The 121,896-nt window shown below is 37.3% G+C and overlaps 1 protein-coding gene and 1 long non-coding RNA gene across 8 annotated transcripts; one reads left to right on the top strand and one right to left on the bottom strand.

Moving 5' to 3' along the window:
* Positions 1-797: 797 nt before the first annotated feature.
* CC1H2orf88 (chromosome C1 C2orf88 homolog) lies at positions 798-57,844 on the bottom strand. 7 transcript variants are annotated; one of them, XM_042949461.1, is made up of 4 exons: positions 57,737-57,816; positions 44,608-44,723; positions 38,782-39,005; positions 798-1,349 (listed from the first exon to the last, which is right to left on the bottom strand). In XM_042949461.1, the coding sequence occupies exon 4, from the start codon at positions 1,187-1,189 to the stop codon at positions 902-904; it is 288 nt and encodes a 95-aa protein (XP_042805395.1). In that variant the 5' UTR covers positions 1,190-1,349; positions 38,782-39,005; positions 44,608-44,723; positions 57,737-57,816; the 3' UTR covers positions 798-901. The 7 variants fall into 7 exon arrangements, with proteins under 7 accessions (XP_042805395.1, XP_042805394.1, XP_042805396.1 ...); XM_042949460.1 differs by lacking the exon at positions 44,608-44,723 and having other exon boundaries at positions 57,737-57,844; XM_042949462.1 differs by lacking the exons at positions 38,782-39,005; positions 44,608-44,723; positions 57,737-57,816 and adding exons at positions 30,519-30,722; positions 30,810-31,026.
* LOC122226394 lies at positions 56,918-98,557 on the top strand. The gene is made up of 3 exons (XR_006205608.1): positions 56,918-57,061; positions 89,753-89,869; positions 97,953-98,557. It is a non-coding gene; the product is annotated as an uncharacterized LOC122226394 (long non-coding RNA).
* The last annotated feature ends 23,339 nt before the right edge of the window (positions 98,558-121,896 follow it).

Genomic DNA, 121,896 nt, shown 5'->3' with positions numbered 1-121,896 from the left:
CATATACCAACCTTCTGCATCTTTGAGACGGTAAAACTTTACATGCAGCACTGAGAACAAGTTCTGCTTTCTACCTTGACTAGGGCTTCTGTTATTTATTTTAAAATTTACTGTATTTCTATTTGTAAAAATTCTTGTTTTCTTGTTATATCACTGGGCTGCTTAATTCAATACCATAAACATTAATGTCATGACTTCTGTAAATTGTATCTTGTTCGGGTGCTGTATGTGCGATGTCTTGAGTCATCCAATAATAGCTGAGGTTAGTTAGGGCCCTGAGGTTCAAGGTGGTAGTTAGGCTTTTCATCTACAAAAATATCTTAAGGACAGGTTTCAAAGTGGACTATTTCTGCATGGGTTGCTTTCTACTGCTTGATCATTTGTGTTAAGAAGTAGGAATCCTTGACACAAATGGTTTTGACAAACAAGACCCACTGTTAATTACTGTGGCTTAAGTGCCATTTCCTTGCCAAGGCGTTTTGGGGGGAAAAAAACCTTCTCATGTCTTATTTGTATGTGTGTGTGTAAATTAACAAATAGTAATTTTAAAAGGAGTGTCTTTAAAATAACCATTGGATTTCTTTGGTGATTCTATTACTGCCTCAGGAAGAAAGTGCTATGACATACCAGCTGATTACTGTGGTACAGGACCTATGTTTAGCCCTTTAAATGACTAAAATCCAAGACCAAGCAGGTAGAAATCACTGTTAACATAAAAAGTGCTTAACATATTTCACGTAAGTATTGTATACTCTTGATATTACCATAGACTTTTTTTTTTTTTTTTACATCCAGGCGTAGTTATTTGTATTTATTCACATCAGTTTTTGCTATTGTTTCATGTATTTAAGCTAGCACCAACTTTATCTACAATTCAAGAAGTTATCATCATCCTACAGCGTCAAGGCCCCTCACTCTCAATATATGGGATGTCATAGTACTTGATATTATTGCCTGCCCACTGCTGCAAGGCATCACTCAGGATTTCCTGGGACAGGCGATGTGCAAATTCGAAGACCACAGTTTCGGGCCCTGATGGTTTCTTCACTTCCTGTTCGACATTAACTGGAGAAGGCATCCTAGGTAGAAATCTGTCTCCAGACATAAAGCTTTCTTCACTTGCATGCTGCTTCTCACTCTCAAATGTGGTAGGAAATGGGAAAGTTTGCTTTGATTTCATGCAGCCCATGTTATGAAGAGCTTTGAAGGAAAGCAGTAGCAAAGACTACTTCAACAGCATCTTTGGAAAACACTGAGCTTGTCCATGTGATACCGACCAGCGCTTTTCCTCTCCAGGCCACCACAGTAATCAGTGCTTCTTTTTACCAATCTTCACCTGTAGTGTTTATCTGTCAAAAGAAAAGTTTCATTTTGAAGTTACCACATGCAAAATACTGTGTGATTAGATAGCATGTAGAAATGGTTCTCTACCACTCTTGGTCACTTGCAGGAGTTGGGAGGTAACAACAGCTTTATCTCCTCAATAGAAAAGATAACCATTCAGTAAAACTGGCAATTTACAAAATAGGAAAACCTTTTTTCAAGATCTTGAACATTTTATAAAACTAAAAACACAGTTAAACTTTTGCTAATTTATGTGCACCAGGGTTCAGCAAACTCTAGATCAAATCCTAGCTGCCTGTTTTTATAAATTAAGTTTATTAGAACACAGCTGTGTTATCTGCTTATGTGTTCTCTACGGCTACTTTCATGCTACAGTGGCAGAGTTGAGTGGTTTTGACAGAAACCGCGTAGCCCGAGATGCCTAAAATATTTACTATCTGGCCCTTTACAGAAAATGTTTGCCAACCCCTGATCTGTACTGTTGAGAAAAACAAGCATATCAGACATTTGCTCCTGCCTTAAGCCTCATGAGCCTACACATCTTGGACTGTTTTCAGAGTCAGGCTTTGTCCTCTGGTTAGAGGTTTACAATTCAAAGAGAATGACAACCCTTAGCCAACACAAGTTAGATGAGGCAAAGCCACCTGTTTTTTTTTTCTTCTGAATTAGATACTCCCTATGAAACTATATGAAAAGCTCAGATTAATTTAAAATAAGGTTAAAAGTTTCTCCCCCCCTAAATGTCTCACTCTCGTTTGATGTCCGGTCAGTAAGTAGACTGCAGTGCTCACAATGTGCCTTCTAAGCTTGCACGTCCTATCTTAAGATAGGACTTAACAGTAGCAAAATACAAAGCAACTTCACTGGAGGGAGTGTAGCCATAAGAAAGCACAGGTAAAGTCTCTATAGGATTATGATCCTTGATTATATCTTAGTTTTTGGACCAAAAAGACATAGCTCTAGACAAATTCACAAAATCAAACTCAGTTGACTTATTTTAGAAACTACTGATCTTAAGATTAAAAAAAACTACAATTACCATGCATTTAAATCCATTTTTAAACAGTTTATAATCAAAGTCCAGAAGAGGTGACCTTTGCCCTATATTTTTTTAGATTTCTATAAAGCCTATCCAATTTCTCTCATAATACTACCTCCAATAAGGATATATGGTGGGAAAGGGGAGGAAATCTAGCCCTCTGCTTTTAATTACCTCTAGCTCTGTATGCCTTGCTAGAGATGTATTTCAAAAAGGGAAAAGGGGATGTGTATAATGTTTGTTTGATTTACTAAACTGAACTCCCTGCAGACGGGAACTCTCCTAGTTGCACATGGGCAACATGTAATGACTTACATAGTGTCTAATTTGTACTATACGGGATGGTTAAGGGAATTGTACATAGTTAACCTGAAAATGATTATTCAGTAGATGTCAAAAGGCCATGAGTAGAATTATCACAATATTCTGTTTTCTAGGATCTCTGGTTCTGTAAAAAGCAGCTGTATCTACCATAACAAAATAACTAGTGCCGGATGTACCCTCACAAAAAACAACTTTAAACCTGGACAAAATATGTGGGCAGATATTTTCAGGCATTGAACAGCAGCACAGGACTGTGATCTTTGGGAGAATAGAAACACAGACTGTTAAACCCCTTAATTAAGCATCCTGAGATTCTGCCTGGGAGCATCTTACAGCATTATCTTGGGGAAATTGGCCCTAACCAGAGTGTTGATGCTACTGAGCTGAAGAGATTGGATTACTGAAACAGAAATTTCAAGAGATAAGGGAGCTGTTGGGAGGGAGGCAGAAGTGGGGTCTCCCATCTGATGGGGTCTCATCAAGAGTACTTGTCTGAGGACTTAGGATGCGCATGTACAGGAAAAGAATTTGCAAGACTTAGTGCCGCAGAATCCTTGGAGTAACCAGACCAACCCAAATGGAGACACCTCAATGCAACCAGACACCTTAGGAGTCAGGTGTGAATCCTAGAGCAGGAGTTGGCAAACTTTCTTAAAGGGCAAGATAGCATAGGATTTAGGTTTGTGAGCTGTATAGTTCTGTGTCACAACTATGTAGTCCTACTGTTTTAGTGTAGAAGTAGCTGTAGTCCGTATGTAAAAAAGTGGGCAATGGCTATGTTCCAATAAAAGTTGACAAAAACAGTCCAATATGGCCTATGGACTGGCTAGCCTAAGGTCAAACAAACAGTCCCAAAGAATAAAATACCACTTAAAAGAAGATGACATAATCCAGACTCCTTCAAGGGTATCATCCACAACATTCATCCTAGAATAAAAATTACTTGCCATGCAAAACAAGAAAATGTGTCCTATCAAAAAACAGTTATTAGAAATAGACCCCCAAATGACCCACTATTTGGTAATTAACACAATAGAACTGTAAAGATGCTATTTAAATACGTTCAAGGATTTACAGGAGAAATGATCATAAAGAGTGAACAAGTAGAGAATCTCATCAGAGAAATGGAAATTGTAAACTCAAGAACTAAAATGAACAACTCATCGTATGAGCTATTGGATACTTAAGGAAGGATTAATGAACTTGAACATAAGTCTATAGATATATCCAATCTGGGGAAAAAGTTTTAAAATGTGAACAGAGAAACCACAAAAAAGTATGGCTTAAAAACAATGAGAAATTAGCAATGAGGAATTAGACACATTTAACCCAGAGAGCAGGAAATAAAGAATATAGGAAGGAAAAAGAATATGGGGCAATTAGAAAACAGCAAAGTGACTGACTTAAACCCTTACATATCAAAAATTATGTGGAAGGAAAAAGACTAAAAATTTCAATTAAAACAACACAAACATAGCCAACAGATCTCTGACAGTGGAGCAAAGGTGGTCTTTTCAACATGTGCTGGAATTGTATAGCCACAAAAACAAACCAAAAAACAAACAAAAACACCTTGCACCCGTCACAAAAATTAACTCAAAATTGATCACAGACCTAAGTGTAAAACATGAAACTATAAGACTCCTAGAAGATCACATCCAGATGTTAAACCTAGATAAATCTAGATGACCTTGGGCTTGGTGATCACCTTTTATTTTTTTACATTTTATTTATTTTTGATAGAGACAAAGCACAAGTGGGGGAGGGGCAGAGAGAGAAGGGGAGACAGAATCGGAAGCAGGCTCCAGGCTCTGAGCCGTCAGCACAGAGCCTGACACGGGGCTTGAACTCACACACCACGAGATCATGACCCGGGCCGAAGTCAGCCGCTTAACCAACTGAGCCACCCAGGCGCCCCGGTGATCACCTTTTAGATGTAACACCAAAGGCATGATCCATGAAATAAATGATAATTTGTATTTCATCAAGTTAAAAACTTCTGCTCTGTGTAAGACACTGTCAAGAAAACGAGAAGCAACAGCATATCTGATAAAGGATTATCTATAATGTACAAAGAACTCTTAAAACTCAACAAGAAAACAACCTGATTTAAAAATGGGCAACAGATGTAGGGGTGCCTGGGTGGCTCAGTTGGTTAAGGCCTGACTCTTGATTTTGGCTTCTGGTCATGATCTCATGGTTCATGGGTTCGAGTCCAGCTCTGTGTTGACAGTGCAGAGTCTGCTTGGGATTCTCTCTGCCCCTCCCCTGTGCATGCATGCTCTCTCTCAAACTTATTTTAAAAAATGGGCAAGAGATCTGAACAGACACCTCATCAAAGAAGACGGATGGCAAGTAAGCATATGAAAGGTGTTCAACATCCTATCTTAGGTAATTGCAAATTAAAACAACACTGAGATATCATTATAACATTAAAATGGTGAAAATTCAAACATTGATGACCTCAAATGCTGGCAAGAATGGGGAACAACAGAAACTCATTCATTGTTGGTGAGAATGCAAAATAGTACAGCTACTTTGGAAGACAGTTTGGTGTTTTCTTACAAAACTAAACATAATCTTACCATATGAGCCAGCAGTCATACTCCTTGGTATTTACCCAAATGAGTTGAAAAATTATGTCCACATGAAAGCCTACATATGGATGTTTATAGTAAGTTTTATTCATAATTGCCAAAGTTGGAAGCAACAAAAATGTCCTTCAGTAGGTGGACAAACAGTTGTATATCCAGACAATGGAATGTGATTCATTGCTAAAAAGAAATCAGTTATCAAGCCATGAAAAGAAAAGGAGGAAACTTAAATGCATATGACAATGTTAAGCCAATCCTTCCAACTATGGTATTCTGGAAAAGGTAACTCTATGGAAATAGTAAAAAGTATGATGATTGTTGCCAAGGATTAGAAAGGAGGGAGGGCTGAACAGATAGAACATAGAGCATTTTTAGGACTGTGAGCTACTCTGTATGATACCACAGTGGTGCATACATAACATTATACATTTGTCAAAATTTATTGAACACACAACAAAGAGTGAACCCTAGTGTAAACTATGGACTTTGAGTAATGATGGTGTGTTCATGTAACAAATATACCACTCTGGAATGGGGATGTTGATAGTGGGTGAGGCTGTGTGTATGTGTTGGGGTGGGGGAGTGCAGGGAATATCTGTACTGCCTGCTCCATTTTGCTGTGACCCTAAAACTGCTCTAAAAAATAAAGTCCTTTATAAAAAATCCAACTATATACTACCAATAAGAGATGTACTTTAATTAAATATGGATATAAAAGTTGCAAGCAAGAGAGTTAGAAAGGCATACCATGAAAATAGGAAGCATAAAAAAGTTTCTGTAGCTATATGAATATCAAAGTCGACTTCAAGACCCAAGGGATTACCAGAAATAAAGAGGGACATTTTGTGTGTCAGTGAGGAAGGTACGACAATCATAAGTGTATATGTAGCTAGCAACAGAGCTTCAAAATACATGAAGGAAAAACTGAAGAAGTAAAGGGAGAAGTGAACATTGCTCTCTTGGTAAATGATATAATATCCAAGGGAAAAAATACGGAATTCGAATTTTGAACACTAGTATTCAACTAGTATTTGAACTAGTAACTTGAGTTAGTTAACATTTATAAAATACTATACCCAACACCTGCAGGATATATATTCTTAACTGCATATGGAATATTCACTAAGACAACATAACATGGTGGTCTCAAAAGGTTTCAAAAGCTTGAAATCTTAGAGTATATTTTCCAACCACCACAGAATTAAATTAGAAATAAGTGGTAATAAAATATACAGAAAGGCCCTAAATATTTGGAAACTATCGCATTTCTGAATAATCCGTGGGGCAAGGAAGAAATCACAGGGAAATTAAAATGTTTTCAACTAAATAGAAACCATATCAAATTAAAAAAAAATTTTTTTCAATGTTTGAGAGACAGACAGAGTGCGAGTGGGGGAGGGTCAGGGAGAGAGGGAGACACAGAATTGGAAGCAGGCTCCAGGCTCTGAGCTGTCAGCACAGAGCTCGACGCGGGGCTTGAACCCACAAACCATGAGGTCATGACCTGAGCCAAAGTTGGACGCTCAACCGACTGAGCCACCCAGGCACCCCCAATTTTTTTAAATGTATCACTAGTGCTTAGAGGGAAAGAGATGGATTTAGATGCTTCTAATAAAAATGAAGGTTTAGTTTAAATCAGTGATCTAAACTAGGACCATAAGAAACTAGAAAAAGAAAAGTAAACCAAAAATAAGTAGAAGGAAGGAAATAATATGGATAAGAGCAAAAATCAATGAAGCAAAAAGGGCAAACAATAGAGAAAAATCAGTGGAACCAATGCTGGTTTTTAAGGAAGATTAAATAAAATAGAGAAGTCTCTACTCTGATCAAGAAAAGTGACAGGACACATTACCAAGATGTGAGAAAAACAGTAGTACAGATGCTATATGTGTTAAACAAACCAACCAGAGAATATTATGTACAACTTTACAACAATACCAAATTACCAAAACCAACACAAGAGAAAATAGAAAGGTTGATAGCTCTTTATCAATTAAAGAAATTAGATCTATAACTTAAATATTTCCAAAAAGAAACCCCCAGGCTTAAAAGACTAGCTAGTGCTCTAAATTCTTTCATACACTCCAGGAAGAAATAATACCAATCCAACTTAAACTCTTCAGAAAACAGAGAAGGAGGAAACACTTCTAAATTTATTCTACATCAGGTCAGGATTACACTGTTACCAGAAGTAAAGAGATTTGAAGAAAACTCTACAAGTCAATATCCCTCATGAACACAGACACAGATCCCATTTTTTTTTAAATGGCAAATTCAATTTATATAATACATCATGACCAAGTGGGATTTATACCAGGAATGCAAGAAATGCAACAGAACATTCAAAAGTCAAGAAATATAATTCACATATTTTTTAATTTTTAGCTTATTTATTTTTTGAGAAGGAAATCCCAAGCAAGTTCCACACTGTCAGTGCAGAGCCCAGTGCGGCACTTGAACTCGTGAACTGTGAGACCATGCCCTGAGCTGAAATCAACAGTTGGACGCTTAACTGACTGAGCCACCCAGGTGGTCCTATAATTCATCATTAACATAAAGATTACTGGGCACTTGGGTGGCTCAGTCAGTTAAGCATCTGATTCTTGATTTCTGCTCAGGTCATGATCCCAGGGTCGTGGGATCAAGCCCTGCATCAGGCTCCGTGCTGAGCATGAAGCCTGTTTAGGATTCTCTTTCTCCCTTTGCTCCTCTCCCTAGCTCATGTACTTACTCTCTCAAAAACAAACAAAACATAAAGATTACCATAACTGGATAATCCTCTCAATAAATGTAGAAAAAGCATTTGATAAAACCACCATTCATGATAAAAATTCTCAGCAAACTAGCAATAGGAATTTCCTTAAAACTAATGTTAATGGTGAAAGTGAATACTTTTGCCATGATAGGAACAAGTCAACAATGTTCATTCTCATGATTGCTATTAATATTGTACTGGGGGAGGGGACAAATACAAAGACTGTCCAAAAGGAAAAGGAAATTGCTTTTATTTGCAGATGATATGATTGTATATGTAGAAAATCTTTAAGATTATACAAAAAACTAGAATTTTAGCAAGGTCTCAAGATCTAAAATTGCTACACAAAAATCAATTACTTTATGATTAGACAGTAAAGAACTGGAAGATGAAATTAATGCCACTTGGAATAGGGTGGAAAGTACGAACCCTTAGGGATAAATATAACAAAACATTAAAGAACTACACTGCATAATATTGTGTATTTGTATATTTGTATGAATAATACAAACTGTTACTGAGAAAACTGAAATAAAGTGTTATGATCTCAAAGACAATATTAAGGTGTCACTACTTCCCAAATTGATGTATATATATATTTCTAGGCATTCATCTAAGACAGATGGAAACATGTCTGCCAAAAAACTTGTATGCTAATGTCCATAGAAGCTTTATTCACAGCAAAGCTGGAAACAACCTAAATGTCCATCAGTAGGCTTATTGGAGAAGCAAATTGGGGATCTCCATGAAATGGAGATACTAGTTGACAATAAAAAAGAATGAACTGTAGATAAATGCAACAACATGGGTGAATCTCAGAAATGTGTCAAGCCAGATACAAAAGGCTGATCGTATTTCTATGAATTTTAAGAATGGACAACATTAATCCCATAAATGGAAATCATACATGGTTCTCTTTGAGTAAGGGCTGTGTGGAAGGGGTCGTGAAAGAATGTTCTAAGTGATATAAATGTATATCTTGATTAGAGTGTTGATTACATGAGTATATACATTTGTCAAAACTTTTCAAATTATACCCTTAATATCTATGTAATTCACTGTAATTTTTACTTCAATAAAATGTATGTAACCGTTTTGAGAACATTCTGGGAGATACAAGTCCAGGGAATTGATATATTTATACCTGAAAAAGGCTGCCTGCTTGAATCAGTCACACCAAGTTTTAAAATCAGTCTAAAATTCTAACTCTTAAAGTGATGAGGCAGCATCCAGTGCACAAACCAGCTCACAGTGCTGTGTGCCTGCTGTGATAGGCATGTGATTTCCATTGTTCTCACACTGGCCTAAATCAGCCCAAACTCAGTGGTCATATTCTTCGGCACCTACAGAAAAGCAAGAACCCTCCATCTACCCACTGCTACCAGTTCAAGGGCTTTCTCACTTCCTTTAGGAACTTGGAGAGATCCCCATGGCCCTGGGATCATGACCTGAGCCAAAATCAAGAGTTGGACGCTCAGCTGATTGAGCCACCCAGGCACCCTCAATAGTGTTAGTTATTAATGCAAGTCAATAATTTAGCAGATTGTACAATTAACCTTCTTAGGACAACATGTGGGATCAGCTGTCCTAAGTTAATTTTCAGCCTACATTATTCATCTGTCTGGCTGGGAAGTTACTATGGCTATCAGCTGAAGGCATAATACAATAAATGCTGGATATTAACCAGGAAAAGTATTTTAGCTCTCTCATTTTAAATGGCTGATTAAAGAAATCAATTTTCAAAAGTGAGCCCAGAAATAAACCCATACTGTATGGCCAGTTAGTCTATGACAAAGGAGGCAAGAATAGACAATAGGGAAAAGACAGTCTCTTCAATAAATGGTGCTGGGCAAACGACAGCTACATGCAAAAGAATAAAAATGGACCACTTTCTCACACCAGAAATAAACTCAAAATAGATTAAAGACCTAACTGTGAGACCTGAAAAAAAATAAAATTCCTAGATGAAAACACAGGCGGTAATCTCTTTGACACCGTCCTTAGCGATATTTTTCTAACTATGTCTTTTAAGGCAAGGGAAACAAAGGCAAACCATTGGGACTACATCAAAATAAAAACCTTTTGCACAGCAAAGGAAACAACAAAATGAAAAGGCAACCTACTGAATGGGAGAAGATATTTGAGAATGATATATCTAATAAGAGATTAACATCCAAAATATATGAGGAACTTATACAGCCCAACACAAAAGAAACTCTGATTTTAAAATGTGCAGAGGACCTGAATAGACATTTTTCCAGAGAAGACATACACATGGTCAACAGACACAAGAAAAGATGCTCAACATCACTAATCATCAGGAAAATGCAAAGCAAAACCACAATGAAATATCACCATACACCTGTCAGAATGGCTAGAATCAAAAAGAAAAACAGGTGTTGGTGAGGATGTGGAGAAAAAGAAAACCCCTGTGCACTGTTGGTGGGAATGCAAACTGGTGCAGCCACTGTGGAAAATAACACAGCAGTTCCTAAAAAAATTAAAAATAGAATTACCATATAATCCAGTAATTCACTACTGGGTATTTACCCAAAGAAAGTGAAAACACTAATTCAAAGAGATATATGCACCCCTATGTTATTGCAGCATTATTTTACAATAGCCAAGATATGGAAGTGACCCAAGTGTCCATATAGATGAATGGATAAAGAAGATATGATTTATGTGTACACACACGCATGCACGCACACAATGGAATATTATTCAGCCATAAAGAAAAGAAAAATGAGATCTTGACACTTGCAACAACACAAATGGACCTAGAGGGTATAATGTTAAATGAAATAAGTCAGAGAAGGACAAGTACCATGTGACGTCACTTAAATGTGAAACCTAAAGACAAATGAACAAAGAAATAAACAAAAAAACCCAGACTCTTAAATACAGAGCACAAATTGGTAGTTGCCACAGGAGAAGTGAGTGGGAGGATGGGTGAAATGATAAAGGGGATTAAAAGGTATAGACTTCCAGTGATAAAAAAGTCACAGAGATGAAAAGTACAGTCTATAAAATATAAAAGTACAGGGAACACAGTCATAATATAATAACCTTGTGACAGTGACTACACTTATCATGGTGAGCACTGAGTAATGTATAGAACTGTTGAATGAATATGTTGTATACCTGAAACTAACATAACATTGTATACTAATTATACTTCAATAAAAATACTGAAAATCCATTTCGTTTATACTTTAGTTTATAATCTTAAGATACATAAAGAGCTGTGAGAACATTCCTTAACCATCCAGCCAGTCTTTAATTAGTCTCTATTATGTGTTCAGGACCAATGTCTTTAAGTGCTTTCAAACTTATTGAACAAATAAAGTTAAAGAGAGGCAGAGTGAGACAAGATGACAGCTTATTCAGGCAATAAATAGTGTAGATGCCCAGAGAAAGTCCTTAATTTGTTTTATCTTTGCCTTAATAGGAGAAGTGGCCATTTTTTGTTTATGCCACTGGCAGCTAAATACAATATAAGGATGCCTTTCCTCCCACCACACCTTCTCCCTCACCACCCCCCCATCCCAACACACACACGCGCGCGCGCACACACACACACACACACACACACACACAGCACAGGCATGCATAAAAGAAAGGTCCTTTGACTTGTTTCCCTCAATGTTACTGAGGAGCCTCAAAGCGCTAAGTATGTGGAGTGTGTCAGGCCACAGCCCTGGCACTTCCCTTGGGAACAGGTCTAGCACCTACTGGGTCTTCTATTGGATCCTTCAAACAGAAGATTTAAATTACTTTAGCCCATTCATTCCGTGTAGTTCATTTCAGAGCTGTGATGCTTCATCCTGGATGCAGTGTCATCAAACTAAGCCTCATGAGTAAGCTCCTTTGGAATATACCAGGGAAGGTGTCAAGCCGTAACTTGAGTATGAGGCCCAAACACAAAGCACTAGCCAAAAAAAAGCAGCTTCTAAATATCTTTCTGGAAATGAACAGACCTCTAAATCCCTGAAAGTCCACCTTAAATACTAGATTAACAGAAATGGTTATTACTGCTGTCCTACTTTATATCATATGCTAAGCCTCTGAACAGGTTTCCAAGATGTTTTTATCTCAAGCTATGGCTTAAAATGGGCCCTAGCCCTGAATTAATGAGAATCTTTATATAATTTAAAAAATGCTATAGTCTTTAAAAGAAGTCTTATGCATATAGGGGTGCCTGGGTGGCTCATTCAGTTAAATGTCCTACTCTTGATTTCAGCTCAGGTCATGATCTCATGATTGAAACCCTGCATTGGGCTGCACGCTGACAGTGAGGAACCTGCTTGGGATTCTCTCCATCTCCCTCTGCTCCTCCCATGTGTGCTCTCTCTTGCTCTCAAAATAATCTTAAAAAAAAGTCTTATGCATATATATTTTTCAAATTTCAATGTAGATGCAATTAATAAATGCTAATTCATTAAAAAATATGAGTTCATTAAAAAAATACCTGAGTTCCTAATAGGATGTTTGTCATTATTCATTCTCTAGTAATGGGCACCAAGAGTATATTTTCTTTCTTGTTGGGGGGGGGGGGGGTCCATAAAATTGGACTTTAAACAGAAGTCTTTGTCCTGATAATATTGAGAATCACTTAGACTTTAAATTCATAACAGGGTCAAATGATGCCAGTTAAACTGGCAAACAAATGAACTCAGATTTAATACTCTCACCAAAAAGTAAAAGCTGGAAAATATGGCAAATATTTTGGCCAGTTTGAAGGTTGCCTAAAGAGCACTACTTTGGAAACCGAACAGTTGGATTGGTCCTTAGGCACGCAGAACGTATGCAGTGTGCATCTGCTCACCTGCAGGGTGGTCTCAGGATGACTCTTCGTGGCGTCACATTTGGGGTTCAATTTTCTCAATGGAGGGGCAGGGGAAATAACACTGTTAATTGAGAGGCTAATGTATGAGATTCTAATAAACCTGAGTAGAGCTATGTGGTAGGACTTCATCTGTAAACTGAGATCCACCTCAGACATTCATCATAAAATTTAAGTGAGCGTCCATATATAAAACATCTAGAATTGTTTTGGAACAAGCAAGGTGTTCAGTAAGTGTCATTTCCTTTCCTTCTTTCTCTTAGATTGTCCCCTAAAACTACTATTACCAAATTATTTTAAGCGCTTTGCTGTACTTTAAGATAATTAAAGAAAGAGAAGAATATAAGAATGCTGACAGTGATTTTGAATCATTACAATCAGGTAATAGAACTAAAACAGGTGTCAATGTTTCACCCATTTTACCAAGTCCTCCAGGTGGAGAAGAGAAACAGGCATTTCTCCTGGCCCTCTGAGCTTTACTCTGGGTACGTGTCTGGTTTCACCTGACCAATCCTATTTATGACTAGGAATATTGAATCTTAGTCTGCAGTAATTCTTCCAGTACTATCCATATAAATCCCTGCAGGAAAATGGAGAGTAGCTACTGATCAATTAGTTGGAAAAAAAAAAAAAAAAAAACTAGCTGAAGAAAAAAATTTGATCTAGATCCCACTAAGAATATAAAACATTTAACATATACTTTTTTTTTTTTTTTTAGAGAAAAGGGATGTGCATAAGCAGGGGAGAGGGACAGAGGGAGAGAGAAGCTTGAGCAGGCTCCACGCTCCACCCCCTGACCAGGGACTCAGTTCCATGACCCTGAGATCCTGACCTGAGCCAAATCAAGAGTCACATGTTCAACTGAATGAGCCACCCAGGCACCCCAAGAATTTAAAACATTTAAACTTTATATTCTATATTCATTTCTTAGTCATGTCAGGCCACAGCTAAATGACACAGCTGTACTTGTGATGCATGAATTAAGCTCCATAAAATTCTGAAGCCAGTTCCTTAACTGTTGTGAAATGGAGGTGGTATGAAAAACTGGTAACAACGTCAGAATATTGTCTTTAGTTTGTTACACCTGGACTGCTCTTTAGACCCTGTACCTGAAACTAGGAATTGGAACTTGAATCAGAACATGAAACCAAAACTAATGCAAAAATGAATGTTCAGTCTTAAAACTCACTGCAAGCTGAAAATCATGATGCAATCATCCTTATATGCTAAGCCAATTATTCCATAGATTCCTTCTTCACATTTGTAAAATGCTTTGTCTCTTAAAAAGGGCTTTCTTATCATTTCTCCTTCTCTCTAGTATTACTACACAAAAATTTCTTCTTTCTAAAAATTTACCTATTCTTAAGTGTGCATCTCAAGTCCACTTCCTGTATAAAGGCCATCTCGCTACCTAATATCACTCTATCACGCTCTTGGGTTTCCGCGCCATATTTATCTTCATCACTGTATTTCCCATTCTGCCTTGTTTACAAGTCTGTACCCATACCAGATGGACTCGTAAAGGCTTGAACATGGTCACAGCACTTAAATGCTTTCTGAAAGAAGACTGGTAATAAGTCATTGTTATTCATCCTTGCATCTCACTTCTATACGCATGCATAATGAAGGGCTTCAGTAAATGTTAATTGACTTAAATAATTTAACTCTAGATGTTGGAAAGAAATTCCTATACAGGCATACCTCAAAAAAACTGTGGGTTCAGTTCCAGACCACTGGCTGTTAAAGCAAATATCACAATAAAGCAAGTGAAAAGAATGTCTTGGTTTCCCAATAAAAATAGTTATGTTTACAGTATTCTGTAGTCTCCTAAGTGTGCCACAGCATTATGTCTAAAAATGCAAATGTACATAAATAAAAATGCTTTACTGCTAAAAACTGCTAACGATCATCTGAGCTTTCAGTGAGTTGTAATCACTCATCACAGATCACCATAACAAATAATAAAAGTTTGAAATATTGTGAGAATTACCAAAATGTGACAGAGAGATGAAGTGAGCAAATGCTGTTGGAAAAACGGTGCAGACAGACTCGCTCAACACAGGGTTGCCACAAATCTTCGATTTGTAAAAAAGGCAGTATCTACAAAGTGCAATAAAACAAGGTATAGCTGTACTCCTACAAAGAGAGCAGCAGAGTATATATAACCATACATTACAAATGATAACCAAGTGTCTGGAGCTTTTCAGAGTAAATTATCCATCTATCTCTGTTTCTATTGAGCATATCTCATTTCCATTTTTCCCTTTACTCTTTCCCTGGTGTCTTATCGATCTTTTATGCAACAGAAAGGAATTATTTTTCCATATTTTACAAAGTACATTGATGTAGACTGTGTACGTAAGCAAGTTAAATATCCTGCCTGAGGAAGCACATAGTCTGGATGACAACGCACGAGAGACCAGTTGCACTGCCTGTTCTGGTACTCAGATCTTTTGAATATGGCTTCAGGGATCTCGCTGCCATATCACAGTGCCTCCCTTTCAGATTTCATGATATGCACTAAATCAGATAAACAGTGTATTTATGGAACAATTTATTTTACAAGCCCATTCTTTAAAAGAATGGTCTTGGGGCGCCTGGCTGGCTCAGTCGGTTAAGCATCTGACTTCGGCTCAGGTCATGATCTCACAGTTTGTGAGTTTGAGCCTGGTGTTGGGCTCTGTGCTGACAGCTCAGAGCATAGATCCTTCTTCGGATTCTGTGTCCCCCTCTCTCTCTGCCCCTCCCCACTCACACTGTGTCTCTCTCTCAAAAATGAATAAACATTTAAAAATTAAAAAAAAAAAAGAATGGTCTTAAAGGCGATAGGGTACAATGAACATTCTCAAACACAGGTAGTAGTTTCAACTGCTTCAATAATAGCATAACAACTCACGTTAGAAGCTTTAAACCAAATATCCCACCTCAGAAATCTATCTTAAAGAAATGATCAGAGTTGCCAACAAAATTTTATATATAAACTTTTTCATGGTAGTCTTTTTATAATTAGAAGAATTGAAAATAAGCTACATGTGCAATGACATGTGATTTATCATAGGCTTATATCCTGAATATTATGTAACTGTTAAATAACTGTAGTAGATAGCCTCTACAATGGCCCCCAAGTAATCTCTGCCTCCAGAAATTCCCATCCCTTGCTTAATTCCCTCTTCTTGTAGGACCAATGATTTACTTCTAACAATAGAGTATAGCAAAAGTGATGGGATGTCATTTCCAAGATTAAATTTTAAAGAGACCATGGCTTCTGTCTTGCACTCTTACTCCGATGGAAGCCAACTTCTGTGTTATGAGAAGCCTTATGGAGAGGCCCATGAGGCAAGGAATTGAGGAAAATCTCTATACAGCAGGGTGCATAGAACTGGTTTGTTCCCCACTTAAGCCTTCAGATGAGATCACAGCCCCAACTGCCAACTGTGAAAGGCTTTGACAGGCAGGCACTCATCTAAGCTGCACCCAGATTCCTGATTCACAGGGACTGCAAAATTAATGTATGTTATTTTAAGCCACCTACTTTTAGGGTAGTTCATGGTAAACAGATGATAACTTTTTAAAAGAATACTTAGTAGCATGAGGCAATACTCATATGTTAAGTTTTTAAATAACTAGTCAAGAGGTTTATTTATCCATGACAAAACAAACGAAAGTATTGTTTTAAAACATGTATTGTGTACTCACATATTTGTTATTTGAACTAGTAATTTCCTACATTTCCATTCACTGAAAATATTTTCAAGACTGTTATAAAGCCTATCTTGTAATATCATATAATTTTAAGTATAATTATTATTAGCTAAAAAAAGACACCAAACATTGAAAATATTACAACCTGCCTCCTAAAACATGGTAGAAAAGTTTACAAAGATTAGATTTATCTGAGTCTTAAGAACTGATAATTTTTAAAAGCAGAAAAATATATATGTATTATTCTGGTTTTTAAAATATAGATGCTTAAGAAAAAATAGAGTTAAATACAAGAAAACATGAACAGAGTTGCTCTTTGGATGGTGGGATCATAGGTAACTTAAATTTCCTCTTTATGCTTTTCTCTGTTTCCCAAAATTTTTTCAAATATATGTGTGTGTATATATATACATATATATTACATATATAATTACATATATATACATATATACATATATGTATACATATACACATATATATACATATATGTATATATACACATATACATATATACATATGTATACATATATACATAATTACATATATATATGTGTGTGTATATATATGTATATATATATGTATATATATATATACGTAATTTGTATCGGAAATGTCTTTTTTAAAAAGCCAACCTGATAATGTAATGTAACACATTTTAGTTCCTTCAAACCCAGATTTAATGCTAATATGAGACTCACCATTTTGTGAAGAAAGAGAACAGCACTGGATCCACTGATCCAAGTGGTAATACTTAATTAGCAAGTAAAAATAGTCAATAGGACTATAATACATCTAAATTTAAAAAAAAAAAGCCATCAAGCTGAGTCAAATGAGAGGGCTAAACTAATGCAAAATTGGTTAGAACCAAGCACAAGTTTGTGAGGAGAAATTGTAGATGCCTTCCATGGCACTGGTTCTAAAAGATTAAGATTTATAATCAGAATAGTAAAAAGTTGAGCAACTCCTATATCTCCCATAAATTCAGTATTTATCATCTGTGATTTACCTAAATATTCCTGAATCTTACATTCTACCCTACTTATATGAACTTTGGGGGCAGTGCTGTTCTATGTATAGTGTAAAGTATGTCTTTTATTAATTCTAACACTATATGTACAGGAGGAAGGGAAAAGTTGTTTGAGATTTTAGGGTTTGGTGAAATTATTGTGAAGCCAGTTCTCATTTCTTTGAGTGTAGACTGGTAGTTCATCTAAGATCCTGACCAAGATTCTTTTTTAAAAAAAATGACACCTTGAGGCTTCCAGAGAAGATGACAGTGTAGGAGGATCCTAAGCTTATCTCATCCCATGGACACACCTAGCTAACACCCACATCAGTAAAAGTAACCTAGAAAATAACCTGAAGACTGGCAGAACAGATTCTCCATAGCTAAACGCAGAGAAGAGGCCACATCAAAAATGGTTGAAAGGATGGAGATGTGGCCAGGAACCAAACTGACCCATGAGATTGTCCACAGGAGGGAGGAACACTACAGGCATGGAGAGGGAAGAGAAGACCCCACTTCAGGCACCTGCGGCATGGAGAACCCACACTGGGAAGATGGATCCCCACAACATTTGGCTTTGAAAAACCAGTGGGGCTTAACTTGGCAAGTTCTTAGAATCAGTGGGGCTTAACACCAGGAACTTTAAAACTCAGCTGGCTTGGCTCTGGGGAACCCAGAGGGCTATAGGAAATTGAGATAGCATAACAAACAGCCCTGACATACAGTACAGAAGAAGCAGTTTGAAAAAGCATGGGGTACACAGGAAGGAGATTTATTTACTAATCTCAGGGTGTGCTGAAGGGGCAGGGATCTTTGGGAGACTTCTCTAGGAACAAAAGAGGTGGTTGGCACCATTTTCCTCCTCTGCTCCCCAGATACACAGACACTTGTAGGAACCAGCGGGAACATGATCTCTACCTAGCTTGCTAATAGCATACTCCAGTCCTGCATTCTTCTGCAGTCTGATCCCCTCCAACTGGTCCTCCACAGGACTTCTACAAAGGTCTCCTGCTACAGCAGACAAGTGCAAACCTTGCTAACATCACCCACCCCACGCCTGCATAACCCGTGGATCTGCCCCACCCAAACTGCACTGGGCAGGAGTCCATCCAATGCAGAGCACTAAGCATGGCATTGTGCAAGAGCCCCAACAGGCCCAAAGTGACTTCTTCCTTGGGAAGAGAAAAAGATAACCACACACACCAGTTCAACTGGGGCACTAGCAGTGGCCTGGGGGCAGACACCTGGCCTGACTGCAGGCCCCACCTACCAACAAAAGCCCTGTAATTCAGTGCTACTGCAGCCCTGGCAGATGCCTGATCTGACCCAAATCAAGCCCAAGGTGGCCCCAGATTGGCTCACTAACAACAGAGGGACCAAACCCTGCCCACAACAGGCAGACAGCCATTGCAGATGACTGGACTGAAGGCAAATGTGGCTCAGACACAACAGTAGGGTACATGCAACATACATAGGAGATACCCCTGAAGCGCCAGAGTCTGGTGAACAGGGGACACTGCTGCAGGGCACTACAGGACCTCTTCTTCATAAGGCCACTACTTTCAAGAGCAAGGGACATAGCTGACTTTCCTAACACAGAGAAACACAGAGAGTTAGAAAAAATATAAGATCAAGGAATATGTCCCAAATGAAAGAACAAGATAAAATCACATCAAGACAGCTAAATGAAACAAAAATAAGTAATATGTCTGATAGAGAATTTAAAGTAATGGTCATAAAGATACTGTACTTGAGAAAAGAGAGGAGGGTTTCAGTGAGATCTTCAAAATAGAAAGAAAACATACAAAAGAATAAATCAGAAATGAACTCATTAACTGAAGTTAAAAGTACACAGGCAGGAATAAATAGTAGTAGAGAAAGCAGAAGAATGGAACAGCGACCTGGAGGACAGAGTAATGGAATGCAATCAAGCTGAACAGGACAGAGAAAGCAGAAGAAAGGTAAGAATAGATTAAGGGAATTTAGCGACATCATCACATGTAACAACATTTTATTCCGAAGGGATTCTGAAGGAGAAGAGAAAGAAAAGGGGACAGAAAATTTGGAGAAATAATAGCTGAAAGCTTTCTGAGTATGGGGAAGGAGACAGAAATCCACATCCAGGAGGCACAGAGAGAGCCCCCAACAAAATCAACTCAAGGAGGTCCACACCAAGACAAACGGTAATTAAAAGAGGCTTCCAGACAAACAAAAGCTAAAGGAATTCATGACCATTAAACCAGCCCTACAAGAAATGCTAATGGGGACTCTGAGTGGAAAGGAAAGACCATAAGTAGGAGTAAGAAAAGTAGGAAGCACTAAAGTAGGAAGCAATAAAATTAATTAGATCTATAAAAATCAGTAAATAGTCTCACAAAATGAAAGTCTGTAAATTATGACAACATATACCTAAAACGTGGTGGGAGGGGGAAAGGATTAAAGAATGTTTTCAAACTTAAGCAACCATCAACTTAGTATAGGCTGTTATGAGCATAAGATGTTATATATAAACCACATGTTAACCACAAATCAAAAACCAGTCGTAAGTATGCAAAAAATAAAGAGAAAGGAATCTAAGTATATCATTAAAGAAAGGCAACTAATCATGACAGAAGAGAGCAAGGGAAGAAAGGAACAGAGAACTACATACACAACCATAAAACAAGTAACAAAAGAGCAATAAGTACATACCTATCAATAATTACTTTGAATGTAAACAGACTAAATATTCCAGTCAAAAGACATAGGGTGATGGAGTGGATAACAAACCAAGACCCATTCACACACTGTCTACAAAAAACTCATTTCAGACCTAAAGATACATGCAGATTGAAAGTGAAGGGATAGAGGGGAACTGGGTGGCTCACTTGGTTAAGCATCGGACTTCAGCTTAGGTCATGATCTCATGGTTCATGAGTCTGAGCCCCATATCAGGCTCTGCTCTGACAGTGTGGAGCCTTCCTGGGATTTTCTCTCTCTCCCTCTCTCTGTCCCTCCCGTGCTCATGCTCACGCTCACGCTTTCTCTCTCTCAAAATAAATAAACTTAAAAAAAAAAAAAAAGAAAGTGAAAGGACACAAAAGCATTTATCATGTAAATGGATGTGAAAAGAAAGCTGGGGTAGCAATACTTACATAGGTCAAAACAGACTTTAAAGACGGTAACGAGACTAAGAAGGATACTGTATATTCATAAAGGGAACAATCCAACATGAAGATATAACAATTGTAAATATTTATGCACCCAACAGGAAAGCACCCAGATACATAAAACAGCTATTATGAAACATAAAGGAAGTAACCAATAGTAACAAGATACAAGTATGCAACTTTAACACCCCACTTACATCAATGGATAGATCATCCAAACAAAATCAACAAGGAACCAGTGGCTTTGAATGACACATTGGACCAGATGGATCTGACAAATATATTCAGAATGTTCCATTCTAAAACAGAATCTACATTCTTTTCAAGTGCACATGGAACATTCTTCACAATAAGTGATATATTAGGTCATAAAATAAGTCTCAACAAATTCAAAAAGATCAGTCATACCATGCATCTTTTCTGACCACAATGATATGAAACTAGGAATCAACCACAAGAAGAAATCTGGAAAGAGCACAAATATATGGAGGTTAAAAAACATGCTACTAAACAATGAATAGGATGACCAAGAAATGAAAGAGGAAACAAAAAAAATACATGGAGACAAATGAGAATGAAAACACAACAGTCCAAAATCCTTGAGATACAGCAAAAACTATTCTAAGAGGTAAGTTTATAGCAATACAGGCCTATCTCAAGAAGCAAGAAAAATCTCAAATGAACAACCTAACTTTACACCTAAAGGACCTAGGGAAAGAAGAACAAACAAACCTCAAACCAGTAGAAGGAGGGAAATCACAAAGATTAGAGCAGAAATAAATGAAACAGAAACTTAAAAAAAAGCCCCAATAGAAAAGATCAATGAAACCAGGAGCTATTTCTTTGAAAAGATCAACAGACTTGATAGACCTTTAGCCAAACTCAGGAGAGAGAGAGAAAGAGACAGAGAGAGAGAGAGAACAGGAGGGAGGAGAAAGAGTGAGGGGAGACAGATCCAAGCACTTCTTATACTTACAAAAATGGGTTAGAAAAAAGTTTAGGGCAGAAAGCTGCCGCCACAGGGCAAAAGCGTCCAAGGTTAGTTAGCGAGATATTATAATGGGATCACAAGTAACTTGTTATATCACCTGAAGGAAATTACTTTTCATCTGGCACCAATATACTATTGTGCTTTGATCACAAACTCCACTTGCTGCCCAGACCCTTTGCTTCTTACACACACCAGTTAATGATTACTGTCTAATTGTTTTCTTCAAATTCATCATGTATGTAAGATCTTAGGAGCTCAACAAATAGAGACAAAACCCCTGTTCAGGGCTCTTGTCTCCTCCCAGACATTAGCCTCTCTCATATTCAATTCTGAGTCTGCTCTCTTGGTGGACAAGAGAGAACTCCAGGCTCAGAGTCTGTGACAAGAGAGTAGAGTGACAATGAGAGACGACTCAAACAAAATCAGAAATGAAAGAGGAGTTTCAAGAGTGGTTCAGTATTCACAAATCAATCAACATGATACATCACATCAGTAAAAGGATAAAAACCATATGATTATTTCAATAGATGTGGAAAAAGCAGTTGACAAAAGATATCATTCATGATAAAAACTCTCAACAAAAGAGTTTTACAGAGAATATACCTCAACATGATAAAGAATTTATATGAAAAATCCACAGCTAATATTATACTTACTTGTGAAAAGCAGAACTTTTCCCCTAAAGTTAGGAACAAGATAAGAATGTCCACTGTCACTACTTTTATTCAATATAGTACCGGAAGTCCTAGCCACAGCAATCAGAGAAGAGAAAGGAATAAAAGGCATCTAAATTGGCAAAAAAGAAGTAAAATTTTCATTATTTGCAGATGACATGATGGTATATACAGAAAACCTAAAGACTCCACTGAAAAACTACTAGAACTGATGAATAAATTCAGTAAGTTGCAGGACAGAAAATCAACATACAGAAATCCACTGCATTTCTATACACTAATAAGGAAGCAGCAGAAAGAGAAATTAAGAAAACAATCCCATTTACAATTGCACCAAAAACAATAAAGTACCTATGGATAAACTTAACCAAAGAAGTGAAAGACCTGTATTCTGAAAACTATAAAACACTGATGAAAGAAACTGAAGATGATACAAACAAATGGAAAGATATTCCATGGTTATGGATTTGAAGAACAAATATTGTTAAAATGTCTATTCTACCCAAAGAAATCTACAGATTTAATGTAATCCCTATCAAAATACCACAGCATTTTTCACAGATCTAGAACAAACAATTCTAAAATTTGTATGGAACCACAAAAGACTCTGAATAGCCACAGAAATATTGACAATGAAAAGCAAAACTGTAGGTATCACAATCCCAGATTTCAAGTTATACCAAAAAGTTCTAGGAATCAATCAGTATGGTACTGGCACAAAAATAGACATAAAGATCAATAGACTAGAATAGAAAACCCAGGAATAAACCTTTGATTATATTGTCAATTAATCTTTGACATAGGAGGCAAGAATTTCCTATGGGAAAAAGACAGTCTCTTCAACGAATGGTACTGGGAAAACTGAAGAGCTACATGCAAAAGAATGAAACTGGACCACTCTTACACCACATACACACAAAAATTCAAAATGGATTGAGGACCTAAATGTGAGACCTGAAACCATAAAAATCCTAGAAAAGAGCACAGGCCGTAATTTGTCTGACACTGTCCATAACAACATCTTTCTAGATATGTCTCCTGGAGCGAGGGGAACAAAAACAAAAATAAACTATTGGGACTATACCAAAATAAAAAGCTTCTTTACAGAAAAGGAAACAATCAAAAAAACTCAAAGAGAACCTACTGAATGGGAAAAGATATTTGCAAATGATACATCTGATAAGGGGTTAGTATCCAAAATATATAAAGTACTTACACAATCCAACACCAAAACAAAAACAAACAAAAAATGTAAAAAATGGGCAGAAGATATGAACAGACATTTCTCCAAGAAAACATACAGATGCCAACAGATACATGAAAAGATGCTCAACATCAGAGAAATACAAATTAAAACCACAATGAAATATCACCTCACACCTCTAGTGTATGAGGCTAGACACACACACACACACACACACGAAACAACAAGTGCTGTGAGGATGTGAAGTAAAAGGAACCCTCATGCACTCTTGGTTGGAATGCAAACTAGTGCAGCCGCTGTGGAAAACAGAATGGAGGTTCCTCAAAAAATAAAAAATAGAACTATCATATGATCCAGTAACTCCACTACTGGCTATTTACCCAAAGAATACGAAAACACTAATTTGTAAAGATATATGCATTCCTATGTTTATTGCAGCATTATTTATAATAGCCAAATAATGGAAGCAGCCCAAGGGTCCATTAGTAGGTGAAGGGATAAAAGAGATGTGGTGTTGTTGGGATGAGCACTGGGTGTTGTATGGAAACCAATTTGACAATAAACTTCATATAAAAAAAAGAGATGTGGTGTGTATGTATATGTGTATACACACACACACACTATATGTATATATATATATATATATATATATATATATATATATATATATATATACATACACACACACAATGGAGTATTACTCAACCATAAAAAGGACTGAAATCTTGCCATTTGCAACAAAATAGATAGATGTAGAGGGTATAATACTGAGATAAAACAGAAAGAAAAGTACTGTATGAGGAATTTAAGAAACAAAACAAAGAAATTTTTAAAAAGACAAAAAACAAGACTCTTAATTATAGAGAATTAATAGCTATCAGAGGTGAGTTGGGGGGGTGGGTGAAATAGGTAAGGGTATGAGGAATACTTGTATCACAATGATCACTGAGTAATTTCTAAAATCATTGAATCACTATATTGGACACCAGAAACTACTATAACATGGTACATTAATTATAATAGAATTTTAAAAGTAAATTAAAAAAATGACTCTGCGATACCATAAAAATACCAAACTTAAAAGGTCTCCACTGAACAAAACTACTTTATACTCAAAATCAGTGTGTTGAGTCTAGTTTTCTTTCAACTTCACTGGGTGTATGGAGAGAAATACACATACAACAAATGTGTGTATTTAGAGCTCAAAAAAGGAAAAAAATCAATAAATTTTTCATAACGACATCTTCAAATGGATTTTAACTGGATAGGGGTAGAGGAATTTAATTAGCAATGTGATTACAGGGACTTTCCTTTGCTTCTCTGTATCCTCATTTCTAAACTTAGGTTAATAATTCCTGCCCCAAATTCCTCCTTGAATTGCAGTAAGGAAAACCAGCGCTATAAAAATGTAGCTGCTATTCTGCTACTATTAAGAGAAGCTGGCATTTGAACAGATTATTTTGGATAACTCACACTCCCTTGTTCTGAACAGTTGTCCCAATCCTGTTCACGAAAGTCCAACCCGCAAGAAACACACAAGATTCCCCAATCTCAAAATCTTCTTCAAAGGTGGAAACCATACACTCCAAAAACAATCCTAAGAATGTCAATTCTTGTGAAATTCTATTACAACGTGAATGATCTCATTCCACGGGATGGATAGTATATTTCTCTCTCTCACACATCTATGAATTCATGGAGGGTAGAGACTTTGCCTTACTCAAGCATGAACTTTAATAAGTAGTTTCTAATCAAAGTTCATCCAAAATATCTAAATCTTAGTCATTTTAATAGATCAAATTATCTTAACTGACATTTTTCTGGATCATTAAATTTTCTTTACCTCAAATGCCATTAATGAATTTGAAGGAGATCAGAGTTTGCCATCCCAACACATGCCACAATGGTATAAGGGTTGTTTTGAGCCATAGGCAATAAGCTCTCTGCACCCCCCTTTTTGTCAAAAAAGCAGGACACAAATTTCCCTTTGTAAAGGTGACTTCATCTCCTATATGAGAAGGAAAACTACTCCAGAGACAATTTTCATCACCTGAGACAACTCTTATCTGTTTAACAGGCCTTATAAAACAAATCCTGATTTATCATATATTTCCTAGTCACCTTCCCATAACTTACCTCCACCCAGGAGCCCCAAACTCCTTTTCCTTTGTCTACCCTCTTTCCCATGATTTTCACCCTTTCTTAAGATGACATATAAGTCTCCAATTCTGTTTCCTTGAAGCACATTCCTTTGTGAACCCCCATGTGTACATAGGTAATTAAATGTTTTTTCCTCCTGTTAATCTATTATCAGTTTGATTTGCAGACCCAGCCAATGAACTTAGAAGTGTTGAGAAAGAGTTTTTCTCTTTCCCTAAAAATTCAAGATTAGTCTTTATGTTATTTAGTGAAATCAAATATTTTAGAACAAGTAGGAGGCATAAATAATAAATTAAGTGTATTAAGTACTATGCACTGAATTAAGTTCCAGACGGTAGTGTATGTACTTCTGAATACTTAAAAGAACTATTATTCTTACGTGGAGATATGGGAAAACGGTGCCCAAATCCACTTGGAATCGAGGTCAAAAGATCTAGAATTCAGAAAGTTTTGCTCTTTTAAGTTTGATCATTCTTTCATTATGCATATGCCACATTCCTAAAGAATGTGGTCATTACAGAGTTCCTATTTTTTGTAGCTGACAGTACAGTATTTTAGGGTGGAAGTGGGATGTTGGGATGAGGTGGGGGCAGAGGTACATCTAATTTAAACATTTTTTAAGCCCTCTTTTTACCTATTAAATTTAACTAATCCAAGGAAGTTTCCTGTCCCGTCAATTATTCCCCTAACCACACACACCCATGCTCATTTTCTCCTTGTAGCTTCCCTTATGTTGAAACACACAACCTCCCCCTTATCTCCACCTAACACTCCTTCCCTCTTCCCTGCTGAAACCAAATCCATACTATCTTCATGGCTAGAGAAGCCCCATCTCTTTGTGCAGACTTCCTGGAATTCCTCCAACCCTTATTCAGAATTTTCTTCTTGAACTGATGTCCAGTTGGTCTAATTTCTAAGTGCTGTCTCCCCAAATGAGATTAAATATTCCTCAAAGGCAACAGTCATTTCTCCTTTCGTTATTATGCATAGAGCAGTTCTTACATCCACGAGTTTAATGAATGCTAATTAAAGTTTGGCTATTTACCAAATATCCGTGTACTTCAAAGTCTGTTAGATGTTGACAGTAAAACTGTGAACTATACAGAGTTCTATTTCTTTCATCACACTTAAAAACAAAGGCCACAAACTCATGGTAGTGTTGGGTTGGTGTTTTGTTTGGCCAGTGCAATGTTTAAACTGTTCTGAATTAGAATAATTCTGAGCTGAACATTCACTCCCCAGTTCACAGGGCTCTCTCACTCCCTTGTGTCCAACACCTATCCAGCTTCACTAATTTATGTTACTTCCAGCCTCTTGTACAACATCTGAAAGGGAGATTACATGAATCCAAATTAGGCCACTTTGGCATATGGATTATTTTGAGCTGAAGGCAATTGAGACCCAGCAAATTCAAGAAAAACTCTGACCTCTCCTTTAACTATTTAAAAGAATTTAGATAGGTCATTCAAGTAAAAGTTATCTCCAGGCTCCCTATCTACATGACAGATCAAACACCTAATTGCCAAATATCTGCTCCTATCATCCTGTGAATTGCCTTTCTTCCCCCTTTAACCCCAGATCCCGTTCCCTAGCTCAGGATGGCATATAAGCCTCAATTGCCCAATTTACTATTGGGTCTCTTATGGGGCTCCTGTATGGATATAGTTAAATTTGTTTTTCCTCCTGTTAATCTATCTTATATCAATTTATCAGCAAAGAACCTAGAAAGTTAGAAGAAAAAATTTCTTCCCCAACACATCCTTGATTTTACAACTTTGAATTTATAAGGAATAAATTAATTCTTAAAGTACGGGCTCTTCCTATATCAGATACTGACTAGAGTTATTTATTACTTCCCAAACTTTCAACATTATAATGTCATGATTGATTATATTTCTCCACCACTGAGTTGCTGCATACTGTTTATAGTACACTCACTATGGAAGACAGGATCCAGTTAAAAAAAAATTCCCAAACCCAAGAGCAGATGGTATATTAAGTAGAGAAAGAAAACAGAACTGCTCAGCAACTATTTTGCTTTCTCAAAAGCAAATGATTTTTATGCAGGAAAGGACAGAAGAGACCTCATTAAGAGAGAACCTAGGTACAAGCAGAAGAAGTCACAACTTCTGATGAATTATATTCCAGGGAAAGCCTGCATATAGAAGCACAGCAATATTACAACCTTTGAAAAAAATTAAGAAAGGGGCACCTGGATGGCTCAGTAGGTTAAACATCTGACTTCGGCTCAGGTCACGATCTTACAGGTTTGTGCGTTCAAGCCCTGCATCGGGCTCTGTGCTGACAGCTCAGAACCTGGAGTCTGCTTCAAATTCTGTGTCTCCCTCTCTCTATGCTCCTTCCCTACTCTCTCTCTCTCTCTCTCTCTCTCTCTCAAAAATAAATAAAAAACATTAAAGACAAAAACAAAATGAAAAAACATGGAGGGACATCTCAAGAAGCCAGAGACTCAATCAGTTTCTTTTCTCCCAGTTTATTTCAAACTCTGAAACAAAAGGAAATTTGAATCCCTAGGTATTGCAGACAAGTTAGTTTGACACTAATTGCTAGCAAAATTCAAAATTTAATCAGTAAACTGAATATTCTGAGGGAAAAGATTGGGGATTTCTAGGAACTAGACATTCAAAATTCACTATGAATCAGTCATTTTTAAACTAGTATCATTTACTTTTGTGATAGATTAGGAATACTCAAGATGTTTATTTTTAGCAAAGCATTTGATTAAACTTTTTCTCATGATGTCTTATAATGAAGACTGACCTACAGGCTAGAATAGTTTGATAAATAAGGAGGACAGTGCTAACTGAATTCAGCTGATCATTGATTTGTCTCAGCAATATCTCCCAAGGCTGACTACATTTCCAAGCAGGTCTATATCTGGTACTTTCAGTACATGACTTTTAATTCTAATAAACATCCTGAAAAGTAGATGTTACTAATATGACGTTATTGATATGGAAAATAAGTTTCCCAAGGTCACAGAGCTAGTAAGTATCACCGTCAAGCTCTAAAACCAGCCTCCAAAAGTCCAGGGCCACTTCTACTGTGCCACACAGGCAGAATTCTAGGTGAGCCACCATGGCAAAAGGAACGGTTTCATATATTATTAATGGCTTGGATGTCTGGTGAACAAACTCACCAAATGTGCAGGTGACATAAAACTAGAAGATAGAATTAGCATGATGAATGCCATGATCAAATCTAAAACATACCTAGCAAACTGGAAATTGGAAGCTTAGTGTCACAAAAGAGAAAAAAAAATTGTTCATGTTCAGGACATTTTTAACTGTATAATTAAAAAATTAATAAAGCCTACTTTGATAGCAATGTGTTGGGGGTAGGGGAGAGGGAGGGAGAGGCTGGTGGTGGTGAGGTTTTCAGTCAACTGTGGTGTATTTATTACAAAAGCCAATTAAGTGCTAGATGATTTTGTTTGAAGATAGGAATTCACTGCATTTTGCACTGTTCAGATTAGATTGAATTATTGAATTCAATTTGGGGCTAAGGATCTTCAGCACAGAGAAAGGTCTTAACTATGGAAGGAAACATAAAAGCAATGACTTTTTCGTGAAGATAACTAACATTTACTGACTTCTAGGTAACTATACAAAGTACTTTATGAACATTATTTCACTTAACCCTCACAATAATTCTATAGGTTAAGAATAATTCTATTCTTAACTCTGTACCACTTTAGAGTTTTCATTTCTTTACTATTTTTTGGTCATAGACTCCTTTCAGATGGATGAATTTTAGATCCTCTCTGTTGAAATATTATCTATATAATTTCACAAGTTGGAGGACTACTGACAAAAGTAAGCCTAATGAGAAACAGGTCCAAGGAAGCAGTGGGTCAGTTCAGTGTAAACAGAGCCTTATTAATGGCAACAGAAAGAAGGGATACCTCAAAAGTGGTGAGTTCCCTGTCACTGAAGTGTTTGATGAAAATGTGGCTTGTGTGTCAGAAATGCTACAAAGGAGATACTAACATGGATTATAGGTTGGTCTATGATTTTAAAGTACCCCTTTTACTATATGATTGTGAGCCTAATAGGTAATTTCGGCAATTTTTGTTTGATGGCAAGATAAAAGAGTTAAAAACTGGAAATAATTGTTTTTCCAGATCATTTTGCTGAACATGTCAAATAGAAGACGTAAATAATATTGTTTCCCATCTATATATTGATATTGGCTATATCAAGTACTTGAAAATGACCTCATCCAAAGAAAAAAAAGGTATATTCAACTGTTGATCTTGACGTGATTTATACTTAGTCATAATAAAAGTAGATTCTTTATTCCTCTGAATCCTTAATTACAATTTTGCTTCAGGTAAATACTGCATACACCAGATCCTAAAAAGATCCTAAAAAGATGTAGTCTTTAATGGGAACATTTACTAGTTTATAATTTTATGTTAATTTCCATAAAGGATGGGGAGAGGGCAGACAGGAAACAGAAGATAGACAACTCCTATTGTTCCGCTTTGCTTCTCGGATCCTTTAACTAATGGCTGAAGGATTTTACAGATCTATTCCGACCCCCCCCCCCCCCCCCCCCGCCCATTTGCAGTATAATTCGCCCCAAGATACAGCCTCCCACAGCTCTAAAAGAGCACAAGAGCTAGTACTTTGCTCATCACATGTCATTCGGCGCACAAGCCTGACAGTTTGGCATACAAATTAAATGCTCATAGGCAAATCTTTTACCTGAAAATCTTCAGTCACTCTTCAGGTAGGAAGGAGAATGAAACTGCAGCTCAGAAATGCAATACCTCGGACTTGGGGCTCAGAACCAGGTGGAAGGGGTGGGGGCTAACTTCTCAATGAGGAGACGGAGACGTGAGGCTCTATCCGAGGCAGCTGGCCGCGGGATGTCTGCTTGAATTAAAGTGGCCTGTAACTCCCAGGTTTCTGCCATTGAAAAACCCAAAGGGCAAAGCTGACGAGCCAAGACCGACGGACACACAGCGGTCGCCCACCTCCCAGGTGTTCACTTACACAGCACATCGCCGGGGCGGCTGCGTGCCCAACGCCCCTCGGGACGGCCGCGGGGCCGGGGAGGCATCCAGCATTGGCCGGCTGCGTGCGCTGCTCGGTCCCCGAAGCCGCCGCCCGGGGGGCGCTGGTTGGCGTCAGGGCGGCGGGGTGCGGAGCGCAGCGCAGTCCGGCTGCAAGGCCAGCGGCGCCGCCTTCTCGCGCGCCTCACTCAAGTGGCAGCATTTGGAGGACGGGGTGTCCTTTGGCACGGCTCTGGGCTCTGGGCCCCTCCTCCAGCCGCCGTCGTCGCCGCCGCCGCGCCCGCCGCGCGCTCCTCGCGGGTTCGCGCCCCGAACCAGGCCAGCCGGGCCCCGCAGGTGGCAACCCAAGGGTGCTCGGCTCCAGCACGCGCCCTCTGCGGGCCGCACTCAAGTACAAGGCTGCGAGGACCGCCACCGACATGTCGGCTGGCGCCGGGTACAAGGCAGGGGCGGGACACCACCGCCCTCACTCCCACTATCCAGAGTGCTGCCGCTTCCCCAGCAGGAATTAGATCCCCAAATTTCCAACAAAACAGAAGTGAGCAACTCACTTTGCTGCCTGCCCCTCCCCCGCCCCTCATCCGAACCACCTGAGCTGCTAACTGTTCTGGGCTCTGCCCAGTTAAGAGGAGGGAATGGTCTCTGAGACCGCCGCACGACGGGCGGAGATTGCTTTGGGGAGAGCAGATGCTCGGCCCGCCACACTAAGCGGGTGAACTCGCAGAAGCCTCACCGCAGGCTTCCCAGCTAAGCGATCTGGAGCTCAGATCCAGGCGTAGCAGTCAAACCCACTTTGACCTCAAACCCCACTTTGCAGGGCTAGGCCAAGGATTCTGCCCTTCCTAACTAGTTTGCACCGTGAACATGCAGAGCAAAAGTGCTTGGAGCATTTAGTCATTTAAAAGTACACATCCATTTTGTACGTCTCCATCCCAAAATACTCAAGAAGAACATTTTCCAAGTTTGTTTCTCAAAACAAAACACCTCTAGCCAAACACCATTTTCTCGCTCTTTAAACTATTGAAGTCACTCTCTCAACACATGGCCATTATTCAGTTGTGTTTCCCTGTGCGTTCCACGTGGTGCCTGCATCTGCCCCGCATGATTCCTAGCAGCAGTAAAAGCCCCAAGAGGACTACAAAAGAACCATTATTTTAGTTGTGTTCTACAGTGGAGTGGTCATGCAAAATCCATGCTTGGAGAGACTTTAGGGACAGCTTCACCTGACTCCTTCACATTACAGATGAGGACCCTGAGACTCACAGCTGCAAAACTAAATGTGTAAAAGAAACACCTGAACCTACAAAGCCCACAATTTGTAGACTAACGTGAAGCTTAGGTCTCTAAAGATATAACATAGGAAAGACTATAGTTAGATTGCTGAGGAGTTGAGAGCATACATTATACAAAATCTAGCTCAGAATCTTTCAGATTTTAAGTGCACCGAGCATTCTTACCACTATGTTTAAATTAACTAAGGTGACTTTATATACAAATACAGTAGCCCAGAAATGTAATTTTTCTGCATGATAATATGATTAGTGGAATTGCAGTGGGTACATTCTGACACAGAATGTGAATACACTTATGTTGATTTGTCTGATATGTATCAATTTTTAATGTATACAAGTTGATTATACTAATACAAGCAAATTTTAGTTCTACATATTTCAGGCATATCATGCTAAATAATTATGATCAAATGCAAGGATCCACCTTTAGGCCTAATTCTTCACTTAACCTATTTCATTGCTTGCCCTCCTTCTTTCCCAGCATTAAGCCTTTACCAAACTAGTGCTGGAATAATCCATGAGACCTCTGGCTTCCACACTGAGAGCTCAGTGTCAGCCCTTGATGTGCTCAAGGCAAGAAAAGAGAAACTTGGAAATTTATGTTTCACTTCCCAGTTACCCCAGCAGAAGTGGGGGAGGAAAGAGTCTCCGGCCTTGCCTAGAAGAGAAATAACTTCCCTAGGCACACATCTTCTTCTTTCACTCAGTTCAAAGATACAGTGGATCTGGGGCACCTGGGTGACTCGGTTGAGCGAAGGACTCTTGACTTTAGCTGGATTCATGATCTTAGATTCGTGAGTTCGAGCCTGGTATCAGGCTCTGCTCTGTTCAGGTTCTGCACTGACAGCACAGAGCCTACTTGGGATTCTGTCTTCCTCTCTTTCTGCCCCTCCCCCACTTGTTCTCTGTCAAAATAAATAAAAATAAACTTTAAAAAAAAAGATACAGTGGATCATCTTTACCAAATGTTAGTTGTTCTCTGACCCTTTGGTCTCAAGAATGGAGTCATGTGGAAGCTTTGTGCTGGGACTCCCTGTTCCCTGTGGGTGGCACTTGTCACAGGGGCTGTTGTTCTGGCCAGACCCAAGCCAGGCTCTCCCTCCATCATCCTGGGTCTGGCGAAGACACAGAAAAACCCAAAAGCAGCCCTTGCCACCTGTCTGCGCTGCCTCTCCAGATTGGCCTCACACGCAGAGCCCCAAGTCTAAGGTGGTGTGGACGGGCCAGGCTGCAGACTGGCGGGGTCTTATTTGGGCTGCTGGCTGACCCCCACAGCTAGAGGTACTTGATTCACCCAGAACTAGGAAGGATGCAGGCCCTGAACTCACTGCGGCCGTAGGAGAAGCTGCTTTTCCGAGTGCTTTTGAGAAGAAACCTGCCTCCAACCTTAGGATGTCAAAAGGTAAGCAGAGCCTTGGCCTCTCCTCGGGACTGCAGGTCATGCTTTGGTCAATATGGTAAGAGCCAGAGCTAAGATGGCTCGGAGGAACCGAGCGCCCCCTGCTGCTGGGGCTCAAAAAGGCTGGCTTTTCCTCAAAGCCACCGCTGCCTGGAACTAGGAGCCAAACAAAGCCCAGCGTTTCTGCTCTCCTGTCATCCTCCCATCCTGGCTTGAACAAGATGGTTGACGAGGAAACCCGGAGCTCATCAAATTGGTAGTGACGCCGACTGTACGATTTTAAAATCGTGCTAAATAAAACTTTTAAAAACTGGAGAACAGGGGCGCCTGGGTGGCTCAGTCGGTTGAGCGTCCGACTTCGGCTCAGGTCATGATCTCGCGGTTCGTGGGTTCGGGCCCGCATTGGGCTCTGTGCTGACAGCCTGGAGCCTGCTTCGGATTCTGTGTCTCCCTCTCTCTCTCTCTCTCTGCCCCTCCCCTGCTCACGCTGTCTCTATCTCTCAAAAAATAAATAAATGTAAAAAAAATTAATAAAAACTGGAGAACAAAGTGAGAGAGGAAACGAAGGACCCCAAAGACAGCCTAACTTGAATGTGGTTAGGGTGAGGGAGCCTGGGTTCTAACAAATGTGCAGTGGGTTTTTTTTTCTGAAGGGCATGGAAGGAAGCATAATTAAAACAGTAACAATAAAATACTAGAATCTGAGCACAAGCAGTCTGACCCCAGAACCCATGCTATCAACAGCAAAGAGGTATTAAGCTGGATTGAGGACTGTATGCCAGATACTAACTTACCCTTGTAAAGAAATCCCATTTCCAACCCAGCCACCTACAACACTTCCACTCTGGACAGGTCAGAGAGAGGTAGGTAGCTGACTCCCTCCACTGGTTTCTCCATCTAAACCCTGAGCACCTCTAACTTCCATTCCTGCTTCAGGTTGACCACTCAGAGCTTACATCTCTGGGAGAAGCAAGGGAGGCCATGCCAGCGAGGTAGAAGGAATCTTCTTTCTAAAAGAACTCTAACTAGTGAAATGACGTGGCCCTGTCAGGAGAGATCTGGTCACCAGGACTCACCTGCCATTGGGGCTCTTACTAGAACACCAAAGATAAAATGTCTTCATTTGCTTTCTGATAACAAAGTGATGAGGACAGGACAAGTAGATGGCATAGTATGTGAATGTTCATATAGAGACTAGAGCATGCATGTCCATTAGAGAGTTATGGAAGTCACAGAAACAATTTATAAAGGATAAAAAATGAGGCAGAAAAAAATTACCATTATGATACACCATCATGGGGTATAAACTGATTGACTAGCACACAGATAAGACCTATGAGAAAACTCATTTTGATTTTCATAATAATAAAACTATGTTAAGATAAAAATAATGCTTTTATTTTATGCATATACAAATTAAAATTGTATCTCCTCATTTCTCATAAATAGTCCACTAGTCCAGGGTGGGGGGAAACCAACTTCTTAGTGGTTACTGGAAACAAGGCTATTTCCCACATATACTTTTCACTGATTCAGGTTTTATGAATTATTTTTTATGTTTAGGCTAAAATGGTCTCTCCAAAATATGTCTTAAACATGCTAAGATATTTTAGATTTGGCTGAGAGACCCAGATATCTCCTCTGAGTAGGCGACAGACATATTTTCATGTCAGGCCCTAGACTAGGGTTTTAGGATTCAAAGCTATAAAAAAAATTCAGCAGCAGAAGTGACACATTGATTCTTCAATTTTTTGTAGCCCAAGACACATAAACACATTTCTTGATGAAGAACTAGCTGTAGGTATGAAAATGGTGTCATCCTTCACTCCTGAAACTTTTTCTGCACCCCATGTAATACTCCTAGTTTTTCCTATGCCATAGCAGGCTTCAAAAGCTTGTTATAAACCTTAATTACACTGTTGTGAAAGACCTATGCTTGGTCAACATTTTCTCAGAATCAAAGAGCAAATTATCAGATTACTTGACCAGCTAAACAAGTGCCAATATAAACCCACTGGGAGAATTTCCCATTTTAATATTTTAATATATATCTGAATATGTTTAAAAGTTCTTATGCCCAAAGTAAATTTTCAAAGCTTCATTTTAGGCTATTCTAGTCTTATTCATTATGTCACTGAAATGAGAAGTGATTTACATTATCTTCCTTATAGGAAAGGCAAGAATCCAATCACCCCTCAGAACTTCTCTTTTCCTGAGGAAAAAATGTTTAACTTTTTCTCACAGAATTTCCTTTACTCATGTTTGTCAGGCTTCACTAGACCCATTATTGTTCTCCAGATGCAATTAAATGTCTGCCAACGCAAACTAGGGAAAAATTTCAAATAAGAGTTTAACTAGCACAGAGCATTAGATAGAGTATTAAGGAACAATATTTCCCGACCTTGTATTATATAATCCAATTCTGTTCATTAACAATTAGACAAGTTGTCAACTGTGCCATAGGCCTATTTCTTCTCTCTTGTTTCATATTTCCTTAAAGTTCTGCATTCTCAGTTTTAGTATTGTGAATAAAAGGAAAACTTCATTTACAATGGAGTTAGGAGACCAGCAGGGGGAGCTCTCGTGCCCTACCACTGTTGTCAATTGCAGACTCCATAGGAGGAGAGGGACCTTGAATACTATACTACCCCAGCAGCAGGAAGAAGAAAGGCTTTCCTCCTTCACCGGCAGTAGCCCAGCCAATGAGAGACTGTCACTACTCAACCAATGAAAAGCTACTATGCTTGGAACTCCTAGTTTTCATGGACTTTTTGTTTGTAACAGCCTTCCCAACTCCTCTCTTTCTTCCATATAAGTGCGGTCCTCTCTTTTGTTCTCTGGACTTGCCTATGGTTTTGCTGTAGCTTGCCTGTGCCCGACTTCAATTGTCTGCTATTTCTGAATAAATCCATTTTTGCTGATTAAAATAACTGGCAGTTTTATTTTTAAGGTTAACAGTCTTTAAGCTTATTAATGTATATTTGTCAGTAAATAAGTCTCCTTGTACCTATGGAAGATCTGTCTGAAGATCTTTACACTAAATTAAATATATTTTGGAGTCTTTATTTTAAATCACCATCAGTGCTCTATTTCTCTTGTATAAGTAAATTTAATACTCCCCCCCCCCCCAAGAGGTAGAAATGTCTGGAAATAAATTAGCATCTTATTTTTAAAGATTATTTTGCTGTCTTTAATGGTGACCTATATTTGTCCTCTCCCTGTATTGTAAACATCTTGAGGACAGGAACTGTGTACTTTATGTATTTTATGTACTTATTTCTGGTGCCTGGCATATGGAAGATATTAAATGTTTGCTGAATTGAACATTCTTACTCTGCTGTGGTGCTTACTATGATTTCATCTCACTTTAAACAGAGGAAAACATTACTACTTAGATCCATGGGTCTGAGCTTCTTTAAGTCTTTAACCATGTTTATTTGGACAACCATTTCTGGCACTGAGATGGGGCCAACTTCATTTGATTACAATGTGGGTATAAGACATTTAAAACCAGGTAAATACTACAATCATTGTTCCAAAATTTATTATTTCAGACATCATATTGTATTATATGTTTTTTACTTAGGGCATATGTGCCTTTCCATTATGACTCATTATCCATTGTCTGAATACCATGGTTGTTAAAAATAATGTTCCAGTTTGATCAAAATAGTTCAGCTTCCCTCCTGGAAATGTGGAGATTCTGGATAAAAATTCTGGATAAAAAATTTTATTATTCCCATTTTCAAAGTATATTTAGCAAATATTTAGCTTTAATATAAAAATTATTAAACATTAAGATGTTTATTCAAGAATTTAGGGGTATTAGAATAGATATCTGAGGGGTATTCACATGGGTGAGGGGATTAATCTACATTGCTCTCGTGGGAAGAACCACCAGGAAAAAATCATGGGAGGCAGATCTGGATTTAATTAAGAAAGGACTTTCTAAATAGCACTGCTAGGAATTTACCCAAGGGATACAGGAGTGCTGATGCATAGGGGCACTTGTACCCCAATGTTTATAGCAGCACTCTCAACAATAGCCAAATTATGGAAAGAGCCTAAATGTCCACCAACTGACGAATGGATAAAGAAATTGTGGTTTATATACACAATGGAGCACTACGTGGCAATGAGAAAGAATGAAATATGGCCCTTTGTAGCAACGTGGATGGAACTGGAGAGTGTCATGCTAAGTGAAATAAGCCATACAGAGAAAGACAGATACCATATGTTTTCACTCATATGTGGATCCTGAGAAACCTAACAGAAGACCATGGGGGAGGGGATGGAAAAAAACAAAAGTTAGAGAGGGAGAGAGCCAAACCATAAGAGACTCTTAAAAACTGAGAATAAACTAAGGGTTGATGGCGGGGGGGAAGAAGGGGAGGGTGGGTGATGGGCATTGAGGGCACCTGTTGGGATGAGCACTGGGTGTTATATGGAAACCAATTTGACAATAAATTTCATATTAAAAAAAAGAAAGAAAGGACTTTCTATTGGTTAAAGTTTACAACAGGACAGAATGGTTTGTGGGCTTCCTCTTAAACCAGAAGTTAGGTAATCTATCTGGAACATAGCATGAAGATTTTTAAAAGGAATAGTAAAATTCTATATCTTCTAAGGAAATTTCTCCAAAGCTAAGATTCTATAACTTAGGAGTTATTTTACAATATAAAGACATGTGAGCTGGCCTTTGGACTGCATCCATTCCAACACTAAGGCATCATCTTGATGTCTTACTGTGTGTGCCCTGTACAAGGGCAGAGAGAGCCCTGCTATATTTGTTGCTAAGGAAGCAGTTTGTCATCTTTTAAAGATTTTTTCCTTAAAACAAGCAAGTCTACTACCACATGTATTAATTGGTATGCAAGGAAGAATTCTAGCTGATTCAATATAAGCAACAGTCTATCCACATGGGGATATTTTATGGCTTGTGATATTTCACTTAACTGATAACGTTGCTTGAGGAAATAGGGAGCTACTATAACTTAGAGGTAACAATGATAATTACTATTTACTGAGCACCCACTATGTGCTGGGAGCCACAATGGCCTTCCACACGCTATCTCATTTAATCCTCACAATAACACTTTGCGCTATGTATGATTTCTGTTTTAAATATGAGGAAATGGAAGCTAGAACTTGAATTTGAACCCACGCCTGAGTCTAAAGTCTCAGTTGTTCACACAATGGCTCATTATTCTTCCAATTTTACTGATGAAGAAAACAAAAGGCATAAAGCCTTACCACCTTACCTCAGTAGTCATAAATGTAGTAGTAGAGATTGTAGTAAAACTTGTTTCTCTCAGATGTTGCCTTTGTAGCTCTATTCGCAATTCTTTGGTCTTTTCCAAAGCTTCTTTTCATGGAGTTTTAATGACAAGTTTCTCTTCCATGTAAATGTTCCGCATTTAGGGCTTATTTCCTTCCCAAGATTTTCACTCCATTTTTGTCCCAACTACTTCATTGCCTAGAGTGGCTGAGGAGAGTAATATTGGTAAGATGTCTACCGAAACTAAAGCCCTTGGTTTGGAATAGTTGAACTGATACCATCTTCTTTCTTTCTGGCTGTGATTAGAGAGTACAACTAATAGTCTTCTAAGGTCACTCCTGGTTCTGAATAATAAACTCCTATCATCTGATTATAGGTCTTTTCTTTTTGGCAGCTGAACAAACAAACAAAAAGTAACCTGTTTATCCAAGAGTAAATCCAGAACCTATTCCTATTTCAATGCACTGGCAAATATTTTCTTCTGCAACAAGAGAATACTTCCACTGCTCAGCTCTGCTTCTGCATAACCATCTGTAAAGCTGTGGGGGGACTGTCTGTATTGAACTGTTACATTTTATCTCATAACTGATTCCTGTTCCAGGAATCAAAGGTTGATGAAAGGTAAAAAAATAAATAAAATAAAACCCCCCAAACAAAACACTAATATTCTGTCATATAGTGAGTCTGACAGATCTCTCTATTAAAAGGACATGGCAAAAGTAAAAAATGAATGATTATGCCTGCAGAACACTTGCTACTTGTTTAGATTATAGGCCTAGGAAGCCCAGATGTGTTATGAAAAAAAAAATCTAGTATAATTTTAGATGGAATGTCCATTAAATTAGTAGGTATGCCATTTGGATAGAGTAAAGAAATGCCTTTTAAAGACTGGTACAAACTGCATTCTGGGTTCAATCATATTGGGCCATCCATGCAGGGCTGATAAAGGCAAGCACGGTGACAAGTTAATAGAAAGCGTTACTGATAATTTCTGGAGGCAAGGATTTTTTTTGTGTGTAAAGTCTTCCTTCAAGCACTGGCACTGGTACTGAAATTAGTGGAAACTTCTTTTCAACAGCAGCTAAAATTGAGTTTCTTCTCTACAGCTGGCTCAGTCCTGCATAGCTGACAAGACTGACAGACGACTCTGGATATGTAGCTGTTCCCTCCACAACTTAAGCAAAAATGAGAAAAGCAGAATACGTGGCCTATTTTAGAATTACCTCCAACTATAAAAAACAGCATCAGAAAATTACCCTTTAAAAACAGAAGATGGGTTGGGAACTCAGAAAACCACTGACGATTGATTAAATAGTTTTCCCTCTCATATTTGCATTCACTTTTTCATCATGTATTATTTTTGAGAAAATGTTTAATTTAATTATAAATCTAGTAATCAAGAGACTTGAGTTAAAGCCCTGGTTTTATCCCTAAATAATTGGGAAGCTTCAAAAAATTTCAGGTCTCTTAGAAAAAACTATTTGCTTATCTATGAATCAAGACCAACTATCAAGTTACATTTTAGCATTGTTCATATATCAGTATTTTATTAGGTTTCATTGAAGACTATTAGTGACTGACCAGAGCTAAATTAATTCTAACCATTAGTTTTTTCAAGATTAAACAGAATAGAGGTGCCTGGTTGACTCAGTCTGTAGAGCATGGGATGCTTGACCTCAGTGCTGTGAATTCTAGCCCCACGCTGGTCATAGAGCTTACTTAAAAAAAAAAAAGGGGGGTGCCTGGGTGGCTCAGTCAGTTAAACATCTGACTTCGGCTCAGGTCACGATCTCATGGTTTGTGAGTTTGAGCCCCACATCGGGCTCGGTGCTGTCAGCACAAGCCTCTGTCTCCCTCTCTCTCTGCCCCTCCCCGCCTCTTAAAAATAAATAAACATTAAAAAAATAACATAAAAGATTAAACATAATAAAAAATCAGTATGTTATTCAAAGATAAAACTTCTTACTGTTTTTTAAATATATTTCCTTTCAATATTTTATATATTTTACAGTAAATATTTACATACTCATACTTTATGTAGTGGTTCTTATTCATACACAGTTCAATCATATGACTTTGACTTCACATGAAATAGTATTGAATTTTTCTATAACTATTGGCTATAAATTTATAGAATTTAGTTGAATGAAACCACAGTTTCATTTAGGGAAACAATCTGGAATATAATACATTTCTTTCTGATTTGAAGCAAGTATGACTAGATTTTTACATAACTGCAAATGGATGTGTGGCATCATTTGAAGATTTCACTGTTTATTAAGAATTAAAAGCTGTTCATGGAATTTATACACTTTACCTAACTTGGAATCAGACATTCCTCATGCTACAGTCCTTTTGTGGTTATTATTTAATATCTTTAATTTTTCAAAGCCTATTTCTCTTTTTAAAAATCCCAGATGAAGAAAGAGAGCTAAAAATTACATAAAACATTTGCCTTCTTGTCACTTTGCCTCGTCAGTGTGGCTCAAACACAAAAGTCTAGTCATACTTGCATTAAATGGGAAAGAAGTATGCCCTAAAATTCTAATTTGTTTCCCATTCCATAAGTCAACACACAAGTTTTATTTAATCATACCTTGTAAATATCACTGGAGAAAACAAATTTCAAAGTATGTTCTTTCAGCATAAGCTATGGTAAGCTATGCAATTTTCATAAGAATTGTAAAAAAAAGACCAAGAACCCAATACTTTGAGCTTGGCATTTTGAGGTGGGGGATCCTCCAGGAGTAACATGAACATCTATGCCTATGACCATGACTTAAAGCCCTTCTTCTAGTGCCATCAAGGCAAGTGGGAAAAGTTGGATAGGAATAGAGCATGATGATAATGGAACAATATCTAAAGGCAGTTCATAAATGACCATTAGCTTAACCTACTCTGAGGCCTTTGAATATGTAGATGTTTGCAAAGCAAGTTAAGAAACAAACCAAAAAGATCAAAGTAACCTGAGATTGAAAGTCGCATCAAAACCAGATCCATGAGAAGATCAAATATTCCATGATTGTCCTCAAAAAGTTCATAATTACATCTTCAAAAATGAACAAAAAGAAACCCAAAAATGAACTGCCAGTGTAGCTGCCTGGATCTAAAGAACGGTGTCAACTCTCAACTTTAAATTGGAATATTAAAAGGAAGTGTTTAATAAAGTTTTATTTGCAATGAAATTCAAAACCCATAAACGATTTCCAGTTTGGCATTGGCAAATTCTAGTTCATAGCGGCTTAATGTTTTCAGATAAAGGCAGTGGTTTCAGAAGTTGAAGAACAGAAGTTCAGGGGGCCAACAATGGCTTTTTAGAATGGATTACTACAACTTGAACCTTTTTGCATTTTTCTTCACTGACTTCCTTGACATTTTGTCCTTCCATATATGCCAAGAGTCTGGTTTTGTGAGTCACTGAATTCAGCTTTTTTTCTGAAAGTGATCTCTCAGTCTGAGATAATTGAATGTTATTGGCAAGCTCTATTACTTTACTTCATGTTGGCTAGAGGAATGTGGTTACAAAGCAGTCATCAGCCTAGGGCCTCAGGGAAAGAGAACTTGGAACACCACACTTCACAAAACAAAGGATCCTCAAAGAAATGAGTCCCACTCCCAGCCAAATATGACAGAACTGTGCCACTCTAGCAGCACCACTTCCCAAAGCGGAATAGGGCACATCCCGAATTTGATGAAAAGCATCTAAAATCTCCAGATATTGATCAAAGAGTGAATATTTTATACTCACAAAAATGCCACTGATAGTGATTTGTATAGAAGTGAGAATACAACAATTCAGCACAACAGACTCATCTAGAACTTGCATGACCCGCTAGGAGTTCTTGCCCTTCGGCTCCATTACTGTCAAAGGCCCTTGTACACAAGACCCCAAGACAGGTCAGACCACATGGGACTCTTAGGCAGCTACAGCACCAGTAGAATTTGTACCAAACTGGGTGGAGGCCTATCATGTGCAGGGAGGAAGCCAAGTGCTTCATCACAACTCGGACCAGCTCCCTTCTCTAGTTTCCTTACACCTTTGTTTCTCAGCTCTGGTGAAATCCCACCGTTATGCTTTACCTCAGCCCCTTTCACAGCAGCCCTGAGAATCTTAATCCCATTTTCCTCAAGCTCTTATATCCTCATCTTGTCCTAGAAACCTCTCCTCCAGGCCCAATGGGAATCCTGGCCCTCCCCTGAGGATAAGCTTTCTCCTGCAAAATGAATAAAATTCTCCGGCCCACTCCTGTCTCCCAATGTGAGCATTTCCCTGCTTCTTAAGGCCTTTGCCCTGTGTTCATACTCTCTGCTACACTTCATCTCTTTTTTATGTAAGCCTCTTATGTCACTTTCCCTTGTTCAGCGGGAACTTCAGGGCCTGCGTTCACCCTTTCTTTCCACCTGGTGACTGCTTAATGTTGGAGGTGATCTTGTCCATGTTGAATAGAATCAAAAAGATAAACTTCTTAGTGATAATATGAGACTGTGGATCACCTCAAGAATTTATAATTTTATCAATAATGTTAAAAGTAATGTGATTATAGTTTGTGTATAATAGAACTCATCTAAAATATATAAGTATTTATATAGAATTATAAAAATAATTTCTTACTGGTTTCTGTCCAATAAGTGAAACAGTGTTTAAGTTGCTTCAAATTAATTAGTGTAAAAAATAGCATGGCACCCAATTTTTAAAATGAAACTGCTTATTTGAAGGGTCTGCTTACATTCTAAAACGTAGAGTAAATTTAACTTCTGCTAAAAAACTGTTCTTTCATGACCTGATATTTAGAGTCTTACACATTAAGTCTTGTATACTATCACTATACTTTCTCTTGTTAGCATTAACTTTTTAAGTTCTAGAGATGTGTGGAAATAATCTTCAGGTGGCTTTATAGATGCATTATTATTATATCCCCATTAACTTAGATTTTTCCCCCCCCAATGAATATAGCTTTCTCTTCCCTCAATCAGGCATTCTAATTAAAAAATATATACAATTAAACTGAGGGTTGATGGGGGGTGGGAGGGAGGGGAGGGTGGGTGATGGGTATTGAGGAGGGCACCTTTTGGGATGAGCACTGGGTGTTGTATGGAAACCAATTTGACAATAAATTTCATATATTGAGAAAATAAATAAATAAATAAATAAATAAATAAATAAATAAAAAATATATACAATTAAAAAATAAAAAAAACAAAGTGAACGTAAAACTCATGTAGAATCCACTCTTCCCCTCAGAAAGTCATTCTTTCATAAATAGCTCTTGGGATTACAGCTTACATAATTTTTTTACTATGAATAGTAAATATGCTTCTTCCATAAGAAATAAGGTTAACAACCTCATGTGTAGCGGTTCTTACTTTTTCTAGTATACAAATATATTCTAGATATATAGCATGCTGTGTGGTATGTGTGTGTGCATGTGTATGTGTATGTGAACAAAATTTAGGTGGTCATTTGTTTTTATAATAATAATACCTCATTATATATGCTTCTCTATGTTAATATTTTTGTACTACACAGTGTTATGAAAATTTCTCCAAGTAACTGTTTAATGTTGGAGGTGATCTTGGCATAAGGAAAAAATATAGTAATTTTGAATACAGATGTGTGAGGCCTTGGGTAACTTAAAAAATTGTGATTTAGTTTTCTTACATATAAAATTACCACCACCTACTAAGTTGTTGTAAGGACCAAATGAGTTCCTAGCTCAGGGCACATGCTTCTTAAGAACCTTATTTACCTCTTTTAATGGCTGCATAATACTACATGATGTGGGGGTGCCATCATTACTTAGTCACTCACCAACTGAGGGGCATTTACTTTGTTTTCAGTCTTTGACTATTACAAACAGTGCTACAACACACATAATTGTATGTAGATCTCATCTAGCAGTGATTTTATTTCCATGGGACAGGATCCTAAGAGTGGGAGAGATAAATATATTATTAATTTCAATGGCTAAGTCATATTTCTTTTTAAAAAGGCTGAAACAGTTACCATTTCCACATACAAGAAAGTACCCTTTCCCTGAATGTCTTCAGCAAGAGGTACTTCCCCTTTTCACTTTTGCTCATCTAATGGCTATGCAGTAACATATTGATGTTATTTTATTTGCATTTCCCTAACTCCTAGCAAAGCTGGGCATGAGTTCATGTTTAGTGACCTCTTGGATTTGCTTTCTCCCAGTCTCATTTGCCCATTTTTTCTTTTTGGCTATTTGTGTTTTTATACATTTGTAAGCACTTTTTATATAGCTTAAACCTCTATCATGTATTTCAGGTCATTTCCCTAAGTTATGATTTCCTTTTTAATTTTATTATTATTATTATTATTATTATTGAAATTTATTTGGTTTTTCTTTCTTTTTTAAATTAATTAATTAATTATTTTTAAAGAGAGAGAGAGCACAAGAAGGGGAGAGGCAGAGGGAGAGAGAGAATATTAAGAAGGCTTCACGCTCAGCATGGAGCCCAACATGAGGCTCTTGGGGCTCTATCCCACAATGCTGGGATCACGAACTGAGCCCAAATCAAGAGTCCAATGCTCAACCAACTGATACACCCAAGCACCCTGATTTATTTATTTATTTTAGAGAGAGAGAGAGCACAAGTGGGGGAAAGGGACCAAGGGATAAAAAGAGAATCTTAAGTAGGCTCCCCACTCAGCACAGAGCCCAATTCAGGGCTTGAGCCCATGATCCTGGGATTATGACCTGAGCCGAAATCAAGAGTCAGATGCTCAACCAACTGAGCCACCCAGGAACCCCCATTGCTTCTTTTTTTAAAGTTAAGTTTATGTTGAAGCACAACGTTCACTTCCTTTTGGTTGATGTTTAATCCTTTTTAAATGGATTAAATTTTTAAATTATGTGTGTATTTTCTTTCATAGCTTCTAAGTCCTATCTCGGTTAATCAACAACTTGAGGAATATTTCTTGCATATGAAACCTATTATTTTTTCCTTCTTTTCTTTAATCAACCTGGAACTTCTTGAAATACTCTTTTCCAGATGAATACACTGTTAGGTCAGCACCATTTTAAAAATAACCCATCTTATCCCTTTTAACTGAAATACCATTTTTGTTACATATCAAATACCCACATGTACTGGAATCTATTTCTGAGCTCTCTCTATTCTGTCCTCTGACTTGTCTCTTACTAAGCCCAAACCGAAGCCAATATAAGGAGGTTGTGATATGTTTTAATCTTGTAAGGCTAATCATTCCTCACGAGTCTTATATTCATGTATTATCTCACATAAACTTTAAGATCACTTTAGCCAATTCCTCCCAAATATTAGTCAAATTTAAATTACAATTATATTACATTTCCTTAATTTGGGGAGAATTCATGGTTTTTTCATATTGTATCTTTCTATCTAAAGACATATTGTTTGATGTCTTTTTTTAATTAAAAAAATTTTTTAAATGTTTATTTTTAAACAGAGAGAGAGAGACAGAGCATGAGCGGGGAAGGGGCAGAGAGAGAGGGAGACACAGAATCCGAAGCAGGCTCCAGGCTCCGAGCTGTCAGCACAGAGCCCTACACGGGGTCGAACTCACAGACAGCGAGATCATGACCTGAGCCAAAGTTGGATGCTCAACTGACTGAGCCACCCAGGCACCCCTTGATGCCTTTATATAACATTTTATTTTTTTTTAGATGGCCTTTTGGGTTTTTTTTCTCTTTTATAACTTGTTGCTAACAGAGAAAAAAGGTAATTTACTTTTGTTTACCACCTTAGGTCAATTCTTACCCCAGTATTTCAATGAACATTATAAATTTTCCTCACTGTTCAAGCTGTCCTTATTCTCATCAGACATCCTCACTTCCTACTTCATTAAAAGAATTGAGGTTATCAGCTTTCCAGACTCCTGTATGCATAATCACCTGTATTCATACCCATTCTTAACAGCTTTTCCTCCATTCTTGGAGGATGAAATTTGTTTCTTCCTATTGAAGACCAGGCTATATTAACTCCAGCCAACCCTTTCGATTTCCTTGAGGACCTTGCTTTATTAGTTATGCCACATTTTCTCCTTCGTTTTCCATCTCTCCTTCTTGTTTCTTTTCCTCAATCTCTTCTCTGTGCTCTGTTAAATTTCTCTTTTCTGTTGTGGAGAGTCTCCTTCAATGATCTTGGCCTGATTCTACAGTCATTCAGTCATTTCCAGTTATCAGAAATACATAATTTGGATTGTTTAGTTTTTCTCCCATCCTCCCTTAACTTAGGTTAAAACTATGGCTCTATCAGCTTGGAGTGAGAAGGACAGACAAGGCTCTGGCTCCCAGAAACTGCCTCAGCCTCTTTCTAGCTGTTCTGTATTTGTAGAGAGAAGAAAGAAAAATGTCTCTTTCCTGGACTGGGGCAAATTACAGTGTTGTGAGTCTCTGCTTCTGTGACTAACACTGAGTGTCCATCAATGAACTGTGAACATGTTCAAATGCTGGCTTTCTCTTATAATACTTGTATGGATTCTTAAATAAGCCTTGGAAAAAGGGTCTCAGGTGGGAGATCTGCCTGCAGGTATATATCTCTTCTCCATTCCTCATTAGCTCCCACATGGGCAGTCTATCTTGTTGCCTGGAGTGGACTGTCTCTGCTCAAATCGCCACAGTATTTTACAACTTCTCCCTGAGAGTGGAGTTTATTTCTCCACCCCTTAAATCCAGACTCAACTGTATAACTTGCTTTGGCCAGTGGAACATAAGGAAATGTGACTTTTGAGGTTTGTGTGCATGATACAAGTCCTACTGCTATTGTAAAGCAAAACTCAGCCCTAAACAAAATATACTCCTAAGGCAATGCAATTCAGTAAAGATAAAAATAAAAGGATGAGGGGTGCCCAGGTAGTTCAGTTGGTTAAGGATTTGACTCTTGATTTTGGCTCAGGTCATGATCTCATGGTTCATGAGATCAAGCACCACGTGGGGTTCTGCACTGACAGAATGGAGCCTGCTTGGGATCCTCTCTCTATCCCCCTCAAAATAAATAAATAAAAACATTTTTTAAAAAGGATGAGCAAATACGAACAAAAAGAAAGTATGGACCATGGTTTTGATATATATGAATATATAATCCAAATCAAAAAGCAATTTTAAAAGACCTCAATGCTAAAGGGAAGAATTGACAAGGAAGATATGATATGAATATCTATGTACCAAATAACTTAGCAATAACTCTCATGAAGTAAAAGCTATAGAATATACAAGGAGAAACAGAAACGCACTAAAAATAGAACACTTTAATATACTTTCCAATCCAAAATAGATCAAACGGTTAAAAAAAAAAGATATGAAGAGATGGAAATAATCACAGAAACAAAGAGGATTAAGAAGTTACTGCATACAACTCTAGAAAGTAAATAAACCTGGATAAGATGGATAATGTTTCAGAAAAATGTAATCAACTAAAACCCCAGATTTGGAAATTCTTCAGAGCTCAATTTCCATTGAAATAGATGAATTAGGTTGTAGTAGCATAAGTATAGTTAAGAATACCAAGGTTAAACACTAATACTAAAATTGTGTGTTAGAATTGAGGAAAAGCCTAAAGAAGTGGTTGCAAACTAATTGTTGCTTTTGTATGTTGCAAATGTGTATTCCACCCCTAAAAAGTACCATTGTCTTGTCTCACAAAGGAATCTTTAGAGATAGGTAATTCTAATGCTACTTGAACTGTCCCAGATATTAGAAAAATGAAAACTTCCAGATTATTTTATAAATTATGACTTTGATACTAAAACCTGATAAATTGCAAAAAAAGATGATCAATTTTACTGTTGAATATCAATTGAAAAAGATAATAAATTATTAACAAACATTAAGAGAATAATGGATCATAATCAAATGGGTTTCCTCCCCACCACTTGCACAAGAATGGCTCAACAGTACAAAATATATTAATGTGTTATAACATATTAAAGTATACATGGAGAAAAATTCTGTTCATGTACATAGCTGTTGAAAAGGTATTTGATAAAAATCAAATCTACTCTAGATTCTTTAAAAAGAGCTCAAAATAAGAGTTGATGAAAACTTCTTTATATGCTTATACATATTTTATATCAGCCCTAAGGCTAGCATATTTCCTAATGGAGAAACACTGGAGATGTTTCTCACAAAGTCAGGAAATAGACAAAGATGTCCACAATCACCACTACTACTTCATATTGTCTAATTGATTGTCCAATAACTTCAATACCACAGATAATTAAAGGTGTAACAGTTGGAAAAATAAAAACTACATATTTGTAGATAGTATGATTGTACACCTGGAAAATCCAAGAGATAGCAAATGAAAATGATGACAAACAATTCAGCAAGGTAACAACGAGACAGGGAAACTAAAGGACTCCATAAAAATCTGCCTTTTGCTCCTTTTTCCTGCTTCTGTTTTTGCTAGGACCTGCACCCCCACCCCACCTTACACATGTCTTGTAAAGAGCATATATCCTCCTTGTAAGGGACAAGGAGTTAATGGTTCTCTAGGATAAATAACATCTAAAGAAGGACCAGATGAGAATGACTAGAGGGAGCTATCAAATGCACATTCCAGACTATCAGTGCTAGGCATCTCAACGCCAAGACCCCCTGACTCCAAGGAATGACACCTGGGCTCTTTGTTCTAACTGGTTCCTGAATGCTTGTACATGTACGCATACATGAGAACTCCATCCTCAAAAAAAAACAAACCAAAACAAAAAACAAAAACAAAAACAAAAAAACAAAAAAGCCAAAAAAACCCACAAAAAAAACCAAAACAAAAACCAAACAAACCCTGATCCCAAAGATGAGACTCCCTCCTTTCCTTTCTGAGTCTCTCAGACACTCACTCTGTCTCATATCTACTCTCTCTATATCTTCAGTAAACTCTGCTTTCACCTCCAGCTGGCTCACATTTGATTTCCTTCCTGTGTGAAGCCAAGGACCCTCTTGGATGGTCCTCAGACCTAGTCTGCTGGCATCAAGCAGAATATAAATTTATTAATAAAGAGAAATTGAGTAACATACAGAATTAATATAAATACATACAAATTTGACTTAAAAATAATAGACAAGTAAATCCCATTTCAATAACAATAAAATTCAAAATAATCAAGACCTACTAAGAAATATGCAGAACTAAAGGAGAATTGTTCTAATACAAAGGATATAAAAGTTAATCTGAACAAATGCAAAGACATACTGTGTTCTTTGATAGGAAGATTCAATATCACAAGGCAGTATGTTACATTTATAAATTACCAAGGAACAATTATAATAAAAATACAGGTGATTTTCTGGAACTAGATAAACCAATTTTAAAGTTCTCATGAAAAAAAAACACATGAACCAAGAAAAATAGCCCAGAAAATTCTGATAAAGAACAATAAGGCTACTATCCTTACCAGATATTAAAACATGCTAAAGTAATTTAAATTACTATGCATTTGCGATTATAAATGTAGACTTCTGAGGAAGATGGTACAGTAGGAGGACCCTAAGTTTGCCTTGTCCCATGGATACAACTAGATAGCATTCACATTAGTGTAAATAAACCAGAAAACACCCTGAAGGCTGGCAGAACAAACTCTTCACAGCTAAGTATAGGGAAGAGGCTGCATTGAAGAAGGTAGGAAGGGCAGAGATGTGATCCAGAGCTAAAGAGACCTACAGGAGTGTCTGCAGGAGGGAAGGAGCCAATAGCACAGAGAGGGGAGAGAAACAGATTCTCACCCTGGTGTACCCACATGGGAAAGACGAATCCCCACAACATTTGGCTTTGAACACCAGAGGGGCCAGATTTCATGAGTTCTTATAATCAGCGAGACTTAAAACCTAGAACTTTAAAAATCAACCACTTGGCTTTGGGAGAGCCAGAAAGGTCAGAGAAAACTCAGTTCCCTCCCTTAAAGAGACAGCACAACAAACAGCCCCTCAGAGACACAGCATAGAAGCAGCAGTTTAAAAAATGCCTAGGGTATATAGGAGGGTAATTTGTTTACTAACCTCAGAGTGGTCATAAAGATATTCCCAGATTTGAGAAAAGGGTGAAAAACCTCAGTGAGACCCTTAACAAAGGGATAGAAAACATAAAAAAGAATCACTCAGAGATGAAGAACTCAATAAATCAAATAAAAAATACAATAGATAGAGAGCAGAAGAATGGATCAGCAAACTGGAGGACAGACTAATGGAAAATAATCAAGCTGAACAGGTAAGAGCAAAAAAAAAAAATGAAAATAGACTTGAAATGAAATGAAATAGACTAGAAATGATAATAGGCCATCAGGCGTAATAACATTCACACGATAGGGATTCCAGAAGAAGGAGAGAGAAGGGGGCAGAACATTTATTTGAAGAAATAATAGCTGGAAACTTCCTGAATATGGGAAAGAAGACAGAAATCCAGATCCAGGAGGCACAGAGAGGCCCCAACAAAATCAACCCAAAGGGGTCCACACCAAGACACATGGTAATTAAAATGGCAAAAAGTAGTGATTAAAAGAGAATTTTAAAAACAACAAGAAAAAGAAAACAGTTGCATACAAGAGAAACTTCATAAGGCTACCAGTGGATTTTTTCAGCAGAAATTTTGCAAGCCAGAAGGGAGTGGCATGATATATACAAAGTGCTAAAAGGAAAAAAACCCTGCAGCCAAGAATACTCTATCCAGCAAGGCCTTCATTCAGAATAGAAGGAGAGATAAAGAGTTTCCCAGACAAACAAAAGTTAAAGGAATTCATGATCACTAAACCGGCCCTACAGGATATGTTAAAGAGGACTCTTTGAGTAGAAAAGAAAGACCATAAGTAGGAGTAAAAAAAGTAGGAAGCACTAAAGAAGTAAAAAATAAGTATATCTATAAAAATCAGTCAAGGAAATCACAAAATAAGTTTGTAACGTAGGACACTATATACCTAAAACATGGAGAGTAGAGGAGTAAAGAATGGGTTCAAACTTAAAGTGACCATCAACTTAATACAGATTTCCATATGCATAAGATGTTATAAACAAACCAAATGGTAACCACAAATCAAAAACCAGTCATAGATATGCAAAAAGTAAAGAGAAAGTATATCACTACAGAAAGTATATCAAGTATATCACTACAGAAAGCCAACTGTGAGAGGAGAGAGCAAGAGAAGAAAGGAAAAGAGAAGAACTACAAAAACAACCACAAAATATGAAACAAAATGGCAGTAAGCACACACCTGTCAATGATTACTTTGAATGTAAATAGACTAAATACTCCAGTCAAAAGATATAAGGGCACAGAAGGATAAAAGGGCAAGACCCATCCATATGCTGCCTACAAGAGACTCATTTCAGACCTAAGATACAAGCAGATTGAAAGCCAAGGGATGGTGAAGCGTTTTTCATACAAATGGATGTGAAAAGAAAGCTGGGGTAGCAATACTTATATTGGACAAAATAGACTTTAAAACAAAGACTGTAACAAGAGACAAAGAAGGACACTACATAATTATAAAGGGAACAATCCAACAAGAATATATAACAGGGCACCTGGGTGGCTCGATCCCTTAAGTGTCTGACTCGGCTTCAGCTCAATTCATGATCTCATGGTTCATGAAATCAAGCCCCACATTGGGCTCTACACTGATGGTGTAGAGCCTACTTGGGATTCTCTCTCTCCCTCTCTCTTTGCCCCCCCCAAATAAATGAACTTAAAAAACAAATAAACTTAAAAAAAAGAATATAGGGGCACCTGGGAGGTTCAGTCAGTTAAGCGTCCAGCTTCGGCTCAGATCATGATCTCACGGTCCATGGGTTCAAGCTGCATGTCAGACTCTGTGCTGACAGCTTGGAGCCTGGAGCATGTTTCAAATTCTATCTCACTCTCTCTCTGCCCCTTGCCTACTCACATTCTGTCTCTGTCTCTCTCTCTCTTTCTCTCAAAAACAAATAAACATTAAAAAAAAGAATATATAACAATTGCAAATATTTATGCACCCAACATGAAAGAACCCAAAAACATAAAGTAGTTAATAACAAGCATAAATAATCAATAGTAGTAACACAATACAAGTATGCAACTTTAACACCCCACTTACATCAATTGATAGATCAGCTAAACAGAAAATCAACAAGGAAACAGGCTTTGAATGACACATTGGACCAGAGGGATCTAACAGATATATCCAGAACATTCCATCCTAAAACAGAATACACATTCTTTTCAAGCTCATATGTAACATTCTCCACAATAGATCACATATGAGGCCAAAAATAAGTCTCAATAAAGTCAAAAAGATGAAAGTCATACCATGCATCTTTTCTGAACACAATGCTATGAATCTAGAAATCAACCATAAAAAAGAATCTGGAGAGAGCACAAATACATGGAGTTTAAATAATATGCTACTAAACAATGAATGGGTCAACCAAGGAATCAAAATATACATGGAGGCAAATGAAAATGAAAACACAAAAATCCAAAATCTTTGGGATGCAGCAAAATTTGTTCTAAAAGTGAAGTTCATAGCAACACAGGCCTACCTCAAGAAGCAAGAAAGATCTCAAATGAACAACTTAACTTTACACCTAAAGGAGCTAGAAAAAGAAAAACAAACAAAACTCAAACCAGTAGAAGGAACGAAATCATAAAGATTAGAGCAAAAACAAATGACATAAAATCTTAAAAAAAACAATGCAAGAGATCAATAACACCAGGCGCTGGTTTGTATAAGTCAATAAATTGATAAACCTTTAATCAGATGAATCAAAAAAATAGAAAGAGAGAGAAAAAACTCAAATGAACAAAATCAGAGATGAAAGAGGAGAAATAACAATGGATGCCACAGAAATACAAAGGATTATAAAAGAATATTATTAAAAATTATATGCCAACATATTGGACAACTGAGAAGAAATGGATAAATTTCTAGAAACATATAACCTCCCAAAACTGAATCAGGAAGAAGTAGAAAATTTGAACAGACTGATTACCAGCAATTAAATTGAATCAGTAATCATAAAACTCTCAACAAACAAAAGTCCAGGACCAGAGAGCTTCACAGGTGAATACACCCAAATATTTAAAGAAGAGTTAGGGGTGCACCCGGCTATTTCAGTTGGTATACCATGATTTCAGGGTTGTCAGTTCAAGCCCCATGTTGGCTGTGGAGCCTACTAAAAACATTTAAATAAAAATAAAGAGTTAATACCTAGTTTTCTTAAACTATTCCAAAAAATAGAAGAGGAAAGAAAGCTTCCAAATTCATTATATGAGGTCAGCATTACCCTGACACCAAAACCAAATAAAGACACTACAAAAAAAGAGAATTACAGACCAATATTTCTGATGAACATAGATGCAAAAATCCTCACCAAAATATTAGCAAACCAAATCCAACAATACATTAAAGAAGTCTTTCACCACGATCAAGTGGAATTTATTCCTGGGATGCAAAGGTGGTTCAATATTCACAAATCAATCAATGTGATATAGCACATAAACAAAAGAAAGGATGAAAACCATATGATTATTTCAATAGATGGAGAAAAAAGCATTTGGCAAAGGACAACATCCATTCATGATAAAAACCCTCAACAAAGTCACTTTAGAGGGAACATACCTCAACATAATAAAGGCCATATATGAAAAACCCACAGCTTACATCATACTCAATGGTGAAAAACTGAAAACTCTCCCTGAGGCCAGATGTCTACTCTTACCACTTTTATTCAACATAGAACTGAGAATCCTAGCCACAACAATCAGACAAGAGAAAGGAATAAAAGGCATCTAAATTGGTACAGAAAAAGTAAAATTTTTATTATTTGAAGGTGACATGATACTATATGTGGAAAACCCTAAAGACCCCACCAAAAAACTACTAGAACTCATCATTGAATTCAGTAAGATTGCAGGACACAAAACTGATGTACAGAAATCCACTGCATTTCTATACACTAATAATGAAGCAGCAGCAAGAGAAATTGGGCAAACAATCCCATTTACATTTGCACCCAAATAATAAAATACCTAAGAATAAGCTTAACCAAAGAGATGAAAGACCTGTACTCTGAAAACTATAAAACACTGATGAAAGAGGATAGAGATGACACAAACAAATGGCAAGACATTTCATACTCATGGACTGGGAGAACAAATACTGTTAAAATATCCATACTACCCAAAGCAATCTACAGATTTAATGTAATCCCTATCAAAATACCAACAGAATTTTTCATAGAACTAGAACAAACAATTCTAAAATTTGTATGGAACCACAAAAGACCCCCAATAACCAAAGCAATCTTGGAAAGAAAAAAAAAACCCAAACTGGAGGAATCACAATCCCAGATTTTAAGTTATACTACAAAGCTGTGGTAATCACAACAGTATGGTACCAGCACAAAAATAGACACCTAGATCAACAGGACAGAATAGACAGCCCAGAAAAAACCCATATTTATATGGTCAAATAATCTTAGATTAAGGAGGTAAGAATACACAAGAGGTAAAAGACAGTCTCTTAAATAAATGGTTCTGGGAAAACTAAACAGCTATATACAAAAGAATGAAACTGGGCCATTTTCTTACACTATATACAAATAAACTTAAAGTGGATTAAAGACCTAAATGTGAGACCTGAAACCATAAAAATCCTAGAAGAGAACACAGACAGTAATTTTTCTGACATTGGCAACAGCAACATTTTTTTCTAGATAGGTCTCCTGATGCAAGGGAAACAAAAGAAAACATAAACTATTAGGACTACATCAAAACAAAAAGCTTCTTCACAGTGAAGGAAACAATCAATGAAACTAAAAGACAACCCATTATATGGGAGAAGGTATTTGCAAATGACATATCTGATAAAGGGTTAGTATCCAAAATATATAAAGAACTTATAGAACTTAACACACACACACACACACACACACACACTCCAATTAAAAATGCGCAGCAGAAGACATGAACAGACAATTCTCTAAAGAAGACATAAGGTTGGCCAACACATGAAAAGATGCTCAACATCACTAATCATCAGGGAAATGCAAATCAAAACAACAATAAGATACCACCTCATACCTGTCAGAATGGCTAAAATAAAAACCTGAAGAAAAAAAGTGTTGGCGAGGATGTGGAGAAGAGGAAACACTCTGTGAAGGGAATGCAGACTGGTAAACTAGGGCGGCCCCTGTAGGAAACATTAAAGAGTTTCCTCAAATGTTAAAAATAGAACTACCATATGATCCAGTAATTCCACTACTGGGTATTTACCCAAAGAATACGAAAACACTAACTTGGAAAGATACATGCACCTTCCTGTTTATGGCAGCATTATTTACAAAAGCCAAAATATGAAAGCAATCCAAGTGTCCACCAACAGGCGAATGGATAAAGAAGAAGTGGTCTATATATACAATGAAATATTACTCAGCCATAAAAAAAATGAATTCTTGCCATTTGCAACAACGTGGATGGAGCTATGGAGTATAATGCTAAGTGAAGTAAATTAGTCAGAGAAAGACAAATATCATATGATTTCACTCCTATGTGGACTTTAGGAAACAAAACAACAAACAAACAAAAAAGAGAGACAAACCAAAACAGACTCTTAACTGTTGTCTCATGAGACTACAAGCTTCATGAAGGCAGGAACTGTTTTTCTCAGTACTTTGAAAAATGCCTGGCACGTGGTAATCAGTAAAGGTTTGTGAGAAGAAAGAATGAATTAACCTCCATAAACTTGCGAAATGATATTCTTATCCTCTTTTTCCAGATATGGAAATAGAGGATCAGAAAAGTTGGGTGATCTATCCAGCATTCCAAAACATGGCCCACATCTAAATCCTGTGCTTTTGAATGTTACACTGTCTCCCAAATGCAGAGGGGCTTCTCATGAAAATAAATAAGAAAGGCCTGGAAGCGGCGTAGGTAGCTAAAGAGGAAGGCAGTCTGGTTCTTGTTAATGAGGTTATGGTAGCACTGGGCGTTGTATGGAAACCAATTTGACAATAAATTTCATATTTAAAAAATAATTTAAAAATGAGGTTATGGTTATAGAAAAAGGGCAGTCTCAGTTTGAGGGGGCTGGAGATGAAGTAAGATCTTTGGGGTTTCAACCTCACATCATAATAATGATGTGATGAGGGAAGTAGGTTTGCAAAGGGATAGGGCTCTCAGAGGATCCTGTGGAATGGAGGGAAGAGACTGGACAGCAGGAGAAAAATGAGCCAGAAAGAGAGTGAGGCTTTCCAGCAGCCATGGGGATAAAAGCATGAATGTGTGGTTGACTGAACGTAAGTGTCTACTTTGGGAAGTCTTTGCAGACTCCGGGAACAACCAGCTGGGACAGAATCGGGGGCGGGAGGGGGGATGGTAGTGAACTGCTCAGGTGTATCAGAAAGTACTCAACCAGGATGAGTCTATGGTATTTACTGTATTCCTCTAAGTTTTCTGAACACTCTTCTCCCTGGAGAGACTTCTATTACTAGCATGGCCTGTTTGCCCCTCATCAAATTCTGGCATAACCCCCAGTTCCTCTGGACTCCTGCTTCACTGCTATGAGCTGAGCTACATCCTGCTGCAGAGGCCAGGGGCAAGAACATAAATCATGCTCAGCTCTGGAAGGAGAGGAGTGTCTGCACAAGAAGGCCAGGGATGGATTTTCCAGGGGGAGAGTTAAAAGTTTAAAGTTTCTGATGTATATATAATACCACATCTTATGCTCTCAGAAGTGGGTGTAAATTTATCTGGGTATGGTCTTAGACCACTTAAGAAACTGGCAGGCTTAAAAGGAATGGGCAAATAGCTTTTAAAATATAGAAGCTCCTGACATCAGACATATTCCATTATGGTTAAAAATCTGTGTAGTTATATTTAGAGAGGGACAAAAAGGAGTAATATTAGGTTTATTGTGTCCATCACTAAAAAGCAAAATGTTTAGTATTAAGTGTTTCCAATAAAAACTATACCTTAAAACTGGAATCCAAATAATCCCAAACAGATATCCTGTGAAGTGTATAGACAGGTTGGTGGCTCCTGAAAGGCAACCACAGCTGGCTCCCAAGCCCCCTTTGCCTGGAGACAGTTGCTAGGCAGTATTAGATTTGCTCACAAATGCACTTTTCACCCAGTGATGGGTATTATGATAAGATACATGCCACTTCCCAATCAATTTTTCTGCTCCTGTTTCATTAAAGGCAAGAGACTCTGGTCACCATTATTGATGACGGCACTGAATTGTGCCTGTCTATTTCCTGAACAAAAAGATTAAGATCTTTGCCTTCTAGGTCTGGGAGTATTTAGAAAAGTCTGAGAGCTACATATTTCCTTTGTTCTTAATTCCTTTGAGGCTAGTGGAAATGCTGTCCAGGGACCAGAATAATGGAATAGTGGATGTGAGACTCATCGTCCTTCAGGTTCTCTGATTGATTCACAAAAAACCAATACTGCAATTCATTTAATTTAAACTTACTTTAAAAATATTTAGTAGACAGATTCTGAGAATTTGAAACATATAAAGAAAACAAAGATATCATTCTAGAATTCTAAGGTGTCACTTCTGTATTGATGGCAGTCATGTGCTCAGTAATGCAAAAATAAAAGGCAAAAGTATGATGGCCCTTTTTCCAAATGGAGCTCTTTCTGCTACATCTGCCAAATAATTTATTGGATGTATTTCCATCTTTTGTACTCAACACTTCAAAAAACAAAGATAGCTTTTCTTCAAAGCACCTATGCTTCTAATATTCTCATTTTTGCTAAAAACACCTTCACATTCCTCATCCCGCAGACTTAAAATCCTGGAGCTATAATTGCCTCCTCCCCTATATTTTCTCCATGTCTAATAACCAAATCCTGCTTCGTATTTCTTTTGTTCTCTCTTCCACTAAGCCATCCTGTCTATTGTTTTCCTGCATCATTTTATTCTGTTTGCCTCTATCTATCTATCTATCCATCTATCTATCTCCCATTTTTTAGTCTGGAATTAAGAAGATCTAATCTTAGCCTCTCAAATGCCTAACCAGCCTCCCACTCTTGTCACCCCACACCTTCTTCAACATTCCTGGCACCCAGTAGGTATGATTCCCTGCTTTCCTCTGTTCCTCTCCAAGTATTTATTCCTGCCTCTAAACCTGTTTCACCTGGAATACCCTTAAATGCTTTTTGTCTCTAATCATCCCCAAATTTCGTCATCCCCTAAAGCTATTCTAGATTCCCATTTTCTCCATGAACCTTTCCTCAAGTCTCCAAACACACTAACGGAAAACTCTCACTAATATCTTTCAAAATTAGTCAGTTGGCATCTCCATATGTTCTAGAATGGTAGTTAATCCAGAATGTTGTCATAATGAGAACTGATACATGTACCTATTCTGTACTAAGTTAGCACTAATCTAAATACTTCCATTTGTTAAATTCGATTTTTCACAACTTCATGAAGTACATACGATTATAATCCCTATTTTTCTTTTTTTAAAGTTTTTTTTTAATTTCAAGTTTTTATTTAAATACTAGTTAGTTAACATATCTGATAAAATCGGTTTCAGGAGTAGAATTTAGTGATGCATAACCTACATATAACACCTAGTGCTCATCACAACAAGTGCCATCCTTAATACCCATCACATAATACCTATTTTTCAAATGAGGAAATTGGGACACAGGGCAGCTATATAACTTACCCAGGTTCACACAGTAAGTGGCAGAGTTGGGAATCAAACTCAGCCACGCTGGTTCCAGAGTCTATGCTCTAAACCACTAATCCTCATTAATAGGTTCCTTGTAGTCTTAAAATTCCTACACATTTGACCAAAGAGAAAACAAGAAGGGGAAAGATTCAGTAACCCACCCTAAGTTACATAAAGCAGCATTTCTCAAAATGTAATATGCTATGAATTACCCAGGGGTCTTTTAAAAATGCAGACTCTAATTTAGTAGGTATAGGATGGAGACTACATGTCTACATTTTTAACAAGTCCTCACATGGTACTAATTTTACTGGTCCACATACCACACTTTGAACAGCAAGTGCAAACAAATGCTAGCTGAGACTTATTCCATCCAGTGTTACCTAAACATCAAAACAGGTAAGGTGGGAGAAAATGTGACTGAGACAATTTGCTAGGAAAAAAAATGACCCCATTTTGAATCATCTTCTTGCAGATCATGAGGGATGAATAAACTTTATAGTGCTTTTTTCCACGTGAATTTTTATTTTGTAGTAGTATAAGAGCTACATTTAGATAGTTTTAAGATTTACCACCCCTCTCAAACCTGTGCAAGTATTGAGCTTGTGCAAGATTTATCATCCATAAATTCACCATTCATGTCTCTATATCCCATCAATTTATTGCTCTGGGTAGTGGTTTAGGGATATGGGGTTGAAGGAGGAAAGAGTATTTGGGGGGAAATAGGCTTTCTGAGACCTCAGAAAGCTGGAGTTCAGGACACTACTCGTGGATCTGGGCATTCATTCTGCTTTTTCTTCTCAATGAGCTTGCTGCTGAGTTAGGCTGGAGAACCAGAGAGTCCTAGATGTCTTAGTTGTTTTTTCCAATGAGGGCATATGTTGTCCAAGTTCTTCTTAAATAGTAATGTATGTCCCTGGTACAAAAAGTACAGGATAGGGGCACCTGGGTGGCTCAGTAGGTTAAGCGGCTGACTTCAGCTCAGATCATGATCTCACGGTCTGTGAGTTTGAGCCCCGCATCAGGCTCTGTGCTGGTAGCTCAAAGCCTGGAGCCTGCTTCTGATTCTGTGTCTTCTTCTCTCTCTGCCCCTCCCCTGCTTGCTCTCTGTCTCTCTGTCTCTCCCTGTCTCTCTCTCAAAAATAAGAAACACTAAAAAAAATTTTTTTTAAAGCATAGGATAAAATAAAACTTCCTGGATCTGAAAAGGCTTACCTTTTGCAGCTAGTATTAAAAGTTGTATATCCCTCTTTTAAGGGCTCTGGTGGCCAAGGGAAGCTGCTGAGATATGTGGCCAGCTGACTTCCACTAAGCCTCTATGCCCTGGGCCAAATACACAAATCCATCAGAAACTTCAGGACAGTGAGTAGGTATATTCTCTTTCTAGCCATCTATCATCTATTTAAGCCTACAAAGTTAAAAAACAAAACAAAAAAGCATGACAGTTCTTCTGATGTCATTTCTTTCTTTGTTTAAAAAAATGTTTATTTTGACAGAGAGAAAGAAAGAGGGTGAGCAGGGGAGGGGCAGAGAGAGAGAATCCCAAGTGCTGACAGAACAAAGCCCAAAGCAGGGCCTGATCTCACAAATCATGAGATCATGACCTGAGCCAAAATCAAGAGTTAAGACACTTAACTGACTGCCCCCTTTTTCCTACCACTCTGGCCCTCTCCACATCTGTGATTTTGTGGGCCAAATTCTGTTTGCTTCATCTTCCCTTACCTAAAGTCGTAGTTCTGTAACCTACTCTATTTTGCCCTTAAACAAGTATGTATCCAGGAGCTTTTATTATGGACTTTAAATAACATTAATCACCAACTAAAGATATCTTTTTGTTGTTAGAGAAGGATGTAAAAGAAAACAGTATTCCTTGCATTTCTCTTAGATGTATTTAGAATGCCAGATAAAATAGCTCTTTGAGACCTGAAAAATAAACTTTGTGGGTTTCTCTCATATATGAGAATCAGAAATTATTCAAAAATTAAGTTTTAAAAGGACACTGCAAAGATGCTTTCGATTTACTATAGTATTTTTACACATATTTATACAACATGATTTTCTGTTAATAAAATTTTAATTATATAATGATACTTTCCAGTATGCAATGTACTCTCATTTTCAATATATTACTTCTGGAGTAATTAATAAATCTGAATTATTAAAGACATTATTGTTTTTAAAAAGATTTTGAGGGCCTTCAAAAATATCTCCTCATATATTTTTCATAGCTTCATTATATAAGTAATTTTGTTGAAAATCTATAGCTCTGAGAACTGTCATGCTGTTTCATTAATTTGTCTCCTCTTTCTAAAATATAATTAAGTGTATGGGGGAGGAAGGATTTATTTTGGTTCCCTCAATATTATGCTCTTTAATTTATAGAAAAGCATTTTGCCCCACAAACTTTTATTTTAGTAGAAATTGTCTTTTGCCATGTCAGCCACCATGATCTTTGTGTCACAGATTTCCCAGGATACATCCCAAATGAGTGCTAGGAAAAGAGAAAGCTCTCTCAGATAATTTACTATTACAACATTGATTTCTGTATCGATTACAGAGTGGTTGATTTCATAGCTTTCTTGGTTCACTGCATTTAAAATCAAGTCCAAATTTGTACTTTGTAGAAAGTTGTTTTAAAGAGCACACAAAAATCCAAAACTGTTTCATTAGGGTGACACTGGAGACAAAAAATCCTCTAAATTTTATAGAGGCCATCATTTCACTGACAGAGATGGGCTTCCTACAGTCAACTTACTGCAGTGAATCTTGCTTGCAATCATGAGTTATCTGTATTTGGCAATGCTACGGACTCCCATACTCCAACATTTAGGAGCACATAAACTTGAAAGAATGAAGACATTTTCTGAAGATGCACTTAAATTAAATGCAGAAGACCTGAGGTGGAGAAAGAATTTGAAAGGCAATGGTAGTATATATTGACACCCTTCATGAAAGCACAAGACTGATTTTATTACGTACAGAATAACCAGATTTCATACCCAAATAACAAGCAGCTTTGCCAGAAAAAAAGATTTGGGAGGAGCAAACAAAGAAAAAAAAATTCACAGGTAAAGTTTTGCATTTGGCAATGCTACAGACTCCCATACTCCAACATTTAGGAGCACAAAATAAAACTACATAAAAAGAAAGGTAATATAAGTGAACTAAAAATTAGAATACTAAGGAGCAAGAATGATTTGTAAATGAAAATCAAAAAACAATTAAATTAATTTTTAAGTATATGCTTAAAAAAGATTGATGAAAAATGAGGGAAATTAAGATACAAGCAGACTTTAAAAGTGAGATCAAGATACACAATAATTAAAAGGCTCAAATTCTTACACAGAGACAGTTCTCGGATATTCCACATTTTGTATGAAGAGAAGCGATCCTTTTAACAGGAACAAAGCCTCAGTGGTGCTTTGTCAATCAATTTTCCATGTTAATACAATAGAATATGAAATAGTAATCAATACAATGAGTAAGAAGCATTTCTAAGAAATAAAAGCTATGTCAGACTGTAATAAAAAAACAACATTATTGTTGAGTCAAAGAATAATGAGAATGATACTTAGAATCATGTTACACGAAATATTTACTTGGCTTCAAGAATAGTAGGATTCGAATCGCTTCAATCACAGAAACAAAAAGCAAGTCAAAGTCTACCTTAAGATGGAACGGATTAAACCAGTAAACAGAAGAAATGAGTCCAACTAGTGTGAGAAGATAAGCCAGGGCAGGCCCAGCAAGGTTTTACCTCATCTTTAAAGAGACCAACAGGGAAGTGAGCAGAAGTTTCAGACAAGATAGAAAATGCTACCTACATAGGCGTCCGATTCCAGTCATCCTCTCTCCATGTCTAGCCCCTGGACAACACTCCTCGAAGACCAATCTTCCCATGAAGGACAAGAGCATACTTCTCTTTTGTAGTTATTTTCACTTTGAATTCAAATAATGGCCTATAATGAGTGCAGCCACTTTTTTCCTAATAACAAACTCACCACTAGGTTGCAGTCTTAGCTCAAACGCTTCTTTAAGAATATCTGCACGCAGTAAACCATTTTAACGATTGAGCACATACTACTTCTCCCTGGTGACAAGAACTGATACAAGCCACACTCACTTTATCAGTTCAGCAGCCCACCTAGATTCTGTAACAGATACAGTGTTCTTCAAGAGCATCAAAACTCACACATTGCTCCCCTACCACCTACCCCCTCTCAAAAAAATCCTCACAAGCTGCCCATCAAAAACGAAACAAAACAAAACCAAAAACCAAAAACCAAAAACGCTCACTCATCAGCAGGCAGCCTCTTAAGAGCTTTCCTCCACTACAAGGCACATGATCATGTAACCAACAAAAATCATTTCTGGAGTATTTTAAGCTGCTATCTTCAATATAGGATCAACAGTTAAATAACAGGTACATCATCACTTCTCTTCATTTCCAGGATTTTCTTGGGTCCTAAGATCCCATATAAGACCTCCACTGGCCTTGTGCTAATCCCTTTGAAAAGTCCCCCTTTCTGTAAGCATTGTGGGCACTTCCACGAGTAATTCCCCAAACGAGCTTCAGGTAATGTGCATTCTTTTATCTCTAAAACCATAGTTAAAAAATTATTTTTAACGTTTGTTTATTTCTGAGGAAGACAGAGACAGAGCACCAGCAGGGGAGGGGCAGAGAGAGAGGGAGACACAGAATCTAGAGCAGGCTGCTGGCTCTGAGCTGTCAGCACAGAGCCCAAAGTGGGGCTCCAGCTCACGAACTGAGAGATCATGGCCTGAGCCAAAGTCAGTCAACTGATTGAGCCACCCAAGCGCCCCAAAACCATATTTTTAAAGGAAATTTACACTCTTTATTTTTTATTTTATTTATTTTGATAGAGAACATACAAATGGGGGAGGGGCAGAGAGAGAGGGAGAGTGAAAATCCCAAGCAGGCTCCACATTGTCAGCACAGAGCCCTATGCAGGCCTTGCACTCATGAACCACGAGATCATGACTGTAGCCTAAATCAAGAGTCACATGCTTAACCGACTGAGCCACCCAGGTGCCCGGACACTTTTTATTTTTAAAGGGAAAACCCAGGGATGGACAAAAAATAATAATAATAATACTAAGGAAATGAAACAATAATGTCTTATTTGTAATGTATTTGAATCCTTTTGATTCCTTATCTAATGGAAGTGCTCCTAAATGTTGTATTCTCCTTCCATGGATGACTCATAAGTTTTGTGGATGTTTTTGGGTGGGGAGGCAGGGAATAGCCGTCACAAATTCTTTTGGAGGAAATGCTTAGTTATTTAGTTTGGAATAAATTTTTAAAAATATTTCCAATGATACTAAATCAACCAATTATAATTTAAAAATAAGTCATACATACCTATAATTCTCCCAAATTCCTACAAGATAAAGCAACTGGGAATAATCCCATAAAATAGACAACATTCATTTAGAGCCTAATGCAGGCCAGACCACACAGTCAGTGCTTGCCACACAGTTTCATTTAATCTGCTCCCAAACCCTGTAAGGTAAATTCTTTTACTATCCAGGTAGTCTTCCCTTTGCATGGTAGATAATACAGGACTATAAAAATGTGCAGGCTGAAAGTGTGCAGAGAGTCTGATAATCAATGGGAAAAATTACAATGGTCCATGATTTTAAAAACGTTTTGTCAAAGCTTTTAAAATTCTCTTATTGTTAGATTCTAAATATGTGAGGAAATCTAAAAATTTATAAAATTAGTAAATTAGTATACTGTAATTTAAAACATTAAAAACATATGGAACAGAAGTATTTTATTTCTTATTGAGATTTAGTTATAAACACTAAGTTATAAACACTTATGAAGAGTACTCTGAACAGCTCCAGCTTCCTTCTGCCTGTCATGTATCTTACAATATGGATCCAGCGTCTTTCTTACTCTTTGGCAAATGGACATAGTCTGTTCTCAGTTTGGATCAGCTTATCCTTTATCAATGTCATGACATATCATTGAGACTTCCTTTTGTGGGAAGTTTCTTTTTTAATTTTTTTTAACATTTATTTTTGAGAGAGAGGGAGAGAGGGAAAGAGAGAGAGAGAGCGCACATGAGCACAAGTGGGGGAGGAGCAGAGAGAGAGGGAGACACAGAATCCGAAGCAGACTCCAGGCTCCGAGCTGTCAACACAGAGCCTGAGGAGGGACTCAAACTCACGGACCACGAGATCATGACCTGAGCCCAAGTTGGATGCTTAACAGACTGAACCACCCAGGGCCCCTAGCGGGAAGTTTCTTGCCAGCGTCTCCCTCTGGGATGTCTTCCTCTTTTTCTTCATAATTACTTTCCTTGTGTTGCTAAGTAGACTTCACTGTTTCTCTGGTTGCAGGTCTAGGGGCTCTCCAGTGACAGCAATGCTAACATTCCCATGGTCAGCTACTTCTTTCACTCCATTTATGTTCGATTTCAATTTCATTTCTAGCATCAGCATTTTTCATTTCTTTGCTGCATTTCATCTTTTTTAGCTCATTTCTTCTTTTGGTTAGCGATTTTTGTAAAATGCCACATGTGTTTATCCCTGTCAAGGAGGCAATACAATATAGGCTTTGCGGTCTGTGCATGAAGTGAATAACAGGTGCACAGTGCCAATCAGGGACAGACTTTGAAAAAGGTGATGTGATAGATTATTGACCGTAATGTGCGTCTATTATTTTACATGGCAATTTGAGACTGAAATGCTAGCAACAAAGTTTGTATTTTATGCAATTACTCACAGTTACTACATGTGGTAACTGCTGTTTGAACTGTGTTGTTGGGAAACTGGTATAATTTAACTAAACGATGGTGACTGAAATGTGTACATGTCGGAACCGTGCAAAGCAAGGACTGCCTATACTTATTTTAAGTAAAAGAAGGACAAGAAAGGTTAAGTAATTTTACTGGTGTCATATACAGCAAGTAAGGAGCCAAACTAAGTTTCAACCTTAATTTTTTCTAGCTGTAAGACTCAGGTCTTAATATTTTTTAACCTCTTCATCCCTTTCACCCATTTTACCCACCCCCCTACCACTCTCCCCTTTGGCAACCACCAGTTTGTTCTTTGTATTTAAGCACTGTTTGTTGGTTCATTTGTTTTGTTTTTCAGATTCCACATATAAGTGAAATTGCATGGTATTTGTCTTTCTCTGACTGACATATCTCACTTAGCATAATACACTTTAGGTTCATCCATGTTGTTGCAAATGACGAGTTCATTCTTTTTATGAATAATATTCCATTGTGTATACATACCATATCTTCTTTATCCATTCATCTATCAATATATACCTAGGTTGCTTCCATATCTTGTAAATAATGCTGCAATAAACATAGGGGTGCATCTATCTTTTCAAATTACTGTTTTCATATTCTTTGGTTAAATATCCAAAAGTGGAATTATGGGATCATATGGTATTTCTAATTTTTTGAGGAACCTCCATACTGTTCTCCTCAGTGGCTGCACCAGTTTACATTCCCACCAACAGGGCACGAGGATTCCTTTTCCTCCACATCCTGCCAATGCTTGTTGTTTCCTGTGCTTTTTATTTCAGCCATTTGACAGGTGTGAGATAGTATCTCCTTGTGGTTGAGGTCTTGACAATTTTGAATTGCTTTGTTGACAGTGCCTTGAGTTCTGCTTAGTGATGTGTCTCTTACTTTTCAGCTTAACAAAGTGACAGTATCTTATATTTTGAGGAATATTTAACTACTCCCTAGTCTGTGTTTCCCAAACTGTGTTCCAAGATATTGCTAATAGGTATGGTAGAGACCCTAGAACAGTGTCCCTGGGGATCAATGGGGCATTAAGGAGGCCAGACTGAGTGGAGGAGGCAATAGGAGAAGAGCCAGAGCTTTGGAATAAGAGAGGAACCAAGAAGCTAGGCCATGTAAGATCTTATAGGTCTGCATCAGGATTTGGTCTTTTATTCTGAGATGGGAAACTACTGAATGATTTTGAGCAGAAGATTATGGTGTAAGAGAAATGAATGAGCATCCTTCTCTTCTCTCAGGCCTGGTAATTAATGAGAAGGAGGTGCAGGGGAGAGAGGTAGACAGAGAGAAAAGCAGACATGAGAGCCACTCTGCTCTCTTGGCTTTGACCTGGCGATGGGGAGGAATGCTCAGTATGTGAGGGAAATACTCAAGGTAAAGGAGCAGTGCTTGCCCCACTTTGGAAGAAAGTTCTCTCAGACTGCCCCACCCCACCCCATCCCACCCCGACATGGAGCAGTTACAACATGTTGACATAGCATGATCAGATAGAGAGTTCCCAAGAGGTTACATTTCTGGGCTGAGAATCCTTTTAAATAGTGGCCATGCAGGGAAGGTGGCCAGAAGTTGGCTACAGGGTAGACTTCTCAGGTAGGGCTATATTGCAGTCACAGATTTCAAAGGGGAGCCTTGATAACTCAAAGCATGCTCCCTGGATGGGCTGCGTCACCACCATCACCACCTAGGAGATTTTTGAAAAATTTAGTCTCAGGCTCTACCTAAAGCCTACTTAATCCGAATCTCTGGGGCTGAGGTCCAGGAATTTGTATTTTTAACAAGCTATCCTGGTGATTCTTATTCCTGTTAAAGTTGGAGAGCACGTGTCCCTAGCATCATCAGGAGCTGGAAGTGAGGCTGAGTCCATCAGTGAGTCCCACAAGGGCCTTTGCCTAAACTAGAAGGAACAGCAGCCTCCTTCAGCCACCAGGCAGACAGACTGCCCAGCATGCAAAGGAGGTAGCGAAGGTAGAGCACTGGGAATGCCAGAGGCCTATCTTACCCCCATGCCTTCTGGTCATATAAGCCACATACCTCTCTTAATATAATAGTAATAATAATAATAATAATAATAATAATAACAATAATAACAATAATAGCAATAATAATAATATATCTTATTTCAGACATCTGAACTTCTTGGTGGAAGGAAGAGGATAGATAAGACACTGGGCATTTTATGCAAGTGAACCCAAGTACTTCCTAAGAGAATTACAGTTGACCCTTGAACAACACAGGGGTTGGGGGCACCAACCCCCTACACAGTCGAAATTCCATGTGTAACTTTTGACTCCCCCAAAACTTAACTACTAATAGCCCACTGTTGACCAGATGCCTTACCGACAACATAGTCAACTAACACATATTTTGTATGTTATCTGTATTCTGTACTGTAATCTTACAATAAAACTACAGAAAAGAAAATGTTATTAAGAAAATAAGAAGGAAAAGAAAATACACTTGCGGCACTGTACTGTAAAAAAATCTGTGTATAAGTGAATCTGCAGTTCAAACCTGTGTTGGTCAAGGGTCAACTGTATTTAAAATATTGGATGGACGTGTAAACTAGATCGGACTTTCTGTTTTGTTTTGTTTTTTGAAACAGCAGATGGTGAGCATGGGAAGAAGACAAGATTGGCTACAAAGTGACAAAGCCTCCTAGTTATCTGCACATTTCGATTATTGTATTACAATTACATATGTTAGCATGCATTATCAGTCTCCAAGAGTGAAAGGCTGTGCAGTATTCCCACACTTCTTTCAACACAGGACCCTGTGTGTTTCCTCCAAGAATAATAAAAACTAACCCTGATTGCATGCTTACTATCTGCCAGGGACTATATTAAGTAAAAATACACCCCCAATAACACTATAGAATAACCCGAAAGTAGTTTCTGCACCATTCCCATCGCAGCAGAGGGAATTTGCAGTGAAGCTCAGGGGTGCTCCTCACCTGCATAGGCCTCTTCCAAGGCCCTGTCTCTAATTTTGTATTTATAGTTTTGCATGTTTTTCCTTTAAAGGGCCACTATATTTCAGCTCCAATATCCCTTGCTACCTGACTGCCACCTGCACGCAAAGTCTGTAACAGAGCTCACCTGGTAAAGAAAAATAACAGGAGAAAAGATCTGCATTAGCCATTTGCCTCTTAGAGATTAGGACACTGAGATATGGAGATATACAGCGATATACAGATAGTAAGTTATTCAGTCATACCATCAGTGTATCTCAAGAGCCGGGATTTGCACCCTAGTCATCTGACCCCACATCCCACACCCTTAATCACTAGGCTGTACTGCCTTCCTTCAGCTTGCAGTGTTATTTCCATTATAAACTAGTTTTGGAATGTGTTTATAGTAGACCAGGTAAGGCATCTTGGGGGGAAAAAATTAATCCACCTACATACACCCATACAGAGTTAAGTAGCCACATGAGAGTTTAAAGATAAAGCAAACCCAGTTCTGCCAGATGGGAGACCAGGTTCAGGCTGCTGGCTCCCACTTTACCTCCAACTGTGGGCCAAAAAGGACCAGAAGAGGGAGGAGGAAATTTATGAAACCGAGAGCCATGTTCAGCAATGGAAACCAACCTTGTGAGTGCTCCTTATGAATGAGAAGGTAGAATAAGCCCAATGTAGAGTGAAAATGGTGGTGAGGGTAGAGGGAAGGGCCAGAAGGTAGAAGTAGAGATACAGATTGAGGTTGATAGTGCTGATGGCAAATTCTTCTTCCCCTCTTACTCTCCTGTGGGAACCTAAAACTGGGAGTGGCAATCATAGTCAGTTAGCCAAACTGGGGCCAGAACTAGAATATACCTCTTCATTTTAATGTTGGAAGTTTGACCAACATTAAAGGCTTACAGGTTTGTAGAGAAATAAAAGCTCTGCAATATGGGACATTTGCTGTGCATTAACACACACACACACACACACACACACACACACACACACTGCATGAGCATGAACCTCCCAGACCTAGAACATTACCCATTACATTGATTTCATGGAGCTAGAAAGCAAGAAGCAAGAGTATCAGCTGGAAACAACTGCATTAAGATAGGAATAGCGCCTGGATCTAGCTGGAGTGGAAGTCAGAGGAGGTAGTGTGTAACTGTGTATTTCCTGTATTCCTCACTCCCTGACCAAGAAAGGAAATAAAATATAAAGGTGTTTGCTCTGAGACATGAACAGTGCCTCCAGTGGAGGGACTGAGAACACCTCCAAGGGAGGAGTGGACCACTGAAAGGGAAAATAGAACAACAGAACCCCGATTAAGGTACACATGCATTTCTTCTCTCCTCCCCTGTCTTCTCATTCCCTCTCCACTCATTTTTTTCTCTTCTGTCTCATGCACACATGCACATGTGTGTGCACACACACACCCTATGAGAAACATAAGCCAAGGTTTAGGCTTTTGTTCAAGGTAAATGTCACTAACCAAGGCAATCCACTGTACCAAGAAATAAAGATGAGCTTAAAGGGAAAATTAATTAGATCTCCAAGGAAGGTGAGCATTTTGAAATAAAGATAACAAACTCAGAGGACAACAGAAGTTAACAATTTCAAAGATAGGGACACCTGGGCAGCTCAGTTGGTCAAGTATCAGACTCTTGGTTTCAGCTCAGGTCATGATCCCAGGCTTGTGGGATCAAGCCCTGCATCAGGCTCCACACTGAGCATGCAGCCTGCTTGCAATTCTGTCTCCCTCTGCCCCTCTTCCCTGCTCACGCACATGCTCTTTCTCTAAAATAAAATTTTTAAAAAAATTAAAAAAAAAAAAACAATTTCAAAGACAAAGAAAATTCTAAATGTTTCCAGAGGCAAAAAGAAAATATAAAAATAAAAAAAGGAAATAAAAGTAATCACCTTCAAAATCAGGAATCACAGAGGGATTAGACTTTTCAACTGCAATACTGGTTAGAAAACATTGGAGCTATATCTTCAGAGTTCAGAAGGAGAATGCATTTAAACCTAGAATCTTACTTCTAGCCAAATTATATTTTCAATGTGAGAAGAAATAAATATTACAGAAAGTTTACCATACATCCTCTTTGAAATAACTATTATAGCCCAAACTCCAGAGGAAAAAAGAGACAAATTCAGGAGCAGACAGTGAGATAAATATGAAAGAGTAAAGAATTGTGTACTTTAATTGTTTAAATGAGCCATTACTACAAATAACCCCACTTGACCAATATGAATCTGGAATAAAAATGCTAAATCATACAAATAGGAGCTTGGCGTGCAGATGTAGGTAAAAATGTGTTAAGAACCAGTTAAGATTATCTGTTTGGGGAAAAGACTGAGATATTGATAAACTTTAGATAGTTGTTCTACTTTAGTAACTTTGAAGTAACTGCCAGGAGAGTAAAAGTAGAATGAGTGACTTTCTCCTTTTTTTTTTAAAGTAAGCTTTTTTAAGTAGGGCTTGCACCCCAGCCTCATGACCTGGAGATCAAGACCTGACCTGAGATCAAGAGTTGGATGCTTAACCAACTGAGCCATCCAGGTGCTCCTAGAATGAGTAACTTTCAGAACAGAGGAAGCAAATTTGATTACCCAATAAAGGAAAGGAAAGGAGAAAAAGAAACGAAAGTCAGGAAGAAAGCATGGTGCTTCTTTCTAGCTTCCCTCATGGTTTTGTATCTAGGCAGTTACTTTGGAAAGAATCCCAAAGAATAGGAGTAGGGGACTGGCAAGAGTGACACTGAGAGGAGGGAAAACCAATTTAACAGAGTCCATTTAAGACTGCTTTATCAAGTCAATCACAATGGTGGGCAACTGGGGCTCAATCCACTAGGGTCTTCTGAGAAGCCAGACAGAATGCACGTTAGAATTATCTACTCAAAGGATAGAAGAGAGGAATATTTATCTTCCAGCTCCTATGCTTCATTGATCAAGGGTTGTCCATGGTTGTTAATTCATCTGCACTTCTTGGTTCACCCATCTGTCACATTGGTGAAAGGTTCTTGCAGGTGTCCCAGGCAGTGGTGGTAAAGTCTTGGAGTACAAAGCAAGAGATCCATAGTGCAGCTGAGACAATGTACTGTCAGGTTATATCTGTACACAGGTGGTGACTTCAACAAAGCCTGGAGTAAAATGATAAGCTGAAAGATGACAGCAATAATTGTAATGATAAGCCTTATAAAGGGGTTCAATGCATCAGGTTAAAGAAATGCAGTGCTATGTTATTTAAAGGATGCATACAAAAATATTAATACACTGAGCTTCCAAAGACCTGACAATCTATATTCTCTGACTTTAATGAAATAAAATTAGAACTGAAAAACAAGGTTCTTGGGGGAAACTCCTGCTTTTATTATGTCTTCTTCTTCTACATTTTTTTCTTTTGGGGGAGGGTATAGTAAATTTGGTTATCTGAATGAGTCCTGTTGAAAACAACTAAACATATTGAATAAATTTGTTAAGTTTTTAAATTTATTTTGAGAAAGGGAGAGAGAGAACAGGCAAGCAAGAGAGGAGCAGAGGGAGAGGGAGAGAGAGAATACCAAGCAGGCCCCACACTGTCAGCTCAGAGCCTGATGTGGGGCTCGATCCCACAAACCATGAGATCATGACCTGAGCTGAAATTAAGAGTCAGACACTTAACTGACTGAGCCACTTAGGTGCCCCCTGGAGAATTTTTAAAAATCTTCCTAAAACTAACAAAGAGCCAACAAGATTTTAAGGAGTTACCAGGAGTTACCAAACCCTGAAGGGGACAAAGGAACCTAAAGAGGTAAGCCAATATAGTGTCCTCTTTGGGCCTGAAAGTGTTGCCAATCCCAGTATATTTAAACTTCCATTCTGATAACTTCATTTGAGAAAAAAAAGCCCAGCATCACACAAGGTGAAGAATCTAAATACTATAGACACTTTCCATAATGATCTGGGCTCTCAAAAAGTTACATTCTGAGACTAAGTGTTAACTAGAAATGAACCAGCACTTATGGGGTATTACGGTATACATTTCCATCATTAACATAGACCCAGGGTCCTTAAGTCTTTTTTTTGGGGGGGGGGGACCTTAAGTCTTAAACATGGATAAAGGTGTCCCTGATATGGTAATATAATTAAAGTAATATCTCTAGGTATTTGGCAGAAACCAATTTGAAACTTCTGGAAAAAAGTAACTTTATGCAAGATCTCAGAATATCCTCGTAATATTTTTGAAAGTACAATGGCTATAAGGCAGCCCAAAATAACCAAGTTAATAAACAAAACACTATAAATGAGAACTGGGAAAAGCAATAGACAAAAGAAACAGATCTGCAAATGTTCAGATACCAGAATTATCAGTCAAAGACTGTAAAATAATTATGTTTAAATAAATAAAGACAAATTTGGAGGGAAAGTTTGCAAGGAAAAAGAACCTATAAAGATTAATAAATCATATTTAAAAGGAAGCGAATTAAGCCTCTAAAACAGAAAAATACAATGTCCCAAATTAAGAACTCAGTGGATAGGTTAAGCAGTAGATTACATTCAGCTAGGAAGATAAGTAAGGAGAAAATATCCAGAATACAGCATTGGGAGATAATAAAATAGAATATATGAAAGAGGGTTATATTTTTATTTATTTATTTATTTATTTATTCATTCAATATATGAAATTTATTGTCAAAGTGGTTTCCATACAACACCCAGTGCTCATCCCAAAAGGTGCCCCCCTCAATACCCATCCCCCACCCTCCCCTCCCTCCCACTCCCCATCAACCCTCAGTTTGTTCTCAGTTTTTAAGAGTCTCTTATGCTTTGGCTCTCTCCCACTCTAACCTCTTTTTTTTTTTTCCTTCCCCTCCCCCATGGGTTTCTGTTAAGTTTCTCAGGATCCACATAAGAGTGAAACCATATGGTATCTGTCTTTCTCTGTATGGCTTATTTCACTTAGCATCACACTCTCCAGTTCCATCCACGTTGCTACAAAGGGCCATATTTCGTTCTTTCTCATTGCCATGTAGTACTCCATTGTGTATATAAACCACGATTTCTTTATCCATTCATCAGTTGATGGACATTTAGGCTCTTTCCATAATTTGGCTCTTGTTGAGAGTGCTTCTCTAAAGAAGACATCCGGATGGCCAACAGGCACATGAAAAGATGCTCAACGTCGCTCCTTATCAGGGAAATACAAATCAAAACCACACTCAGATATCACCTCACGCCAGTCAGAGTGGCCAAAGTGTTCTCAGTTTTTAAGAGTGAGGGTTATATTTTTAAAGGATAAAATAAGAAGGGTTGACATAGCAAATAGGTGTCTTAGAAAGAAAGAAAGGAGAGACCAATACTTTAAAAGATAATGGCTGAAAATTCTACAAAGACATACATTATTCTATAAATTCAAGAAACTCAAATAGCCAACAGGCAAGTATAGCTGATTTCTGTACAGCAATAATGCAAGCTAAAAGTAAGTAGAATGGCATCTTTATTGTGCTGAAAAAGAACAGTCAAATTATATTCAGTAGCAATATTTTTCAAGAATAAAGAGATTCTGTGAAAAAAAAAGAAAGCATTTACTACCAATATACTCAGAGCAAAAATTCTAAAGCATCTACGAAAGAAATGAATAATGAAGAAAATGACAAATACTTAGGTCACCTATATAAACAATGGGTAATGTAAAACAATAGAAATAATGTCATGCAAGGTTTAAAAAAGTATATATATTTTCTGTAATGGTGAATCTGGTAATTCCAATCAACGCACCTGCTGAGAACAGCTAGGAAAGCTATATTGGAGAGCCTAAGAAGAATTACAGCACCAGGGTTCAGGAAAAGAAAAAAACAAACATGGGACAGCTGATATTTGGGACATCTATCGATTCCGGAAGAATCAACTGATAGGCTAAAAGATGAACTGAGCTTTTCACAGACTCATAGGGTTAGCAGGACAAAAACTAGACTGCAGGGCCAATTAAGCAGTAATCTGGGACTTGTAACACTCCCTGCTTCAAGTGGCATCCCCAAATACTGCACTCCAGGAGTAAATGTGAACTAAAATAGAACAGTCAGCTTCAAATCACCTCAATAACTGGATTAAACTAAAATATTCTGGGTCACTAATGCACCTAGACACCTAGACAAGAGTAAATCCTCTCTGGAGGAAAAACAGCGTCATGCTGATCCTCAAAATATTTCTACAGTTCTTCATATTCAATTCTAGTATCAAGCTAAACAAAACCCAGGCATACTAGTAAACATCCCCAAATAGTAAGAGAAATAATAGTTAAAAGAAAGAGATATACAAGGATAAAGATGTTATCAGATAATGGTAGTTAAAATAATGCCTAATATCTTCAGAGAACTAAAAGCAAGATTTAGAATTTTGGCAGGGAACTAAAAACTATACAAAAGAGCTGAAAAGAAAGTCTAGAACTAAAAAGTACAATAACTGAAATTAATGATACGATGGATTGCTTTCAAGGCAGATTACACATGGCTCAAGAGAGAATTAATGAACCAGAAAACAGATCACAAGAAAATATCCAAACTGAAGGACAAAGAGAAGAAAGTTTAGAAAATAGAGGAAACAGTGTAAAAGAAGAGAATAAAGAATAAACAATAAAATAAGTATATGGATAAATAAATTATAAATAAAATAGACTGCATAAAACATAATGCCTTTTGAATAAATGTGTGAATATACATACAAATATATGCATATGTATGTATGTATACATGCATGCATGCTTACATATATATGCATATACCTACATGCATGTATACCATATACATATGCATGTGTATATATGTTGAGTGTCTTCTGTGAGACTCTTATCCACTCTACTGGGTTGTCTCTGAACAAATTAAGGAAAATATCATGAAGATATTTTCAAAAATATTTAGGACTGAATGAAAAGGCTTACTAAAAAGGAGGAAGATGTAAATAAATAATATACTAAACAAAAAGTGAAACTAGCCAAAAGAATAACATATTTTTAAAAAATTAATGAAAGCACATCATAAACTACAAGTTAGTAAATCTGAAAACTTGATGAAATGAAAACAAATATTGAAGAAAGAGAACATTTTGAAATTTACCAAGGTGAAAGAAAACTTTAACAGACCAAAAGGTACCAAGGAAATTTAATCAATTATTGAAAAAAAAAAGTTTACAAGTGGCCATGTCTGGGCTGTTTTACAGATAAGGTCCACAAGAAACCCATACCCTCCAATTACTGGTAAAGCTAACCAATTAATGTTATAATGCTAGTACAGTCTTCATACCAGATTTGAAAAGGATAGACAGAGAAAAGGAGATTATGGGTTAATTTTATATATAAACAAAGATGCAAAAATACTAAACAAAAAAGTAATTAAACCCAACATGCTATAAATAACAATAGTAACAACAAAACATCATGATCAAGTAAGGTTTATACCAGGAAGGTAAAGTCTAGAAGAGAGAAGTCATATAACTAACTCAATAAACTTTAAAAAAGAGTTTGATAAAATCGAACAACTATCTATGATAAAAAGCTCTTAAGAAGAAAAAAAAAAATTAGAGAGGGAGGGAGCCAAACCATAAGAGACTCTTAAAAACTGAGAATAAACTAAGGGTTGATGGGGGGGTGAGAGGGAGGGGAAAGTGGGTGATGGGCATCGAGGAGGGCACCTGTTGGGATGAGTACTGGGTGTTGTATGGAAACCGATTTGACAATAAATTTCATATTAAAAAATAATAAAGAAAACTAATAAAAATTTAAAGAAAATAAAAGTAGGAATGGAAGGGAATTCTTTTACTCTGATAAGGGAAATATATAGCAAGATTCATATTAATGGAGAAATTTTAGAAGAGTTCCTTTTACATTTAGAAACGAGATAAAGATCCTATTATTGACATAGAACACTGTATGTCCTGGACAATAGAAGACAAGCCCTAAACTAAATAAATTAAATAAATAAAAAAGAAATGAGTAAAATATGAGATTTATATACAAAAATTTGTAGTGTTCCTCTAACAGAAAATAAGATACCGCAACAGTAATAAAAACATTAATAAGTTTCCCTACATAAACCAACAATGAATGCAAAAGAAAAATCTATTCTTTAAAATTCTTTAAAGGTCACAAGGTTACAACATTCTATTAAAGGTTATAAATAATGGAGGGATATACCATGTTTGATTGGTATATGATTGGAATGACTCATGCAGAAGTGGGAAGGAAGTAAGTTGTTCTAAATATAAGAACATGGAATCTAAAAACAACATGAGTAAAAAATAAACAGATGTAAATTTATACAATGTATGTAAAATTTATAAACAAAAACTATATTATATATTTTTTAAGATATATGGGTGTGTGTGCACACATACATACATTCCTAATATGAATTCTATTTCTTAGTCATATGTGTTTTTATATATATCCATATATTCTATTTTAAGAACAAACATTAAAGACCGAGGGAAGCTTATTATTGCTTTCACAAGTGCCTTAAATGGTAACTTAGGCTGGTCCTGAAAGACTTAATCTCTCTAAATACTTAGCTTAGTTTACTCAGGGTTAGAAGAGATGATGCTGGCATACTCACTAAGTTAGAATGATAATAAAAATCTTCCAAACACATTTACAGTGTAATATCATACCTCTGCTTGGGTATATTAATGCAATATCCCTTGATGGCTAATGGACACTGGGCACTCTGAGGCTCAGTCTTCTATTTGAGATGATGTACTACTCAGTAATTCGATTACCAGTAATGGGACTCAGCCATGAGAAGGAATCTGATTTCATCTCTGAGGTGGAAAGAAGCAAGCAACAGGCAGATTCCAACACAAGTTGTGTTTTGTTTTCAAAGTAGATATTTTGATGAGGTATATGGGTCACCTGGCAGCTCCTATTCATCGCTCAATTTCTAATCTCCTTGCTGTGCCCATGCACAGCACAAATCAGACCATTCCCGTGCCTTGAGGGGTTCTCTGCTCTCTTAGAGGCCCAAATCACCTACCTCTGGCACAGAATTATAATCATTGCTTTCCAATACTTGACCAATGGTTCTTTAGAAAGAAAGATTAGGAGTCCTAAAGAAATTGTTCTGATCTTGAACAGTCTTTGAACTTCTAAATGCTCTGAGAGTTAGCCCCTGGGGCACAGTGGAAGCCCTCTCCCCAATCTCTGTGCCCCACATTCTTAATCTTCTCCTTAGGGTGTGTCTCAGACTTTTTCTTAGACTTCCATGTATGTAACAGGGTAAGGATGGCTCTCAGAGACGGTAAAAGCAGCAGATGTCTCAGCATCCATTAGCAGCTATAAAACATGGTCAGAAGCATTTCATGCCCCAAATTTATGTTCTTAAACATCACTGATTACAACTTCTAGATCATTTTTGAGACTAGGTGAATCTATGATACTAAATAGTGCTGTTACTTATGTGAGTCATCCTGTATAAAAGAAAGAAATGTTATGATTTTTTAATTATTTCTTACATTATCCACTACTGTATTTGTTCACCTCATGTGATGTCATTGTTGTTAATTAGTGTTATTGTAACTTTGATTTCAGCTTACATCTGAGCAGAGTCTGGGCTAACTCTGGATTTAAGAGAATTAAAGGGCCTTTAAAAATAGTTAATTTATTTCCTGATGTCTAAGAGGAAATGTAGTGTTACAGCAGGGTGTAAAGACAGCTGTTTCATATGGGTCTGGAAAACAGTGCTCTTTGTTCTCTGTGAGAATTTAAATATAGTGATATCATGGGATGCTTGAAAGAAAGATTAGGAGTGGTATCACTCCTAGGAGTTTTCTGGGTGATTTGTCATTTCACAATGTGATATTTTGTCCAAATGTTGTCAGTTTTCAAGATTAAAGTAATCTTATTAAAAATAGCTTAACGTTCTTTGGTCAGATATACCCTCCCTATGTGATACTTATGGGAGTATCATATATTCCACATTCTGATGTTGGGCTACTCCATTCTGTTGTGATTTTTCTCTTGATCTCATCCTACACTAGGCCAGTGGTTTTCAAAGTGTGGTTCCTTGGGCCAGCAGCATTGGTATCACATGAGAACTTGTAAAAATTCAAGTTCTCAGGCCCTACACCAGAACTATTGGATCAGAAGCTCTGGAGTTGGGAGTCCAGCAGTCTCCAGTTTGTGAGAGAAACTCCAGGTGATCTGATGCACGCTAGTTTGAGAGCCTTCTCCCTTGGTCAATTCTACCCTCAACATGTAGCACCATGGATGTACTTTCATGGTAGCACCACATAAATTAGCCCAATTTTCTGATGCTAGGTCGTTGCATTTTGTTGTAATATTCCCTGTGGGTTTATAAGGCGAGTTCATACCCTGAAGTTACAATTTCTTCAGAATGAAATGGACAGGTCTATTCCATGAACTGTAGAAAGAGGCAGATCCTGGGATAGGCAATGGGGACCTGGAAATGAAACCACCTGCCCCATGCAGAGGGATCTTGTGAGACCATTGTCAGCAGAGGTGGTGGCATAGAGGCCCAAGGAGAAAGGGGCCTGTGTGACAGTTCTTGGGTCACTGTCAGAACAAACCTGAGAAAATAGTGTAGAGGCCTAATTCAGGATGGGTGCTGCCGGCATGGTAGTGTTGGCAGTAGAGATCAATGTTATACCTAGAGGCTGGTGAAACTCAAATATGCATTCACACCTGCTGGACTGCCTACTTATCACAACTTCCTTTACCCCTACTTTGCTGACCTATAATTCTAACTCAGTGCCTGGTTCTCCCCTATCTCACACTGTGCTGACCTTTCCCTTGGCCCTCACATTACAATATATAAAAATCAATGAGATTTGAAAGGCAGGACATACTGTTTCACAGTTAAGACAAGGATACTGCAAAAACACATCGTATTAATTCTCATTCTTCCTCCATTTTTCTTATGACACTATAAACCAACACCCATGAAGTAATCAGAAACTGAAGAAAGCATAAATCTCACCTAAGAATTTTGAGAGGGATAATAAGGCCTTACCCTTCGCTGGTAAGAATTTAGGAAAGTGAGGCAAATTTCAGTTAGAGTTCCAGTCAACCTATTTAGCCTCTTTGGCTTTTCTTTGAAAGTTATACATTTATGTTTTAGGGGTTTTTTTAATTTTTTTTTTATTTTTATTTTTTTTTAAATTTTTTTTTTAACGTTTATTTATTTTTGAGACAGAGGGAGACAGGGCGTGAACAGGGGAGGGGCAGAGAGAGAGGGAGACACAGAATCTGAAACAGTCTCCAGGCTCTGAGCTGTCAGCACAGAGCCCCACGCGGGGCTCGAACTCACAGACCATGAGATCATGACCTGAGCCGAAGTCGGACGCTTAACCGACTGAGCCACCCAGGCGCCCCTAGGGTTTTTTTTTTTGTTTTTTGGTTTTTTTTTTTTTTTTTAACGTTTATTTATTTTTGAGACATAGAGAGACAGAGCATGAATGGGGGAAGGTCAGAGAGAGAGGGAGACACAGAATCTGAAACGGGCTCCAGGCTCTGAGCTGTCAGCACAGAGCCCGACGCGGGGCTTGAACTCACGGACCGTGAGATCATGACCTGAGCCGAAGTCGGACGCTCAACCGACTGAGCCACCCAGGCGCCCCCCTAGGGTTTTTTTTTTAATGATGATTTATTTTTGAGAGACAGCGCACAAGCAGGGGAGGCGCAGAGAGAGAGGGAGATAGAGGATCTGAAGTGGAATCCATGCTGACAGCAGTGAGCCTGACACAGGGCTTGAACCCACAAACCTCAAGATCATGACCTGAGCAGAAGTTGGATGCTCAACCAACTGAGTCACCCAGCTGACCCTACGTTTTACGTTTTTACAAAGAGAACAATTTCTTCTGTTTATCTTGAAATGAGGTCTTTATGGAATTTTGTTAAGAATCCTAAGGAGTTCAGAAACAAAACCAAATAAACCAACAACAAAACAATGTAAATGAACAACATAGCCTCAAATACGTGTTCCATCACTAGATTTTTATTCTAACTTCTTAATCTCCCATTCTCTTTAGATTCCAACAGACACTCCTAGACATTTCTTATGGGTTTTATATCCAGGCTGCCAAGATGAACATCTTATTTAAGACTTTCCTTGATTCTAATGCCAATCCAGTCATTTCAATCATTTCAGCTTTCCCTCAGGGAATATCCAGAGTGGAGTTGCCATTTAGGCACCAAGAGTAACAGCTCTGATTTAGCAGCCATTTAGGCACCATTTAGGCACCAAGAGTAACTCCACCAGAGTGGAGTTGCCATTTAGGCACCAAGAGTAACAGCGTGATTTAGCAGCTAAATCACAGGGGAACAGCTTGTGGTCCTTCCAAACATTTTCACAGAACATCTTTTATTATAACAAATTTAGCTTTCTTTGCATAACTGAAAGTGATTGCATTGGTTAATAGACCTTTTTGAGTTGTCCTTATGTAAAATTTGGACATGTCCCTAAATTTCTACATGGAGCAGGAACTATGTTATCAGAAGAGTTTAGTGACAGATATACTGGATTATCAGTAAGGACAGCTGGCTTTGTTACTTAACTTCTCTAGGCCCCACTTCTTCATCCATAAAATGAATGAACTGAACTCTGATCTTAAATAATATTTAGTAGCCTTTAAAGTCTAGTCCAGACATAAATATTGTTGATGCTATAAAACTCAATTTGATCTGTTCTTTTGCATTACCTCACATTGTCTGGTTGAGTTTCTTTGCACAGAATAGTAATAAATGCTACTGGATGACTCTTAGACTATGTTTCCAAAACTGTGTCCTGGCATTGCTTTCTTGAGACACCCACGCCTGACTTTGTATGACTCCACTCTTTCAGCAACGCACTTCTGGAACAAGAAGTACTCAGCTGGTGAAGGATGAGGCTGGACATCATCCTGAAATCAAATAGACTCATCTAAATAGCCTACGTCTATTGGCAAACCAGCCCAATTCCATAGTTCTCAAACTAAAATAAAAATCCATTTCACTTCCTTCTCTGGCTTGAAGTCCCGAGGCCAAGTACATCGGGATGAATAAGGCAAAACCAGAAAACAACTTCCATGAAAACTTGTTTCAAATAATTGCTTATTTTATGCCAGATGTTCTGTCATATACTTTAAATATTTTTTTATTCTCTTAACAACTCAGTGAAGTAAGTATTAGCATTCCTATTTTACAGGTGAAGACATAATCTCAGAGCAATTTGGTGACTTGTCAAAGATCATGCCCCTAGTAAATGATAGAATCGATTGGAACCCAGGTCAGTTTGGATGCTCTTTCCACTATATCATCCTGCTTCTCACATTTTAGATATTGACCAAGAAACATATAATATTAGAATACAGAAGCATAATAGCATAGACATTTGAGTAAAAAGAACATTATTCCATATAAATATGGCCTTTCCTTTCAGTACACCTAGATGTGGCCCACACAGCTGCCAAAGATTACTTAGCAGTCTCTAATTTCAACCCTTCCCTCTCCAGCTTATGTTTCTTGCTGGCAGAATAGTAGGATCTAGGAATAGAATCTCCTCAGTTGGGTGAATTTAAGCTGTTCCTCAGTGATGGTCACCACTTAACATTACCACAACAAAAAACACACCTCTTGAGTTGCTAGACAATCATTTACCCTAAATGCTAACGAAAAAAGATATTTTGGTTAGTTAGTTAGTTTAGTTATTTAGTTTAGTCCCTGGTTGTTGTTTTTTTTGGGGGGGGGATCAGACAGAGACAAAGAATGTAGTCACTTCAAAGCATTTTGTTGAACCAGTTACATTTCCTGGACATGTAGAATGATGATACTGATTGCTATGAGGTACCTCAGTTGACTGTAAAGATAATTTGCTCACACAAGAATTAATCTAGATCCAAGAGATAAAGACGTTATGGCTGCCAAATTCAGAGTCATCCAGGAGTGTAGAAGATAAGTGATAAGGAGAGAGGACAGAAACTTTTAAAGATACCAATGTCTAAGGGCTTAAACAAAAATTAAGAACAGAGAAGTAGGATAGGGCAAAGAGAGGTCTGACAATCAGATTTAGGATTAGGATGAATATTGGCACAGATGAATAATGGCACAGATGGTTAGAAATGCAGGAAGGGGGCACCTGGGTGGATTCATCGGTTAAACGTCCGACTTTCCCTGAGGTCATGATCTTGTGGTTCTTGAGTTCAACCCTGTGTCGGGCTCCGTGTGGACAGCTCAGAGCCTGGAGCTTGCTTCAGATTCTGTGCCTCCCTCTCTCTCTCTGCCCCTGCCCTGCTTGTGCTGTTTCTCCCTCTCTCAAAAATTAAACATAAATATTTAAAAAAGTTTAAAGAACATTAAAAAAAATGTAGGAAGGAGTTTTTTCTAGGGTAGGAACTACAGGAACTCAGTAAAACTGAATATGTTTTATAAGACTGAGAATCTATATTGGAATATGTGTCACTCCAGTGACAAAATTTTCAGATATCCTTGGATCTCATTGCCATTTGGGCTGCTCAGAACAGATACCATACAGGCATTAAGGCCAGTTAAGTTAAGCATAGTATAATTAAGTCCTAGTATGATGTATCTATAGTTTTAATTATTATAATATCTCATATTACATACCTCACAAACAAGAAACACAATGCATACTTGCTTATTTTGCCATGACTTAAAAAGTTGATAAGTCAGATGGTAATATTGTCACATAACATGAATATTACCATTATGTTCCATTGTTCCTACTACTGCTTCTTGCATCAGTTCTTTGTCATTCATTCCTGTCCTCATTCATTCATCAAATACTTATGTCCAGAACTTACTCTGTGCCAGGAAATCTGCAAGATGCTAGAGGAAGAGAGAGGAGTATGAGAAAGGCCCCATCACCAAGGAATTCTGTTCAGTGGGATAAACAGACTCTCAAACCCCAAACCTCAGTACAGGGTGACAGTGGTGGGCCAGAGGCACATTTGAAGTCTGTCAGGACTTTAGGGAACATTACAAAGAAGCCCTAATGGCCCAGCTGAGTTGGAAACAATGAATTTGTGCCAGTATCAACTCAACTTGCTGCTAGAGAAAAATAACAAAATATATCAACCCAAGTAAAGAAGCAAAGAAATCAAGTGGATTTGCTAGAAACCTAGAGATTTGCAAGGTTGTAGCACAGGAGAAAAAAAGAGATTGAGAGATTTAGGGTATTTTTCAATAAAGAGCTCAGTCTAAACTACCTAGGCAAGAAAGAAAGCTAAAAGTGGTTGGGAGAGTTTGTAGATCTCAATGAGATTTTAAGGACAGGAATAGTGAATTAGGCATTTTGGCTCAATATATCACTTAGCCAATAATTAGGGTATACATATAACTTATTTCTCAGACTGGGTGAAGGGGAGCACAAGAGATGATTAACAATTACTCCAGGCAGCAGGTGTATACTGTGATGACCCTAGGAGGCGTAGCTGCCCTGTCAGTAACCTTGTGCTCGACACTGTACGAGGCACTGGAGATACGGTGGAAAACAAGGCAGAAATGGGACCTGACTTCATGGAGTTTACATCATACATGAATTACAAACACTGAACTAGAAACTATAACTGTGTCTAGTGTTGCTAAAAAGACAGGTGAAAGTGCCACAGGGTTTATTAGACAGGAAACGACGCCCTCTCAGAGGCTGGCAAAGGGTCTCCTCCGGAGAGGACGTCTAAGCTGAGACTGCAAAGGTGAGTAGGAATTTGAAGGTAAAGATATGAGCGTGAGTGTCCAGGCAGAGGGAAGAACATTTACTAAGGCCTTAGGAGGGGAAAGAACATTACATTTGACTTCTAAATTCTAATATATACATTTTTTCAAATTCTTACGATCCTTTTTCTCATTGTTTTCTTCCCTTATGGTTTATATTCCATCCTTCATCCCTTTGAACATTTTAAACATTCTCTGTAAATTTCTCATCCAGGTTATTCTACTCTTCCAAGCTGTGGTTCCTATTTCTTTCACCAGCTGACCTTCATGCATAGTTTGTTTTATAGCATGGTTTATAAATTTTAACCATGAGCTAGTCATTAGAAGACAGGTCTCTGTGAGGAAGTGGTTTACAGGCTGCTTTTGTTTTGCTTCAACTTGAGCAAATTGGCTCCCTTTTTAGGTTAATTTCTCAGCTTCAGTTTCCTCCACTTAGGCCATGTGATTTCAAATTCTCCATCTGTGAATGGCACGGACCTTGGCGTTTGATTTCTTACAGGTGATGTCCTCTCCTCTGTGATCCTGGGATACTATAAACCCTCTTCTTGTTGTTCTGGGCTGATGGGCAGAGTTCCCTTAGTCTTCATTTCAAAGTCAGTACAACCTTTTGTGATTCCCAGGTTTATCTAAATAGCTCAAACTTTCCTCTTAGGTCCCAGAACATGGAACCTTCTTCCAGGGGACTTCTTAGAACCAATTCCAGCTCTTAAGGCCCGTATCTGGTTGCAACAATTCTATGATGTGTGTGGGGCATGAGGTTCTGCTTAGCACTCTGACTTGGAGTTCTGTCTTTAATTCTGATTTAATTCTGAGAACTCTTTCTTGGCTTCAAGCTCAGCAATATAAAGAAGTTTTAAGTGATAATATATTTTCCATATTTAGAGCAGAAGAGTGAAGAATTCTTTCATATCAGCTCATGTTACAACATGATAAATTTGGGAAACTTTTAAAAAACATATTCATTCATTCAAGAAATATTTATGGAGCATCTGTGATGTTCTAACCAGAACTGAGGGGTAGAGGGTAAAGGTAGAGGGGCATGAGTTAAGATTGAAGAGTGACATGAAGTATGAAAATCATGTTAATAATCTGGATTTTTTTTTCAAAGCAAATGAGCAGCTACTGAAAAACTTTAAGATAGGTTTGCATTTTGAAAATGCAGAATAGAGAATGGATTAGAGCCCAAAAAAGAGTAGTGTGTGTCTGTGGGTGGGGGAAATGTATGGTAGTCCAGCAGGAGATGATGGTGACTTGAACCAGGCAGGGAGGGTAGGTAAAAGTGAATGAACTTAGGAGACTTTCAGTAGTGAATTTAGTTAATACTTGCATCCAGACTTAACTGGGGAAGGGATAGGGATGAGTCAAAGATTACTCCCAGGTGCTTGGCTTGAGTAGTTGTTAATACCATTTAATGAAATAACACAAGAAGGAACAAAGTTGATCCCAAGTTTGTTTTGGGGCATGTTGAGTTTAAGGCAGCAGACAGCCTGGTGGAGATACCAAGTAAGCTGCAGGCTATCTGGGTTGGGGCTCAGAGCATAAATCTGAGCTGAAAATAAAAAAGAAACTGAATTGGGGGTGCCTGGGTGGCTCAGTCAGTTAAGTGTCCAACTCTTGATTTTGGTTTAGGTCATGATCTCACAGTTCATGAGTTCAAGCCCTGCATCAGGCTCTGTGCTGATGGTGCAGAGCCTGCTTGGGGTTCTCTCTGTCTCCCCTCTCCCTCTGCCCTTACCTGCTTGCTCTCTCTCTCAAAAATAAATAAATAAAATTTAAAAAATAAAAAAAAAGAAAACTGAATTGTTTGGGGTAGATGAAATTTTCTGAAGAGAGACAGTAGAGTAGAAGAAAGAGGGCTTGTGATCTACCTTGAGGGATTCTACTCACTTGACAGTTGGGTAGAGGTAAAGAGGAGCCAAGAAAAGAACAGCTGGAGGGAAGTATTATATGAAGGATGACTTTTTTCCCCTTAAGAAGGAACAGACTTGAGAATATTTATTAGCTGATGGGAAGGACACCAAAGAAGTTATTACAGAAAGACATTTGCCAACATAAAATTTCTGACAAACTGGAAGAGGATGGGGATTCAGAGCAGAGGTAAAGGATTGGCCTTTGATGGGGGGACAGCACTATAACAAGAGGGGAAAAGGCAGGACAGATATAGATGCAGATAGGTTTGTAAATTGATTTTTGAAAGGTTGTGGTAATTCTTCTTTGTGTTATTTTCTCTGTAAAGTAGAAGGTGAGTTCATCTGCTCAGTATAATGGGGTAGGTAGAAGGACAGAGGCTTGAGGAGACAGAGTTTAAGACAGAATGGACCATAAAGACACAGTGGGATTTCCAGGCAACATTGACAGCTCAGAAATCTTCCAGTTCATATGATTTTTCTCTGCTAGTGTTCTTCATCCTGAGCATAAACATAGAGGTGGGTACCTGGCTTTTCCAGGCTTGGGACTTTGCCAGACAGGTGCTAGAAAAGGACAATGAGTCACAGTAAGTTAGAATATTGACATGAAAGTGGCTAGTTAAGATGATGGATTATGGAATACAGACTGGACAAGGGAGGAAACAATATAGGAGGGAGAAGACGAGAAGATAATAGAAGAGTGCTATGGTCTGAATGTTTGTATAACCCCAAAATTCATAGATTAAAATCCTAACCCCCAAAGATATTGATATTAAGAAGTCAGACCGTAGCAGGTGCTCTTGTCATGAGGGTGGAATCCTCATGAATGGAATTAGTGCCCTTATAAAAGACGCTCCAGATAGATCCCTAGGGCCCTTCTGCCATGTGAGGACAGAGAGAGAAGGTGCTGGCTATGAACCCAGAAGACTGCTCATTCAGCTTTGCTGGCACTCTGATCTCAGACTTCTAGCTTTCATAACTGTGAGAAATAGTTTTCTGTTGTTTATAATCTACCCAGTCTGTAGTATTCTGTTATAGCAGCCCAAACAAACTAAAACAAATGGTCAATGGACTGAAAGTTGCAAGTGAAGTAGTGATAGATCCAAGCAAGTCAGCCAAAATGATCAGAGTCTATAAACTAAAAATGTGAAGTTTGTAGAAGTGGTTTCAAAGGTGGAAGACTTTCCAGGGATGAGTTCCAGAGTCTTACTCTGGGAATGGTATCTATATTAGTCAAGATAATATAAACTATCCTGCATTAAAAGATTAGTGCCAATCTCAGATACAAATATCAAATAAAACAAAGCTTTATTTATCATGCATGCTGCTTTTTTGAAACGCTTCCAGGTTTCTATGACAGAGGATAAGACTACACCAAGTTCTTAAATGCCTTGGTCTAGAAGCAAAACATGTGACTTCAGTTCACAATCCTTTGTCCAGAAGTCATCATATGGCTTCATCTATTTGCAAAGGGGCTGGGAGACTTGAAGGAGTGCATGGATATTAAATGAGAAATTAATGTTTCTCCATGGCTGCTGAGATGGATGGAGGTGAAGGTGATTACAAATAAAGTCATTATGGAAGGGCATCCTTGATGATTGTCAGAGTTGTAGGAGAAAGAAAAACTGAATGAGGTGCTATACCATTTAGTGAAAGGAAGTGTCATTGCAAGTTGGTAGATAAGAGCAATGAGAAGGAAGAGAGTTGAATGGTGAATCCAAACTTTTTAAGAAGAGAAGGATTTTGCCCTGGGTGGAAAAGCAAGTGTCTAGGAAAATGCATTTGGGAACAATAAAGAAATCTATCACTTCAGCAATAGGAATCCAGCTGTTCCACTAGACTGCAAGGGAATCAGGACTATTGCCCAATAAAGTCCTGTGGAGAGATAAGAATGGCCATATAGCCAGTCCTCATAAACACATATGGTTGTTTCTGTGATAAGAAATTACTTCTGACTATTAATTGATATTTTTTCGGGTATTTCTTTGTCTTTTGTGTTTAGCCCTAACTAGTTAGCTAGTTTTTGCTCATTGCCTCAGTGTGAGGATTGTAGCAAAGTGGAAAGCCAAGGGCCTTTAACACTACTCCTAAATTCTAGTCTACAAATGGCCCAAGCCATGAAAATAATGGAAAAGTGTGATGGGCAGAACAACAGCCCCCCACAACGTCCATGTCTTAACCCCTACAACTTGCAAATATGTTAGGTTATATGGAAAGGGGGAATTAAAATTACAGATGGACGATGGATGAATGGATAAAGCAGATGTAATATATATATATATATATATATATATATATATATATATATAATGGAGTATTACTTGGCAGTCAAAAAGAATGAAATCTTGCCATTTGCAACTACATGGATGGAACTAGAGGATATTATGGTAAGCGAAACTAGTCAGTCAGAAAAAGACAAATATCATATGACTTCCCTCATATGAGGACTGTAAGATACAAAACAGATGAACAGGGGTGCCTGGGTGGCTCGGTCGGTTGAGCATCCGACTTCGGCTCAGGTCATGATCTCACGCTCTGTGAGTTCGAGCCCCGCGTCGGGCTCTGTGCTGACAGCTCAGAGCCTGGAGCCCGTTTCAGATTCTGTATCTCCCTCTCTCTCTGCCCCTCCCCTGTTCATGCTCTGTCTCTCTGTCTCAAAAATAAATAAACGTTAAAAAAAAAATTAAAAAAAAAACAAAAAAAAACAGATGAACATAAGCAAAGGAAAGCAAAAAATAATATAAAAACAGGGAGGGGGACAAAAACATAAGAGACTCTTAAATATGGAGAACAAACAGAGGGTAACTGGTGGGGTTGTGGGAGAGGGCATGGGCTAAATGGGTATGGGGCATTAAGGAATCTACTCCTGAAATCAGTGTTGCACTATATGCCAACTAACTTGGATTTAAGTTTAAAAAAAAGATTACAGGTGGAATTAAGGAGACTTAAATCTATCCACAGGGTCTTTAAATGTGGAAGAGAGAAGCAGAGGAGTCAGTATCAGAGTTAGACAACACAAAAAGGCTTGACTGGCCATTGCTGGCTTTGAAGATTAAAGAGAGCTATGAACCAAGAAAGGTTAGTCATCTTTAGAAGATGGAAAAGGAAAAGAAATTCATTTTCCCTTAGAGTCCTCAGAGGGAGTATAGTCCTACTCACACCCTGCTTTTAGCCCAGGGAGACCTATTTTAGACTTGAACTCTAGAACTGTAAGATAAATTTCTATTGTTTTAAGCCACTAAATTTGTGGTGATATGTTACAATGGCAATAGCAAAACTAATACAAAAGCAAAGAAAAAGTTTTAAGAATTGGAAATTTAAGGAGGGAATTATCTGGGAAAAGGGAAGGGAGAACAACATCAGAGAAGAAGCAATGATAACATGGATATTTGTTAACAGCAGATAAAACAGCCTTGTACCCTGCTCTCTGGGCCAACATACAGGCAGGCAGCTAACTCCCTGAAATGGGGTTATACATATGATCTGTGCTTTATACGTGGTGAAAGTGCAGGGAGACAGCAAGACCACTAAGCAGAATGGCTATGTGCTGTGATAGTCTGAAGGTGTCTTAATTGGCCTCATTAAGAGTTCTTATTTTGGCCAATAGTACTTTGCCCTCTTTTCTCCAGTGCTATATCCTAATATTCTTTTTGTTTAGTGTGGTAATTTTGTCAACCTGTCTAGACTGAACTAAATTTCTTGAGTTTTCCTTTATTGTAGGTTAGGGTGAGCAACAAAAGCCGTTCTTGTGGGGAAATAAGGAGGGTGGCAGGAAAGCGGCAGCCATGTTGTAGTTCAACTATATTGTCACTTCTCTACTGGCTGGCTCTCTTTATTGGTGAGGCAGTGCCATAGTTGAAACTGGGTCACCCTCACCTAGATCCTCCTCAGCCTCCCTGAATCCTGAGGTGGGTGTTTAACTCCATGAAGAAAGAAGTGGCTTCTGCAGACCACCTACCCCATCAAGGTCAGAAGCAACAAGAACAAAGGTGTCAGACCACCTGTGAGGCTCCATCTCAAGCCGTAGGTTCTAGCTGGTTCTTGCTTTCTCCTACATCATATCTATCTTTTCTTCACAACTGCCTGCCTGTTGGACTTCAAGCTCCAACATGAGATAGGAAGACAATGGTTTACAGAAACTGCTTAACTAGTTCTCAAACTCCATAAGGTCAAATCCCTGTAATAAATCCCTTTGAATATGAGATAATGTACATGTATATATACACCCTGTTCCTCTGAATCCTTGAGTTTCCATCTTATTTGTTTCTGATGTTACCAAAAATTCTTTTCAATTTATGTGATTTGTAGGAATTATATTTAGTGCCTCTCATGGATTATTATCCATTATTATAAGTAATCATTTGTTTCTTACTTAAAGCTATCTATAAAATGCCTCTCCCTACTGCTCCTTCAACATCCCCCCCCCAAAGCCTTAAAAGGATCATTCAAAATACATAACTCAGATATAATGCTAATAAAGGAACCAGTCAGTGATCCATGAATAAATTATGAATAGTGACAGAAGGCAAGGCGATGTTTGTGATTCAGCTCAACAGACTTTGCTGGCAAGAAAACATCCTGTAATCAATCCTTTGATTCTGGAAAACAGAGTTCAAAATAAAAAATGAAGTAATCCTTTAAATACAGCCAGAAAACATAAAACAAACACTTGCAAACCTAGAATTCCACTCCTCTTGACCCCTTTAAAAAATACTTAAGCTACGTGGAAAGAGTGGGGGATTTGAGAGTCAGACAGGCCTGGGTTTCAATCATGGTCCTGGCATTCCATATTCTGTGGCTTTGAGCCAACAATTTAACTTTTAAGAAGCTCAGTTTTCTTACCTACAAAATGTCAGTAATAGTACCAGCCTCATAGGATTGCTGAAAAGATTAGAAATAATATGTAAAAGTTCTGGCACGTAAAAGGCACTTGGGGTGGGGGGTGCTACCTCCTATTACTAAACAGCTCAAATGGCACATGCATCCCCTTTGTTATCTCCTGGGTGCCTGGGTGGCTCAGTCAGTTAAGCATCTGACTCTTGATTTCAGCTCAGGTCATGATCTCACAGTTCGTGAGTTTGAGCCCCACATAGGTCTCTGCACTGACAGCATGGAGTCTGTTTGGGCTTCTCTCTGTCTCCTCTCTCTGCTTCTACCCCGCTCACACACTCTCTCTTTTTCCAAATAAATTTAAAAAACTTAAAAAAATTTTTTTAATTTATAAAAAATATATCTCTGAAAACGTCTTGGAAGATCCCTACAGATGGATGCAATATACTTTGGAATTGCTTTGGGACTCATCTCACCTTCCAGACCCAAGACCCACACCCACCAAACCTTTCCTACAGAGTCTAAGGTCACACTAAAGGATGTAGGAGTTCACCCTCTTCATAGCTGGGGGAGGATGGGAGCCCAGGCGGGAGCGTTGGAGAAGAGCATCAGAGAAAGCAATGCCCTAGTCCTTCAGCAGACAGCTGCTGCTTCCGTAGCTGCACTGGGTGCTCCGTCACACGACAGGAGACCACAAAAAGAGGTCAGGCCCTTCCTGGCCCAGTTTAGAGTGAGTGGGTGAGTAGATTGCTTTCCTCTCTGACTGCTTCCAACCGTTTTCCCACCTTCTTCTGTAGGTTCCCACGGTCAAACTACCAAGCCCAGGAATTCCCAAAGTGAAGATACACTGACAGCTGTGTTTGGAATCTATTTAACAGCATTTTAACAATTACACAGGGCCGAATCTGACCTTTAAATTACAGGAAATTTATCCCCAAAAGACTGAATGAAAAGGAAGAGATCACATAAATAAAAAATGTTCCCTAAATGAAATGAAATTATGGGTGAAGAAAGGAAAACATGCAAATAAAACATTATCCTATCACAGGCAATAGTTTAAAAAAACTCTGGGGCCAAGAATATAAATCTTTATTCTATAATACAAATCTTTATTCTATAATCTTAAACAGAATTCTCTTGTCCCCGACTTACACTATAAGGCATCCAAGACTATTTATTTTCTGATTCTTGCCACATGTATTACTACTATTTTAGCTTAGTAGAGTAGCGACTTCTTTTTTTAAACAGTAAACATTCATCTATTGCTCTGATAAGCCCATCTGTACTGTCTAAACACTTTTTACCTGTGGTTTAAAGTTTCTGTAGATGTGTGGCCCAAGAGAACACCACCTTTATGAATATAATGAATTATTATAGTCCTAAGAATGAAATATTGATAACATAGCATTTCTAGTACTTTTGCTTCTAGCAAAAAAGCCCAATATAAGTGAAATTTTATTCACAGAAGTTAGAATTAGACAACAGAACTCTGGTTTTAATAGCCAGTCCTCTCCTCTGATGAAATTCAAAAGTATGCCCAGATCAGATGAACAGTGTTCTTAAAAGGCTACTACTCTGGGTTGGCAAGGATTTGGGGTAAACAGTCACTTTTGAATATCCCTGTTACACATCCAAATCAATACGTCTTTCTGAAGAAAGATGGAAAAAGGATTCAAATTCTTAAAGATGTATTTATTGAAAATGTGTCTCTTTTTTCTTTCATTATTTTTTAAATGTTTTTATTTATTTTCAGAGAGAGAGAGAGAGAGAAAGAGACAAGAGTGTGAGCAAGGGAGGGACAGAGAGAGAGGGAGACACTCAATCTGAAGAAGGCTCTAGGCTCTGAGCTGTCAGCACAGAGCCTGACACAGGGCTCAGACTTGTGAACTGTGAGATCATGACCTAAGCCGAAGTCAGACACTCAACCTACTGAGCCACCCACGTGCCCAAAAATGTGTCTCTTTTAAAATATATATTCTTTATATATTTATATATAATATATGTATTTACAAAAAAGACATCAAGGATATGTTTTGCAATGTTATTATGACAGAAATTTGAAAGAACCTAAATGTCCTACAATAGAATATTAACTAAATTGCCAAATATTAATATGACATGATGCTATATAATCATTCACAATAACGTACAAAAATATTTAGTGATGGGAAAATATTCACATTGTAGTCAGTTAATTCGTTTACTTACTGAGTATATAAGCCAAAATGTTAACAGTATTTATTCATAAATGAAAAGGTTACGAGTGATTTTTGGTTTTAACCTTGTGCTGTCTATATTTTATAAATTTTCCATGATGAATATGCATTACACTGCATTCAAATTCTGTTAGGTATTAAAAACTATTCTAGGAACTCAGAATTTTTAGCATATTTATATTTGTGTTTATTAAATTTATTTCATAGCTTATGCAAAATTACAAAAACAAATTTATGGAATTTATTTATATTTATGTTTGTATTTATTATTAGAATCATGAAATTTCATATTTGAAAGGGATCACAGGGATATCGTGAATTCTAGAGACAAGCTTTGGTCTCTAGAAATTTAAAAGACATAACTTACATCATTGAATAGACTTTTAAAATCACTAATATAAATTATGACCTCTTTAGTCCTTAAAATGGTTCCACTTGGGCCACTTCTGATTTTTTTTTTAAATAAAAGGGGATAATCTCTCTACTAGTTTGATAAACTATCTTTTACTTTAAGAAACAGAGGAAACAGCTCTTTACTTTTGAAAGTAGGTCAGTTGTAACATATTTCAATACAGCTTAAAATTCTTTTGAATTACTGTCTAAACATCATGGTAGTAGGATTCCGGTGAAGTAACACACTTTCTAAAACAAATTTGTATATCAGATGTCAAACCGGAAATTCTGGTAATATTTTTTTAGTCTTCCAGAATTAAACTACAAATGAATTTCTGTTTCTGTCCCCAAATGTAAACACGTACCACTGATAGATTGCCTGATCTATATAGCATCAAAAAAAAATGTCTTTTTAAATGTAATACATAGTCGAACTTTCATGGGCATTGCCCATTCTTGGGAATACTAAGCAAAAATTCATTTCTCAAACTGTATAGGTGGTTCTTCTATTAATGTGGTGGCAACTAAGCAGTAAAAATACCAAAGTCTTTTCATAAAGGGCACACCTTCAACTTTTTTTAAAACTATCTACTTAGTGCCAGGTTTGTGCTAAGTGCTGAGGATAGATACATCTGTAATAGGCCAGAGTTCCTGCCCTCAAGGAGCCTACAGAATAGAATGAATACCTGAAAATAAGCAGGCAATTAGATTACAGATTGCCAAACACTATTCTAAGAGAAGTACTCTTGCTAGGGGAGAAATCGGATAGGACGCTGGTAGAAACCACTTGCAGGACCTGTTTAGCTCACCTTTCCCTGAAAGCTGCCTTCTATCTTTGCACCACAGCCCTGTCTGTACTATGTACCAAAAAGTCCAGCCACAGATGAGGTATTCCTGGACTGAGAGGTACATACCTGACCCAGGCTGGAACTCATCCCAAGAGAAATCTGATCAGTTAGCTGTGGCAGTTGAATAAGTACAGTTATGTAAAATCAGGGGTTGTTGGGGGTGGTTGTTGGAGGCTACATACAAGTAGAGAAAAGAAGGCTACTCTGCTGGGGTTGGAAGAAGAAATGGAACTCAATCCACTTGGGAAGAATCCTCTTCCAAGGGGCTCACCATTGTGGCTAGCAAGTTGGTGCTGGTTTTTGTTAGGAGGCCTTAGTTCCTCTCCACAGGACTAGTTGAGGAATGACAGCTGGTTCCCTCGATCCAAGAGGCCAAGGCAGAAGACGTAATACTTTTCATAACCTTGTCTCTGAAGCCACATACCAGTGTTTTCACTGTTATTTGTGACCAGCCATCCTGCTTAACTGGACTAAGACTTTAAAATGGTAATGTTGGAAATGGCGGCAGCAGCTAGTGCTGCCATTGAGAGGGGCAATATCAATCTTTCTCAAAGGGATAGGCAGGTATGTATAAGGAGGAAAGGGCAGAAGGAGACTAAATGGGCCGTCATATGCCTGTTAAGAACTACTTTGTGCTAAGTAGTGTCATGATGGGGATGCCACACACATTGGGTCAAAGGATCAGAGACACTGCTCTCCAAGGTATGAGAAGTTCCTGATACACTCTTAGCTTTTGTATAAATGTACGGATTTGGGGGAGAGGTTTTAAGGCAGACTGAACCCCTTTAGAGTAGTCCTAAATAGAATCCTAGTTCTAAAATGTCCTAAATTTCAGAGTTTAAGACTAAGGACTTAATCCTAAAATTTAGGGTTCTGGGGAATCCTATTATTTTCTGGGAGTAACATTGACTTTTTTGGATGGCTATCTTCTAGCATAATGGACACAGTGTTCCCATCTCTTCATATGTACAGTCTCTATGTTTTCAGAACAAAACCATAGGATATAATTTGATAATGGGCAGGGTATTTGAAATTAGAACTGTCATTGAAATCCCTACTTTCTCTTAGATATATAAACCAGTTCTTTTATGTTCCGTGTATATAGCAAAATAACTATGGAGGAGTATAAGCAATTAATAGAATTTCAGGGTTCTTGAGGATGAGTGGCTTCTAAAGAAGCTAACTACATTTTTTAGGTGTTCATAGATCAAAAAAAACCTCCCCAAACAAAAAACAACCCTTCAGGATAGGGTTGAATTTTGTGTTTTGTTTTAATATCACACATTTAAAGAAATATACAACATTATATTTTCATTACAATTCTCAGAGGTGAAAAACATAATGTAGTTAATTAAATAAAATAAATTCTCCTAAGAACCCCAGAGTCGATAGAGGTAAATGATCTCTAAGGACAGGAAAAAGAAAGAAAGAAAGACAAAGAAACAGAACAAAAGAACATTGCAGTGGGTTTTCTAAGTACATTGGAAATCAATTCAGATAACATCTGGGTACAAGAGAGGCTCTATGTAGTCTCAAACAGAAAATCAAAACAAAGGGCAGATATAAACTGTAAACTAGAACATGAAAGAGAATCAGATTTAGGGCACAATGTGACTATAGTGACCCCTGCTGGAGCCTTTTTTTTTTTTTTTTTTTTTTTTTTAACTGAAGAAGCCAAATCAGGGCTGTGTAAGGTTAAAAAGTTTTCATAGAATAATTGCATTTGGAAGCTAGGAGAGGCTTAGAGGATATGTAGCATTATCTCTTTAACTCATGACTGATGAAATAGACTTTGGTCCAGAGAGGTTAAACGACATGCTTTAGGTCACAGAATTGGGATTACCAGGAAATAGACATCTGCCGAGTTCTTGGGCCTGTTTACACAGATGGAGTTTTATGTCACAACAAATAAAAATGTCTATAACCCACAAAATGAAGAGGGCAAGCAAAACCTCAGGAACCTACACTGATTTTAAAATAAATTATACATTTGATTTGGTAAATGAGGACTCAACTTTACTAAAAAGAAAAATTTCTAATTGATATTAACATGACAGTTTTTTTTTCTTTCCTCTTTGGCCTGTCAGTTTATATAACTTCGTATCAGACTCAAGTTTATTTTTGGAGTGTTAAGTTGTTCTGTCCTCTACTAGGTCACCTGTGTTCCCCATCTCTGCTATTTTGATCTTTTTGAAATATTTCTTTGGGTTTGAGTATGCTTTTTATGTCCTTCCCATTTCTTTACCCCTAAGAAAACTCTTGATAATGTACTAAGAAAAAGGACAAAAGAAAAATAGCACAATGGTAGTGGTTCTTACACCAGGATTTTCTGGAAAGCCTGACTCTGATTCTTACCCTCTACTCAGTGCACTGGAGTCACCCATTCCAGCATACCCTTTGCTGCTTTAACTTTCTTCCATCAATCAACAGCTCTCTCCACTCCATAAATCAAGAGTTCCCCCAGGATATCATGACAATGGGATTTGTGCATTCATTCTCTTGTCACTCTACTAGAAGGTAAAATCCTGGTCCCTGCTTATACTCTTAGGCAGTTATGGAACCTTTGGCAAAGCCACTTTACTCCTTCTGCATTTCAATTGTGTCATCTTTAAAATGTATATAATCATATTAGCTATACTTCAAAGTGTTTCAGTGATAATAAAATAAAATATTTGAATGAGCTTTGAAAATGTAAAGAATTATGTGCAGGATATATTTGAGACATTATTTTTATTATTTCTTTGTAATTTATTTCCTCTACAACTATTCAAGCAGGTAGCCAGATTATTTTCTATTTCTTTACTTCTGGAATTTTTTTGCATGGAGAAATCTTCAGCTACTTGAGGTTAAAAATATTCTTCTTATCTTTTATAGAAAAGATTATATTAGGAGTTCTGGAGAAGGAAAGAAGAGGAGGGCGTCAAGTAAAGAGAACAAGATAGAATTAGAAGTTTGAAGACAGAACAAGATAGAAGTTTGTCCCAATATGACCAGATAGATTATAGAAGTTTGTTGATTTCATGACCAATGGGGACACAGTAGAGCCTACCCTGCACCTATGGAAGATGGCAAGGCCACAAGGTAGAAGACTTCATGATATATGTGTTAAAACCTGACTGTCCACTTTACGTGGCAGAGAGATAAACAGAAGTAGAGATCTACATTGATTCACAGATAAGTGGCTATTTGGACAAGGAGGCTAGAAAAAATAAGTCAGAGGCTTGAAGAAAACAGGACTGGTAGACTGGTTAAAAGGAGATCTGAAGAAGAGTTATATGGATGGGCTTCTCAGAGAGGGGAGAGTGAGGATATTGTGTCCCATATAAATGCTTAATAAAAGACATCCACTGACAAAAGATTTTCAATAATCAAGTAAACAATGTGACAAATCCTGTGGATATCAGTTAGCTGTCTTTCCCAGCCACCCTGGTGCTTGTATAATGGGCTCAGGAATATAGTGGTCCCGGCAACAGTGTGGGCTTAAGAACACAGACTTCACCACACCCTTCACCAAGCCTGATCTGGCTACTATCACTGATGAGTGCCTATCTCACCACCATCAGAGACTAAGTTTCTAAAATGGCACGAATCCCAGGATCTGCCAGCACCTGATGGCAGACGTATTACACTGAACCTATATTATCATAGAGGACAAGACACTTAACTTGGATATGGATTTGCCTTCTTTGCCTGTAGTGTTTCTGGTAGCACCACTATCCATGGATTTAGGGACTTCCTTGTTCACAGTCCTAGAATCCCATAATATATTGCTTTTGACTAAGAAATTCCATTTAAAGAATTAGAGTTGAAGACATAGGTCATGTCCATATGAAGAAGGTGGTTTGATAAAATGGTGGAATGCACTATTGACAACTCACTACATTGCCACAAGTGGGACTGGGAGCTGTCACACAAGTTTTACTATATTTCCTAAGCCGGCAACCCATATATAACGCTATTTCTTCCATAGCCATCATACTTAGCTCTAAGAACCAAAATGTAGAAGTAGTGGTGACTCCTTTATTGTAATTCCTATTGACGGAACTCATGCAACTTTTGTTTCCATCCCCACAATTTGTTCTTAGTTTCCAAAGGAAGAATACTCTCTCTAAGAAATACCAGAAGGGCTCCACTGAATGGGATTTGAGATGGCCACATTAGCCACTTTGGGTTCTTCATGCCACTGAACCAACAAGCAAAGGAGGGGGTTACTGCATTGGCTGGGGCAACTGATCCTAATTATAAAGTAGAAAAAGGGTTGGTACTACAAAGCAGAGAGGGAAGACTATGTCTGGAGGTCCAGGGATTCTCTGGGCAGCTCTTAATACTCCCACATTGATGATGAAAGCTATTAGAAGATTAGAGCAACCTAAGTCAAGCAAGAATCACTAACGGTTCAGATGTTTCAAGAATGAAAGTTTAGATCACTGTAACCGACTATCTCAGGTAATATTATAACAGGTTATCAAGCAAAAAGAAATATTATATCAGACAGAGGAAGAAATGTTACTTCTACTGACAGCAAACACTCAGTGAAATGTGGGGACTCAACATAGCTGGATCATTGGAACCTACCCAAATATTTCTATTTTGGGGATACCATGCTCCCAATCGGTGCTTAGAAAGTCTACATTGTAATGCATAAAGCTGTAAAATCAAATGTAGGTTTGATTTTTGGTACCTCAGACCCACTGATACAAGAAATAAGGCTTCTTCTTTTTTTTTTTAAGGTAGTCAAGGAAATTTTCTGATTCTCTGACAGTACCTTGAGCTAATAATATAAATCCCTGAATTTATCATTTTCTTTATGTAAGCTTTCCAGTATAATCAGAACAACTCCCAGGCCTCATAATTTCCACCATATTTTACACTGATAATCACTTAATTTCCCAAAGTCTTGTCATTAAAAGGCACCTGATTCTTAGAAACAATAGGTTACGTTTTGAGGAATATTTTGTCACTGCATGCATGGTATAGACTCCTGGTGTCCGTTTTTTCCACTAACAGTGAGGTCATTCCTGATTTCAGATCTAATCTTTGTATATATTAATGTCCACTATATGCTCATATTATATGATAGGTTTCTCGGGAAGAAGAGGGACACACATGAAGGAAAGCAGTGGCCCTCGACCTCAAGTATGTTGTGAACTTATAATCAATAGCTAAAAGAGTTCTGCCAACCTCCAGATAGCACACAGCATTCTTTGAGCTGCCTCATTCTCTTTTCATTAGATGACCAGTGGGCACTATATCTGTTAAGCTGAGTCAGAAAGGAAAGAAGATAATTCTTACAGCCCCAAGTAGTGCCACCATATTTCTCACAGAAACAGTGTTATAAATGATGGTTAAGCTTCCACACTAATTCCTTAAAGCCTATTTGACACAAAAGGTCACTGAAATACAGTCCTATTTGAATATAAAATACAGTACATTTCTGAAAAAATTATGAGTAGGCTCTACTTACATAACCAAGAAGTCTAATAATCATCCAGACATTGTTTCTATTACAAAATATACTTTGAGTCTAATCTGAGACATTACAAATATCCTTCCCTTTAGGTTTAAAGGGAACATAACTTCAACATAATAAAAGCCATATGGAAAAAAATCTCACAGCTAATATCATACTCAACAGTGAAAAGTTGAGAGCTTTCCCCCTAAGATCAGGAACAAGACATGGATACACACTCTCATCACTTTTATTCAACATAGTACTCGAAGTCCTAGCCACAGCAACCAGACAAGAAAAAGAAATAAAAGGCATATAAATTGGTATAGAAGAAGAAAAACTTTCACTATTTGCAAATGCTATAGTATACAGAAAACCCTAAAGATTCCACCAAAAAACTACTAGAACTGATAAGTGAATTCAGTAAAGTTGCAGGATAAAAAAAATCAACACACAGAAATGGGTTGCATTTCCATATACTAATAATGAAGTAGCAGAAAGAGAAATTTTAAAAGGTGGTGAAAGACCTGTACTCTGAAACTATAAAACGCTGATGAGAGAAATTGAAGATGACACAAATAAATGGATATTCCATGCTCATAGACTGGGAGAACAAATATTGTTATAATGTCCATAGTACCCAAAGCAGTCTATAGTCAATGCAATCTTCATCAAAATATCAACAACATTTTTTTACAGAACTAGAATAATCCTAAAATTTGTATGAAACCACAAAGACCCCAAGTTGCCAAAGCAATCTTGAAAAAGTAGAAAAAAACTGGAGATATCACAATCTCAGATTTCAAGATATACCACAAAGCTGTAGTAATCAAAACAGTATGCTAGTGGCACAAAAATAGACACAAAGATCACTGGAACAGAATAGAGAGCTCAGAAATAAACCCACATTTATAAGGTCAGTTAATCTATGACAAAGGAGATGAGAATATGCAATGGGAAAGAGACAGTCTTTAACAAAAGGCATTGGGAAAACTGGACAGCTACATGCAAAAGAATGAAACCGGACCACTTTCTTACATATTCAAAAATAAACTCAAAATGGATTAAAGACCTGAACATGAAACGTGAAACCATAAAAACCCTAAAAGAGAGTACAGGCAGTAATTTCTCTGACATTTGGCAATAGCAACATTTTTCTAGATATGTCTCCCAAGGAAAGGGAAACAAAAGTAAAAATAGACTACATCACAATATAAAGCTTCTGCACAGCCAAGGAAATAATCAATACAACTGAAAGACAACCTGCTGAATGAAAGAAGATATTTGCAAATGACATATCCAATAAATGGTTAGTATCCAAAATATATAAATAACTTATACAACTCAACACCAAAAACACAAATAATTCAATTATAAATTGGCAGAAAACATGAACAGACATTTCTGCAAAGAAGACATACAAATGGCCAACAGACACATGAAAAGATGCTCAATATCACTCTTCATCAGAGAAATGCAAATCAAAACCACTATGAGGTATCAACTCACACCTGTCAGAATAACTAAAATCAACAACACAAGAAACAAGTGTTGGTGAGAAGGTGGAGAAAAAGGAACCCTCGTTCAACTACATGGATGGATCTAAAAGGTATAATACTAAGTGAGATGAATCAGTCCGAGAAAGACAAACACCATATGATTTCACTGATGTGTGGAATTTAAGAAACAAATGAAAAAAGAAAAAAGCGAAACAACCAAAAAGCCCCAACTAGATTCTTAAATATGAAGAAACTGATGGTTACCAGAGGGAGGTGGGTGTGGTGTGGGGATGAGTGAACCAGGTGATGGGGATTAAAAATACACTGATGAGCACCATGTAATGTATAGACCTGTTGGATTACCGTATTGTATACCTGAAACTAATATAACACTGTATGTTAATTATACTAGAATTAAAAAAAATAATTTAAAATAATTAAAAAATAAATAAATAATTTAACTATAAAAAATAAATATCCTTTCCCTTCCCCTCTCACCTAGCATGCATATCCCATGCTGACATTCTGGCTAAGAGGGAATCATCCTCTCCTGGTCACCTCCCAGCGATGCCATGTGGTCTGGCAGGAAACGAAATCAGTCCTGAGTAGTTGTAAGAAGAGTCCTGGTGGTTTGGGAATGTTTGGCAGCGGGAGGCAGAAGATGGGTTTTCTGAGAATGGCTGAAGGACACGAGCGGTGCCAACACTAAGCAGTCCTGGGATGGCTTCGGGTGCCCTCAAGAGTGGTGCTGCTTCTTGTGATGCTGTCTCCGGAGCTGCCAGTCCCCAGCCCCAGCTTTAAGCTTCCAAAGTCTGCAGCCCAATGGGGACTTCTCCCCAGTCCTCCACAAAACAAGAGATTGCTATTGTACTCATCTCTGATGTACTCTGAAGTCTTTCCGGAATACTCTCCCCTTGCCATTTTAGTTTTTTTGGAAATTCTCACTCTCGCAGGCATCGCCCTTCTCTGTCTCTGCCAGTTTCATGTTAACAGCTATCAGCTTTTCTGAGTGAATTCCTGGCCCTTTTCCTCATCCCCACTCTCACTTGGTCTGTTTTATTGCAATTTGGCTCCTTTTATGAGCAGAATGGTCACTGTTGTTGTAAGATTTATAAAATCAATAAAGTCAGTGGCAGAAAGGAAAGAAAGAAAGAAGAAAGAAAGAAAGAAAGAAAAAGAAAGAGAAAGGAAGGAAGAAAAGAAAGGAAGGAAGAAGGAAGGAAGGAAGGAAGGAAGGAAGGAAGGAAGGAGGAAAGAAAGAGGTTGACTGGAAAAACCAAGGAGTTTTCCCAGGTCCCTTTCAATTCATTTTGTGCATGATGAACTTCAGGAGGAGAGCACGAAGGGCAGCATTCACTCCATTTATTCCAAGATGAGAATCCTCTTCTCAAGGACACCTTTTACATCTTTCACAATAAGTATTTTGCAGAATGCTAAGTAACTTGCCAAGGGCCAGTCAGTAAGACAGGGTCAAAGTTAAGGTTCAAAGTCAGGTCATTCTTACTCCAAAGCCCACATTGCTTCCTCTATATTCTTCAGAACTTTCTACAAAAATATAATCACTTCAAAAATAATCTATAAGTGGCATTTTCCACCATGATAAATGATAAATGAAACTGTGCCTTACCTCAAGCTTCCTATTCACTTTAACTTTTAAGAGCTGTGGTCTCAAGCCAGACAGCACGTTGTAATCACCTAGAAGCTTTAAATCACCTGGGCTCTACTCCAGACCATTAAACTAGACTCTCTGGAGGTGGGACTTTTTTTTTTCAAAGTTCCCCATTTGATTTCAAGGTACTCTAGGGTAGAGAACCACTGTGTAGTATGATAGAAAGAAAGTAGGCTTCCAAGTCTTAGGCCCAGGCTTGAAGTTGAGATCTGTAACTTGCTGGCTGTGACTGCTAACAAGGTATTCGATTGTTTTAAATGTTGCATAAAATAAAATTCATGAGGGTTAGAGAGAATGTATTTGAGCATCTCACATGATGTCTGGCATATGGTGGAACCATACTAAATGGTAGGATTAAGACTGGACACTGTTATAGAGGAGAGAGAGCAGGGTGGGAATTCGATAGATCTGGTTTCAAATTCTAGCACTGCCATTTTTAGTTTTAGGTATGTTGAATGTTCTGTGCCTTAGTTTCCTAATTTGTATAATAATTAAAATATTTCCTATGTTATAGAATTTCTGTGAGAATTAAATAAATTGTGAAACACCTGGCACATTTCTTCTGTTCTGTTATTTGTAACTGGACTATGCTAGTAAAACTGTACTAAAAACAAGCATAGAATGTTTCTAACATTTAGAAGTGTTCTATTTTAGACACAGAAATGTATAGGTTCTGTTTAGCACAATACATTCAGGTAACAGTATAGATTTTATTTTCTTAAGTTTATTTATTTATTTTGAGAGAGAGAGAGACAGAGACACAGAGAGAGAGACATAGCAGAGGAGGGACAGAGAGAGAGGGTGAGAGAGAATCCCAAGCAGGCTCCACACACAGCACAGAACCCAATGCGGGGCTCAAGCTCAATGACCATGAGATCATGACCTGAGCCAAAATCAAGTCAGTTGCTTAAATGACTGAGTCACCCAGGCATCCCTAGATTCTATTTATTCTGTACTATTTCCTACTCTACTATAAAATAAACATCACGATTTGGTGGTCAGTTATCATAAAGGGGCTTACTGAAGACAGGGCAAGTTGAACCTACTGGGTTATTGAACTATAACAGAAAAGCCAGCATCTGGATTCTTCCATCCTTGCTATGAGGATGAGCTATTGCCTGGACCTAACCCAAGTGCAGATCAAAGTGGCCCTGAACACAGGAGGAGTGGGGTTAGAATGTCACCACTGCCTTCATGAAACTGAGTCTAGGACAATCATTAGCTGCTCAGTGCTGTTAATACTGTTGTAGGAGGGGGTTGCAAACAAGATGAAATGTGTCAGCAGTGTTAAAACAAACATCTCTGCTCCATCTTGAGAGCAAAGTCTATAAATAGTAGATCTGAACATGGCTCACGAACCAGACCCTTGTGTAATTATCTGTCTTCACAGGATGTGCCTGGCACATAGGACTAAAGAACCTGGAACAGTGCCTGACATATACAAGGTACTCAATAAGTGTTCTGACCTGTGTCCTCTGCCTGGAACACTTCCCCAACTGGAACTAGATGTTAACATTTATTGGGTCTTACCAAGTGCCTGGCCCTGTACTAGGCACTTTATATAGAGATCATCTCATTCACCTGGCAAACTCTTGTCCATCCTTCAAGATCTAGCTCAAATGTCACCTATTCTGTTAAACCTTCTTGACTCCCTTAGGCAGAGTCCTCTGTGCTTTTGCACTGACAGCTCTTTGCTCAATCCTCAGAAGAACACTTACCACCTTCTACTTTAACATATCTGTTTACAAGTCTGTCTCCCCCACTGGAATGTAAGGTCATCAGGGGCATCATGTTTTTATTAATTTTTTTGTTACTGGAACTTAGCACAGCACCTGATAAAATTAATTTTCAAATCCCTCTGTGATTCTGCTGAGTAATAAATCACGCTGAATGCATTTGTTTAAAAAAACCTGCATCCGTGTAAACATAAAGACAGCTAATATTTTTATCCAACTGGGAAAGCAGCACAATTTTTGTATAACCTAGGGAGAATGCATTCTACATCATAGAATTTGAACTAGTGAAGAAGTGGGAATATCAGGACCTATTCATACATAACAGCTATGAGAATCAACACCTCACAACAAGTGCCTAATATGTCTCCACTAGAATCCACTTTGGGACTAAACGGGTATTCTAGGACATCTATATTACCTGTTAACCATATTCTGGCAGGAATTATATGCTGCAACAGAGAAAGAGAAACACAAAAGGATTTATACATAAACACAAACATACACACAAGGCTCACTTTTCACTGAAAAGTGAAATTTTAAATTATTATAAATGTTGAAATAACTTTTGCCTTATAGAGTTTTGTGAGGATTAAATGAGATAACGTGTATGAAGTTCCTGATATAGTGACTAATTTATTGCTAGTTGAAAAAATGGTAGCTATTTCATTATCCCACAACCAGGAAATACTCTATTATAACTTCCAGCTTTCTGACTCCTTTATTCCTACTGAATGATGTGGAGTGGGGAGCTTAGTGAGAAAAATTCTTTGACTCCCAGGTGTTTGACATGAACAAGTGGTTGAATGGCGGTGTCATTTACTGAAATGGGGAAGGCTGTGTGGGGGAAAGAATTGGTAAGTCAGGCCTTCTGCTTTGGCCATGTTGAATTGGAAATTCCTATTAACTATCCAACAGAGATGTAAAGTAGACTGTTGAATATAAGTCTGGAGCAAACACCAGCAAATATTTGATATTAAAAGTCATGGGGTTGGATTTCTATGAAGAAAACATACGTGTATTGAATATAACTTTTCTTTTTTCATAGTTATAAAATCTATTCTGTTCTAAAATTTGCTTTCTCCACTTAGTATATTATAGTCATCTTTCCATGTCAGTATATACATATAGATCTGCTTAGAGATACTGTAACTTATTTATTTTAAATTATTAGACAGGTACATTATTTCTAACTTTTCAACATTATAAACTCTACAAATATTTTTTAGTTTGTGAAGTTAATCTGAGGTCAAATCCAAGAAAATGGAATTGCTGGGTCAAAGGGGAATAACATATTTAAAAATTTGAAAGAGAGTGCCAAATTGTCCTGCAGTGTGGGTAAAAATTAAAATTTACACTCCCACTGTTAAAAACTGAGAACAAACTGAGGGTTGATGGGGGGTGGGAGGGAGGGCAGGGTGGGTGATGGGTATTGAGGAGGGCACCTTTTGGGATGAGCACTGGGTGTTGTATGGAAACCAATTTGACAGTAAATTTCATATATTAAAAAAAAAAAAAATTTACACTCCCACCAAGAGGAAAGGAAGAGGCTATTTTCCTGTGTTCATCCTAATACTTGAATGAGAAATGGTATTTCACTGGTATTTTAATTATATTTTTACTTAGGAGTGAGGTTGAATACTTTTTATAGGTTTACTAGAACTTAGTATTTATGTTTTGCCATTTTTCTATTGGCTTAACTTTTTCTTATTCTTAAGGGTCCTGGATTGAAGGTAAGAAGAAATTTAGCCCTTTTCCTGTCATCGTTGTTTCATTTTTCCCTTTGTTATATTTGTCTTCTAAGGGGACTACTAACTCAAGCACATTTGGTTTTCTGGTACTGTATTTGCCTTCCTGCTGTAACAATGAGGCACATTTTGGATCACAAGGCAGAGAAGGGGAAGAGAGTACAATAATCTTGCTAAGTTGAGGAAACAGAAATTGGAGAGGCTGAGCATATTGTGGGGCAGAGTTCCAGAAAGGAGGGAGCTATGCAAAGAAAGACTCCAGAAGTCTGCACAGGGGTTCCCTTAAATCTAAAATCGGTTATAAGTTAACAGAGTGAAGCTTCAAGGGCCAGGGGAACCATAAGTTGAACATTCTTCAGCATCACAAAGAACTCTAAGTTTTGACCAGCCAGAGTAGAAAGACTTGTTGGATATTCAGGGCATTAAATGACCTTAGAAAAGTCATACTTCAGTAATCGGACAAAACTAGGCCTGGAATAAAGGCTACTGTAGATGCACACCAGCAAAGCTTGAAAGTCAAAACATCCAGCTATCTCCAAGTAACTTAATGGCTTGTTTAAACCAACTTCAACACTCTAAAGGAAGAAAACAAAATTCAAAAATTTTGCAATATAACATTTACAATTCCTTACACCCAATTAAAATTGACCAGATATACAAATGAGAGAAAAAAATGTGACTCATAACCAGGAGAAAAAAACAGTCAACAGACACACACACACAAAAGACATAGGTAATGGAATCTGCAGACAAGAATTTTAAAACAGTCATTAAATATGCTCAAAGTTCTCAAAAAAACACAATAAGGGAAGTAAAGAAAGATATATTAAAGAACCAAATGGATTTTCTAGGAATGAAATACAATGTCTGAAATGAAAATTTCACTTGATGAGACTAATAGGTGATTAGACACTGCAGAAAAAAAAAAATCAATGAACCAGAAGAATAGTCATGGAAGCTATCAAAACTGAAGCACAGAGAGAAGAAGAGAACCAAAAATAATACAAATAGAAGCTCTGTGACCTGTAGGACAACATCAAGTTGTCTAATTAATTTATGTGCAATTAAAGTCCCAGAATGGGATGGGAAAGAAAAAAGTATTTGAATAAATAATGGCTAAATTTTTCCAAATTTGATGAAAACTATAAACTCCCAAATCCAGAAAAGCCAATGAAGCCAACAAAGAAAACCACATCAAGGCATATTATAATGAAGTGGATGAAAACCAATGATAAAGAAAATAATCTTAAAAGTAGTCAAAGAAAAAGACAAATTGTACAAGAGCAATGACATGAATTACTACTAATTTCTTGTGGGAAACAATGTTACCTAGAGGACAATGAAATGGCATTGTTAAAATGCTTAAAGGAAAATTTTGTTAATAGAAAATTCTACATCCAGTGAAAATATTCCTCAAAAATAAAAGTAAAATAATGCCTTTTTCAGACAAACAGAAGCTGAGCTGACTTGTCACCAACAATCCTGAAGTAAAAGAAATGTTCAAGAATATTTTCTTAGGGTTAAGGAAAATAATTTCATATAGAAACTTCAGTTGACTCCAGTAGTTCTCAACTGGTGACAGTTTTATCTTTCAACTGGTAACAATTTCATCTCCCAGGGAACTTGTGGCAATGTCTGGAGACATTTGTTTGTTGGCAAAAAAATTGTTTTCAGGTTGGCATGACCTGGGGGAGAGTTGTTATTGCATCTAATAGTAGAGCCAGTGATGTTGTTAAAGATCCTACAGTGTATAGGACAGTCACAGTAAAGAATTATCCAGTCCAAAGTGTCAATAGTGCTAAGGTTGAGAAATCCTGGTCTACACAACAAAATGAGGAACATCGAAAATGATAAATATATGCATAAGTATAAAAACTTTTTCTAGGAAATTGACTAAGGCAAAAAATAATAATGAATGTATTAGGAGATTTATAATGTAGGTATGACAGCAACCACACAAAGGATGGGAGAGGAGAAATGGAAGTATATTGTTATGAGGTTCTTACATTATACATGAAGCAATAAGATATTATTTAAAAGTAGACTGTGATAAATTAAAGATGCATATTATAAACTCTAGAGCAACCACTACATACATAAAACAATCAGGCATTGTGAATAAATCAATAATGGAGATAAAATTAATCACTAAAAAATAATCTGAAAGAAGATAGAAAGAGAAAAACAAACAAAAAAACCCAGGTGGGACAAATAGAAAACAAAAGCAACATGCTAGACTTAAACTGAGCCATACAGATAACTGCACTAAATGTAAATAATCTAAATACTCTAATTAGAAGGCAAATGTTGTAAGACTGAATTAAAAAAAGGAAAACTCAATGAATATGTGGTCCTCAAGAAACACACTTTAAAAATAAAGGCACAGGGGCGCCTGGGTGGCTCAGTCGGTTGAGCCGCCGACTTCGGCTCAGGTCATGATCTCGCGGTCCGTGAGTTCAAGCCCCGCGTCCGGCTCTGTGCTGACAGCTCAGAGCCTGGAGCCTGTTTCAGATTCTGTGTCTCCCTCTCTCTGACCCTCCCCCGTTCATGCTCTGTCTCTCTCTCTGTCTCAAAAATAAATAAACATTAAAAAAAAAATTTAAAAATAAAGGCACAAATAAAATTACTACATGATTCCACAATTCCATTACTGGGTAATTTACCCAAAGAAGACAAAAATACAAATTTGAAAAGATATATGCACTCTATATTTATTGTAGCATTATTTATAATAGTCAAATTATGGAAGAAACTCAAGTTTCATCAATAGATGAATGGATAAAGGAGATGTGGTATATATATACAATGGAATATTACTCAGCCATATAAACAAATGAAATCCTGCCATTTGCAACAGCATGGATGGGAGAGTATAATGATAAGTGAAATAAGTCAGAGAAAAACACATAGCATATGATTTTACTCATATGTGTAATTTAGGAAACAAGACAAAGCAAAATACAAACTAAAAAACAGACTCTTAACTATAGAGAACAAACAGATAGTTACCAGAGGGGAGGTGGATGGGGGGATAGGTGAACGGGATTAAGAGTACACTTATTATGAAGAGCACTGAGTAATGTGTAAAATTGTTGAATCACTATATTGTACACCTGAAGCTAATATAACACTGTATGTTAACTATACTGGAATTAAAATTTTTCAAAACAAAAATAAACATTCAGACACAGATAGGTTGAAAGTAATTGGCTGGGAAAAGAAATTAGTGCAAACACTAATCTTAAGAAAAATGGAGTAGCTATATCAATATCAGACAAAGCAGAATCCAAGACAAGGAATACTACCAGAGATAAAGAGGAACATTGCAAAATGATAAAAGAGTCAAATTCATCAAGAAAGATTAGAACTGTAAATATGAATGCATCCAATTATGCAGCTTCAAAATACATGAAGCAAAAACTGACAGAAATGAACAGAGAAATGGTCAGATCCAACATTTTAGAGCTGGAGACTTCAATACTCCTCTCTCAGTAACTGATAGAACAAGTAGATAGAAATAAGTAAGGATGGGATGCCTGGGTGGTTCAGTCAGTTAGCCAACTGACTTGATTTTGGCTCAGGTCATGATCCCACAGTTGTGAGATCCACCCCCACCCCCCCAACCCCCACCACCACATTGGGCTCCACACTGGGCGTGGAATCTGCTTGGGATTCTCTCTCTCTGTTTATCTTTCTCTCCCTCTGTCCCTCCCCCACTCGTGCATGTGCTCTTCTCACACTCTCCCTCTCTCTCAAAAAAAAAAAAAAAAGAAAGAAGGATATATAAAACTTAATCATATTTTACCTAATAGACATTTTTTGAATCCTACAGGCAACAATAAAAGGATACATATTCTTTTCAAGCGCTCATGAAATACCCACCAAGATAGACCGTCTGCTGGGTCATAATACCAGCTTCAATACATGAAAAAGGATTGAAATCATATAGAGTATGTTCTCGGATCAGAACAGAATTAAACTAGAAATTGGTAACAAAAGTATATCTAGAAAATCTCTAAATATCTGGAAATATCTAAACAACATACTTGTAATTAACCATTAGGTGAAAGAACTAACCACAAGAAAAATTAGAAAATATTTTATGTTGGGTACCTGGGTGGCTCAGTTGGTTAAGTGTCCGACTCTTCATTTTGGCTCAGGTCATGATTTCTTAGTTCGTGGGTTTTAGCACTGTAAGGGGCTCTGAGTGGACAGTGGGGAGCTTGGTTAGGATTCACTCTTTCTCTGCCCCTCCCTCTCTTGCTCTCTCTCTCTCTCAAAATAAATAAATAAACTTAAAAAAAAAGGAAAATATTTTGTACTGTGCATGACTTTTTTTAGAGGTTTTCTTTGCCATGCTAAAATGAAAAACTTTTACTGAGGCACATTTATCAAGCTACAATAGAAAAAATTGATAAATGTGACTAGTGAATTTTAAATTTCCATCATGGCAAAGAAAACCTTAAACAAATTCATGTGCATATATATGCTTAGACCGTAAGGCACCACTTCAAAATTTACATAATGGTATACAAAAAGCACTCACATTTTTCTTTTCATACTTTTCTAGTTTCATTTTTGAGATTTAAATTTTTGACTTATATGAAATTGTCCCTGCTTTTATGGAGCTTACAGCCAGGGGTCCATGTGACTCTTGGTCTGTCTCAATACTAATACATAATGCATCTTTTTAGTGGCCTAACTTAAAAATGACCCTAGCTTGGTTCTATTTTTCACTCCTTTTTTTTCGGTGTCACTTCTCTACCTTTTTATTTTCTGTCAATAACATGCTATTTTAAATGACCAGTTCTTAAAATGTTTTCATATCCATGAATGTTATTCCCCTCTCATTTCTCTGCCTTTGAAAAACTTACCTAGCTATTCTGAAGTACTTCTTATGTTTAAAAACTGACTGCTATTTTAAGTGGAAATTACACTGCATTTGTAGATTGAAGAGAATGGGATTTATACAACATTGAGTCTTCCTATCCATGAATAGGATGTGTTGTTCCATTTATTATGATTTTTAATATTTTCTTCATATGGAGCAGCAGTTTTTTCTTTGTATTTTACAATCACTTGGATGGAAAAATACAGATGTTTAGGCCCTACCCCCAAAGGCTTAATTGGCTTGGTGGCGAGCACACAGGCGAATACACAGGCGTTGTGTATTTAGTACACACAGGCGTTGTGTATTTAGTAAGAGCTTCACCCCAGTCAGGGTTAAGAACTACTAATGCAGAGCCCACACACCTCTAGCTGAGTTCTCCTTAGGTGTTTTTTTATCTGGTTTGGTTTAATTTTGGCTATTATTTTGAATGACATCTTTTTTTTGTTCATTACATTTTCTTGTTATTTACTTTTGGCATAGAGAAAATCTGTGATTTCAGACTATATTAATTTTGTAACATGCCATCTTACTAAATATATATATATATATTTTTTTTTTCAGTTGATTCTTTAGATTTTTTTTTACAGGCATTAAATTATACCATCTGTAATATTGTCTTTTATTGTCCTCTATCTGTGGCTCTTTTTTCCCCCTATATTTGCACCCCTTATCCTACTATCTTGTCTATTTTTCATGGCTAGTAATGCCATAAAAATGACAAGTAATAGTTATAATTATATATATATGAAGTTATGAAGAAAATTTATGATTATATATGAATATATAATTCATATATTTCCAATTTTAATGAAATATGCATAGTGTTTTATCATTAAACATAATACTGATTTATCACTTTAACAAGCTCTCCAACTCCTCATATTTTACTGAAGGTTTTTAAATAAAGACTGATCCTAATTAAAGGACTTCTGTCATGTGCCTTACAGGAATCTATTAAGACAATCATGTTCCCACCTCCTTTTACCTATTAATATGTTGAAAGATATTAATAATTTCAGATATTGAACCATGTCTGCACTGCTGGAATGACTGGGCTTGGCTACAGTATGCTGTTCTTTCAATGTGCTGCAGAATTGTACTTGCTAATATTTAATTTAAAATTTTGTGTCAATATTCTTTTCTTATTATCATTGCCAGGTGTTAGCATCAGTACTATGGGAGCTTAAATTTTTTTGTAAGCTTTCTGTCCATTTATTTTCATTCTTTAATTTACTAAAATTCTAGAAAAGTTAGCTTTCAGAGTGTTTTGCTTGTGACTCACAATAAGAAATGCAGCTTTAAAAGGAAACCTGGTATAAATATATACATTGAACCAAAAGTTTCACCTAATAATACTTGCCTTCACTATGAGAATACACTTTATATTGTTATATTTCAGTAAAAAAAAATGTTCACCTCAAAACACTATTTTGAAAAATACTATCTGTCCTTTGAAGATTTGCAAGAATTATCTATAAACTGGCACATTTCAGAAACTAGTTCTCTGGTAATTATTCCATGTTCTTTCTTTGTTGTGTTTTTCTCTAGAAAATCTTTATCATCTTAATTTCACACAGGTCTTTAAATTTATTTGTATAATACTTCTGCAGTATACTCTTAATTCTTTAATTATCTCACAGTGTCTATAAATCTTTCCTTTTTAATTTAGAATATTTGTGCCTTATTTGTTTTGATGAGCTTAGCTAGTGTATTATGGCTTTTTTTTTCCGCAAGAAAACAGGTCATAGTATTAATTCTACTGCTTTGCTCTTTCCAACTCAATTTTAGTTTTTCTTCTGCTTTTTAAGGTTTAATTTATAGTTTATTTTGTTGCTTTGGGGATTTTTTTTATTTTTTTTAAATTTTTATTTTTATTTTTTTTATTAAGTAGTCTTCACGCCCAGGGTAGAGTCCAACATGGGGTTTGAATTCATGACCCTGATATCATGACCTGAGCTGAGATCAAGAGTCAGACACTTAACTGACTGAGCCACCCAGGTGCCCTTGTAGTTCATTTTCTAATTTTTTTGAGTTAAATAGTTTGCTATCCTCATGTTTTTTAGTTTAGCAATACATGTTTACAGCTATTAATATCTGCTAAACACACTGATAGTTATATCCTATAGGTCTTGGTATATAATGTTTTAATTATTATTTTCTACATAGTGTTTTAATTATTATTTTGTACACATTCTGCAATATCAGCTTTACTTCCAATTTGTACCCAAAATTCTTTTAAATAACTTTTGTATTTTCAAGTAGTGGAGACATTGAATTTTATTTTGGTTATTCATTTTTGCTTAATTACACTGTTATCAGAGAATGTGGTCTAGATTATTTTTAATTTTGGGAATTTATTGAGAAGTTTTTTGGGTAGAAGCCAATATATTTAGTCAATTTGGTAAATGTTTCATGAGTTTTTTAAAATAAGATTATCAGTTAACAGGATATCTATTTCATCTATTCCATTAACCACATTTATTTCATCAACCTTATTGACTTTGTTGCTCAGGTATATTCTTACTAACTTTTGACAGCTTGATCCATGAAGTGAATTAAAGTAGGCTGCTACTATTTCATGTCTGATCATTTTTCCTTGTATTTCTGCAGTTTTTCTTTATTTTTGTTATTATATTGTTCAGTGATTGAATATATATGAAAGGTATATCCTTTCTGTAAATCCTTTGTCATCATAAAATTTCCCTATTTGTCCTGTCTTACACTTTCTGCCTTAAATTTAGTTTATCTGTGATTAATATCATGACCCCAGTTTTCTTTTTGTTAACATTTACCTGGCATGTTTCCCCCCCACATTTTTCTTTGTAGCTTTTTTTTTTTAGTCATTTTGCTTTAGATATTCCCCTTGTGTACATCATATACAGCTGACTCTTGAACAACACAGGTTGTGTTGTGCAGGTCCATTTATACACAGGTTTTTTTTCAGTAAATACAGTACAGTACTGTAAATATATTTTCTCTTATGAGTTCCTTAACATTTTCTTTTTTCTAGCTTACTTTACTGTATATGTAATACATTATTTTTATTTAATAACATACAGAATATGCATTAATTAGCACGTATGTTATTGGCAAGGCTTCTGGTCAACAGTAGGCTATTAGTTAAGTTTTGGAGAAGTCAAAAGTTATATGCAGATTTTCGACTGCATGGGGGTTGGGGCCTCTAACACCTATATTATTCAAGAGTCAACAGTATACTCATCTCTCACTTTACAAAATTTCAATTAATAAATTTTCAGTTTTGCAAAGATTTCTAATACAAATTAACATTAATGATATACATATTGTTAGGTACAACTGATATTATTATTACATGTTGACAGTGATTTTAACATTGAATATTTACTAAGTGCTTACTCGGCACCAGGCACTGTTCTTGGCACTTCATCTCATTTAGGCCTCACAATGTGACCTATATTTCCATTTTGCAGAAAAGGAAATGAAGGTCACTTAATTTGGTCAAAGTCAGAGAGCTCATAGAGACTGTTTAGGGAAGAGTATTTATTTATTCACATGTTTTGGAAAGGGGAGGTTTTATAATCTTGTTTCCAGTCTCTCATTTGTCCACCACCCTCCAGCCTGCCTCCCATGTACATAAATTGTTCCGGCTATACCCAAGAAACTGTTGGTTTGTCCTACAGTCCATACTCCATTCCATGATTTCACATTTGCTGAGTGCTGTTTTATAACTATTATCCACTGAAATGGGGCAATGTTTTCTATAAATATACTCAGTGCCTACCCACAACCAAACACTAGGTATTCCGCAAATATTTGATGAAATGAAATGCTAAGTAGAGCCTTTCCCACATTTTTTCAAGTATTTACATTTCACCTGTTCTCTTATCAGATTTCTCATCTGAGTTTGAGTGCAGATGAAAAATATTAGATTTCTTCATACTGAAAACCAGGGTACAAAATTTGAATTATGGTAGATTTAAATTCAATGTGCCATGTAAAAATGTCCAATATTTAACACAGATTTCGAATTTCAATAATAGTAAAGCATTAGCTTTACTTACAGATTTTATTTAATACATTTCTGTATGTTACAAAAAAGAGAGAATATATATAAAACTGAATTCAAGGTTTAAGTCCTTAGACCTTAGAAAAATTGGTAGTACAAGCGATGTAGTTCTTAGAGTTCCCAGCAGGGGCCAGAATGTTCATGTTAAATCTAATTAAATGAAATGTTTTTCCTATAATTAAAGGTGGTATGTTTTTTTAAACTAATAAAAAAAGGTCAGAGCTCTCTATGGTTAAAATTACTAGAAACTACTGACTTATTCATTTGAAATTTCCAGAATGCAAGTACATAATTCAAAATATTGAAAAATGAGTTTAACAGAAAGGGTGACATTCTATAACAAAAGGCTGACCCCCAATATCTAAGCAAATGGGCAATCAAAGTATGTTTAGTCAGTAGACACTAAAACTCCTATACTAATTGCCAAATGCAGGTCATTGGGTCTTTCAGTTGCCAAGCCAGACTATGGACTGGTTCCAAGAACAAAGGGCACCACTGTGGCATTGACCCAGGAAATTGAGCACTGACCTTATTTGTTAATTTTAGAACATTAAAAAAAAAATCTTAACTCAATATAAAAGAAATACTTGGTGCTTCAAAAGTACTTCAATGCAAATTACCTTTGTAAATCAAACAAGCTTTTTAAAATTTCATAATTTAAGTTATGCAACCTTTCTCTGGGCCTCAGTTTCTCCATGTGCTCACAAGTAGATTAGACATAACAATCTTAAAATTCTTTTATTTTTAAAATTCAGAGTTTTTTTTCCCCTAGGCAAAAAGCATCATTTTCCCCCCCTTGTTTCCAATTCTTGGCATAGTACCTATCATAAACCAGGTACTAATAAGTGTTTAATGAACAAGTAAATGAAAACATGACCAAATGGATATTATTTTTTGAAGAGTTCTTTCTAGGAATTTACAAAAGAATTTGGAAACGGAATGCTTCTGGAAGCCAATACTCTATGAATTATAAAAAACAATGCTGCAGGCAATTCCAAAAAAAGAAGAAAACATTTTCTGAATACTCTTGGAAGGAACTGAACTCTTCTAAGGCTATCATTACTGCCAAGCCACTAATTGAGTTCAAAGGGAGTTATTTTTTTAAAAAAGCATTTTAAGATTTTACATTTTAAAACCCAAATCTAAAAAAAGTTAAAATATTTCTTTTTATTTCCAGAAAAACACTCTTTATTGAGACTACTATGGTTTCCAAAGGCCCCCAAAACAAGACCCTGAAAACTGCAAGATTTTCTCTTGGGAAGTGGTTCTTTACCAGAAAGCTTAACTCAATAATAAGGGTAAAGATTTTAAAACAAAAGATATGCCTTTGCCAATTCAATCTATATTGTTATCTGCTCTGGAAACCCTGTGCTTGTTCTAAAGTAAATCAAAATATTAGGAAGGAAATCGGTCATCAAAAATAATGAATATTAACTTCTTATTATACTTATTATATTTCTCACTTGTAAATTTTAAAAATTTGACTTCATTAAATTTTGGGAAAGAAAATGTATAGGTGCAGGCAGAAGTTTGTGCCTTCTTAATCCAGGATGACGGGCAATGTGTGGAAGTGTAGGCTGAAAGTGAGGGTGTGGCTGGAGCAAATTAGAGAGCCCAACTAAAGACTGGTATAACTTGCAATCAGGCAGTCTGAAACATTCGACATGCTGTCTCACTGCATATACATTCAACATACACAAAAAAGAAAAAAATTTTTTTTAAATATTTATTTATTTCTGAGACAGAGAGAGACAGAGCATGAGCAGGGGAGGGGCAGAGAGAGAGAGAGAGGGAGACACAGAATCTGAAGCAGGCTCCAGGCTCTGAGCTGTCAGCAGAGAGCCCGACGCGGGGCTCGAACTCACAGACTGCGAGATCATGACCTGAGCTGAAGTCGGATGCTCAACCAACTGAGCCACCCAGTCTAAATTTTCTAAAAAGAAAATTTAGCTCCAGCAAAAAGAGATAAATTAGTGAATTACAGACTTTTTCCAAACTAAGCCACTGTCTTTGGGCAAAGAACTGAAGTAGCTATGCTTATTTACTATGGATAAAATAAGGAAATTATTTGAGCCAGGTTCTCAAACTTGAATAATGTAAAGATACCTTTCAAAAAAAATTTTTTTAAAGAATTCCCATGAGTAAAAGGTAACCCTTATCACTCTAGGTGGTACTTGAAGTCAGCTTGATTATAGCAAAAACAAAACAAAACAAAACAAACAAAAAAACAAAACCCTCACCTGTAAACACCGTGTTTGCAGACAGGGTAGAAAATGAAGACATTGAAGCAGTAATCAGATGTAAGGTGGTTATCTGGATGATCTAGAAAATGCATAAAGAGCTAAGTTTTATGAAATTACTTATGGAACTCACAGACACCCCTGGGAGCTAAGGAACTTTATTTAAGAGGGCATTCTGGGAAATAGGTTGACCTCTGGCCCACCTTGGCTGTTCACTCAAAGAGCTATGCCATCCTGGGTAAACTGAGGTGATAAACTCTATCCCAGTTTTGGAGGAAAGCTCCTTCTTTCTCGTATGAAAAGAAAGCAGGGAGAGAAGGATCACTGAGAAACTTAGTACTTTACAGAAAAGAATATGAAGGAGAAGTGAAGACTATGGCACATATAATCAGTTCTCAGTTCTCTGCATTGGGTCAAGGTAAAAAAGATTGTTCTACCTTTGCCTTGCTTAAACACACACACACAGACATACACACTGCTCTTTTGAGATTTCTTTTCTCTTCTCTGGCTACCTTTGATACTCCTGAAAATCAATTTGACCTAAATATGACCTATGTTGGGTGGGAGCTCTCGTCTTAAGGTCTTAAATAGTGGTGTCATGGCCACTCCCTAGCAAGGTCCCCATTAAGAGCCACATGATGTCTAAGGGTAGTCATAATTATTAAATGCAAAAGCTCCACTGGGACGTTCAAAGTGCTCATTGCTCTACCAGAGAACTACTAGAGGTGGCAAAGACAACAGGGACCTGTAACACCAGTCTCCCTACCAGTTTGCAGAGGAGGGACCCCAGGAAAAATGCTACAGACCATCATCAGCGCAAACTAAAAACATAACTAGAGTCACTTAGAAAAGCTATAAATAACTAATTCTACCATTGGAAAATTAGTAAGTTGATGTTTCTTGTATTTAAGGAAACATTCATTCATTTATTAGTTTAATTATTAAGTGAATACCCTTTTGCCAACATAATTATGTGCTGGCTGTTGAACCAAGAGCTGAAGACACAAAAATGAACACAATAATTCCCAGCCTTTAAAGAGCTCAAAGTCTGTTTGGAGTTGCAGGAAGACAAGTAAGGGGGAAAAAGCAAGCAATTTAGAATTTTAATAATAAAGGCATGCACAACCTATACAATGTTAGCACTAACTCTTTGAGTATAGCATCTTTTTTTCAATGGAAAAAATGAGAAAGCTAAATTATAACTCTATTCTCTGTATTTCAAATCTCTAATAAATAAATTAGAGTTCCTACTTTGGAAAGGAAAGAGAGCAGAAATCACATTTTGAAGTTTTTTTTTTTTTTTTTTTTTTTTTTTTTGAGTTAATTCTACCTCTAAAGTAGGGTAGAATGCAGAAACTTTACTATCTGGGACATTATTATGAAGCATTGCCATAATATGGATGTTATTATCTCAAGACTGAACTGAAGACCATATACAAAAATTCCTCACGACCACAGATTTCAGTCAATACCCTAGAATTGACAAATGTGAAAATGTTCTCTCGATATACTGTAAGTTGGTAGTTGGTGATTATAGTAGAGTAATATTTATATTTCTGCTCTTGGCTACAATTATGTGTCAGTAAATAAATACACAATGTTTAAAAATTCCCATATTTGATTTCTCATTAAACGCAAAGCTACGGGTACTAGGAAGAGGGTATTCAAGTTACAGGGAAACAATATTTAATTGAAGTATAAACATTATCACTTGGGGCATGGTTCTCAAAGTGTGGTCTGGGAATCTCTGGAGTGGAGACCCTTTCAGAGAGTCTCTGAAATAAAAGCTATTTTCATAATGATGCTAAGATGTGTTTTTACTACTCTTATTTTTTTCTTTTGTGTACAGTGGGGTTTTCCAGAGGCTCCATGACATGTGACAACATCATCACTGTCAGCAAATACAATATATACTTGTGAATGCTTATATTCTAAAATTTCTCATTTTTAATTTTGTGATACGTTAAATATTGTTAACTATGACCAATATAAACAAAACCTTTTGAGGATTGTTTATAATATTTAAGAGTATAAAAGAATCCTGAGACCAAAAAGTTTAAGATTTACTACCTTAGAGGATAAACCTCAGCTGAAGGGGCACACCTAATCAAATCTTTTCATGTTTTACACAAAGAAACTAGACTGTAGGTTTTATGATGACAGTGACAATTTCTGTCTGGCTCGTTGTTTTCTCCTTAAACTCCAGCACATTTCCAGGTACATGTAGGCATTAAAATATTTCATAAAATAATAAATTAATTAATACATACATACATACAAGGACACCTGGGTGGCTCGGTTGGTTAAGCATCCAACTTCAGTTCAGGTCATGATCTCAGTTCATGGATTCCAGTCCTGTGTCAGGATCTGTGCTGACAGCTCAGAGCCTGGAGGCCTGCTTCAGATTCTGTAACTCCTCTCTGTCTCTGCCCCTCCCCCGCTCACTCTCCGTCTCTCTCTCTTTCTCTCTCTCAAAAGTAAACAAACATTAAAAAATTAAAAAGAATACATACATACCTAGATTCATAAATGAAGGCTTTGCTAATCGACTCATTCAAGGTCACATAAAACCTCAGCAGCAAAGTCAAAGTATATTTCAGGTCTCTTATTCCTATACTGTTGGTCTCTAGCTCAAGAATACTTTTGTTTCTGTTAATTTTTGTTCTAATCTATTTAAAGCATTAGTAATTGGACATCAATGTGGGATGACTACCTTCTCATGCTGCTGTGTGAGTTGGACACTATAACACTATACAGTCTTTTTTTCTGGCCTTAAGCATAATTAGCATAGAATGACACTAAAGGGCTGTCATTACAAGGAAATGGCAAGAGTGATCAGATAAAATATCTTTCTGTTTTTTTTTCCTACAACAGAGTTGAATAACTCATGATCCATTCTAATTCCTAGTCTTCTCCTTTCTTTGGCCACATCATTTAAAATCTGGCAAGCCTTAGTATCCAAAATCTACAAAGAGCTCACCAAACTCCACACTCGAAAAACAAATAACCCAGTGAAGAAATGGGCAGAAAACATGAATAGACACTTCTCTAAAGAAGACATCGGGATGGCCAACAGGCACATGAAAAGATGCTCAGCGTCGCTCCTCATCAGGGAAATACAAATCAAAACCACACTCAGATATCACCTCACGCCAGTCAGAGTGGCCAAAATGAACAAATCAGGAGACTATAGATGTGGAGAGGATGTGGAGAAACGGGAACCCTCTTGCACTGTTGGTGGGAATGCAAATTGGTGCAGCCACTCTGGAAAACAGTGTGGAGGTTCCTCAAAAAATTAAAAATAGACCTACCCTATGACCCAGCAATAGAACTGCTAGGAATTTACCCAAGGGATACAGGAGTACTGATGCACAGGGGCACTTGTACCCCAATGTTTATAGCAGCACTCTCAACAATAGCCAAATTATGGAAAGAGCCTAAATGTCCATCAACTGATGAATGGATAAAGAAATTGTGGTTTATATACACAATGGACTACTACGTGGCAATGAGAAAGAATGAAATTTGGCCCTTTGTAGCAACA

The sequence above is a fragment of the Panthera leo genome, chromosome C1 (assembly GCF_018350215.1).
Source record: "Panthera leo isolate Ple1 chromosome C1, P.leo_Ple1_pat1.1, whole genome shotgun sequence".
Lineage (NCBI taxonomy): Eukaryota > Metazoa > Chordata > Mammalia > Carnivora > Felidae > Panthera > Panthera leo.
This window is presented reverse-complemented; position numbering and strand designations above follow the sequence as displayed.

What these genes read in the sequence shown, in the direction of transcription:
- CC1H2orf88 (XM_042949460.1), bottom strand. Translation starts at nt 1,189, where the DNA reads ATGGGCTGCATGAAATCAAAGCAAACTTTCCCATTTCCTACCACATTT.